Genomic DNA, 144,179 nt, shown 5'->3' on the forward strand with positions numbered 1-144,179 from the left:
GCCCTGGTGAGAGTGTTGGTTACACAGTTTCTTAATCCTCTATCCCTTCTGTGCCTCTGTCCCAGCCCCCCTTGTGTGCCGCTGCCTTAGCCCCCTTGTGTGCCCCTGCCCATGTGCCCCTGCCGTAGCCGCCCTTTTGTGCCCCTGCTGTAGCCCCCCTGTGTGCCCCTGCCCCCTCTCCACTGTGTGCCTCTGCCCCAGCCCCCCTTGTGTTGTGATGCTGGAGCTGCCTGTCATGGACCTCAGCGCTTGTGAGCGCTGTTTAACTGAGGCCAGTGGCTGGAGAATTGATTTAACATATACGAACAGTAAATTAGCTTATTACTAAATAAAGGTTTCCCTCTCATGTCATGGGTGAAGCGCTATTCTAAACAACATTATTCCATACTTTAATAAATTTCAACAACTGTTACATTTCTTCACCGAGTTTGAACAGCTCAAACTCGTTAGTAAATGGAGCCTTTAATATTAGTAACGAGTGATAATATGAATATCACTCGTTGATAAATGAGGCCCTTAAGGTGCTACCGTAAAGATAAGTAAATTACATCATTCAAATGGAAGGAGCAACAATGGATAACCAATCCACCCTGAACCTCATTGAATCATTGCAGGGATTGCTCTAGGCCTAGCGCCGACCCTGATCACATGATGCCGCTTCTCTATAGTCAGCCACCGTAATGCTTTGTGGGAATTGTCATTTTTTTATTCCAAAACAAACTTAAAGACAAAAAGAAACGCTGGACCACAATGTACAGCATTCAGCAGCTCTCTGGCTAAACAGCTAGTGGATTTTAATTTTTTTTGCAATTTAAATAGATACCTGTCATGTGGCATTAGAACTGTGCAGGAGTTGACAATGCCATGTGTTGAGATGTAAATAATTTTTTTTTTAAAAGTACAGCAGCTAAGACAAATGTTTCTAATAAATGTGGGTCTTATAGAAGTGTGCAGTAGAGATTAATATTACATTTTTGCTCTTCTGTAAGGTAAACTCACTTCTAAGAAATCCGTCTGCCCCTCTCCTTCCCTGCAGCAAGTGTCGGCCAGCGATTGCACAGTCCCACTATATGCCTGAGTATCACTGCTCATTACCCAGCCTGTCCTATACAGTTGAGCTAAGTGAGAGTGAGCTCAGCAGTGAGAACGAAGACAGTGGCTGCTGTGGCAGCATCAGTAGCTCTGAGAGAGGGGGGCTAGGAGCATGAGCTGGGGGCAGCAGTGGTGGGGCCCCAGAGGCAGTCTGGGCCCCATAGCTACAGCACTCACAATAGCTGAGTACCTGCCTCCAGAGGTGCAATAGTGTAAACATCTTATCAAAGTCCATCCTTTTTCCATTTTCAAAGTATCCTTTTAATTAAAATAACCTTTTTAGTTTTTCACCAAGAATGTTGCCCAGTTTAAGGTTTAGATTAGTCATGTCATGAGATTACTAATGTTTATTACATTTGAGGAAATGCGCTTCTCCGCCACAGTGTAAAATGGTTTGCCCAAAATGGTTCCCTTGAGACGTATACGATTAAACCTGTGGATGGCTAGCTCTGAACTCGTGAAAATCAGAGGCAAAATTAATTCTTGCTTCTAATCTGTTCCGCAAAACGGACCTAGTGGCGCACTGACACTGTACTTTACTAGAAACACCATCTCCTCCCCCTGACTATGCAAATGTCTCTTCTCCACAATTGTTTCCATTTTGCTCCTTAAAGCATGCATCTCAATGGAAATCTAGGTGCAAAGTTTGTACAAAGCTGGCTTTGCACTGCATGATTTAAACTTTGCGCTTTGTAAATTCCCTCCTCTGAATTTAGACTAAGAGAAAAAACTGTAGATAATGGTGGTGGTCGCACATGCATTGCCAAGGATGTCTTCACAGCGACCGTGTAGTACAGGCTGCCTGTAATATAGTCTGACTGTCTTTAAGGAACTAGTGTTCACAAATAACGCATTGGGCCATATCCAATTAGCCGCGAAAAAGTGAAAACGTCGAAGTTTTTGCACAATTTGCGTGTCGTGGTGCGATATTTTCACTTCTTTTGTCTATGCACGCTCCAGATTTTCGCACTATCCTATTACAAAAGACGCAAACATGCATTTGCATGAAAACTGTTAGTGGAAAAACCAGTGAAAATACAGCAAGATTTGGGGAAATCTGTCTGTACCCCATAAAATAGGTAACTGACATAGGAAATCTATTTAGAAGTGTATTAGTGGCCCTAATAAAAGTATTTGGGGTTCTAAAATTGTGTTAAATAGCAGTTATATGCATATTTGTATAACAAGTTTTTTTGGCCAAAATGTTGCAGTTAAATTAGGGGTACCTGAAAATGGGTGCAAGTATATTTTTGTGTCCTAAAAGTGCAATTTTAAAAAATGGTAAAAGTAATCTTTAAAACACTTGTCCCATCCATACAGCCCCCCAAAATACCAGACCCACTACTTTAAAACCCATTTTCCAACACTTTTAATGTTTTCACCCCAAAAATAACATGTCATTACTGGCCAAATTAAGCCAATTAAAATATATTTTTGCCTAATTTATCATTTGCGGGGGTACCCAAGGGGTTCTGAACCAAGTCCCCACATTTTTAAACAAAATTACGGATTTAACGAATTTTTTCACCTGCTCTGAGATGGTGAAAAGAGTTTGCCGGTTTTTATCTATGGAGTTTTCACACATGTGAAAATGTTGGCAATAGGATTCCACGATATGCATTTTTATGTGAAAAGTTTGCACCTTACACTTATTGCCAAAACATGGCTTTTCACAGCTAATTTGATATGTTGTGTTTGCAAAGTGCAGTCAATATTTCTGAAATATCAAACTCAATTTGCAAATATTTTCCCGTTGTAGTGTTTTACATACATATCAGGTTAGAACTGTGTTGCTTGCGAATCCAAGATTCTGTAACAGATCATTGTATGTCTTGAAAGGTGGCTCAGGTCCTGGGTAAACACTGAGTCTGGTTTCCACCAAGAGAAATACATCCTTCTCCTGTTACTGTGTACACATAGTTTCTGCACACCTGGTTTGTGTGTGTTATGTATTGTCTAGCAGGGAAGGTAGATAAAACTTTTTCCTACCTTTACGGTGTGTGTTACAGCACAAAAATAGAGTGATCCATACTGACTGTAGAGCTATCAGCATTATGGGGCATATTTATTCGTTTTGCAGTGTGCCCCGTTATCAGGGTTGGCAAGAGCTCAGATGGGGCCGTGTACTGGGGGGCGTGACCGAATATGGGAGGCGTGACCACACCCCCTCAAAATTTCTTTTTAACAAAATTGCCAGGGCAGTACTTATCCTCTGCCTACTATGACTGGCTGCAGTATAGCAGCCCAGCCACACATCCAGCAAGTGAGAGAGGGAAGACTGCTGCTTCTCAGCGTCAGTAGTCTCCCTGGACCTTCCGCAGTGCTGTGGTGGGTCGTAAGGGCTGCTGCCACTGTGCAGCTGCAGTCTCCAATCTCTCACCACCCAATGTGCCTCTACGGCTGACTGCTATACAGCGGCCAGAGGTAGTGGGAAACGGAGGTGTCAAAGGTGGGAGGGGGGGGGGGGGGGCAAAGCAGTGATATCCCCTTCTGGATCCACCTCAGCAGCTGACCTAGTCCCTTGCCAGGCCCCTCCAACCGGCCTGGGACAGGTAAGCCGCTGCCCATTATTAAAGATTCCTTATTGCCAACATTTGCGACAATAAGGAATCTTTGATTGCCAGAATGTATCATAACTGAACCGTCAGGACATGTGGTCTGAAAGGAGCCCGTCTCGGCAACCAGTAAGAAGTAAAGTGATTGTATTTACAGTCACTTTACTTCCTCCTTCTGCCCTCCCCTCCCCCCCCACCTACTGCATATGCACCTATGGAAGTTGTCGCATGTGTAAACAGATGTCATAGGGGACTGATCCTACAGATCCCTCTCCCAAAGAAATTTGAGGTGTGCAGCCCATAGGCTACAGTTTGGTAAATGCGGCCCCCGTTTGCAAATAAAAATGGAGGCGATATCTGCTATGGTCCACCTTAGATACATTCAGGGAATCCTTAGTATATTTTACTATTAATTAACTTAAATATCTTTATTTCTTGTAGAAATACCAATTGTTTGCCTATATATTAAAGGAATTGCTTTTCAATAAAATATTGCTAGTAATTATTTAACTTATTTCTTCAGGGTGTCTTTAAGCATTAATTCACCTTTACCTATTTTTTTTAATATAATACTTTCTCTAATTAAAAGCATCAGTAACCACCTGTAACAGCCTAAACTATTTTAAAATGTATAACTGATTACTATAGAATGGTGGATGCTGTGACACTGCAGAGTGACATGCACAGGTGACACAAAACTTTAAAGATATAAAAATAAATGTAAATGAACCTTACTGTACCCAAAGCACGCAGCGGTTCTTTACATTCCAAATACCCCTTTTCCCTCCATTTGCTTTAACTATTGTTGTTTAACAGAGCCTTAACTAGACTTTGTGGTGCCCTGTGCCAGAAAGAGCATTGGCGCCCCCTCATTTTTCAAAGGGACATAATGCACCCAAAAAAGGGCCATGGCTTCATGGGGAAGGACCAGGGAAGAGATAGAAGAGGCAAGGAGATGCTAGGGATGAAGTAAGAGGAAGCTACAAGTGAGAATGATAATCAACAGAAATTTGGCAGGCCCAAACAGCACCCCCTGCCCTGTGGTGCCCTGTGCGATGGTATCGGCCGCACTACCCTAGCTACGGCCCTGTTGTTTACTTACCGTGAGACTCCTTTCCGCTTAGTCTCCCATCCTACTGAGTCTGTGGCTGTCTGATCCCGGCTCCTCTATGCAACATATGTCATGATGCAGAGACATCTGCACTGCTGCAGCTGCCTTCTCCCAGCTCCTCACTGATGCTGCAGGAATCCAGGGGGTGGATGGGACTTTGTTTTGACAGCCTGCGCAGTATCCAGTGGCATAGGGGGGTGGGCGGGAAAGCACAGCCTCTCCCTTAACTGTGCTGATTGGCCAGAGCGTGTCCTGGAGCTGGGGGCAGAGGGGGAACCACACTTTCCTCCCCTTGCTCTGCTGATTGGCTGGAGTGCACCCTTCAGGACCTAGGGGTCTATTTTCTAAGCCTTGGATGGAGATAAGGTTAACGGAGATAAGGCACCAGCCAATCAGCTCCTAACTGTCATGTCACAGGCTGTTTGAAAAATGAGTTAGGAGCTGATTGGCTGGTACCTTATCTCCATCGACTATATCTCCGTCCAAGGCTTAGTAAATAGACCCCATAGGCTTTTTTTTAAAAGTCAACCCACTGTCATTATGTGTTACACACCTGGGAACAACTGGCGACACCTTATTGTGTGAGAAGCACTGTAGACTATAGGTCACCGAGTACCCACAGTGACATCTCTGGAGGTTTGAATACCCTGATACCAGAAGATGTGCAGCTCATCTTTCCACTTTTTCTTTTATTCTCAATGATAGTTGTACTGATTTTCCAATACTGATGTTGATTTGGGCCAACTGTGATACTGCAGCATGTGTAACTAGCATAAGGCATGCAAACAATTCAGCTGAAGCTATACAACAAGACTGGATTTCAGATTGGAAATTAAATTGGGTTGTAAAATGTTTATTTTACTGTAATAATATTATTATGTATATCTGTACTGCTCTGTTTTCCATTGCAGTTGGGCACACATATTGTGGGTATGCATGCGGTTATTTTTATTTTATTTTCATTTTCTAATTCATTTATGTTTGGATTTTTTATTAAAGGGGCATATGTATAAAAGCTTGATGTGAAATAAAATTTTTAGATATATATCACCAACCAATCAGCTTCTAACTTACATTTAGCAGGCTGTGTTTAAGAAATTATAGTTTGAAGCTGATTGGTTGGTGATATATATTTCACAATTTTATCTCACATCACGCTTTGATACATATGCCCCTAAGTGTACTGTGTATGGGGAAACTTCAAGGCAATCGCTATTCTCTTTTGTCTCTAATCCTTAAGCCTTAGTGGCCAAGTTATTTACATAAGTCTCAGTGCATATTTGGTCTCCAGAAAAATGGCTGCCACTTGCATAACTCAGTCAGTAATAAAGACACAATATAAGGTGGAAGTTAATTTACCTAACACTTCAAAGAATAGTGTTCACACTGGCGCACAAACACGTGTTCCGCAAAGTTTTGTGATGTTATAGTCTCTTACACAAATTTTCCTTTTTCACTTTGAATTCGTTAAAGAGGTTTTACACATCCCCAATTTCACTCCTATAATGACTTTATCTCTCAAAGAAAAGGAACAAACAAATATAGTGTAATACTATCATATATTAGATGGAATGTTTGCTCAAATATTGCGCTCACATTTAGTAAAAACAAAGCTGGCATATATCACCATATTCAAGCTGTATCCTTAGTCGATATCTTCTCTAATGTTTCTCCTGATTCCTGGTAAACCGTTTAGATCTCAAATAGAATCAAAATAGAGGACAAATTTACTAAATGTGAGCGCAATATTTGAAGAAACATTCCATCCAATATATGATAGTATTACACTATATTCGTTTATTCCTTTTCTTTGAGAGATAAAGACATTGGAGGAGTGAAATTGGGGATGTGTAAAACCTCTTTAACGACTTCAAAGTGAAAAAGGAAAATTTGCGTAAGAGACTATAACATCACAAAACTTTGGAGAACAACTGTTTGTGCGCCAGTGTGGAACACTATTCTTTGTCGTGATTGCTTTTTGAGTGTGGTGAAGGCTCGATCTGTGTTACACAGGCAGCTTGGCACTTTATGTTTGCGCATTTCTGATCTAATTTTTGTTGAAATGACTTAATACTTTATATAGTAACTGCCCCTGAGCAGAATGAACTAGCCACAGGCAGGTGACTGTACCGATAAAGCCATCTTACTGTATACTGGATGCTATTCTCAGTCTCCTTTCTGGGACGTAGTCACCATGTCGACAGTCAAAAGGTCAACACCATAATGTCGAATGTCTTAATGTAGACATTGTTAAAATACTGACACCCAACATGTTGAAACAATCAAAATATCGACACATGAAATGTTGACTTAATCAAAATGTCAACAATAGAAATGTTAGGATTAGGGGTTACGGGTTACACTTAAAATTGGGTGTCAACATTATGTACCTATTGACATGTCAGTGTCGACATTTTGCAAGTCAACATATGGTGGTTGACATTCTGAACATGTTGACATTTCGTCTGTCGACATGTTGTACCTGTCAACATTAGGGTGTCTGTATAATCACTAACCAAACCTCTCTTTTCTATGTGTGTCTATAGTAGTAACTGGGATGAATTTACTAAGCGTAATTTTGCTTTGACTAGTGAATTTCCTGCTTAAACACACAGAGATGTGTGTATCCTATGCTCTTTGTGGCATCAGAGAGGTTCGGGACACAGAGGGTTAGGGGGGCCCTGCATGTTTCATTTGTACTGGGCTCTACAGTTTCTCTTGGTAGCCATGTAAGTATAACCTTAATCTGCGGTATTGCGATTATTCAGTCAGTGACGTCACTATGGGGGTGCAGGCCGCACCCGGGTATCAAACTCGGAAGGGGTGAAACCAAAATGCCGGGTCCTCCTCAGTGACAGGAGCCGGGTGCTGTAGTGTGACATTCTCCTGCAGCACTCGGCTCCTGTCATAGAGGAGGAAACGACAGTGCAGTCACTAGTCCATACTTGCCTACTTTTGAAAAAGCATTTCAGGGAGATTGTGAAAGCAGCACCTATGACCGTGGTGGTAAAGTGGGCGTGTACTGCTACATCTGAGAGGCGCATCATAAAATTGACTTGTATCCAAATGTAAATGAGCCCCAAAGCAGTTAGTAAGATCTATTTGTTGATGAAAACACACTTTTACTTTTCAGAAAATACATGTAGCCATAGGGATCATTGGCCCTCATTCAGAGCCGTACGCTCTGAGCAGAGCACACGCTCTGAATGAGGGCCGGGCTCCATTTTCATGGAGCGTCCTCCTGGACGCTCGTATAGCTGTGGGTCACCACCCACAGGCTATACGAGCGTGCTTTGTGATGGCCGCGATGGTCGAGACCATCGCGACCATCGAAATTGCGAGCCGGAGCCTGCGGTTGAGGTTTTCAACCGCAAGCTCCGGAGTGATTTTGGCTCTATCAGAGCCAAAATCACTCCCACTGACATCACTAGTGATGTCAGTGGGCCGGCTTCTGACGGGAGGCGTTCCCGTGGGAACGCCCCCGTCAGGGAGGCACGCCCCCGGCACGCCCACCAAAGGGGGCGTGCTGTCAATCAACATTGACAGCACGCCCCCTTTGATCGGACACAACGAGCGAAGGACTTTCCTTCGCTCGTCGCGTCTGGCGCATGCGCACGACGGAGCTCCCTCCGTCGTGCGCATGCTCAGTGCATAACATCGACCCACTTGCGAGCGGACAGCCGCTCTCGAGTGGGTCTGAATCAGGCCCATTGTGCCTTATACCCAATGCAGGGAAATTATACTAATCATCCCATTTGAATGTATATATCTCTGTTTTTTTTTTATATATAACAATGGGGGTAAGGTGATTCAGGGAGATTGCTAAACCTTTCAGGGAGTCAGGGAGATTGCTACTATTTCAGGGAGTCTCCCTGACAATCAGGGAGAGTTGACAAGTATGCTCTAGTCTCCGGGGGCAGTGGGGGATATAAAGTGCATCAGATGGTCACCAGACCCGGTGACGCCTCTGTATTCAGTAGCAAGCAATTACAATAAAGAGCTTTGATGTCTGGAGGGACTTTGTATACCGATCGTCTATATAAATAAAATTAATAAGAACATTTTTTACATTTTACAGTTACTTTTACAGATGAACTGTGTGAGACTATGGGGTCAATACCATTGGGTGTGAGTTAGGTCCTGCGAGCTGTTCTCGTGGTAAACTCGCACTGAGAATTTAATTTGTAATTCAATTCCAAACTCGCATTACTTTTTCAGAGGAAATTCACTTTTTTTGTGCGCAGCCCCCTGAGCAGATGAAAAGGGAGAGAAAATCTTTATTTCAAGGTTGAAATGTTGGGACAATGGGCCTGATTCAGCAAGGAACGCACGGATGCAAACGCACGCACTCGGCCGCTGCGAGAATATGCTAATGAATGCATATGCACGGCAATCGCAGAATAAGCAGACATAATACCATCCACTTCCCTTTACTTGCGCCCTCTATACCTGGCAAGACAGCGGAACCATCGGTAAGATCGAGAACCAACGGGCCCATACGCACATTAGTGGTTGACCTGACCCTCCCGCAGACATAGCGAGACTTCTGGTGTGCAACTAGACCTCAGGCTGCGTCCGTCGCAAGGGCTTAATTATGCACGCCCATGAAACACTGTCCAAATGCACGGGCACACCTGCGTTTGCCCGACCACCCCCCGTCACCACCCGCAAACGGCACTTCCTGTCAATCACTGTGCTCTAGGTCTGCGTAGCCTCTACAAACACAGTTGCAATAGCTAGTTTGTGCACACGCATTGTGATGCATACGCAGACCGATTGCGTGCGTCTGCATCCGTGCGTTCCTTGCTGAATAAGGTCCACAGTGCAGAACCTCTGGTACACCTCTCCTAATGAATAATCAGGCACTTTGAGGGGTTTAAATAGAATAATTTGGGCAACAATGACAGTTTTCAGGTGAATTTCTCTAAACATCTGAATAATGGGTTGAATTATGTGGGACAGGTTTTGTATTGATGGGAGAGTGGATTCAGGACTTGCAGATGAGAAACGTTCACCATTTTGTATAAAAACACTGAAAAAACTACTATATGTACCCTAAAATGCTGGAAAGACTTTGATTTGCTGAAAACCACTTTATTGCTATAATTTCTTGCACCATTAATTAAAACAGCAAAAATCAGCAATTTGACACCATTTAAAAGCCTCCAGTACTTTTCTTATGGCCACTAACAGCCTCATATATGGCAGGGCCGCAACTAAGGGGGGATAAGGGGGCACATGCCCCGGGTGCCAAATTGGATGGGCCGGGTGCCATATGCCCTCTGGGCCGATACAACTTTTGTGCTACAGGGCCGCTGCATGTACATGGCTGGCTGTGGGAGGGAGGATGCTCCCCAGCCTCTCTGTGACACAACTGGTGCAGCCCTGTAGCTCCACCCCGAGCTCCTCCTGTGATTATTACAGTGGGGAGTGCTGTGAGAGGTGGACATTGAAGGGGCTGCGGAGCGCTGTAACCAGACCTGTTACTGTGGCAAAATGTGTAAGGGGGAATTACTGTGGCATGTGTAAGGGGCATTACTGTGTGGCATAATGTGTAAGGGGCATTACTTACTGTGGCATAACCACACACCCTTTATGGGAGCACACGCGCAGAACTCTCTCCTTGTATATTTTTGAAGGGGGGGCGCCAAATTACTGCCTTGCCCAGGGTGACAAAAATTCTAGTTTCAGCCCTGTATATGGTCCTGCTGTCACTTTTTTGGAGTTTAGGATGGTTTTCTCACTTCTTCATGCACTTCTCCCAGGTCTCATTTTGTGGATAAGTTGCACACCCTCGCCACGATTACCACTAATTGGCATTTCTAATTGGATCTCACATTTCTCTAGTGCAGGTATTTGTGCGATGTATGCGCGTTTCATGATATAAACTCACCTTCGCAAACTCGATGCTAATTGGATGGAGCCCTATGACTAAGGCTCGTAACAGTGCCGGGTTTCCCTGTTATAATATCACTGGCCCAGCATTTCATAACCAGGTGCTGGTTGCTGCAGTTTCAGGGCGAGACCAGGCTGTTTGTCATTTGCATTTAGACTACTGCAGGAAAGATGTTTCCCATTGGATTTATAAAGTGGACACAGACAAATATGTCAGTGTTTATTATTTATTAACATTTTGTATTGAAAATGTGACTTTTGCACATATTAATAACTCCGTTAGTACACCATTCTCTCTTGTGTGCCTGAGGCCTCATTCCATTATATTGTGTAGGAGTAGAATTTATATTTATTCATAACTAACACTGGGCCTGATTCAGAGACGGGCGCAATTAGCGCTCGCTCGTCCAGAAAATAGGGGTGGCTATTCAAATGAACCGTTCGCTCTTTGCGGTCTGTTCACGCCTTTAGGTCTGAACGAGTGAACCAAACTTGCGGTCGTTTTTTTTAAAAATACGCCCCCTGGCCGCTCGCATCCTACGTCATGTCCGCTATTTATTAGATTAATCGAGTACATCGACCAGTGTATGAACTGCTCGCTATTCTTGTGGTTGGTTTTTGCTACCTCAATCTTGCGAGCAGTTCTGGCTATAAAATGACCCAGTGACGTGGTCAATGACGCTGCTGTATTAATTATGCACACCCTTAAAACGCCCGTTTTGACCTTTAAGCACGCCTGCGTTCGGATCTCCACTCCCCGTTTTCAAGCACCTTCCCGTTAACTCCCACATACGCCTCATTCTGTCACTCAAAATAGCAGGCATTCGCTATTTAGCGAACAAACTAATTTCAGCTGCACTGACTGGTTCGCGCATGCGTATAACGATCCATACGCATGCGCAGTTGGGCAAACATCGCTCGGAGCGAACGAGCGGCCGCTTACGAGCGGCTCTGAATCAGGCCCACTGTCAAACCACATCTCCATACTGTTGTTGGGCCTAACTATACACATTCCTACACTCAAAGTAAAAATGCTGTTGTGTTTTGACGTATTTGGAAATATGTGCGACTCATCATGCACATTGTTGTGACAGAATGTTTCTACATATGTTTGAGGTGCAAAAATGCATTGGCTATTTTTTGCTTTTTAACTCATGCATTTTTTTTTTCTGAATTCGCAGCTGCATTATTATGCAAATACTAGTTTCAGTCTTCCCTTTGTGTACTACTGTGCAACGGATAGTGCAAGTCCTGAAACGCCCACTTTCAATGTCCTTGTATGGCGCAAATCTGCCAGTGGACTCAAGAACTCCACCATAGGCGCACCATCATCGACACTTATGATACCCTATGGCTGGTGCAGTGACTCCTTCTGAACTATCTCTAATCATGGCCTCTATGGCTGCTGCTCTGAGTTTGAGAATACAATCCCGTGAAACTCCCAAAGTACGCCCATGAGACCGCCTTTATTTTGCGTTCACTTCAAGCCGCCTCTCATCTCCCAGTAACACCCATGGCTTTCTTCCGCCAGCTCATACGGAAGCAATCTGGTCAGGGCCGCCATCAGGGGGGGACTGCCGGGACTGGGGTCCCGGGCCCGGACACTCGGGGGGCCCGCCCGTCCGCTCCTACCCCTTGCCGCAGTACAAGCCCAGGTAAGTCCTCCCGCTCCGCCCCTAACACAGCCACGGCTGTACAGTCACTCTGGGGGCCTGCCTGCTCCTAACTCTGATGCTGCATAAGCCATGGCAGCAGCCAGACACTCTGGAGGCCCTGCCCGCTACTAGTACCGCTGCCAGCCAGCCCGCGCAGCACACCCGTTACCATTATTAACTGGGTCATAGCAGGAATTGCCGCTGCGCCGCCGAGCAAGACCATAGAGCTCGGCAGCGCAGCAGGAGTTCCTGCTGTGACAGTTTCTCCTACCTAAAGGATTGCTGGGAGCGCGACGCTGACCTCGTGACGTCACGTCGCGCTCCCTGCCAAAGAGAGGACCCGCCGGACCAGCTAACAGAGTATCATGCAAAAGGTAAGACAAGGGGGCGGAAAGGGGGACATAGGCTGGAAAGACAAGGGGGTAGAAAGGGGGACATAGGCTGGAAAGACAAGGGGGTGGAAAGGGGGACATAGGCTGGAAAGCCAAGGGGGTGGAAAGGGGGACATAGGCTGGAAAGACAAGGGGGTGGAAAGGGGGACATAGGCTGGAAAGACAAGGGGGTGGAAAGGGGGACATAGGCTGGAAAGACAAGGGGGTGGAAAGGGGGACATAGGCTGGAAAGACAAGGGGGTGGAAAGGGGGTCATAGGTTGGAAAGACAAGGGGGTGGAAAGGAGGACATAGGCTGGAAAGACAAGGGGGTGGAAAGGGGGACATAGTCTGGAAGGGGGGGGCTGTCTATTTTGGTAGTCCCGGGCACCATGATTTCTGATGGCAGCCCTGGATCTGGTACACAACAGTGTTCTCTGAGCACACTCAGTGGTACGCATGCGCCATAGGTATTTCTAGAAGTTTTCTCGCATGCACAGTAGCAAATAATGCTCCTACTGCGCAAATATCGCCTTTGCGTCCACCTCTGAATCAGGCCCTAAGAACCATAGATTTTACCATACTAAACAATATAATTTCCACTACAACCATCGCAAAAAAAATAACAAAAATGCAAAGTTTTAACATAAAATTTAAAAATCTTTATTTTCCTATGAATATATTATTACTTTACTGGAAAATAAATAAACATGTACAAAAGAACGGTAATACACATTACTGCACGGGTCACATTTAACTGAAAGTCTACTGATTGGGAGTGGTAGCTTTCAGGGAGTAGTACATTTATGTTAACAATTAACACTACAAAGAAACAAAAATAAAATAAAAAAACCTATCGCCCAGCATAAAGGAACAATTTAACTCAATATCTATTATATAGAAAGCCACTTTCCAAGGTTTAATTTTACTTTCAGAGCATCTTGATTTCTTAAAAAAATTACTAATATTACATTTATTTTTTTCTTGTTTTACTTTTCTTTGCTCAGAAAACCTGGCTATCGCAAACATGTGATGTCAAATAATAAAGTGATTTAATAGAGTGTAAATACTGAAAATAAAGCAAGTAATCAATGCTTAAATACAATGATCAATAAAGAGTAGTCCATAGGGATAGTCAATACTACATGATTAATCAGGAGTCTTAAGTCTATCTGTGTAAAATAGACACATTTTGCTCATTTACATTTTAGCATATGAACACCAAAAGTACGTACACATTTGCATATAGTTGCATATAGTTGACCTGTGTTCCTTATACTTGCTGGTCAGCTGTGATCAACATTGACATTTTCATTTTTTTACTTAGATGCTAAAGGCCCCCATACACGGTACGATATATGTGGGGGACCGCACAATTGCCGGCAGTGACAGCACGATCCGTCTGCCGACGGATCCGCAGTTGCCCTACACGTTGCATCGCACCGTGTATGGGCACCTTGACTGGTATTGGCAAGTAATTTTGACTAACATGCTGTTATTTGATTTCAAATATTCTAATTGCTGGAAAAACTGCATCTTATTGGCACTTCCCTACAATCAAATCTTACAATTCAACAGTTTTAGGCCATGTGGAATACTGTAAAGAAGCCCTTTGCAGAGGAGCCAGAGATGTACCAATATGTCTGAAATCTGCTACATAATAAATATAGTTACTAATAACCCACCATTGATGCTGCCAAATCAATAACTTACACAAATAGGATCACTGGGTAAGTTTAAGCATTTCTCTTTCACAACATTGTAATATTGGGCCTTTTGAAAGAGTAATAACAGTTATTTAGCTTCAATTAATCTACCTTCAATTATCGAACCTATACATTAAAGATTAGAAACATATTACACAGGAACATATACAAATATATTACACAAGAACACATACAAACATATTATATGAAAACACAAAAAAACTATTATACAGAAACACCTAATACCCATGGTGGCCGCGGAGTCTGGGGCTGTGCTTTATAGCAATAGGAGGTGTAATGTGCGGTATTTAAGTTTAAACACTGAACATTACATCTCCTCCTCTGTGTGGTGCAGAGGCTGTGCAGCCTAGTGCTATAAAGCACAGCCCCTGACCATCCGCGATAACCGCCCTCCGCTCAATCAGGTAAGAGAGGGCCCAGAGGGGAAAGGGATGAGAGAAGGGGAGGGGAGAGAGGAAGGGGTGGGGAGAGAGGAAGGGGTGGGTGAAGCGCTGAAACGATTTTATGTTGCCTCCCCCAACAAAAAAAACATTCCTATGTCCCTGACAGGAACATAGAAACATAATACACAGAAACAAAGGATGTAGTCAAGATCCTGACGCCAGAATGCAGACGGTTCCAATACCGAAAGCAGCATCCCGACAGTCAAAATTCTGACAGATCCCGACAGTAAGTATTAGGTTTGGGTAATAGAGGGAGGGTTAGGATGGCTGCAGGAGAGGAGGGTTAGGACGGTATGGTTAGGGTTAGGCTGCTGGAGGGGCAAATTAGGGTTAGGCTGTAGGAAGGGTGGGTTAGGGTTAGAATACTCTGTATTGTGACCGTCGGCATCCTGACAGATCGAGAACCAGTACCCTGCCCGGACACACACAACCAAATGACACAGCAACAAAAAAGAAGTTTGAAAAAGACACTTTTGTACATCTCTTGCCTATACTGTAAATGTATATCCATTTGTCAATTTATATACTCTGAACATATGTCAACATTACCAAGCAGTACAATTCTAGATAAATTTGGAAATCAATAGTTTTCATGAGATACACGTACTATACTTATATAAAACAGTATACCAAATCATTTACAGGTATAAACTTTTACAACAAATCCAGGTTGAGGTATTCTTGCTTGCAATAAAGAAAAATAGAGCTAAATAAATAATTTATAGAACTGTACATTTTCTTATGTGCTGATCCATCTAACTATCAAGCTATCTATTCATATCTGCTATATAGATAGATCTATCAATATAGATACATTTACCTCCTTCATTTAAATATTCTATATTCTAAAAATATATTATTGTTGAACCATTTCATTATGTACATTGTCACATTAACAAGTAAACATACAGTTTCATCCCTTCTATCTTTAATGAGTAACTGTAAACAGGTCAGTATAAACAATTTTATCTTCATTTCTCATAGTTGTTTGCCACCTTTTAATCGTTCATGTGCTCCTTCTGTTGGTTTTCGTTAAAATAATTTGTAATATTTGATAAGATTCAGCCATTCACCCCGCATGCCAGATCACTTCCGGGGACACTGAGGACTGTTAGGGTCGGATTCAATTCCGGACACCTCTATGTCTGTCTGCACACTGCTGCTTATTACTATAAGGAATCTTTGCTGATATTTCCTTGCACTCCTCTATGGGGTGCAAGAATAAATAAGCGTGGATACAATGCTATGGAGTGCCTTCACCGCCATTCTGGTTTGGGTGGAAAATGACTCTGATCACTGACACATAGGCCCCATTTTCCAGCCACACTTACCAATATACTTGTTAAGGATCCCAATGATGATAATAAGCTAAAATCACTGGGATCTGCTAATGTTGTTCTTTAGGGGCCACACACATGATGACTATTGCACGTATCACCTGTAATATGTATGGCCAATGTAATGAATATGAAAAACTGCTGTGAGATATGTTTGTGAGATAACAGCTTTGGCTGAGTAGAAATGTATATATCTACTGTAGTATATGTCTAGGCCCATTAGTTTAATGAGGCACCATAGGTTAAATGGACACTTTGTTTTTATATACATCTGCAGGTGGTTGTGGATTATACCTTCATATCACTTTATTGGTTTGTACATGCTGTCTTGGAAATATTTAGTAAATACACTATTTGTTTATTTTCATTCTAACTAGCTTCTGTCATTTGTAGCCATATCTTTTTGGCATAATTCCTAATGCTTCCCATCCACTAGCAGACTTGTCCCTGAAAGATGAAAGAGCAAAAGATCTTCACAAATCGTTCATCAATTCCTGATGATCGTTATCCTTCATGTGCATGAACGAATTGTGAACGATTGCACAAAATGACCAAAGACCATAGACCAACGATTTTCAAAGCAGTTGTTAATAAAAGTGGGCTGAAATATGTATTTAAGTCTATATACGTTGGTTGTTGGTCGTTCTGGCTTTGAAAACGTGCACCGATGCTTTGAATGATGGAACGATAACGATGTCCAATAACGACTAATTGACGGGCAAAACAGGACGATGCAATCGACCGGTGGGATTACGCATCGCTGGTCGTTTAGACCATTTTACTGCACGATTTGCGGACGATTTCCCATCGAGCGAAGGATAAAGACGGTCGTTATCGCTCATTCGCTAGGTTTAATCACCTAGTGGATGGGCAGCTTTACAGTAAAATGCTACAGAGTAAGCTTATATAAATGCATATTATTAGTAATAATAGTTATTTTGTTGCCTCAGATACAACATTCTACTATGCTCTCTGCACTGTATCCATTTGTATTCAGAAAGCAAATCTGAAAAATAGTCTAATGGAGCATACGCACGGTCAGATTTGTCAGATGACCGATTTTACCAAAGTTTTGAACGATTTGAACGATTGAACGATTTTTGACAGCATTAAAATGAATGGAATCGTCCAAGTCTGACTGCAAACACATCAGATGTCAGATATCGTTATCTGACAAACGGGAACGCGCATCGTTCATCGTCCATCGTTCAGGCATGTCAGATATGTCAGATTTTCCTTCAGATATGAACGACTGAACGATTTTTAAATCGTTATCGTTCAGATCTGAAGGAAAAATCTGACCGCGTGTATGCACCATAAGTAGTATGGAAAGTACAGATATAAAGCAATGTATTTAGTAAAAAGTGCAATAGGTGATGCACTGTACAGCCCAATAAATGATTCTATTGGTGGGAAGCTGGAGCTGCAGCTAGCTGAATGAATGGAAATAAACAAATTGCCTTGATATGGGAGGAGACAGAGGTGGTGCGTAGAGATCAGGTACAGTTTTTAGTATTAGTCACATTGATATTTCCTTATACAATATACAGAAAATGTGATAATCATTGTTATGTTCTTTTCCAATCATTTTTTAAGCATTAAACCTAAATGGAAAAAAAAGATATAATCAATAATCCGTAATCAATAATCAGGTAAACATGAGCAAGGTTCTTTGCGTGTAAATCCAACAGTAATCATTGCAGTGTTTTCTTTCAAAATCTGCTGTGTTCACTCATATTTATACAGCTGAATAGATCAAACCCATTTTCTGATAAGATTAATATACTTCTAAATATTAATTTATCTTATAAATGCTTCAAAATGATTCTGAATCCTAACCTGTACACACCCATTGGATCATCTGCGTGAACATTTTTTTTCTCTTAGGTTACTCAGGGTAGCCGGTGTTTTCATGCTACTGAAGCTGCGTCGGTAGACGCAGATACTGGCCTTGTCATAGAAAACGGGGCAGACGCCCCAGTTTTTTGAAGTGGACAGCATCCCTCAAACTGTTTTCCTGAAACTGCAACCAGAGCTGCAGCTGCATAGCAGCACATGTGCACTGCAGCTCCAGCACATGCATACTACTCTGAATCTGGCGCGAGCATAATAATAAAATTCCTTTATTCTGATTGCATTTTTAATTATGGCGATGATGGCAATAATAATTTCATTGCTAACAGGTCAGTTTAGTTTTCAGCTGGTGTTCGTTACAGGGAATATGGGACTGTATTTCACTGAAATGTGGCGACATTCAGTGAGTAACTTCTGAATACCTTTACACTAAAAGGCTAATTCCACTTTTAAAGAGTAATCCCTCCTACGTCATATTTGGTTGCCTTTATGCTATGATGTGGGTTACCTAAAGGAATAAAGATATCTTTTGGAGCTTTTTGTTGCCAATGTAATTAACTCTCCAAGTGCCAGCACTGTTACTATACCACAGCAGCAATAATTTCCTATGCCTCTCCTCCTCATGAGGCTATAAGGGAAAGAAACTCTTAACAGTCAGGCTGGGCTGTGTGCAAATCTATTTTAAATCTCATTTATTTAAATCCATTTTTTTTTCAAACTGAAATGATCTGTGTGTGTGTGTGTGTATAGTACTTTAATGAGCAACACGTATATTGATATTTAAAGCATTGGAGTGCAGCAAGTGGCCACCTGAAGTAAATCCTTAAAAGTCTTGCAAAAAAACATCGGGCAATTATACATTTATATTACTACTGATTTACAAACTCGAAAAGGCCATGTACAGCCTGGAATTAAAATACACCCATGTAAAATGATGCAGTAGATTTGTAGAGGTGGTGTAATTAATGGCTCGATCATTATAAATGTAAAACCATTGAAAAAACCCACATCAAACAACAGTTTTCCCTTAAAATAGGGTTGGAATTTAAAATATCCCTCATTCATTTATACCATAAATACTTTACATTCTATCCAGACACTAACACTTTTCAAGATTCACAGGATTTGTCTTTACCATATCACTTTTGTCAAATACAACTTTAGTGGAAAAATATATAGCAATCAAACCAAAAGCGCAAGCTAAAGCTACATATGCAGTGACTGTATGTGTCATTTGTACAATGAAACCCAAGACTAAGGAGGGGACCACTTGTGAAAGCAGACAGGCACTGTCAAGGATGGCCATATCCAGGCAGATCCCATTGCTTGGGATGGTAGGCTCTCCCATAACGACAGACCCATCACAAGAAGGACCAAGACACAGAGATGGGGAATGTGAGGAGAACAGTGGGACACCATTGCTGTTTGGTATCTCTTTGATGAATCCAGGCTTCCGCTCTTTTTCCTGTATTTCCTCTTCAGCCATGTCCTTATATTTTGGGAGAAATACCTGTTAAATAGGTAAACATATTAATTCTTTCTATTTAGTTATGCATTGTCTATTTTATAACTTACTTTATCCTTACTTCTATATAGAAAGGAAATGTGGTATGTTTGTTGCTCAATAACGGGCAAACCTTTGAAACGATTGACTTGACAATTCCCAAAGGAATAATTTACAGGCTGAGTTAGAACATAGGCTGTGTGTTTTTCCATACCTCCCACTCACATTCACGTTTTTTAAGTACTGGCGTACCAACTCCAACGTGCATGCATTGCAAAGAACTCGCGAAGCAGAGCACATAGGGCCTTCACGTACGACTCAGAATAGGTCACTTGAAATGTAATGAACATTTCAATGTACACATACAATTAAAGATATACAGGGCCAAATGTAATAGAGTTAGAGTTTAGAAAATGTGAGACTTTTTTCACACTTTTTAAACTTGGCCAATGTAATAGAGTCCGAGAACCTGCAAACTCGCATGTTTTCAGATTCCAAAAATCTCACGACTTAAACTCTCATCCAGATGTTTTCCCAGTTTGAAAATCCAACTTGTAATATTGTGATAATTTACTGCTAAACTCTCACATTTTATAAACTCTCACCCTAGTACATTTGGCCCATAGTATACATACCAAATAAGTTACGTCCCAATGACTAATGCCATCCCAAAAAAATTAGCACAATCAAATTGATACAGTTAGTTTTTATCAGAGAGATACTAAAGTCAAGTAAAAGTTCCAGAGAGATACTAAGCTCTAGTAAAAAATATATACAAATACACAGGTTTCAGGCATTATGCTGCACAGCAGTAAGCAAGTCTGAAATTGCTTAGCACAGAATTTCAGAATCATATATCCGCATACAAAATCCTCTATCAATCTAATGACGTTTGGTCTTGGACTTGCCCACGCAACACCGGGTACTACAGCTAGTATATTATAAATCCTCTGTCATTTTTGTAGCTAAAGGATGTATTAAACAGAATAAATATGTCATAAATAAAGAAGAAAATGTATCCAAATGCTAAATGCAAAGAGAAAACTTCTGCTCACTTCCAGACAGGTTCCTCCTAAGTCACACATTCACTGTCCCGAAAGTCACTGTGTATTCCATATAAAATCTGCTTGAGGTTCAATATATGAGACACTTACAGAACAGAAGGTATATTTTCTGTACTCCATGATGAAGTCCATCCAAGGAAAGCAGGATAAGAGAAAAGAATTGCCAATGAGAAACAGGCAGGGAGATAGAATAAGAAACAAGAACATTCAACAAGAGAATAAATAGAGGTATACCTCATAAACAGGCATGCCGGACGCTGTGCTAGCCCTGGATTAAGGGCCTGATTCAGACCCACTCGTGAGCGGCTGTCCGCTCGCAAGTGGGTCGATGTTATGCACTGAGCATGCGCACGACGGAGGGAGCTCCGTCGTGCGCATGCGCCAGACGCGACGAGCGAAGGAAAGTCCTTCGCTCGTTGTGTCCGATCAAAGGGGGCGTGCTGTCAATGTTGATTGACAGCACGCCCCCTTTGGTGGGCGTGCCGGAGGCGTGCCTCCCTGACGGGGGTGTTCCCACGGGAACGCCTCCCGTCAGAAGCCGGCCCACTGACATCACTAGTGATGTCAGTGGGAGTGATTTTGGCTCTGATAGAGCCAAAATCACTCCGGAGCTTGCGGTTGAAAACCTCATCCGCAGGCTCCGGCTCGCAATTTCGATGGTCGCGATGGTCTCGACCATCGCGGCCATCACAAAGCATGCTCGTATAGCCTATGGGTGGTGACCCACAGCTATACGAGCGTCCAGGAGGACGCTCCATGAAAATGGAGCCCGGCCCTCATTCAGAGCGTGCGCTCTGCTCAGAGCGTACGGCTCTGAATGAGGGCCTAAGTACCAACTACTATCCACCTATAATGTATCATTTACAAACTAGCCAAATTCTAAGGTTTCCATTGCATGTTATTTCTCATGAATGTTACATGAAAAGACAGTATAGTTCATATTCAATCGCCTTTCACCCCCATTAGTTTATTTGTTTGGGGCTAAAATGTTTACTTTAAGAATTTTTAATGGATAATTAAAAAAGACAAACATTGGACCCTGCTGATTGTACATTCTTTCTCAAAGTTGGAAAACTTCCATAGATAACAGATGGAAAAATCCATTAGTACACATGGTTAGTAAAAGGAACGTTTAAATATGTCATATGCAATTAAACATAACTGAACTGTGTAATGATTTTAATTAGAATCTAAAGTACAATTTTCTTTTAGTTAATCACTTATTCCTATGTAGTATGTTATCATAATTGAGTGCAGTAGTTTTACAGTTGTGATCAATACAATCTATCTACAGAGAGCAGAAGAAAGAATGGAGAAAACCCCACTATATAATTACACTGGTATAGATGTAAAGTTATTATTATATTTTACAGCCTCTTGGTGTCACTGCTTCCATTGCTATAGATATATAAGGTATTGGCCTGCAGCCATAAGCTTTCTATAGATAATTATTTAAAATATTTATCAATTTACACAGTAAATAGCCTACTTTAGTTACAGTGAATTTATCCTTTTCAGTTAATGTGGTATTACCTGAATGGTATAGGGCTAGGCACATATATATTGGCACAATTGTTGAGGGGTGTGTGGTATGTAAAATTCAGAAATCATCCATGCCTCAGAGCAGTGTGCTACATTATGTCAGGTTCATAGATGAGAATCACTGGGCATCAGCAGCTGTAGTGCTTTACATGAAGCTGATATGGAGCACGGAGTTTGGGTCAGCAGTAAGAGTTGAGAGTAAGGATTTACAGGCAGCAACATTTCATTGCTATATATCAAATACCACTAATCATCTTAAATCTCACACGTCTTTACTTCTTAGTAATCCCAAGTAATTAGACTCATTGTTATTTAGGTTGGCACTGCCATTTTGGTTGGTATGGTATGGACTTTTGCCCGATTTCATGAGAAATGACAGTCTCTCCAAATTTATGGCCTCAATTTGGGCTTATACAATTTGGGGGCATGACCTAGCTTAACTCAAACTTTCAGTGCAAGAATAAAGCTGTCTAGAATTTGGTGCTACTTGCTAAAGCCGGCAGTATTTTCCCTGTATGCAAAAACAAAAATAATAATATCGGGCCCCTTGCATTGCTCCATGGCTTGTCCAGGTGTAAATCTGCACCCTGTAGCTGTATTAACCCCTAACTCTAAATGACTGCCCCATTCTCCTTCATTATCTATCAGGTATATAATATGCTGGAGAGGGAATAAATAAAACTCTTATGTAGGCATCTTACAGACAAAGATTTCAGATCATTAGTTGGTACTTTAGTAGGAATAACTTTGTTGTTTTTACCGAAAAGGTCTACGCTATAATAATAATTTATTTCACTATAAAGTTTTTAAGATATTTGTTAATATGACTTTGAAATGTTTTTGTGAACTCAACAGCTTGTGAACTTACCTGCCGGTTATGGTGATAAAGTGAGGTGAGAGTGTATGGCAGGATCTGCAGCACGGAGAATGGGATGCCTGTCATGGCGGCTGATGCTGTTATCATAATAACATTACTGGAAAAGCACATGATAATTGCAGCAATAGGGAGGCAGGAGACACCAGTCAGGTACACATATCGGGTTCCAAATAGCCTTACCAGGTGGCCCATACAGGACGAAATTACTATTGATGTCACAGACTGAAGGAAAAGGCCAAAACTTCCCATCCTGACTCCTATGTGCAAAATTTGCAAAGAAAAGAAAATTGAGTTGATTACAAGGAAGCATGGAAAAGGACATGGGGGTAATTTAGCTCAAAAACTTCATGGCATTTTTAAGAAGCATAGGCAGTTGTCAGAGGGGGAAACACTTATTAAACAAAGATATAGCAAAGTACTATTTGTGGCTTGTAAAATATTGCTACTGACCTTCATCATATCGAAGTCTCGCCTCCGTCCCTGGCTCTGCTACTGGCACACCATGATATATTCCTTCTCCAACAAAATCAGTGTAAAAGAGTGTAATTGTCATAAGACCCATCCAGGAGCATAGCTGGGCCACAAATAGACGAGATAGAGCTGCAGGAACCCTGCATATAAACGTCCTGAATCGTGACGCCAAGGTACACACACTTCGCAGTGCTAGGGCCATTCGCAAAACCCTGTGTGGCACAGTCCAAAGTTGGCACGTTCTTAGCCAAGCCCAGCCCATACCTGTGTGCTCTAAAGACATGTCTGACTGTCCAGCATTTATCCTGACCTCTTCAGAAATGAAGAATGTGGCAAAGACACATCCAGTAAATATAATAAGTAGAAGTACGAAGAGACACTGTTCTTGCCCACCTAGCTGCTGTGCCAGCCAGCTACCTCTCCAGTCGATAGAAGGCAGTAAGTATCCAACACATGCACCTATTCCAACAGTCAAGGCATACGCTGAGAACGCTTTTCTGCAGGCCTCTCCTTCCGGGAAAAGGTCAGAGAGCAAAGCTTCCACAGGAGTAAAACACACTTGTCCACAGGAGTCTAAAAGCCCAATACCCAGCACAAGGAAGACCACCTCCATGCCATCACGATGAGCTGTTAAACTGGCTAAACGGGTGGCATAATGGATGATAATGAGGCTCAATATCACTCCAAAACATAAAAGCCAGATGAAGGGTCGCCGACGACCATATCTGCTGCTCCAACGGTCACTGGCAGATCCAATTACATGCACGACTAAGAGACCAAGAATAGGGCCAATAGCTAGAGCAGAAAGAAGTAAAGTAAATTTCATTAAACCAACCACAAAATAAGGACAATGCATTTCAAAGTAAAAGTATCTTTATATAAAAGACTTACTAATATTATTTACAAGTACACTGTATATTTAAATGTCTCAGGAATTACTGCAATGTATGTACTTATTTCAGAAGTGGGGAGTGTTGATGGGCTTTTACCTGTTTATGTGTTTATCAATCGGGATGCCCCTGCCTACAGGAGGCTGAATGATTTCTGCTTATTGTTGCAATAAGCCAGCAATATACACTTTTGCTGTTAAGACATAAGTACTGCTGATTCACAAAGTGTTGATTAGTTATATACAGCTGTGTCCTTGCACAACTTTGCTACAGTGGCGCCAAACAGCCTCTCTTGGCGCACCAGGTTACGTGAGACTCTGCTGGCAAAAATACGTCTAAGTCGCAATGTGATGTGATTAGGACACACCAGGAGACTGTGCTGATTAATTTGACATGCAACACTTGTATATTTGTGTGCGACTAAGCCTCTGAATCTGTATACAAATTGCTATGATGCAGCGGACGCAGCTTTTTTCCACGCCAAGTTCCGCTGTGCTCCGTATACAGACTCAGGTGCACACAGATATACAAGTGTTTCATATGAAATTATTCAGTTCAGTCTCCTGGTGCGTCCTAGTTTGCATTGCGACAAAAATGCTTTTTCGTTAAAAAAGACGCCCAACACTCGCAGGGTTGCACAAGACCTGGCGCCAGGCATCTTGTGCTGTATGGCGTATTGAGGCTAGATGTATGAGGACACATTTGTATGGTAAGATGTTATCTAGTAGGAATATTGAGATCAACAGTATATCTTATATTTTTCAAAACTATGTATGTAAAGTAAACTTCTACTGATTAACCATTTAAAATATATTCAATAATTTGTGTCAGTGCAGTTTTATCAATAGATGGTGCTAAAGAATATTTTTTATCGCTGGGGTTATCTCCACACTATCTGGGATAGCTGAGCGTGTTTGAAGTTAGTTTCTGCAGAAATACACGTGCATTATCTGTTTAGTTGACTAGTTTATGTGTAGTGGGATTAAAACCTCAATTTTGGGAAGAATGTTCCACTAATGTGGAAAGAAAAGGATTAAAAATAGTCTAAAACTATAAACAATTAAATACAAATATTTAAAAACTATTAACCATTGAAAAATGCTTTATTCAAATAATAAAACATTTGTTTTTCAAACATTTCTTCTGTTATCGCCAACCTTGGATTGAGATAAGAGTACAAGTATTGTTAAGTAAACTTCCCGAAAGCCAGCTAACCTCAATGACTGCAGGTGGTAACAATTTAATTTATAGGGTGAAGAAGAAAAGAAGTCTTCTCGCAGTAGGTATTTTTGCCATTTCATAATTATCTCCGATAATAGATTTATTACATAATTTTCACAAGATGGAAATATAATTTTAGAATCTTCTCAAACAACAGTTAAGATATAGCTAATACCAGTCTGACGGCCATGTTTCTGAGCACTAACATTAGGATTCTTAAACATGGGGCTGTGCATCATTCTAAAGGCCGGTACACACTAGACGATGTCTAGTGTGTACCGATCTTGTTAGCGACAGAATGGGGAATTGGGGCAATACTTTGCAGATGAATGGGTCCCATCAGGCTTTTTTTTTTTTAATCAACCTGAATAATAATGTTGACGGGTCAGACTAAATGACATGATAGATCTACAGGCAAAAAGAGACCTCCAGGTAATTTGGCCTCACACCTCATCATTCATTGTAATAATCTGACAAGCAGGCCCAGGGTAGGAACACGATGATCTGATCACCATCTTAACACCATGTGGCATGGAGGAGAGAAAGCGCATTGGACATTGGGGGAGATGTATCAAACCTTCTAAAGGGGACAAGTTGCCCACAGCAATAAAATAGATTCTAGCTTTTATTTATCTAGTACATGCTTTAAAATGACAGGTAGAATCTAATTGGTTGCTATACACAACTTTTTTACTTGTAAAAAATTACAAGTACCAGCGTAAATATCTGTAACATCGGCGCACATCGATCAGCCATGCAGCACTTGTGGCAGGTATGACCTCCCTCAAATACAGCAGCTCTCCAGACACGCAGAGAGCTCTCATGCTGTGTAAGAGAACGCAAAGGCTAATTTATGCATGTCCATGTACCAGCGTTTAAACAGTAAGACGCACCTGCATTTATCTAACTACCTCCCCCCCCCGTTACCTTCGCTAAACGCTCTACCTGTCACTCACTTTGTGAATGGGTTCTCTGTGCGTGTAGAATCGCAAGACAATCGCAGTACGTGCGCAGTGCGACTGTGATGCATGTGCGATAGCAAAAAAAAAAAGAATCACTTCTTCTGTGTAAATCGCCATTGCATAAATCTCTGAATCAGGCCAATGGTAATCCCTGCTCATTTGTATCTGCCATTATTCTTATACTACACAGACTATATGTTCTGTGCACAAACATTAACCAAGTCATGCTATACATATGTTATTGAGGAATCTGCAACCTAAATGGGCTACATATCCAATCCCAATAAAGAAAGCCATGAACGCAGGACTTGTAACCTTTCATCGCTCTATTAATCTGAATATTGCAGAAGTGAAATTGAATCACACGGTGAACAAGTACTAGTACAACAACATTGTCTGATTTTCTGTTCTAGATCTTATAATGAATGAAATGCATCTTTGTTTGCTCTTTGCGTTTACACTGGAATAATAACTTAAAATAAACACTTTTATTTCATAGCAACTGAATTTCGCAAATAACACTCTATTGATTCATTCATAGCACTTAATAAATTATACAGTACTCAGAGTGCATGACTATAACTGCTGAAAAACCTCTCTGGAAGGAATATAGGTCATGCTTACCCTTCAGCACATATCAACACATAAATACTTTGTTTGTCACCAACTCTCGCTGCAGAAGGGTAACATATTCATCATGATTTATATGTCTAGAGAAAAATGCCTGGTATGGGAACATTAAATGCAAAACAATATTTTGCCTGAAACAAAAAGTCACACTGGCATTACTAAACTATCCCATTACCACTTTTCTTTGGTTTGTTTCTTCAAGCTGCTAACATTTTTATTCTGTAGAGTTTGACAGTGTTATGTGACTACCATGGCAACCACAGTCACATAGTACATTATGAAGTGAGCACTTTCTGATGCGGGATGCAGTCATAATACCGACCGCGGGGATTCCGGCGCTCAGAATCCTGACACCTGTCAGAATCTTGGTGCCAGCATCCTGACAGCTGACATCCCAAAGGTAAGTAGCGGGGTTAGGCACGAAGGGGGGAATTTGAGAGCTTTGTGTCTGCATGTGTATCACTAGCAGCCATCTTTTCTGCCATTCAGATACATTTTCAACAGGAGATAATGATCAGATCTAACAGCATTAGTTTAAACCACACAGAGGTTTATTTAAGCAGATGATGAGGCCTGCAATTATTAACCATACTATCCATGGCGCCTTTGGTTGCATCCATTTGTTCTTGATAATGATCAGATGCATGCTTAAAAGGTACTTGATATTTAATAAAAAAAAATCTATGTAGGATTGTTTCCTTAAATTTATCTAGATTGATGAGAAATATTAAAGGATCTTACTGTACTCAACCAAATATTCCAAGTATAAGGGGCCGCAAGTATAGGATACACACAAATATAGATATGGGCACATAATGGCATGCATGTACAGTACAAACATTTATATTTGAGCCACAAAAATTGATGTATGTCTAATGTTGATTCAGACCTTAAGTCTATTTAGGAGTATTAATTGTGCAAAAGATGTATCTAGTACAAAATAGTACTAGATACATCATTCTGAGACTGACATTTAAATAATCATGTTTCTTACTTTAAAATCTGATATACAGTACTGTACTAGAATGTGTGCTGTTGAGTGAAGCACAGTTAGTATTTAACTAGTTTCCTAGTTAACTAGATGAATTCTGATGCACACACTTAGATCTAATTTACAAACTTGGAACATTTGGTGGGAGGAAAAGGTAGAACTGCATTATATAACACACCTTGAACTCGTGAATAAACACAAACCAGAAAATGGGGAAATCCAAAAAGATTTAATCTGATAGGTCTGGTCCTTAACAGATTCCCAGGAAAGTATTGATAAACTATTCAACAAAATAGCCAAATGCCAGCCTCAGCAATAGAGAATACAAGAGTTAGAAAGCAACTTGCCACTGACTGATGAAGCTACATCTACATTTTCTACTAATACAGTCCTTGAATCTATTATAAAGCATAGAAAATATCCATAAATTATTTGAAAAAATATGATCTTTAAAACTGTCAGACTAATTTACATTTACATTTTAGACCTAAACTTCCTTACCAAAGATCTACTATCTGTCCTCTACATAAATATAATACTAAGTTACTAAGTTACATCCATAAAAAAATAAAAATTGTAATCAACCTAGACCAGTTCTAGCAAAATAGCTAATTTACCAAAGCAAGCAAACTTGCCTAGCAGCATATTGCAAAGGGACAAACTTGTTCGTTAGCCAAGTCATGGGATAGATGCCTAGTATCTCGTAGGACCCCCTCTAAGCCCAGTGAAGTGCAGCAACTCAATGTAGCATCGATTCCACAAGTGAACGGTAGACCTCTGGAGAGATGTTGACCCAAGCCATCTGGATAGCTTCCCACAGCTCCCTGATAGGTGTACGTGCAGGATCTTGCGTGCTAAGGACCCCCCCACCACGTCCCATAAATGCTCGATTGGGTACATCAAGTGGTGGCTAAAGGTCAATAACATGTTCAGGCGGACCAGCGGACCCAACCAATGCTACATGAACACACCCTACACCATTGTGGAAACACCACCAGCCTGCATGGTGCCTTGTTTACAAATGGGGTCCATGGCGTCATGGGGTCTGCGCCACACCCAAACCTTATCAGCCCGAAACAACTGGAACCATGACTCATCGGATCACGTCACATGTTGCCAGTCTTTCAGGGTCCAACTAGTAAATTCAAAAGCCCAGGTAAGGCACTGTGTCTGGTGTTATAGTGTTAACAGGGTCACTTTGGTGGGTCTTCTGCTCCCATTTACCATGGAAGCTAAAGAATGATGCACTAACCTGCTGGATATACGTCTGGTACTGCCTGCATTAAATGTGGATGTGATTTGAGACAGTATCGCTTGTCTGTTACTACGGGCAATTCTGGCCAGTACGGTGACACCACCTACCCTTAACATACTGCTATCACATAAAGTACTAGGTCTTTTTGATTATTTTTCGCCCCATTTTGCAAATACCTCCTAGGTAATAGTAAAATGTTTGGCTTCCTCCATCCAGCTAAGCAATAACATTCTGACAATAGGCATACAGGGGATGCAAGCAAAATTAGACAGTCAAAACACAGACAATCAAAAAGGCGACACCAATATGTCAACTGTCATACGGTTGACATGGTCGAAATGTCTACAAACAAAAGTTTGACATGGATATAAGCTTTACAGGGTCATAAGGCCAACAGTTAATATGTAGATACCGTCAAAATGTCGCTATCGAAAATATAAATGTTGACAGTCAAAACGTCAAATGTAGACACAGTTGAAATGTCAATAGTCATCATATTGATAGTCATAATATCAGGGGTGTATCTAGGGGTCCAAGTGTCCCTGATAAAGAGACTGGAGCCCCACTTCCTTATGCCCACAACACAAAGTGACCAAGGCCTAATGCCCAGATCACTTATAAGGGCTCAGTGCCCTGGGCCTAATGCCCAGTATTAATAACAGAAGGCCTGGACATAATTAATAGTCAGTGACCTGGGCCTAATGCCCAGGGTCACTTACAAGTGGTAATAGCTGAACTGTGACTCTGCATGGGGCAAGAAGATGGCCAGGTGGTCCGTGAACTGTTGCAGTGACAGAGGAGTCCCAACTCTCCCCTACTATGTAACGGCCGGCTATAGTGACTCTGAAGCCAGATGACATTATCAGCAATCGGAGGCTGAGTGTGCTCTTCGGACGGTCTGTATCCCTTGATCCGGTGGCGGACCTGGTGATCCGAGTGCAGCCCGGAGACAGGTACATTGTCAGTGTGCTTGGTAACAACCCTTTATCCCAGAGGGTATCCGGTCATTAGGTCTATATTGTCTAGATAGACAATGTTTGGTTAGACAATGGAAGATAGACAGGCAATAGGTAGACAGGGTCTGAAGGTCGACACACTAAAGGTCGATTAGTAACAAGGTCGACAGGTACTGAAGGTCGACAGGCAGTAGGTCGACAGGGACCGAAGGTTGTCAGGGCGCTGAAGGTCGACACACTAAAGGTCGACTGGTAACAAGGTCGACAGGGACTGAAGGTCGACAGGGTCTGAAGGTCGACACACTAAAGGTTGACTGGGAACAAGGTCGACAGGCAGTAGGTTGACAGGGTCATAAGGTCGACACACTAAAGGTCGACTAGTAACAAGGTCGACAGGTATGAAGGTCAACATGGTCATTAGGTCAACACTCATATGGTCGACATGCAAATGGTCGACACATGGTTTGTTTTGTTTTTTAGCCCTAATCTTTACCCTAACCCTCCCTCCTGGTGCCTAACCCTAACCCTCCCTCCTGGTGCCTAACCCTAACCGTCGGGGTAAGTGCCTAACCCTAACCATCGGGGTAAGTGCCTAAACCTAACCGTCAGGGTAAGTGCCTAACCCTAACCATTGGAGTAAGTGCCTAATCCTAAGTGCCTAACCATAACCCTGACACTAACCCTAAAAAAATAAAAAATGTAGTCCATTTGACTATATGAGTATCGACCTACTCCCTGTCGACCTTCATACCTGTCAACCTTGTTACTAGTCGACCCGTCGGTGTAAGTGCCTAACCCTAAGCGCCTGACACTAACCCTGACCCTAAAAAAAAAAGTGTAGGCCATTTAACTATATCAGTGTCGACCTTGTTACTAGTCGACCCGTCGGAGTAAGTGCCTAACCCGAACCCTGACACTAACCCTAAAAAAATAAATAAAAAAATATGTGTCGACCATTTGACTATGAGTGTCGACCTACTGTCTGTTGACCCTCATACCTGTCGACCTTGTTACCAGTCGACCTTTAGCGTGTCTACCTTCTGACCCTGTCGACCACCAGTCCGTCGACCTACTGCCTGTCGACCTTCATACCTGTCGACCTTGTTACCAGTCGACCTATAGCGTGTCGACCTTCTGACCCTGTCGACCTATTGCATGTCGACCTTCAGTACCTGTCGACCTTGTCACCAGTCGACCTTTAGTGTGTAGACCTTCAGACCCTGTCGACCTTCAGTCCCTGTCTATCTATTGCCTGTCTATCTTCCATTGTCTACCCAAACATTGTCTATCTAGACAATGTAGACCTAATGATCCACACCCATCCCAGAGACCGTTCTCCGTGATGCCCAAGAAGTTCCCCTGCGAGTTCAGGCAGGGATAGGTGTCATACACCCACTTGGGCTCCCGCAGCGCTGCCTGGGACAGGGTGAATCTGCAACTGAGCTATGACTCCCCCGCAGAGACGCTGATCGTGCCCTGTGTACTGGAGGTGCTGTTCCAGCATCTTTAGATCATTACCTGCAACCTGCTGCTGGTGGAGGAGCTGCTACACGGGCTCAGTGTCCCCACAGACAAGAAGGTGCCTTGCATTCACCTACAAACCCGGGATACCTGCAGGGCCACCCCGCTGCCGGGCTCCGGCGGCTCACTCAAGTACAGGCACCTGCTGAACACAATCCCCAGGCAGGGCGTGGGCTGCCACAGCTTCACTAGCTCGGGGGTCCAATATACAACCTGGCAGCCTTACTCTAACAGGGACTACCTGCCCAGTCAAGGTAGCAGGAGGAGGCAGAGAACAGTGTCCCCGGGCCAGCTTTGTCTCCATACTGATGATGGAGGTGGGACAGTTCGTGCTGACCACCCTGACCGTGGAGATGCTGGCAGCGAGGATGTGGAGTCTGACCCCTGGGAGCACATCCCCAGAGACAGACAGCCACCTACTCAGCACCAACAACCAGAATGAGCCCATCCAGGGCCGGATTAAGGTCTATGGCACCCCCTGGGCAACAAACATGTGGGGACCCCTATGAAAAAAATAAAATAAAATGTATATATATATATATATATATATATATATATATATATATCGCTCGTAAGCGGTACATTGACAAACAACTTAGTGCTGACTGTTAAATACTGAAAGGAGGAAATAACCCTTTAGCGAGTGCTAAAGGGGTTATGTCTCATTGTGATATAGGGCCCATGGGCTCTATATGAAAAAAAAAAACACAGGCACACACACAAGAAAAACACACAATATACACCCACAGGAGAGAAAAACACACACATATAGGCACCCATATGAAATATTACTCACCAGTTGCTCAATCTTATCCACATTACACCGCACATACTGCTCGAGTCACATTACACCACATAGCAGTGTCCCGTATTCATTTAATGACTCACAGTAGTGCCCCTTTTACACAATGCACACAGCACAGTAGTGCCCCTTATACACAATGCAACGGTAGTGCCCCTTATACACAATGCCCACAGTAATAGTGCCCCTAATACACATAATGCCCACAGAAGTAGCGCCCCTTATGCAATGCCCCAAGTAGTGATAACCCTTATGCAGTGCCTCCAGTAGTGGTAGTGCCCCTTATGCAATGCCCCCAGTAGTGGTGCACCTTATGCAGTGCACCCAGTAGTGGTAGTGCCCCCAGTTGTGAGTGCCAACAGTGGTAGTGCCCTTTATGCAGAGTCCACAGTAGTGGTGACCCTTATGCAGTGCCCCCAGTAGTGGTAGTTCCCCCTGAGAAATGCCCCCAGTAGTAATGCCCCCTAGTAGTAGTGCCCCCAGTAGTAATGCACCCTGAGTAATGCCCCCAGTAGTGAAGCCGCTTTCACGAAAAAAAATCCCACAATACTTACCTTAAGCCCCGCTCCTGCGTCCACGGCCGTCTGACAGGCTGCTCCTCGAAACTATGGGAGAGACGTCATGACCCGTCTCTAGCCGTCGCTAGCCGGGTCTCGCGCATGCGCATGACGGAGCCGGCTCCGTCGTGCGCATGCCCAGTGGGCAAATATCGACCCGGTTGCGAGCGCTCAGCGCTTGCGGACGGGTCTGAATCAGGCCCTGTGAATGAGTAAAAGAGCTGTAGAAGGGAGACATCCCCACTTAGCTGCAGATCTACTGCAGCTCAGTAGATCTGCAGCTCTAAGTTTAACCACTTAAATGGCTAATATTTTTTCCAAAAATGCCCCCAAAATTGTCGATTTTTTTTAAAAGTAAATATTGTAAATAACAGCTATTTTAACCTAAGTATAATTTTTTAACAAATGTGCAGATTTGTCAATAAAATAATAATCAATAAAGTAGCCATAATGTGATAATAAAAAATAAGACCATTCTGGGAATTTTTTTTGTAAAAACATGATTTTATACAGTTTAAAAAAAACAACTTTACTTTGTTATATATATATATATATATATATAAAACAAAGTTTTTCTGTACAAAACCTCTCTTACAGGACTCTACAGTCCTGCAAGAGGTCAGCCAGCAGTAGGGGATGGACGTTCCCGAGGATTGCCCATCATCGGATGTCTAGGAAACGGGAGTGGGGAGACTGGAGCCACGGCTGCACCTATCTGCGGGAAGACTGTGGGGCACAGCTGCAACTGCCTGGGAGAAGGGAGACTGCGGGTCGCGACTGCATCTGTCTGGGAGAAGGGAGACTGCAAGCCACGGCTACAGCTGCCTGGGAGAAGGGAGGGGGAGACTGCTGGCCACGGCTACAGCTGCCAGGGAGAAGGGAGACTGCTGGCTGCGGCTACAGCTGCCTGGGAAAAAAGAAGGGGGAGACTGGGGCCGCGGCTGCAACTGCCTGAGGGAAGAAAGCGGGGGGTGTAGGGGGGGGTGCGGTGGCAGCCTCAGACTGTGATCGCTGAATACATTCTGAGTCAGTATGGGTGACCTGGCTCGGCGATTGACTGTTCAATGTGGTTGGGGAGAAAGCAGTGAACTGGGGAGAAAGCAAAGGGGCCGGTACGGTCTCCTGAGCCTGACGTCTGCCAGAGGTTTAGCTTCCAGCAGCCGCCGATGGGCCATTATGCCACCGTTTCAGGGAAAGCCCAACTTGGCCTGGTCTCAGGCGTGTCTGAGCATCTTAACGCTGTTTCAGAGGCGTGCATAATTAACAGGCAGCATCATAGTACACGTCACCTGGCTGGTTTTTACATTGAAGTGCTCGCAGTGCTTGAGGTAGGATATAGTGCTGCGAATGCTCCTGATGGTACCCGATGTACCGATGGTTGAATACACTTCCTGGAGATGAAGTGCGCAAGTGGGCGTCTTAAGACAGGCTGGTGGGTGCCTGCATACACAAAGCGATCGCAAGCCAAGACATAGAGGCGTTGCCCTGCGTTCGCCTGCCATGCCGTCACTTAGCCGAATTTGCATACTCTGAGAACGAGCGTATGCATCTAGCGAGTGGGTCTGAATCAAGCCCTGAGTTTGTGCAGACAGCGTGATATACATCTTGTTTCAGTGCCCGAGTTTACCAGTGTGAAGAGCAGCAGCTAGTTTGTGTGAATTATGATTATCATATGAATTTATGATTAAAGAGCACTTTGGGACTGAGTTATTGATACTGGAAAGTGCTGAAGATAATTGCCGTATTGAAAGAGGAACTGTATTTATTGTGGCTTAACACTGGAAATCCAAAGATATTGTTCCCTGTGACCAGGAAAGAACAGCATTAGATGCTAAGCCTATGACTAGTGAGGATGCAGTCAGGAAGCCGACGGTTGAAATACCGACCGCCGGCTTCCCGACTGTCCAATCCTGGCAAGGGTCTAATTATAGGCATCGAAATCCCAATGCCTATCATTATCCCTACACCGGGAGACCGACACCTGGAGAATCAAATGAAGGTAAGCCGGGCGTCGGGCACGGACAGCCGCGGGGGGGAGGGTTAGGTTAGGGGCTCCCGGGGGTAACTTAGGGTTAGGCACCCCCCTGGGAGGGTTAGGCTAGCGGAAGCAGGGGGGTTAGGGTTAGGCCCCCCGGGGGGAAGTTAGGGTTAGGCACCCCCCCGGGAGACTTAGGCTGCGGGGACGGGGGGGGTTAGGTTTAGGCACTTAGGGTGGGGGTTAGGGTCAGGCACTAATGGGGGGAGGTTAGGGTTAGGCACCCCTAAGGGATGGCTAGGGTTAGGGGGGGACAGGGTTAGTTTTACTTACCTCAATCCCCTGTAGGGATCTTCAATACTGCCGGTCTTCCGGCGTCGGGATTTGAACCCGGCCGGCGGTCATACATACCGATTCCATCCTGTTATGTTATGTAAGAGACTGGGGCCCTGATTCAGACCCACTCGCGAGTGGCTGTCCGCTCGCAAGTGGGTCGATGTTCTGCACTGAGCATGCGCACAACGGAGGGAGCTCCGTCGTGCGCATGCGCCAGGCGCGACGAGCGAAGGAAAGTCCTTCGCTCGTTGTGTCTGATCAAAAGGGGCGTGCTGTCGATGTTGATTGACAGCACGCCCCCTTTGGTGGGCGTGCCTCCCTGACGGGGGCGTTCCCACGGGAACGCCTCCCGTCAGAAGCCGGCCCACTGACATCACTAGTGATGTCAGTGGGAGTGATTTTGGCTCTGTTAGAGCCAAAATCACTCCGGAGCTTGCGGTTGAAAACCTCAACCGCAGGCTCCGGCTCACAGTTTCGATGGTCGCGATGGTCACGACAATCGCGGCCATCAAAATGCACGCTCGTATAGGCTGTGGGTAGTGACCCACAGCTATACGAGCGTCCAGGAGGACGCTCCATTTTTATGGAGGGCGGCCCTCATTCAGAGCGTGCGCTCTGCTCAGAGCGTACGGCTCTGAATGAGGGCCTGGTTCCATTAACAAGACACATATAGTATATATAGTATACCTCCAAACTTATCAAAGGGGTGTGACTTTGGCACTTTGGAGGCCTAAACACACCACGGGGGCAAGCCTCATGATAGAGCTACCATCAGAATTTGTGGAGCCGGTACAAAGTAAACATGTAGGGCTCCCCAGAAGCACAGGATGGGCAGGCAGAAGCACAGAATGGGGATGGAGACAAAGATGAGGCGGTAAACAGAGACAAACATGGGGCAGGGCTAGATTATAGGCAGGGCGGACGGGGTGGTGTCCAGGGCCCCCCACATTGCTACAAATACTGCCCCAACCCAGTCCATTCTGCACTCTCCCTGGCCGGCTCTCAGCAGCATCAAAGTGTACTTCATCATGTCTACGATTCTGCAGGGCAGGGCCGCCATCATGGGGGTACAGCACTGATAGGGCTGATAGTTGAATGCTGTACTATGGTCCCAGCAACTGCTCGATGATGTTGCAAACGCTGCAGCCGTCTGTCAGATCAGAGAGAAGAGCCCGCCAAAGGAGAGGCTCAGAAGATACAGTGATGGCTGAGTACATATGGCGCTGGAGCACAGCATAGCCGGGGGTTCCGAGGATTTAAGAACCAACAAAGAGTTGCGGGAAGGAGGGGGGGAGCATACATTTAAATATATACAGAGGGGTGGTGTAGTGGTTTGTGTGGAGCACATTTAAGAATTTGCAGACTAGGGTTGCGGAGGCTAAGCACATTTAAGAAGTTAACAAGAAAACCAAGAGGAACATAATACAGAACACACTGGGAGGGGTGTGGGAACATTCAAAACACATAAAACAGGGGTGGTGTTTGGAGCTCATTACTTAACTTACAGACAAGGGGTAATAATGAACAAAATTTAAAAAAATAGAGAGAGGGGGACACAATTCAGGACATATGGAGAGGAAGCACAATACAGAATATATAGCACATATACGCATAGGGGGGCACATATACACAAGCACAATACAAAATATATAGCACATATAAGCATAGGGGGGCACATATACACCTCCTTGAAGCGAAAGCACATAGGACATTTTGAAATTTTGGGGTAGATGTATGAAGCAGTGAAAAGTGTGGAGAAGTGTGCCAGTGGAGAAGTTGCTCATGGCAATCAATCGGCTTTGAGGTTGCATTTATCAAATACAATCTAGAAAATAATAGGTAAAAGCTGATTGGTTGCCAGGGGTAACTTCTCCTCTGGCACATTTCTCCACTCTTTTCACTGCTTTATACATCTACCCTTTTGTGTAGCGGAGGATGGAGGAGAGGGCTGGACAAAAGAGGAGGCCAGGAGCACGAGAGGCTGCCTTGAAAGGTTCGCTGGTCATTGGTGGCTGGACTGGGGGAGTGGTCAGTCACCGGGAAAATAAAACATTACTACTATCTGCTACTGGAGAGTCCGGAGACATGTAAGGAGCATGAAAGAGAAAGAAACCAAAAAACTGCGCTACCTGATAACGCTTCACTGTTTTACAGAAAAAATATATATAAATCAGTTTTATGCACATATATTGTTAAAACCCAATTTGAATTTGGCTTTGGGATCTAAAAGAATATATACCTGCTGGTGTTCAAAATCAGGAGGTCACGTGAAATTGTGTGAAACATAAAAAATATAAGAAAGTATACGTCTAGTGGTCCCAATAAAAAGACAGGAGTAGCTATTCTTGTTTCTCAACATTGCCCATTCATTTTGTCTTCTCATTATACAGACCCAAATGGAAGGGTTGTAATATTGGTGGGAAGATTGGACAATGTTGAAGTTATAATCACTTCGTGTTATGTCCCTAACACTAAACAATTAGCCTTCTGTAAGAGATTTTTCACTAAGCTCCAGAAGTATGCTAAAGGAGCAATTTTACTCCTGGGGGATTTCAACTTAGTTATAGATCCAGTGATGGATAGATAAAGATCTACAACACTTCGTTAAAGTCATTCACATGTTTTTTCAAAAGGGTTTCAACAGTTGTTAGCAGAGTTTGATCTGTTTGACATTTGGAGAGCAAAGCATCCTACAGTTAGGGACTATTCCTTTTACTCCCTTGTCCACAAATCATATTCTAGGATTGATTTGGCACTCTCAGATAAGTGGACGCTGTCCTCTGTGAGTAGAATTGACATCCTTCCCATGACCTGGTCAGCTCACTCCCCTCTCCTTCTTACTTGGAGTATTGGGACTAGGAAAGTGGCCCCAAGCCCCTGGAGGTTGGACCGTAAGGTTTTGTCTCTGCCGGAGACTCAAAGAGCTATACAAGAATCCCTCTCCCTTTTTCTTAGCACCAATAATCCTGAGGAAACTTCACTATTTAATTTCTGGTGTTCTTTGAAAGTGGTTATAAGGGGTTCAACGATTCAGGCAGCTGTTAGACAGAAAAGAGAATATAAAAGAAGCTATGAGCAGGCGGAAGCTGAAGTGGCACGATTAGAAGAGGCTCATAAAGCTGAACCTCTCAATAAACAGTTGTTCAAACAATTAATAACTGCCAGAGATAAGGTGAATGTTTTTTCTCTCCAGGAGGTACAGCGTAATATCACTAAATTAAACCAAAAATTTAACATTTTTGGAAATCAGGCCAGTCGATTGTTGGCTCATAAACTGAGAGGGAACAGGGCAATGGAACGGGTGCACAAAGTATATCATTCCTTGGGTGCGAAAGTCTCAGACCCAGTTGAGATAGCTAATGCCTTCGCCAGCTTTTACGCTAAATTATATAACCTTAAAGATGACTTCAACACCACCCAACCTAGTGATTTCAATATTGAAGGTTTCCTGAAGGAAATTTCCCTTCCTAAATTGGACTCTGAGGCCTGTCTGTGCCTTAGTGCCCCTTCGTCGCTGGAGTTGGTGGAGGGGGCAATAGATTTAATGCAACTAGATAAAGCGCCCGGTCCAGATGGATATCCTGCAAATTTTTATAAAGCATTTAAAGCTGATTTAGCTCCAATCTTACTGTAAGTTTTCAATAAAGCTTCAGATATCGGCCAATTTCCAAAAGAAATGCTAGAAGCGCATATAATTGCCATCCCGAAATCTGGTAAAGACCCCACACTAATAGCCAATTACCGACCAATTGCTTTGCTAAATTCAGATGTTAAATTGTTTGCCAAAATGGTTGCTAGACGATTAAACCACCTTCTTCCGGATCTTATTAATCCTGACCGGGTTGGGTTTGTGATGGGCAGACAGGCTTCGGATAACACGAGGAGCGTGCTTAATATTATAGAGTATTATGATCGCCTTCAGGAACTATTGTTAGTTCTGTCCCTTGATGCTGAGAAAGCATTCGACAGACTTCATTCCGGATATTTAAAGAAGGTCCTATGTTATTTTGGATTTCAGGGAAGAATGTTATATACTCAACCATCGGCCAAAGTGATTGTAAATGGCTGTTTATCTTCTAGCTCTGATATTACAAACGGCACCCACAGGGGTGCCCCCTATCTCCCCTTATTTACGCTCTTGCAATTGAGACTTTGGCTGAGAGGGTTCGATCAATGTCCCATATACATGGCCCAGTACTTGGAGGTGGGTCACATAAAATTAGTTTATTTGCTGATGATATTTTATTATGTTTACTCCATCCGGAGGGGTCTCTTAGTGCACTAAATTCCGTTTTAGAAGACTATGCCAAAATATCATACTATAAACTGAATACTAACAAAACAGAAGCCCTACCTTTTAATATGACCAAATATTTATTGGATAAGCTGAAAGAGCTCTATAGATACTCTTGGAAAGTCAAATCACTTAAATACTTAGGAGTACATCTGGCTAGAGAATGTGATATTGTTCACTGTAACTATGATCCCCTGCTGAGGGCTTTTGAGATCTTGACGGGAGATTGGATGATACATGAAGTATCGTGGTTGGGACGGATAGCAGCAGCAAAGATGGTCCTTCTCCCCAAATTAATGTACTTGTTTCATACTATACCTAGACCGGTACCTAAGTACATATTTAATAAATTTTATAAGATTATTAATACATATGTTTGGAGAGGAAATAATACAAGAATAGCGAGGAGAACCCTGTCTCTCTCAAAAGGAGATGGGGGAGTTGCTTATCCAGATTTGGAAAACTATCATTCAGCCTGTCTCCTCAGCCAAGCCAGAGATTGGTTTACTAATAATTCCACCAAACCCTGGGTACTTATTGAAAGGTCTTACGTTTCTCCATTTCCCATTTCGGATTTATTTTGGATGCCCCATTCAACCACCCCCACCAGGTCTTATTTATGTAAAGCAATCCAATCTACCCTGACGGTTTGGCATAAACTGACGTCCTCTAGAAGTGATAGCCAAGCTGATCCCCAATTTACACTTGGGGTCCTGGATGGAGGGTGGCCTATTAACCCTGGGTGATTTGTTTATAGGAAATGATTTTGCATCATTTATATCTTTGCAGACGTATTTTGGTCTGTTGAAACAAGATTTTTACAAATATCTGCAGATACGCCACTGGTTGCAAGGTTGTCTTCCATCTCCACTCAAAAAACCTCACCTCCCTGTCTTATGGCTAACTCGATTTAGATCCTCCAATCATAAAGGAGGTATTACTTGGTTGTATCAATATTTGACTAGGATAAATAAAAAGGGGAAATTTTCGGCCCAGGTTAAATGGGAAAAGGATCTAGACAGAACTCTCTCTGAAGAGGAGTCATATTCAATTAGAGGCAAAGTTTTCGCCTGTCCGACTGTTCGCTTTATTCGCCTGTTTCAGAGGCGAATTTATTCTGTGCTCGTCCCTGCTTTTCACCTAATTCAATTGCAAAACAGGTGAAAACGGAAATAGGCGAATGCAGAACAGGTGAAAAGTACTGAAAGAATTGGGGAAATCAGTCTGTACCCCAGAAAAAGATGCTCTAACATAGGGAATCAATATAGATGTGTACTAATAGCCCTAATAAAACTATTTTGCGTACTTAAGTTGTGTAAATTGCTTGCTATTAGCGTCTTTGTAAAAGTGGTGAAGAATGGCATAAAGCTGTATTTTTTGGTTAAAATAAGTAATCCAGTCAAATTTGGGGTGCTTGAAAATGGGTGCAAGCATGTTTTTATGTCTCTAAAGTGAACATTTAAAAAACGTGAAAAATCCACCTGCTGCATGCACCTGCAATCCCAAAAACACCTGACCCATACTTGTGGACCACCAAGAAGTCTTTTTCGCTACTTTTAATGTTTATCCCCCCACTTTTTAAATTTTCACCCCAAAAAATGACGTCTTTTTTGGGGTGTTCTTAGGTTTTAGTTTCTGTTTTTTTGCGTATTTGTCCTTTGGGGGGCTGTCCCAAGGGGTCTGAGTTGTTTCCCCACGTTTGCACCCCAAAATAAAGATTTTGCATTTCTTTTCACCAGCTATTGATTGGAGAATCATTTTTGGAGAATTGTTTCCACTTAGGCGAAATTGTCCTGGAATTCAATTTGGCGAATTTTTTTTTTAGGCAAATTTTTCACAAAAAAACAGGCAAATATGGCTTTTCGCCTCTAATTGAATTCCCCTCATAGTTTTTCGCACTTGCTTTATGGTATCCAAGTGTATTAACCACTCAGAGATTGTTCTATAAGCTGCTCCATAGAGCATATTTCACTCCAGAGCGCTTACATAAGATATGGCCATCTATCTCTCAATTATGCTAGAGAAATTGCGGCTGCATGGGAGATATAATTCCATATGATGTTCCCTCCTTCGACCACTATGGAACGCAGTGTTTACTATGATTAGTGAGGTTGTTAACGCTTCAATTCCTCCTGACCCAATCACAGCTCTATTTCACTTTTATTCTGGTAACTTGCCCCGAGGAGATAGATATGTTATGGGAAATATATTGGTTGCTACTAAAGCATCTATAGCCCAGGCGTGGAAGCGTGCCTCCCTTCCTAACTTAGCAGTAATAGAGAACAGAGTTCAAAAACATTCTACATTTGAAACTTTGAACAGTAATTATTCTTCATCGATTAGCTCTATTCACATGTTGTGGCTACGTTGGGGGGAATACAGAGAAAAAAGGGGGCATTCTATTATCTATAATGACCATTTAGATTTGTCGATCCTTGGAACCCCTCTATAGGTCACTAGTAAGTTGACGCTCTTGTGAGGTGATTTTATTACTGCTCAAGCTTTTTTTTTTGTGTATCCCCTTAGTAATAATATTTTGAATGTATATTTGAATATGTCACTGTGATCATATTGTCATATTACTATCCAGTACACTCATACTGAGAGTGTCTTCGATACACCTTGGGATAATTGGATCTATCCAGCCAGGGAGTTCATAGATACATTCACGTAAGCACCACTGGATGACTATTAGGAAACAAAACTTTTATATTTATATCGCTACAACCAGCCGGTGAGCAATATAGTATCAATATTGTTTTATTACATCTAATACAGTGATGATATGCTCAACCATAAATTGTGGATAATATATTTAAATTGTAGAACATTTTAATTGATATATGTGTTCATTACAACATTGTGATTAAATTTGTTTATTTTCTATAAAGGAAGCCTTTCTTTATCTATCCATAATATCAGTACACTACAGAATTTCATATATATATACTTTGACAAACTGCGCAGTTCAATACGTGCTTTTTTGTTTACTGATCAATTGTGCCAGAGGAGTAACTGGTCAAATGAGCTAGCAGCGGTGTCAAGGCTTTAAGTAATTAACTCCAGCACTCCCCACTTTAATTGCACCAGGATACCAGTTCCCAGTGGCTACTGGGGAACTGATTTTCTTTTTTCTATGACTTTTAATCATACCCTATCAAACAGTGTTTTGATATATTTTTGCGCTGTTCCTTTTTTATATTTTTCATAGTAAGAGCATAGTAGTGGTGGCAACGGGGCGGCAATTTTATTGGTGGGGCCCCCAAAGCTTAGCTTCCCGATGCACCCACAAGCCGTAATCCAGCCCTGAATGGGGGATAGAGAGATAAAGCTAAATATATAGAAAACTGTATCCAAAAACACACACCAGGTGGGGGTGAGGGGGTTAAAAGAGACTGAGGGGTCTATTTACTAAGCAGTGTTAGGAGACAGAGTGAAAAGTGATAAGAAAGTGATAAGGTGCCAGCCAATCAGTTCCCAACTGTCATTTTTCAAACACAGCCTTGGAGATGACAGTTGGGAGCTGATTGGCTGGCACATTATCACTTTCTTATCACTTTTCACTCTGTCTCCTAAGACAGCTTAGTAAATAGACCCCTATGAGCTCCATGCAGCTGATGTGCTGTAATGACAGGTTAATTCGCTACTAGACTATATGTCATGTGTAAAGTCACTGAAGAAAGGCTGGCCCTGGTGAGTATGGACAGCCACCCTCAACTCACTCCCCTGCCCTGGTTGAATAAAATAATTTTAAAAAAATCAGAAAAAAAGACAGACACCCTTTACACGTTACCTCCCTGTACCCCCGATGGCAGCCCTGCCTCACGCGATTATAACAACATCTGCGAAAGGATAGACGCGTATAGACACAACATCATCTAAAAACAAACCTAGCAAAAACCTTGCTGTTAATTATGCATGCCATGGTAACAACAAATTTCTGCACATGAGTGTACATGGCTTACCACCAACATTAACACTGTTTAAAGTAAACGGCTTCATGCATTCCCCATGAGTTGGTTAGAGACTACCTTAAAAAAATTTTTTTAAATATGGGACAGTTTCAAAGACATGTTACCAATATCTACTAATCAACAAATAGAAAAGACCTTCCAATGAAAATTATTGTATGAAAGTTACATACTTCTAGGAGATCTGCCTGTATAACTTGTATTTAATACATTCTAGCCAACCATAAGTAGCTATATTATTTATCTATTAACTCTGCGCTTCATTCCAGATAGCTGCATTTATTATATCTATATTGTCACTGTCATTTCTTTATTGTTATACCTTAGGAATTTGTTACCTGGGTCAAACCTTTCTGTTATCTTGCCTCTTCGTCATACCATATCATACAGCATCTTTGGACTAATTATAGATATTACTTCCCTTTTTTCTTACCATGACAGACTATATTTTTCCATGCAGGCATGTACAGGTTGAGTCTCCCATAACCAAAATGTTTGGGACCACGGGTATTTTGGATAACGGAATATTCCATATTTTGAAATATTTGCATATCATAATTAAATATCTTGGGAATGGGACCAGAATATACACACAGAATGCATTTATGTGTTATATACACCTTATACACACAGCCTGCAGGCAATTTTATACAATATTTTCAATAATTTTGTGGCTCAAGCAAAGTCTGTGTACATACATGAAATTCATTTATGTTTCATATAAACCTTATACAGACAGCCTGAAGGTAATTTTATACAATATTTTTAATAATTTGTGCCTTAGACAAAGTTTGTGTACATTGAACCATCAAAAATCAAAGGTTTCATTATCTCAGTCATGCCAAAATAATTCCGTATTTCGGAATATTCCGTATTTCGGAATATTTAGATATGGGAGACTCAACCTGTAGTACCTTTTGAACTTTACTTTTTTTCAGTGCAAATAAAAATCAATATACTGAATATATAAAAGAAATTTGTCTATTTGCATAAGGCAACGTTTTAGGTCTACATCAGACCTTTTTTCAAGCACACATCTGTAAACCTGAAACGTTGCCTTATGCAAATAAACAAAATTCTTCTTTACGCATCCAACTCTTGCAGCAAGTAAATAAATAAATATATATATACTGTATATATATAAAAACTACACCATGTATGGTTTACTGCACAGTATTTAAAATCCCAGGACAGCATAGCAGTCCATACACACAGAATGCTGACCAGTACATCCATTCAGGTAAGCAGTAATGCATAAGGGATGTAGTCTGGAACCCGACGGTCTAAATGCCGACCGCCGGCTTCCAGACTGCTTAATCCCGACTAGGGACGAATGACAGGCGTCTAAATGTAGACGCCTGTAATTTGCCCAACGTCTGGAGACCGGCGCCCGGCATTCCAATCGAGCGGATGCCGGGGGCGCCGCAGCGGACAGCCGCGGGCGGGGGAGAGGGTTAGGTTTAGGGCTCCCGGGGGGGACTTAGTGTTAGGCACCCCCCGAGAGGTTAGGGTTAGGCTAGGGGGAGGGAGGTTAGGGTTAGGCACCCCCGGGGAGGGGGGAATTAGGGTTAGGCACCCCCCCGGGGGACTTAGGTTTAGGCAGCGTGGAAGGGGGGGGTAGGTTTAGGCACTTAGAGGGGGGATTAGGCACAATGGGGGGAGGTTAGGGTTAGGCACCACTAAGGAGGGTTAGGGTTAGGGGGGTTAGGTTAGTTGATACTTACCTTTAGGACGATCGGGATTTCCTCCGTTGTCGGGCAGCCGCTGTCGGGAATTGAACCGCCGGCCATGCGCCCGGCGGTAATACATATCACACCCATGCATAATTATGCATGCCCACCAAGATCGGAACTGTTCATCATTGGGTTGCATAGCAAAATTGGTGGGAAGGACCGGTGATATTGCTCTAGCATCAAGGGTTCCCAACTCTTTTGGAAAGAGCAAACAGGAGCCTCTATTAAGAAACCACGGCTTGTGCACTGCGTGTACATTGCTCAGAAGAGACGAGGTACCTGCTTTGCTTTCTCTTTTCTCCACAGCAACTCTCTCTCTCTATATATACCTCAGGAACCATAGATAGTTGAATGCCATTGACTAAATCACTTGTGTGTATGTGTATATATACAGTATATATATATATATATATATATATATATATAGAGAGAGATTTATATACACATACACACAATAAGTGATTTAGTCAATGGCATTCAACTATCTATGGTTCCTGAGGTATTTGACCACACCACAGGTTCAGGGAATTTTTATGTATATATATACATACACTAAACTGCTGGTCTGGTGAATAATTTAATGTGTATGTTAGCAAGTACCCATACCTAAGACCATGGTCATGAATTTTTCTTCCACTCCAGCTTCAAGCAGCAAAGGTGGGATGAAGGTGATGCCAGCTGCCAGACACACCTCCAGGCCACATGTCAGAGAGTTGACTAGAATAAGCTGCGCCAGTGGACTGCGAAGATGCTCACTGATTCCCAACTTCTGCATTATGACACCTGGTGCAGTGATTTGTTTCACTTTCATTATTTTATAACCAACTGATAAATGTCTGTGGCAAAACAGGACACTCGCAGCTCTGGCGTAGCTGATGGAAGCCCATCTTTAATGGAGGAATCCAAACTTTTTATTATGCACCTTTCTTCGCGAATAAGGTAATAGTTGATGTGGTTGTTTATTTAAAACTTCCTGAGATTAAAACCACGATATGGAACCACCACCTGGAAAAGAGATAAACAGGGATTTATCACTTTATATAGATAACCAAATGTACTTTTATTTTTTTTATTACGAAAATTGAGAAGAAATCACGTATCGCTGCAATTTAACAAAAATATCTTGCTGAGGATGCTGAGTGATAAGAGTTAACTTAACTCTTCACCTGGCCATTCTCTGCATATGTGCACATGAATAAGCAATAACCCTTCGATGTGTAGGGAAAATTAAACAGCTATATCTCTAGTGCCCTGATAAATCTGTCCCTATGGCTTGATCATAAACCTAAGAATATTTGTATTACATACTAAACAAATGAGGATGAAATATTATATCCAGTTTAATGTAGCTGCATTATATTTTGTACAATTTAAATTCTCTTTGCTGTACTAAATTCTTTACTGATGTTCAGTTGCTGAAGCCACACTAACAAGCATTACTGAGCAACACAACTCCATTCTCCCTGTGGGGTCTATTTACTAAGCAGTGTTAGGAGACAGAGTGAAAAGTGATAAGTCTGTGATAAGGTGCCAGCCAATCAGCTCCCAACTGTCATCTCACAGGCTGTGTTTGAAAAATGTCAGTTGGGAGCTGATTGGCTGGCAACTTATCACTGACATCACTTTTCACTCTGTCTCCTAACACTGCTTAGTAAATAGACCCCTGTGAGTGATGTGGCAGGTTTTCCAGCTGATGGATGGTTACTATGGAGACACCTTTGCGTTACTCTCCCTCCCGCGTAGCTACCTGTTTCTCCAAGTGCAATAGTGTTATGGGGGCTGGTCTGTTGCCCACTTCTCAACAATGGTTCTGGGTTTAAAAAGCCAAGTTGCCAGAACCTCAGTTCTGGTTATATTGCCAGCCTTGCTGACCGTGCTGAACTCGCTGTTGCTCCGAATGCTGATGTTTGTGGATATGCTGACTCTGTTCTCCTAACATCCACTTGTCTCCTGGATTTCCATTTTTCTGCTTACCCAGACATTTAACCATGACCTGACTACTCTGCTTGCCACCATCCCTGACCTTTAGCCTGGCTTTTGCCTGACTGCTTTATTTGCCAACCGGTGAATTGTACTGCTTCCTGCACTTCCAGTGTTTTTGCGGATTGTATGCCAGCACTACATTCTGTGTCCACTATACCGGTGTCCATTTCTTTAATAACTCAACAATATCATGGGGTAATAAGGTTTTACTATTGTAAGCCTAAGCACTAGGGGGCATCCGCATACCGGTATGTCTATAGAGCATTAAGGGAAAAGTGATTGCTAAAGGTGATCATCTCTCTAACCACCTCCTTGCAGGTATTGCCATAACAGTCATAATTGGGGAGTGTGGGCATTATATATATTTTATTAATGAGGCTATATATTGGTCATAGAACATAGGTCATATGGGTATACATTTGTGTTGAGACCTTTCTGACCATGTGCTACTATTTGCATTCCCATACCTTTATTTTGGATCACACATCAAAACTGGGCACTTTGCACAAGTGGTTCTACTTCTGTTTAAGTGGACAGGAGTGTTTTTTCAAGCTTTTCCAGTTTATCTAGTAACTGGTCATCAATGTATAAAGAGTAACTACAAGGAAGTGACTGGTGTGAATTCTTATACAAAGAAAAATGGAGTGACAGTAGTGGAGTAACCGTTCATTAACACAACTCAGCATTCAGAAAGCAGAAGTATCACATTCTACAGTGACCAGTTAATAATAATATAAAATTCTCAACATTGGCTGCTAAGGGGACAGTTGTGGTATGATATAAATTAAATATTAATTGTTAGATGTCCAAGCACTTTTTTATTTTAATCAAAACATAAACCTTGTATTTTAAACAGGAAATATACACAGAGCTGCAATATTTTAAAATTCTTTAGCAAAATAAGAGCAGATATATTTGGCATAACACTTTTACTATCATATATACTGTATGTATCAATTGTATTCCTACAAGTTACTCTCTTACCTCCCAAATATATCTTGTAGGTACGTATATGGGAAAAATGTAATACCTCCCGGACTTTCCAAAGCACAAGTCCATCTATAAACCTCCCCTTCCCCTTCTAATATAACTTTGAACTGTGACATTCCCCTTTGGCACATGCGCGGAGCACCATCTAACCATGGTGAGGTTTCCGCTCACACCTCCAACTTGAGTGACTTCCCTGAGTCAGGACCAAGGCATGACTTGCGGGATGGGATGTAGTTGTCATTTCGACAATCATAATGTTGACAATGACAACGGAGGCAGGGTTAGGTTGAACACTACATGCCAACATGCTAATAAAGTGATGTAAAGCATATAACAGTGTCAGCTTTAGAACGTCAAACATACCCCTTTACTATCATGTTTGAAGTTCTAAAGCGGATACTGGTAAAATGTTTCACATCACATTATTAGCATGGTGGCGTGTAGTGTTCAACCTAACAGTGTCCCCATTGTAATTGTCATCATTATGTTTGTTGAAAAAACATACCGAACCTGACTGTCCCACCTCAGTTTAAGAGTTGATTAAACTAGACAGAAAAATTGATTTTTTGCTAAAGCCTAATGCTTTCATTAAATCAAACAGACATCAGTTGCGCTTTACGTTGTCTAGTGTACAATCTACTGTGCTATGTTACCATAAATTGGAGTACAAAAAGAATTGCTCCCACATGGGACTATTTGATTGCTCTTAAACAACTAAGAGGAAGGCAGGCCACCAACATACATATACCACTTCCATTGAAGCCTAGAACAACGGATGGATTTTCCATGATGGAAAAGTAAATGCATCCAGTGGTACATGATATTTACTCAAAGCACAGCTTGATATGCAGTTTCAGAAATCTCCACTATACCAAACTGTAAATGTCACGCCAATGTCCACCCTCCTACTACTTTAGTGCCACCTCTTTTCAATAAAATAAACTTTTCAGTTATAATTTCTCCAAGCTACTGCATGGTTTAGACTCCTTTGTGGCTTAGATTAATCAGGACAGTGATAGGGCATTAGGATCATCTATATTACAGGGGTCACTTGGTTTGGAATGGGCCAGGAAACAGAACTCATTTTAATAATCTCACACTGCAGAAAAAATTTAGCTGTGGACAGCGCCAGAAATCTATGGGCATCTAACAGCATCCGTTTGCAACAAATGCCCTTACTTCACCTTTGTACAAATCAAAACAGACTTTGTAAATGACCGCCAGTGGAATGCACCAACTCACCCTCACTCCTGTAATGGAGAATGTCTCAGAGCTAGAAAGCTACCAGCTCAGTTTCTCTGGGTGTATATGACAAAGCACCTGATACTGTAAAGGGAGGGAGCATTCATTGTGAAAGCAGCAGGTATTTCTGCATTCTTTTGCCATGCACACTTGTCTCAGCTATGTAACCTGTTCTTAGCTGGAACGTCAGTTACTTCCCTAGAAATAAGACTAGTCTGTAAAGTGGCTGACCACACAACTATAAATGCTACGTTTGCTTACTCCTCCTCCTCGCTGACACAACATGGCAAAAGTTCATAATATTTCTGCTCTCTTCCCTGTACTGGAATAACTGCGCCCCTGTTTATTTAACCCTTTACACATTGCTTCTTTTCAAAGCACACCCGTGTTATAACAAGAGAGCTTATCAGAAAATCACAAAACGTCATATGGACACAAGACTTGTACCACATGAAAGTGTGTGAAGAGTATAAAGAACACAAAGGTGAATCTAGCACAGGTGCAGGGGAAGTGATCAGGTTTGGGCTCATCTACAAAAAGGAACACTTTGCTGCTACATACTACGTGGTGATACCATGTGCACCACTATGACTTGTGCTACTTTATAATGCTGATTTATGAAATTGCACAACAATATAACAGTCTGTGCGTGGACTATAGCAGCCCCAGCTGCTTGGAAAGGATGTTGTTATTATATATTGATATCATATATATTTTAGGGCAAAAACTATTCCCATATATAACTAATTTATAGCAGTCAATGTATTAAACATTTAATAAATGTCTGCTAATATAAAATTTACACTAATTTATATTTGCACTGGTGGTCAGCAGTATAATTTCACCCATAGCCATGATCGCGGGCCACTTGTTTAGAGGTCTAGTGGTTTGTTACACACATTTCTTACTAAGGGGCATATTCAGTTAGCCGCGAACTTTTCGCATGCCGGACTTTTCGCCGACATACTAGTTTTCCATGCGGAAAAGTGTCGCGCTCGTCCCCACTTATCCCTGTATTCAACTCCCGGCGAATTCAAAACCAGTGAAAACTCATGTCAGATTTGGGGAAATCAGCCTGACACCCCCCAAAAGATGCACTGACATTGGGGATCACTATAGATACCCCTGAATAGGCCTGCTGAAGGTATTGGGATACTTAAATGCTCTCAATGGCTGCTAATTAGCGTCTTTGCAGAAGTGGTGAATAATAGCATTTAGCATTTTTATTTGCAGAAAATAACTAGTCCCAGCAAATTTGGGGTACATGAAAATGGGTGCTAGCATATTTTAAAGTTGCTAAAGTGAAGTTTTAAAAAATGATAAAAATCCACCTGCCTCAATCACCTGCAAACTTAAAAACACCTGGGACATATTTGGGGACCCCCCTGGAGTCTATTTCGCTAGTTTTTTTAGTTTGTCCCCCAACTTTGTTTTTTTTCACCCCCAAAAGGAAAGTACTTTTTTGGGGTGTTCTTAAGTTTTTTTTTTTTTTTACTTTTTTTGACACAGTTTACCTTTGGGGGGCTGTCCCAAGGGTGCAGGGTGGTTCCCACAAGTTTGCACCCCAAAACCCTAATTCTGCACTTTTTCCGCCTAGTTTCAAAGGCAAATCTTTTTTGCCTATTCCAATGCATTGACTTTCTGCACTGGCGAAAATTTATGGAATTGAAAAGGGGGATAAGTTTTCGCCTGGCGAAATTACGTCACCGGCGAAAACTTTTCGTCAAAAACGGCTTATCGCGGTTAATTGAATATGCTCCTAAAGCTGGATATACATGACTTGTTCACTTGACATGACCACATTAGAACCCCATATACACATAAAGAGCAGTCATCAGACAGTACCATTTTTAGATAGGAGCTATTTATACGTGAATGGATTTTAAATATTGTCAGCATTATAAGTGCTCAGTGTAGGCCCATTCTAGTGGCAGTTCCATTCTTATTATCCAACAAAATACCACATATATGGTTACCTTAAATGCTTATTCCAATCAGATTTTGATAGGCCAGAATTATCAACATGGACGGCATTTACAATGTCAAGCCATTTTGATGTAGTCATAGTTCCAAGTGCCTCGCACCAGTCAGAAAAATTCTCTTGCAGCCAGGAACATTGCAAATTTTTCCACAAATAAAGGTACACAGGAAATTTAGTGATGTTATTGTACCACATTCTACCGTGATCTGCGTAGCCAGACATCATGGCGGCACATTGTGGAGAACTGCATCTCCCCTACTCACTGTTCATTGGGGTAGATGTATTATAGTGGCATGTTAAGTGCCGCTATAACGCTTCCTGCTTCGCCTCTTTACCGAGGCGAAGCAGGAAGCACTACCGGTGAGATGTGTGAACATCTCACCGGCCGGAGAGGAGGAGCGTTAACTCCCCCCTCCGGCGCTACCCGCTACAGACCACATCGCATCAGCCTAGTGCTGATGCGATGTGTGTCAGGCCCGGCCGGCTCCAATGAGCATGCGCGGGATCTCGCAAGTATCGCGAGATCCCCGCGTGCAGCCCTGAAGCCGGTAGCCGCCACAGCAGGGACAGCGCTGTCCCTGCTGTGGGGATAGGCTATCGCCAGGCTGTAGCTGTCGATATCGACAGCTACAGCCGGCCGAACGGTCAGACGATCTGACCGTTCGTACATAGCCCAGGCTGTCGGCGCTGCTATGTTGTAGATAGCAGCGCCGATAATGACAGGGGCGCATAGCGCCCCTGTCATTTACCGCCCAGACCCCCGATCATACATCGGGGAGAAACGGTATCAGCGCACTTAACGTGCGCTGATACCGTTTCTGGGCTTCATACATCTACCCCATTGTGTTCTTATTCAATATAGACCAAAAAATAAATAAATAGAAGAGTATTATAAAGCCATTTTTTGTACTAGAGCAGAGGTTTCCAAACACCATCCTCAAGGCTCTCCAACAGTTCAGGTTTTAGAGATATCCATGGTTGAGCACAGGTGGTTAAATCAAATTGACTGAGGTACTTATTAAGTCACCTGTGCTCAACCATGGATCTCTAAAACCTGAACTGTTGGGGAGCCTTGAGAACCGCGTTTGGGAACCTCTGTACTAGAGTATGGCCCTCATTCAGACCCACTTGCAAGTGGGCGTACGCACGTTCGCCGTACGTAAAAAAATATTTAAATTCAAGCACTCGCTCGTTTTTTCCTACGCAGCTAAAAATCCGCCCCAAACTCAGGCGACCCCTCCTCTGACTAACGAGCGTGCCAAATAGCGAGCGTACATCCCCGAAATGGCTTGAAGGGAACGCACGCACAAGTACAAACCGGAAGTGGGACTGTCAGATTCCGATTACCTGCTCGTTTTTTCGGCCTACCTCCCTCAATCGTATCATGCCAATCAATGTATCAATTAGCTTAATTGTTTTTTTTTTTTCAACACAATGCAATAAACTTTAATCTTGTCCGTGTTTGTATTTGGTCGCAGAATACGTACGGCTGAAACCTTCGCTTTTATTGTTCCAAAGACATGTTAGCCCCAATTAAACAATTGTTCTATTTGTTTGTCTCCCCATAATTTTTCTGTGGTTCATTTCTTTATTTAAATTTGCTTACGCATGTCACTGCATCAAGCCAATCATAACTCTCAAGAGATTTGTGGCTCTGTCGAACACATGACTCATACACTAACCAATAGAATTTGTCCTGTTAATTTCCCAAATACATTAGCCAATCAAATTTTTTTGTGGTGCTTTATTAAAAATATTTTGTTAAAAAAACACCATTGCCATCATGAGATCCGCCGCATTCACCAGGCGCGAACTGCTGGTGCTGACGGAGGTGATGGACAGGAGGATCACCAGTCAGCCTCCACCCATCTCCAACAGGCGCAAGCGTTCCGCATATGCGGAGGTACGTCGACGCCTGCGCTCCTTCGGCTCACGCCGACATATTGGCCAGCTGGAGCGCAGGTGGTCGGACCTGCACCGGCGGACGCCCCGCTTGCTGGCATGCTTTCGCATGCAGATTGCGGAAAGTAAGTGTTCTGGACTGTGGTTTTCAAGTTTATCTTGTGGGCCCTAACTGCGTGTGCATGTTTTCATGTCTGTCCTATTGAGTCATTGTAGTCATATCTGCATGTGCATGTTTTCATGTCTGTCCTATTGAGTCATTGTAGTCATATCTGCATGTGCATGTTTTCATGTCTGTCCTATTGAGTCATTGTAGTCATATCTGCATGTGCATGTTTTCATGTCTGTCCTATTGAGTCATTGTAGTCATATCTGCATGTGCATGTTTTCATGTCTGTCCTATTGAGTCATTGTAGTCATATCTGCATGTGCATGTTTTCATGTCTGTCCTATTGAGTCATTGTAGTCATATCTGCATGTGCATGTTTTCATGTCTGTCCTATTGAGTCATTGTAGTCATATCTGCATGTGCATGTTTTCATGTCTGTCCTATAGAGTCATTGTAGTCATATCTGCATGTGCATGTTTTCATGTCTGTCCTATTGAGTCATTGTAGTCATATCTGCATGTGCATGTTTTCATGTCTGTCCTATAGAGTCATTGTAGTCATATCTGCATGTGCATGTTTTCATGTCTGTCCTATTTTTTTTTTTTTTTTTGGTTTCCTGTTGAAACTAACAACAATTTTTTGTTCATTTTTTAGGGGCACAGCAAACACTACGGCGGCATCGCCACACAAGACGCCGGTCCCGGCCCCTCTCTCCAACCCCCAATTCCTCTATTCCCCCCTCCTCCCCAGACCCTGTGGCCGAAATTTCTGGCCTACTTCCCCTCCAGCCCAATTCCCCCTCTCCTCCATCCGTCCCTCCTCCAAATACCCCCTCCCAGGATGGCGAAAACACCTTGCCCCTCGGGTTGGGGAATGTAGCCACCTCCGAGGTGGTCCAGGGAGTGGCTTCTGGCTCTCTCGTTTTGGAGAACGGTATGTTTTTAAAGTTTATTTTGGACACCACAAACTGTTTGTATGTAATCATGTGTCGTCCCCATTTTTTTTTTCTTTTTTTCGCCTTAGGGTATTTTTGGGGGTTGTCTTTACCTGTTCCTGCTGATGTCACCATACACATATCACACCTGTGTGCCTTTTTTTAGGGCCCTTGTATTTTTGGCATACGACATTTTGGGGTTCTGGGTTTTATCCGTGTAATTTATTTTTGGGCCACAAGCTTGTAAGTTTGTGTTTGCTTGTTTTTTGTTTTTTTACAATGTTGCTTCATTCTCGATTTATTAATCCCCAAACTTTTGTCACCCACAGAGGAACAGAATTGTGTGGGCCGTATGCGGGAGCAGGTCACCGGGCTAATGCAGTGCCTTGACCATCTGTTGGTCCTCCTTCGGAATTAATTTTTTTTTTTTTTTTTTAATTGTTTCTTAATAAATCTGTTTAAAATCAAGCTCTGTCTCGTGCGTTTGGAGTAAATCCAAGATTCTTTACACTGACATAAGTAGACTCTTCAACCAAGGTTTGCCCCAGAAACTCACTACAGATTGTGTGTTGGATTTTGAATGCAAACAGGCACAAGAAACACCTCCCAGTACCAATGTCATTTTCCTTTTTTGTGGTGGTCAACATGATAGTTTACACCATTTTTCAGCTTCCTATTTGGTGGCCAAACTGCTTAGGACAATCTTACGAAGGCAACTGATTGTACAGGATTCCTTGTTGTGTTGGTTAGTACCCCGAAAACATATTAAATTTTAGCTCCACTTGCTTCATTACTGGGTTACCCCTTAGGTAAAATTAACGTTTGGGATTTTGTTTACACTTGCTTCTAACGTGCCCAAAAAGGAAACAAATTACACTCTCCAAATATTTATTCACAACAGAAATCAAAATACAAGTGGTCACTCACAAACAAAACACACAGTGATAATCAGAAAAACTCCACATACCAAAAACACTAAACAAACACACAACAAATCAAGAACTGGTTGACGAAGGTCCATGCCCACATGATTTCACAAATATGGCGTTGCAATATTGGTGTCAGAATATATTCCCGAAGTTTCCACAGAAAGGTTTTTGAAGGGTAGCAGGAAGTAGTCATCGTGGGAGTGCCAAAGATTATGCAAACAAACAGAAGATGGTGCAAGAATTAATATAAAAAAAGATGAACATTAAAAAACCGTAACACATTGGGTATACACACTGTTGTTTGATCAATAATTACCTAAAATATCGGGCCACCACATCATCGCGTATGGCCCCCCCACATACTGACCTCCGACCAACCTCGGGGGGGCCATCCTCAGGTAAGGCATCCTCTGGCTGCATTGGAACACCACTCCTTATGGCGATGTTGTGAAAGATCCCACACAAGACCACAATTTTCGAAACCATATCCGGCAAATACATGAGCTCGCCACCAGAGCGGTGGAGGCATCTGAATCGGCCTTTTAAAAGGCCGATACAGCGCTCCACCACTTGCCTGGTGGCTGTAAGTGCGGTATTAAACTCACTTTGTGGACCTGGTGTGGGAGCCAAATAAGGAGTGAGCAGCCAGGGCATGCAAGGGTATCCACTGTCTCCTGTGAAAAAGAATAGACAACATCAGGATCACTGTGTATCAAGCTTAACATTGTTATGTACTAAAGGTCTACACTTACCCAGAAGCCACGCATCACCAGCTTGTAGGTTGTTTAATTTGTGCCATATCCCTGATTGCCGGATGACGAAGGAGTCATGTGCACTTCCTGGTAATTTTGCATTCAGGGACAAGATCTGGAGGGAGGCATCACATACCACCATTACATTCAGGGAGTGATAGTGTTTCCTGTTTCGAAATATGGCCTCCAGCCGTGCTGGAGGCTGAAGTGGTATGTGAGTACCATCCACAACCCCTATGATGTGTGGGAAGCCAGCTATTTGGTAAAAATTGGCCTTGGCCACACTAAGGGCACCCATATCCAAAGGCATTTGAATAAAATGATGGAGGTGCTTGAAAAGTGCCTCCATCACTGCCCTCAGGATCCGGGAAAAGGAGGATTGTGAGATGCCTGCCACTATTCCCACCGTTGTTTGAAACGATCCTGAGGCACAGAAATGTAACACCGCCATAAATTGCGTAAGTGGTGGTATTGCTGTAGGACTGTCAATTTGCCGCTCAAGATCACTCTCTATTAATGAGAGAGTGTCTATGATGATATTGGGAGGAAGACGGTAGCGTCTTAAAACCTCATCATCGGGCATTCCAAAAAGGGTGACACGTGTTTGAAATATCTGGGGCCTTGCACGCCTACGATGCCTACGCCTGGGACGAGATTGAGGTTGGTCGGCTTCCGGGAGCATGGCCACAACAATCCGCCCTAGATCAACCTGAAATTGCAAGATTGGAATGTAAGGCTTTGGACCCACCCCAAAAGAAAATTCAAAACAACTTAGCTTGATGATACCATCCATTGCTGCTTACATGCCGGGGTATTGTCATGATACGTCCAAACTGAAATTAATCACAAAAATTATTGGAAAAATTTCACTCTGTGCATTTTTGTTTTTAAATTTTGTGCTAGACCAAACTTAAAATATGCGAAACACACATTTGGCAAAAGAGCAAAACGACATTGCACACAGTACATCCAAATGGGTTGAAATGTTTGCCCAAAAAGCGAAAGGGCAACCTCAAAAAAATTAAAATGATTAATAAGCATTTAAAAATGCGCAAATTAGTTCGCAAATACAAGTCACAATAGTAAGTAGTAAAAATGCGCAAATTAGTTCGCAAATACAAGTCACAATAGTAAGTAGTAAAAATGCGCTAATTAGTTCGCAAATACAAGTCACAATAGTAAGTAGTAAAAATGCGCTAATTAGTTCGCAAATACAAGTCACAATAGTAAGTAGTAAAAATGCGCTAATTAGTTCGCAAATACAAGTCACAATAGTAAGTAGTAAAAATGCGCTAATTAGTTCGCAAATACAAGTCACAATAGTAAGTAGTAAAAATGCGCTAATTAGTTCGCAAATACAAGTCACAATAGTAAGTAGTAAAAATGCGCTAATTAGTTCGCAAATACAAGTCACTATACAAACTGTGAAAAATGCGCTAATTAGTTCACAAATACAAGATAAAAAATGGACTTACCAAGAGCAAATATATAAGAGTCCAAATCAAAAGGTCTTTGGGTCCGAAATTAATCAAAAGCTAAAATATATGAAATTATGGATCAAAAATTTACAAAAATGAAGAAACACAATGAAACAACAATTGATCAAAAGTTAGACTTCACAAAACTTACCAAATCAAGAAACGAGGTAAAAAAAATTAAAAACAAAAAAGAGAACGGAAAATAAAACCGCAAATCTACCAAACAAAATAATCTCCAACCGCCAACTCCTTTATACGCAAACAATAAACTCCAGCCAAGGTAACCTCCAACAATCCAAAAACGCCACCTCGACTCGAGACACACCAAGCCATAAATAGTGTTTCGTTTCCCGCACAAATTAAGGAGGGATCATAGGAACGCACAACCAATGATGCGGCCGCAAAATAAGGACGCATGTATAAATACGTCACGAAAAAACATTAAAATTCTGGGGTATTTCTTGATTGGACCTCAGACATGGCGACAGACCAGGGAAACAATGCCCAAGAGTCAGGCGGTAAGTCTTTCATGCATTTTGTATCAATGATTAATTTGAAACATAAGATTGGGCAAGTTGGGATTTTGTGAAATCTGAATATTTACACAAATAGGTGAGGAGGATGACATGGAAGAGGCTGCCGGGCCCAGTCTTCCGGCCAAAGCTGCCAAAAAAAAAAGGCAGCCACATTTCACAAGAAAGGAGATGGAGGTTTTGATACAGAAGTGTGTGGACATCCTGCCACAGGCAGGCAGGAATATGAGTCTAAGCCAGAAGGGGAGAATGTGGGAAGAGGTAGCCGTTGCTGTCAATAGGGTGGGTGATTATGTCCGTCTAGCCCAGGATGTCAAACGGCGGTAAGTAAACACTTGCCCCCCCTAAAAACAAACACCATTTTAAACAAAAGGATAATGGCTTCCATTTTTTCCCACAGATGGGGCGACTTCAAATATCGCCTAAAGCAAAAACTCGCGGACAGGGCTAGGCATGCAAGGGGGACAGGTGGGGGTCCCACCCCTGTGTCATTGGAGTTGACCGATTTAGAAGAGCTGGCACAGGGGTGTGTGCAGCCTGTGGAGGTGTTTGGCGTGTCCAACATGGATACGGACATGCCAGACTTTGCGGCTCCTCATGTTGTCCCAGGTAAATCTTTGGATGTTATCAACTCTGAAATGTTATTGTGCCAATATGTAGATTCTAATGTGAGGCTTTTCTCTTTTTTCCTAACAGAGACACAGGCGGATGAGTCTGCTCCAGAGGGGAGCCTTGGCCGCCGAATTTCTGCTGGCTCGGCAGGGGAGGAACCAGTACATCCGGCTGAGGACCCTGCAGAAGCCAGTCCAGGGCAATCCCCCTCGCAGGCAGTGTCCCTCCTCACAGAACTCAATTTCAAATCGGATTTCCATACGGAGATTCTGCAGAGGATGGACGCCAGTCTGCTACGGGTGGCTGAGGCCCTGGAGCAAAATGCTGCGGCCAACGTGACCATTGGTCAGGCCCTGGCGGAAAATACCAGGGCCAACATCCGCATCGCCAATGCCCTGGAGCAGCTCATTCGCCAGCACATGGTGGAGCCGACCTCCCTTCCTGCCGGAACATCAGGATCCTCCACCTCTGGCACAACATCAGCCAATCCTCCAAATGTGCCTAGCCCTGTGCCTAGTCCAGAGGCCACAACATCTGCCTCTGGACAGGCCAGCCCGATGACATCCCGGACTCGGTCTGGCGCCCTCCCTCCCCCATCCAAACGGGTGAAAAAACGATGACAGCAATGGTGACTTTTCCCACAATCCTTCTGTGCTTGGCTCATATTCCTTTCTGGTCAAAACTTCCCTCTCCTTTCTTGTGAAATGTTTTTAATTTTTTTTTGTATGTTTATGTCAACAGTTATGTTGGGCCAATTTGTTTGATTTTGGGACATATCTTTGGCCAAAAAAGATGTTCCCAAATTGTTTATTGTTTTTAATTTTGTTTGAGCAATAAATTGAAACAAAAAATCTGACATTGGATTGTGAAATTATTGTACAAATGGGTTAAATTTAATCCTGGACCAAAAGGCAAAAACTGGGAAAAAAAAACAAAACAAAACAAAAAAAATGGGCTCTTTAAGGAACGTTTAAAAAATCATATAACGAGGCAAATTCAAGAGGCAAAAATAAAATGGTGCGAAAATTAAAACATGATGACATTATTGTTACAATAGGCCCTAACCACCAAATTGAGGGCAAAATAAACCCCCACAAATGTACGCAAATTGATTGTGTCATCCTGACATTAGCAGCTCTGATTTCCACCTGCGTACGGTTTTGTGCTATCCCATAAAAAACTGATTTCAAAACACATACCAAGCCGGTTTTCAATACAACACTAATTGCTTTTCAGCCCTCCCGCGATTAATCGCAACAACATCGTGGAGTCCAGGGACGGAGGAGAAGGCCATCGCCAATGTGGTCGAGTAATCCAGACCCTAAGCTGTGCGAGCATTTTGAAGGGAAAGAGGATCATCCAGTGACGTATGAGTCGGTCCGAACACATTTTACGCTCGCATTTGCTAATGTATGTACGCCCCAAAAACGCCTCGCCACGCCTGCGTTTTTCCATCTCCACCCCCGTCAACACCCAAAAACGCCCTGTTCTGTCAATCACATTTGACAGGTCACTTCCTGTACGCTATTTGACGAACGAGACCAAAAAAGCTCGCAATCTGCCGTACGCACATGCGCACTGTTACACCGACGCATGCGCGGTTATTCAACATCGGAACGCAACGAGCGTACTGCTGTTTGCGAGTGGCTCTGAATGAGGGCCTATGGTCGGATATTTATGTACCTGTGACCTGTCCTTTATTCGTGAATTATTTTGTAGATTTGTAAGACATCGGACCCGGGTTAACTTAATATGCACATTAATTAATTGTGTAATTTAGCTCTCTTTCCCTCCTGATCTCTATTTTCCCCATGCTTTATCAATGTCCTGTTTGCTGAGGCAAAGTTCACAACTACTAGATATGCAACAGATCTCCCAGTAACAGATGTGACTGAATAGATCCACTATTACTGAGTGTCTCAGGCAGTTGGAACAAGAAAATGTGCTGCACACACTACAGAGGTCCCTTAAGATCTTTATCTACGGGGAGAGGGGTAAACGAACCTTATCCTATATTTGATGAAGAAAACATAAACTATCCATACACAATTCCCTTTATTTATCAGGGTACACAACTCTGTGCAGCCTCATTTAAAGTGAAGAACTCCTAATATAGGTTAATGTACGTAAAGTAAATGATTGAGATTAAAAATAAATCCGTACCTTGAGAAAGAACAAAATAGGAAACTACATCCTGGAAGTTCTATGTAGAAGGTGTGTTATAGGAGAGTGATTGCACTTTCTGTTTCTCTCTCTCTCCTGTTATTCATCAGTTGACTATTGCAATTCTAAAGAGCCTCAGAAATAAGATCATAAAAATACTCAACTGTATGAGACTCAATTCTGAAAAACAAAACAAAACAAAAAACTGGTGACACATCGTATCTTTTTACAGTAATTGCAGATACTGTAGGTTAATATATATCTGTACTTCATTGGCTGTGACCAAGAAATCAATACATTTGTCCATACTGTTGTAATCTTTTTACAGAGGATTGTAAATGTAATAAACAGGTCTCTTTCAGGGTTGAGTATATGATACACATATATATATTGCTAATCCCGATAGTCATCTGATTTCATTCAAATCAAACAACCTAATCATGGAATCACAGGACATGGGCAGTGTAATTGGCTATGGTTTCATCTTATTCTTTTTGAAAGAGCGAACAATACAGTAGAGAATACAATGCTAGCATGGTGATCTGTGCACACTGCAGTAATTGCAATACTTTGCAAATCAGCAAGGAAAACTTTCACCTTGGTCCTATCTGCACCAATTGCAGCTCATTCGATTTACGTTCAAGCAGAACTGAATCTCATTTTAGTGTATTATACAGATGGCTGCAAATTTAGGAATACTGCAGTGTAGGTAACCATGACTCTCTTCTAATACCAATCATGAGCACGAATTGCAATTTAAATAGGTATGTAATGTCTTCACTCAAATCATAATGCACTGGCATTAAATCCATCATACTTTGTACAAACGCTGTTACAAGACATGATAACATGTGGCAAACAACTCTGGAATTTGCCCATTCTTGCTTTGGATACCTTACCCCAATGATTGTACTCTGCAGTGTACTCATGGAAGGTGCATGTAGTGTTTTTGAATGTGAAAATAGTGAATATGATTATCTTAGCTTTAGAAGTCTGAATTACTTGAATAGCGTTACGTCTAACAGTATATGGCCAATGCAAATTTTCTAGTTAAGTTTATCATTGAAAATCAGTAACTTTGGTATATCCAGCATTTTCCTAATCAAAGTTTCACTTCAAAGAAACCCACATTACAGGACTACTTATAACTGAGAATATAGGTTGCTTAAAGTTGATCTGTCATCCCTCAATAAACCCTTACTAGTATCTTTATAACATAAAGAAGTCATCTACAGTATGTTTGTCTTTGTGTTAATACAAAAACCTCTTTGCGTTTTTTTATTCATAGTTCCAAATATAATATGGCAGCAAAATACACACTGTTTCTGCCTACTCAGTCTCTTTCACATAAATTAAAATGGATTTAGCAGGAAATGTCAACAAAGGTTAGATTAGAAGAAGTGTATGGTGTATGTAGGCCTGAGATGCGGCAACGTGGCAAGCTATTACAGGGAATTAGCAAACAAGCTCTACATTGACTTATTACTTTTTTTATTACTTTTTATATTACATGATGACGTGTGCGCTATGGGTCTCATTTAGAGTTAGGAAAAGATCCAGCTTTGCACTTGAACAAACCATGTTACAATGTAAAAGGTGCAAATGGAATTTTGTATTACTGCATGAAAAGAAAATCCTACCCACTTTTGCACATGTAGTACAGGTTGAGTCTCCCATATCCAAATATTCCCAAATACGGAATATCCCGAAATGCAGAATTTTATTTAGCGTGACTGAGATAGTGAAACCTTTGCTTTCTGATGGTTAATGTACACAAACTTTGTTTAAGGCACAAAATTCTTAAAAATATTTTATAAATTTACTTTCAGGCTGTGTGTATAAGGTATATATGAAACATAAATTAATTTCATGTATGTACACAAACTTTGTTTTATGCACAAAATTATTGAATATATTGAATAAAAATACCTGCAGGCAGGAGCGTATTAAGAGAGGAGGGGGCCCGTGTTCACTCCCCTTACAGGCCCCCTCCTCTCGCCCCGGCTACCGTCGGTGAACTGCCAGGCAAGCAGCATGCGCAGTTCACCGGGAAAATGTCGATTTCCTACGGAGTATGTGCAAAACACAGGGAAAATGTCCGCGGTGGCCATTTTCCAGGCTACTCTGTGGGACATCGGAAAGGTAAGTATGAAAAAATTTGTTTTATGGGTGCAAGGTGTGCACCCATTATAAATACGCCCCTGCCTGCAGGCTGTGTGTATAAGCTGTATAAGGTGTATATGAAACATAAATGCATTCTGTTTTTATATTTAGGTCCCATTCCCAAGATATCTCATGGTATGCAAATATTCCAAAAATACAGAATAGTTTCCAATATCCAAATTACCCCTGGTCCCAAGAAATTTGGATATGGGAGATTCAACCTGTACATAAATACTAAGCTTTTGTATAGTAACACTAATATTTAGATTTGCTCTAGGAGAAGTCCTCCTCCTATTGTAGATTTGCTCAGACATTTGAAATCCCCTTCCATTGAGCGCAACATGTTTTTGACAGGTGTAAATTTGCACCTTCTATCTGGATTAACTCTGTGTTCTAAATGAGGCCCTAAATATTTACTGAAAATAATAGGCATTCCTCCATTACCGCATTCACGAAGAACAAAACATTTAAAAAAAGAAAGACTCTCTATATGCTTTGGCATTTTCTATATATAGGTGTGTTAGATAGCCATTGCAAAATTTTTTACAATTTTATTTCTAAAATTATAATAAGAGTAGCAGCAGCTTATAAACTATCCTGTTCACACAGGAGTTGCACAATTTGAATGGGAATGAGTGTGTCAAAACCGCCCGATATGTTGGCCATTGCATCGCAAAGTGCTTATCGCACTGTGTATGGGGCCCTTAACATTCATGCTCGGACTAACTATTTGTCATAAAAGGATTTAAGGTGCGTATCCACTAGCAGACTGGGAAACGATTGAACGATTACGACATTGTAATCATGCAGTCGTTTCACAGTCTGTGCTGTGCCTACACTGAAGGATCAATCAATCTGTCGTTATCGGCAGATTGACCAGCATGTTCGGAAGATGATAAAACGAGAAGCGGAAACGCGCGTCGCTGGTGGTTTTTTATACATTGAGCTACCCGATTTGTGCCCGATTAACAAGCGGTTGAATGATAACGTTGTCGTTATCGTTCAATCGCTCTGTTTAATCGGGTAGTGGATACCTGCCTTTACTGAGTTAAGTGCCCATACATCAGCAATCACAAAAAAAAACAATTCACAGATTCTGTAATTTTTTTCCCCCATTTCAAAGATTCCCAAATCCGCCAATCTGTACCCATATATTACAGATATTTTTCAGCGATTTGCAGATCATTTTCATGAAAGACAAATCTGCCATACTTGAAAGGCACATCATTTTACTAGTAATGGTCTACAAAAGGCTCGTTACTTGGACAATCTGATTCACCAATTCCAATCACTTTTTGATCGGAATCAACGATCTGTGGAACCCATACATTGCAGATTTTTTTACATACATCCAATTGATTGCTGATGTATGGGGGCCTTTTATCCTGGGTCTTGGCAACATGATACTAATCTTATAATTTCACATAATTAACCAAGTATGTCCATGTTGTTGATTATTGTGCATATATTGTTAAACCTACAGTATGTGTTCCACTCTACTGTGAGCCATCATAGCTGGATTCATTGGTGGCTACTGCATACCCCAATCCATCATTTGTTTTATTTGCATTGCTGACTACAAACCATATAATAAGTGGCTGAAGCAGAAAGTGACAATAAGTTGGTGGTAAAATTGTGGTAAATTTACTCAAAATATAAACCCCCCCCACACAACTAATATCAGTTTTATTCCAATTTACTAACACGTTTTTAGTCGTAAGTTGAGGTAACATTTTTAGGGAATATGAAGGGAATCAGTATGTATTACCGCCAGCTGCAAATCCCGACGCTGGAAGCCCGGCAGGGGTGAAGATCCCGGCCGGATTTAGGTAAGTAATGCAAACACTAACCCCCCAGCCCTCCCTTAGGGGTGCCTAACTCTAACCTTCCCCCCTAGTGCCTAACCCTAACCCCCCTCTAAGTGCCTAAACCTAAACCCCCCGTCCCCGCGGCATTTCGACCATCGGCTTCCTGACTGCATCCCATATGAAGTACATGTGTCTATTTTACAGCCACTTTCTAATCTTGTTACTTTAAAGGTGCGTACACACTGGGCGATTAAAGTTGATGACTGAACGATAATGATATCGTTATCGTTCATTCGTCCACTTTATCGTCCATTTTTAACACAAAAACGATGAACGATAACGACGACGTAAGTTCCCGCGGGTCGTTCGTCATTATCGTTCATCTGGTTAACATGCATGTCAACCTGACGATGTCGTCAGGTTGCTTCATGTTATGGAATGAGGGAGAGAGCCCGGCGCTGAACGATATCGTTAATGATATCGTTCAGCGGGTGTGCTCAATGTCGTGAACGACATTGAGCACAGCATGCCGGGGACACACTAGACGATATCGCTTAGGGAGCATATCGTCTAGTATGTACGCTCCTTTAGAACACAACCCTCAGTGGGTGAAATGTTTTACACACTACATCATCTTTGATTGGAGATGCAGACGGGATCCCAACTTTCAGGATGCTGATGGTCACAATACCAACAGCGGCATCCCAACATATCCCAGAGGTAAGTACTAGGCTTAGGCACAGGCTGCGGGAGGGGAGAGTTAGGGTTACGCTGCGGGACTTGATGGTTAGGGTTAGGCTGAGGAAGGGGTGCGTTAGGGTTAAAATACTTACCAAAATCTGTCGGGATGCAGCTGTCGGGATTCTGACTGTCACGATCCCGTACCCCTTAAATGGAGTGTTATAGCAGACAGATAATGAAAAAGGTTATCAGCCCCATTTTCTGAGTTCAGACAGCTGACTTTCACAATATTAAAAAGTCACACTACATGTTATTCCTATTTGTTCAAAAAACAGATACATATATGTTTTATCCATTCACATAACAAGGAATTTTGATTGCTTACCCTTTAAAGGGCAAACTTCTATTCTTTTTACTTTCTCATTCAGTGGTGTATGTGCAATTTTTTTCAATGCACATTCCTCGAAAATTCAATATATACTACTACATGTATTGTTTCATATAATGAATACTAATAATTATATATTTGATTATGTTTTCTTTAAACATTTATACCATTGCTAAAAGTAGAAATAACTAACTTAACGCTAATAGGGGTTTATTTACTAAGCAGTATTAGGAGACAGAGTGAAAAGTGATAAGAAAGTGATAAGGTGCTAGCCAATCAGCTCCCAACTGTCATTTTTCAAACACAGCATGTGAGATGACAGTTGGGAGCTGATTGGCCGGCACCTTATCACTTTCTTATCGTTTTTCACTCTGTCTCCTAACACTGCTTAGTAAATAGACCCCATAATGTGGTTGTGACTTGAAAAGTGCTTGTAATTTAATTCTAGCTGGTAAAACCCTTACACTAGTTGATACGGTCTTGCAGGCAGGTGCTAGTGGGCCCAAGGATGAATTGCAGAGGTCCTGGCTTTTCCTAACCTCATCGTGTAGCCTCAAAGCATACAGGTAAACTGTGTTCCTGTGTCTGCAACCAAGCAGACTTGGCACTTTTTGGAAGCAAAACAGTGCAAATGCTGCCTGCTGTTTGGAGGAAACTGCATTGCATAAGCACTGAGGGCCTCATTCAGAGGCGGTCGGAGGATGCAAGCGGTCGCTCAGAAACTGGGCGGCCGCTTGCATCCTGACCGCCCGCCTCTGTTTCGGTCGTTAGGCTGTGGGTTTACACCCACAGCTCTAACGACTGCTAGGGTGATGGTCGCGATGGTCAGAGACCATCGCGAGCATCGGGGCTTACGACGAGACCCTAGGGTAGGGTCAGAGCCTGAAGCTCTCCACTGACATCACTAGTGATGTCAGTGGGGCCTCCCCCAAACGGTAGGCGTTCCCATGGGAACGCTTCCGTTTGGGCTGCCACCCCCCCGGCCCGGTCGTAGTGGGTCTCACGCATGCGCACGAAGGAGCCGGCTCCCTCGTGCGCATGCGCACTTGACAAACATTGACCGTCGTAGACCGTACGGCCGCCTCTGAATGAAGGCCTGAGTTCCCTTGGCCTATAGATAAGGGCACATATATTGCCTGTGTGTTATTATTCCTAAAGGCCTGTGACTTGCTGCTCCAATAGTGCCATTGGGAATCATAACAGTCACATGGAGTGCTCTGGCTATTGTTACTCCCTAGTGGCAAGGGTGGTTACTGGTGGGAAGAATTGAGGTACTTTGAAAAACTTTCACGAGTTGAAGAAATTCAATTGCAACTATAAAGTTAAGGAATTTTGTGCAACAGGTAAGAATACCATGTGAATAAGGATAGGGTTAGACATGAAAACTCCAAGCTGTAAAGGGAAGCATGGGATCTAACCTGAGAAATATCAGTAATTAAACAAAGACTATTACCATAATCACAAATTTGGACTTTGAACAGTTCACAGGGTTTGGGCAGCAATAGTAAAAATAGCACCCAACCCCAATGTGCTCATTCATATTAGTAATGGGCACAAAGTATAGTGCCTTGTAATGACACCATCAAGAGCCACAGCCACAAGACTAGAATAGAGAGTGAAGAAAGGGGACGCCTAAGGCCAATTTGTCAATATTAGCGGTGGAGCTGCTAGGCCGCCTACCACAAAAATGCAAGCTTCCCTGAATGAGACATCCTTTTTATACATGATGATGTCACAACCGCTGCCACCTTGCACTTTTCCCTTGCTCTCTGTCTGTAACAAACCCAAACAGCACAGCAGTGCAGGTCCCTGGGTTTCCTGAAAGAGCTGAATGACTGAATCTTAATGGTGCCCGGTGTGGTGGTAAGGACGTCAGTGAAGCCACTCCTTCTACTGCATTTATAGCTGCTTCAAAAAGAACACTTGGATCTGACGTGATTGAGTGTTATTGCCGTAGGATTACTATGCATGCGTGCTTTATACATTAAGTATTCAATTGCTCTATGTGGACTTAGGAACAGTTTTTGATTATTGCGGGGGCATATGGACAAGAAACACTTCTACCCCAATCAGATCTCATGAACCTTTGTGGTACCAATCTGACTTTGCTGTAAGGTTCAAGGATTGAACTTGCACCTTAGGGTTATCATTGTGGTTATGTACTGTACATATTTTTGAAATGCTTCCTGCGTCACATGCTAATGATCATTCAACAAGAAGACCATAACATAGATGTAACAGTACCTATGTGCTGTCCTCGAATGCGGCAATCAATCTTACTGACACAGAAATATTTACCATGTGCCTCATTCAGCACTGTGTAAAATGACTTCAAATATTCACAGAAAATATTTATATCCAATAAGTCCAATTATAAGGATAGAAATTCCACCGGTCCTTAGAACGTGAAAAATGTGTGGTCGGTCCTCTGCTTCCAAACTGGTGAAACAATACAAGGCCATGCACATGATTGATTTAAATACCCTTGCCTGATGCAAGCTTTAGCAGAAGCCTTTCACAGTCATCTCTGATCTTCCTCAATGATTCCAAAACTTCCAAGTTTCAGCATAAATAAGAAAAATTTGAGTTATGGTAAGAACTTACCTTTGTTAACTCTCTTTCTTTGAAGTCCATAGGGTCCACAGGGAGACCTCGGGGTGTAGGTGATGAAACTGAATCCGGGCACCACGCAGTTAAAGCTTTCAGCTCCCAGGTGCACTGGGTCTACTCTCCCTATACCCCGCCCCCGAGCCAGAGGCACCTCAGTTCATAATAAGCCAAAGGCCAGAGAAGGATAAGAGAGAAGGAAGACTGGTACACTGTCTGATTTCCGAAGGGAACTGGTACGGTCCACATAAATCCTGAGGGCGCGGACCACATCCAAGGAGGCCTCACCTGCCGAGAGGTCTGGTGATTGAAAGACCGGGACTATAATTTCCTCATTAATGTGGAACTACTGCCAAATCTCAAGGAGCCACTGGGAGGGGGCAAAGGGAGGTTGAAGCCGGAGGACACCCTGGAGGAAGGTGTGGATATCCAGAAGTGGAGCAATTCTACTTTGGAACCATACTGAGAGTGTAGAGATATGCACTTTCAGTGAGGACAGGTGGAGTCCGAGGTCCAATCCAGCTTGAAGGAAGGCCAGCACTCTGGAGATCTGAAACACCTGGGGGTTGTAATTTCTAGGAAGACACCACTGGAAATATGTATGCCACACTCTGTGGTAGATCCTAGCAGAAGCAGGCTTACGTGCTCTAAGCATCGTGTTGATGACAGAGCTAGAGAATCCTTTGGACCTTAGGAGGGATGTCTCAAGAGCCACGCCATCAAAGACAGACGATCCAGGTCTGGGTAAAGGCAAGGACCCTGAGACAACAGGTCCAGATGTTGAGGCAGCAGGAACGGAGTGTCGATGGAGAGACTCTGAAGATCTGAGTACCAATGACGTCTGGGCCAAGCTGTAGCCACCAGCAGGACAGTGCCTCAGTCTTCTTTGAACTTCTGAAGAACTCGAGGAAGGGAGACTGGAGGAAACAGGTACGCGCACTGGAAGGTCCACTTCACTGACAGAGCGTCCACCAAGGTTGCCTCGGCATCTCTTGTTTTGGACCCGTACACTGGTAATTTGTGATTGTGTAGGGAAGCCATGAGGTCCACCTCTGGGAGGCCCCATTTGTCCACTAGGAGTTGAAACACCTCTAGGTGAAGAGACCATACCCCTGGATGCACGTTGTGACAGCTGAGGAAGTCCGCTTTCCAATTGAGAACTCCCGGAATGAACACTGCCGATATGGCCAGGAGGTGACACTCTGCCCATGTCAGAATGCGTGAAACTTCTGTCATCGCTGCCCGACTTTGAGTGCCTCCTTGATGGTTGATGTAAGCCACTGTGGTGGCATTGTCGGACTGAACCTGCACGGGTTTTCTGTGAAGTATGTGCTTGGCCAGCTTGAGGGCCCTGTACACAGTCCAAAGTTCCAATATGTTGATTGGTATGGTTGCTTCGACTACTGTCCAACGCCCCAGAAAAGAGAACGGATCGGTCACTGCACCCCAGCCCCGGAGACTGGCATCCATTGTTAAGAGTACCCAGTCCAGGATCCAAAAGGTGCGACCCTTGGTTAGATGAGAAGTCCAGTAGCCACCAAGACAGAGACAGACGCACCTTCGGAGAGAGCATCATTGTCTGATATTTGATCTGGTGGGGTAATCCGTTCCACCTGGAGAGGATCAGCCCCTGCAGAGGCCTGGAGTGAAACTGAGCATATTACACCATGTCGAAGGTGGACACCATGGATCCCAGAACTTGCATCTCTGAGTGTGCTGAGACCTGGAAACTGTGGAGGTATCTGTGAACTTGTAGTTGTAATATGGAGATTTTTTTCTGTAGTCAGAAATATTCTTTTCCGTTGAGAATCCAGAAGGGCTCCCAAATGAACCATCCTCTGTGAGGGAATTAGGGAGGACTTCTTCCAATTGATTAACCACCCGTGCACCTGTAGAAAAGCAATTGTCAGTTGCAAGTGGTGGCGAAGCACTTCTGGAGAACTTGCCAACAAGAGGAGGTCATCCAGATATGGTAGTAGCCGGATACCCTGACTCCGCAGATGGGCCGCCATGACAGCCATAATTTTGGTAAATACCCTTGGAGCCGTGGATAGGCCAAAGGGCAGCGCCCAAAACTGGAAGTGTTGCTGCAGTATAGCAAACCCATTCGGTTTCTGAACCAGAAATAGAATAATAACCAGTCCCTCATTCAGATAGTGGAACTGGTACAATTACCCCTGCTTGCAGCAAGGATCGTATGGCTTTCTGGATCTTCAAGGCCTTGTTCTTGTCCAAAGGAAGACCTGTGCAGCAAAACTGGTAGGGAGGTCTTCGAAGAAATGAGAGGGCGTACCCCTGAGAGACCACTTCTCTTACCCAAGCGTCCTTGGTTGTTTGACACCAGCACTGAGCGAACTGAGGAAGTCGGCCTCCCACTCTGGGTCCCCCAGAGGGAGGCCCGTCCCGTCAGGCTGAGGGTTTATCCTCTGGATTGGAGGCAGGACGTCTTGTGCTCCAGGCCTGTTTCTTAGACTTGGCAGCCTTCTTGGCAGTGGACTGTCTAGGAAAGGACTGCCCTTTGAAATTTCCTTGGGGACGAAAGGACCGAAAGGAGGAGGTAAGAGACTTTGAATGAGCAGATGCTGAAGGCAGAAACGCAGATTTTGATTTTGGCAACGTGTCAACAATTTTGTCCAGGTCTGGACCAAACAAAATCTCCCCATTATAGAGTAAGGCCTCCAGGCATTTTTAGAATCGGCATCCGCACTCCAACAGCGCAGCCACAGGGAATGGCGAGCAGACGCGGCCAAGGCCGAGACCCTGGATGTCAGTAGACTAGCATCCAGAGAGGCCTCACCGATATATGCAGCCGCATCCCGGATGTGGCCAACCAGTGACACCTGATTCTCTGGAGCTTCCGAGGGGAAGGAGTCCTCAAGTGCATCGGCCCAACTCTCTATAGCCTTAGATACCCGGGAGATAGCCGTGGACGGGCGGGCAACAGCTCCTGAAAGAGAGTATATTGATTTCAGCCAAGTTTCCACTTTCCTATCTATGGGATCTTTCAAGGAAGAGATGGAAGGCATAGGTAACGTTGCACTTCTAATCAATCGTGTAACGTGGGAATCAACTGCAGGGGGTGATTCACACTTTTCACAATGAGCCTCAGGAAACGGGTAACATTAGGCCAAACGTTTCTGAGGTTGATACCTCTTGCCAGGAATTGCAAGACAGCAGCCATGTGGTCCACTAGCTGATCTGACTGAGGGAATACTGCCGAAGTCATCTTTATCTGTTTAAACAGAGGGTGTTTGGATTTAGGGGCTGGCTCATCATCCTCTATAACCAATACGGATCTGACCGCATGCACCTAGGCAGGAATATTAATCCTTGATTTATTCTTCGTCTCTTGCAAAGGGGAGTCCGGGTTAGAGGCCACAGCCACTTATCCGTCATCAGATGACATCTCAGACTCTGATAGCTGTGTAGACTGAGATGACAACACAGGACGCTTAGCTGGCCGTACAGGTTTCTCACTCTGCAACATGGTCTGAATGGCCATAGAGGAAGGTGCCAGACTCTGCACTGAAGTAGAGAAAACATCCATGGTGGAGGTATACCCTGAGGTAATCCCGATGTGAGAATGCCAGCCTGCTGTGACACAGGAGGGGGTCTGCATAATTAGAGGTAGTCCCTGCGAGGGAATGACAGGCTGCTGTTGTAATCCCATAGGAGGAAAAGCAGCCGGGACCGCTAGACGGCCCACAATGGAGGCCAGCATCTGAGAAAAGACCACCCCAAGGGGGCTCCTGTACCGATGTCGGGGGGTTTAAGGTACCTGGTGGATTATAACACCACACACATAACCCATCCCAAACCAAATCCTCCTCACTGAAAACTGCAGTACATAATCTGTATTGCAGAATGGGTGCAGAAATGTGTTCATTACCCTTGTCTGACATCTCTACAGAGTAAGATAACACACAATATGGCACTGGGTACAATGCAACCACGAGTATGTACTAATACTAGCAGGGAAGCAATATACTGGCCCTGTCTTATGCTATGGGTAAACTGCAGGGACCTGCTGCCTAAATATGGCACAGTGCAACACACAACAGTATGTGACAGACCCCACAAATATTGTTTACATATATATATATATATATATATATATATATATACATATGAGGTTATGCATGATCCACCCTAACACACCTGTATTAGGGCATGAGATAGAGAGAAAGGGTATAGCCATATGCTGACAGATAGAAAAAGAGACACAGACAGGCAGCGCTAGCACAAGTCACAGTACAATGCAGGAATTATTGTAAATTGGCACTACACTCAACTCCCTCTGGAGAGAGGTATGTAGGGGGACCGGACCACGCGCTGTCCTGGGAGAGCTGCGATTGCACCATGAAGAAAATGGCCACCGGACACCTCAGAGGGGACTTGGCCGGAGGAGAAGAACAGCTCAGAGAAGCCAGACCTCAGAGGAAAGGCGTGCTGAGCTGAGGGGAGGAGCTGCTTAAACAGGGACGCTGTCTCTCCAGGCTGATTATCAACCCTGGGACGCTGGTTTCCTGCACCAAAATGTCCTTGGTGGTCTAGTGGATCGCGATGGCTGGAGTCTGCGTCCACACTCAGCCCTTTCCGGTCCGTCCCGAGACCGGAGGTATCGACTGCCTTAATACGCGGGTCACCGCGAGCGGTGACCCGCTTTACCTGTCTCCTAAAGTCCGGTTGCAGTCTGGGTCCTCTCCGGGGGCTCTAGCTAGCGCTGACCCCTGGAATGCCTGCCGAGATCTCCAGATCGGTACTGGCGTCACGGCCCCGGAGAGGTGACGGAGCGGCAGCGCAGACGTCCCTCGGACAGTCTGTTGCTGCGCGCTCTAGCTGAAGAGATAAAATAATTGAAATCATAAAAATAATAGCTTACGGCCTGCCTAAGCAATGGTGACCCAACTCCGGCCAGGCACCAACGAAACTGAGGTGGCTCTGACTCGGGGGCAGGGTATAGGGAGAGTGGACCCAGTGCATCCTGGGAGCTGAAAGCTTTAACTGCATGGTGCCGGATTCAGTTCCATCACCTACACCCCAAGGTCTCCCTGTGGAGCCTATGGACCTTGAAGAAATAACAAATATCTAGGGGTATATTTACTAAAGGTCGATTTTAAATCAATCTAAATAGATGCTGTGTGGACACTCACAATTTGCACATATTTTGCACGATTTGTCTTTCAGATTCGTCAAAATCGGGCGAATCGTGCAAAGTATCGTCTAGTGCCTTGGTGGCTAACCTTGACACTCCAGATGTTGTGGAACTACATATCCCAGCATGCACTGCTACCATTTTGCTATTAGGGCATGCTAAAACTGTGGCAAGGCATGCTGCGATATGTAGTTCCACAACATCTGGAGTGTCAAGGTTAGCCACCACTGGTCTAGTGTGTACGCACCTTAAGTCATGATCTCCGCTTATGACGTACAATGTCTACTATGGGTGTGGATACGCGATCCCGCACACACAATGCTGGTGGTCAGAATCGCGGCGTCAGAATCTCGACGGTGGAAATCCTGAAGCATGCAAGTAAGTAATTTAGCCCTTCCCGTAACCCTACTCCAAAACTTTCCGCAGCCTAACCATGACCTTCCCCTCTTGCAGCCTAACCATAACCCTCCCCCCCACCGCAGCCTAATCCTAACCCTCCTCTCCCACAGCCTAACCCTAATCCTCCCCCTAGTGCCTAACCCCTAACCTTAATACTTACTGTTGGAATTGCAGCCGCCGGGATTCTGACTCCTGTCAGGATTCAAGCACCAGGATTCTGAGCGCCGGGATGCCGACTACATCCCTCCTCGGGAGTTCAATGTCAGCGGAACCAATATAGATATTCCCTTATTACACTGACGCATTTCCATAAACTAATTATTATTTATATATTAACAGTTATGTATATAGAGCACAGATGTTGTGCAGTGTTTCAGTCATTCATATCAATCCTTGCCCTAGTGGAGCTTACAATCTATATTGCCTATCATATGGACACATTAGATTCATTTTATGCCAATACCCAGTTCATTTACCAGTATATTTTTGGAATGTGGGAGGAAACCAGAGCACCCGGAGGAAACACACACAAACCCATGGGGAACATACAAACTCCACACAGATAAGCCATGGCAAGGTATTGAATTCATGACTTCAGTGCTGTGAGGCAGTATTGCTAACCACTATACCAACCATGCTGCCTTTTTCTAATGTCATCGGTGGAGATCAGGACTGTCTTTGAGATCTATGATGTGCCCACATGCCTTCTATTCTGTAGTCAATTGAATGGACATTGTTTCACTAACCAGTGGATGTTATATGTTTAGTTTTTAATATGGGATTTTTAGTGTAAACTAGTATTGGCATTAGAGCACTATGGGGAAATTAAATTAGTAAATTACCATGCGTTAATTGATCCCCCGCGGGCTATTCAATTAGCCCTAGATAACAGGAGTTTCTTTTCGGATAACAGCCACTTAACGCCCAAACACATGAATTTATCTCGCATTCCGGGTGTTTTAAGCCCAATAACATGAGTTACTGCATGTTAACCCGTTCATTTAACGTGTGTTAACACAGGCATCAGGAGAAAAAGGGAGCCTAATTGAATATCCTCGTGTGATGGAGCTCGAGACTACCTCCCTTTTTCTCCCCGGATAATTTATCAGGGCTGATTGAATTTTCCCCTAGATATTTATTTTAATTTTATGCTGGAACTTGTAAATTCCCATGCCTGAAACATTATGCCCTTCACTGCCATTAGCTTTCTTGGTAATATATAATGTGACTTGATGTGACACATTTGCACTAACTTCCATTAGGACTATATTTTTATTGCTTACCATGGAAATACTTTGGGCCATATGTAATAGGAGGAGAGTTTAGTAGTAATCTCTCACACTATTACATTGGTCGAGTTGTATCTTCAAAATGGGAAAACATCTGGGTGCGAGTTTAAATCGTGAGATTTTTTTGAGTCTGAAAAACATGCGAGTTTGAATGTTCACATTTTTTAAACTGTCACTGTAATACATTTGGCCCGTTTTGTTTTTTAAAGGGTACAGAAAAGAGACCCAGACAGGTTTACAAAGTGGCTGGGGATAAATGATAATACATTCTAAAGATACCAAGTAAAACAAAAAAGTGTTCTGTTGAGACCTGGACTAGCAATATGGCTACTCTGACACTTGCCAATAAATCTAAAAATAAATCCAATAATATTTTAAAACGTCAGGTGTATGTGAGTAGCCTATTATAAAGCTTTGCCTAGAGTGCCTAGAAACCCTTCATCGAACCTGTTCATTAGCAAATGTGAGCAAAAAAGAGAATGGGCTAGATTCAATTCAGCGCAATGCTGAATAGCCACAGGAGAGAGCTCCCGGAGCTATTAAATTCAGCGCGCTGTTTGGTCTGCCTAAAGGATTTCCCTGAGGGTGCGAGGAGAAATCCGACAAAAGTGCCGGTCGCGAGGCTGTTTTCCAGCTTAACGCGGCGCTTACAGCTTCGCGGTTCTCACAACTAAACACCCAGGTTAAGTCGCGAGAACTGGCATTCTCCGGTACAACTGGCAACTGTCAGACCAAACAACATGCTGAATTGAATAGCTTCGGGAGCTCCCTCCCGGGGCTATCCAGCATCGAATTGAATCGAGCCCAATGACTTTATAAGAGAATGGTATTTTGTGCGACCAGTGTCTAGGTACAATACCATGAGGTGTGTTTAAAAAAAATTTTAAGCACAATTTAGCAGTTGTAGGGAGAATGTTGATACATTTCCTGAGCATCACCTCATTGTGTGTGTAGGATGTAGTTAATAGACCAGCGAATTAAATGCCGCCGGTTTATATCCCGACAGCTAAAGCCCGACGGGACTTACGGTAGGCGTCGAAATACAGACGCATGTCTTAATCCCGACACCGGAAGACAGACAGATGCCGGACCGGAAGAGGTAAGTCCGGACAGCTCAGCACTTAGCCGCGTGCCCGGGGGGGGGGGGGTGGGTGTTAGGTTAAGGGACTCCCGGGGGGACTTAGGCACCCCCTGGGGATGGTTAGGCTAGGGGAAGGGGGGGTTAGGGTTAGGCGTCACTGGGGGGAGGTTAGGGTTAGGCACCCCCTCGGGAGGGTTATGTTTAGGGTGTGGGAAGAGGGGGTTGGTTTAGGCACCCCCTGGGGGGACTTAGGGTTAGGTACCACCCTGGGAGTTTTAGGGTTAGGCACCACTAAAGGAGAGTTAGGGTTAGGGTACTTACAAGAGTTAGTCGGCATCTTGTCGTGTCGGGCTTCTCCTGTCGGGATTTCATACCCATTCTGTGTGTGCTGCAGCCAGTCCATTTTGAAAAGAAAGAGCTACCACAATGTCACAATTTCTGTAGGCAGGGGATTGTCATGTATCTGTTGTTGTATTATGGCCTCTGTTTCCTATGGCTACATTTTTTGGTGAGTAATTTGGCCATCTATTACACTAACACCGCTGATGAGTCTCCTCAGGATGTCATCGCGTATTTCTGCTTGCAGGGCACATAATAAGTGATGTTTGTATATTACCATAATAGCCAGAATTGGGCACAGGAGAATATTGCGCAAAGCTACTATAGGACCTTGTGCATAATTAAATCTCCCCTTAAATAAGATTTTTCATGCACTAAATATATTCAGGAATTAACTAGTGGTGTTCATCCCCTTTCTTTCCCCATAATGTGTACCCACTAGCTGGCTTTGTCAGCTGTGTATATTGTTTATTTTGTAACCTTTAAAGGCGCACAGTAATAATATTATTAATGACTGTGGCAGCTAAATATTCCCTTTATTATGTATGTCATGTGATATTTCCTTGATATCCGGGTAATGTTGCTTCTTGTTCTATCTGTGTGAGGTGTTCTACGTACTAAGTTACATATCTCTTGATATATTTTTATTAATGCATGAAAAATAATGCTTCTCATTATAACAGGTGAGAACATTTGCATCACAGCTGCTTTCCTAGCTGAGTGTCCCATGATACAAAAGCCAAATTGCCTGTCATTAGCTTTCTTTAGACTGACAACATTACCAGATCTGGAAATGTCGCACTTTATTTCCTCGATTTCCTGAATAGCCTATGGCTATGAAGAAAATCACCAGGTAACACTATTGTCTTTAGCAGCATTGAACACTGTGAATACTGTAACTTAATTCAGCCACTACAGACAAACTAAGAACCAGCAGACCGTTAAGTAGTAAGTAAATGATTTACAGTGTCCATGCTGCAGTATGTTCTCATGCTCTGGGGAAACATCTTTTATATTCAGAACATATTTTAATATGATTTCCGCAAGATTATATACCTATAGGATGTGAACAGTGGGAGCTAAGGGGGCTGATTCAATTATTCGTTAGTTGGCTGAAAATTGCTATAAGTGGTGTTAAAACCTGCATCCGTGACTTTTTGCTATTCTGTTAGAAATCCATGTTAACCCGGGCCTAAATAGGAGTTAATGCAGATTTAAGTTCAGGGCTCAAAACTAGGTGACAAGGTGGTAAAAATTCCCATTTCAAGGCAAAAATGCCAGGAAGCAGTGTAGTATCCCTGGAACACACATAACAATAACAATAATGTATATATATATATATATATATATATATATATATATACAGTCAGGTCCATAAATATTGGGACATTGACAGAATTTTCAGATTTTGGCCTCTATTCACCACCACAATGGCTTTGAAATGAAACAAACAAGATGTGCTTTAACTGCAGACTTTCAGATTTAATTTGAGGGTAATTACATCCAAATCGGGTGAACGGTATAGGAATTACAACAGTTTCAATATGTGCCTCCCACTTTTTAAGGGGCCAAAAGTAATGGGACTATCAACTCAAAAGCTGTTTCATGGACACGTGTGAGCTATTCCCTCATTATTTCATTATCAATTAAGCAGATAAAAGGTCAGGAGTTGATTCTAGGTGTGACATTTGCATTTGGAATTTTTGCTGTCAACTCTCAATATGAGATCCAAAGAGCTGTCACTATCAGTGAAGCAAGCCATCATTAGGCTGAAAAATCTAAACAAACCCATCAGAGAGATAGCAAAAACATTAGGTGTGGCCAAATCAACTGTTTGGAACGTTCTTAAAAAGAAAGAACGCACCGGAGAGCTCAGCAACACCAAAAGACCCGGAAGACCATGGAAAACAACTGTGGTGGATGGCAAAATAATTATTTCCCTGGTGAAGAAAATCCCCTTCACAACAGTTGGCCAAATCAAGAACACTCTCCAGGAGGTAGATGTATATGTGTCAAAGTCAACAATCAAGAGAAGACTTCACAAGAGTGAATATAGAGGGTTCACCACAAGATGCAAACCATTGGTGAGCCACAAAAACAGGAAGACCAGGTTAGAGTTTGCCAAACAACATCTAAAAAAGCCATTACAGTTCTGGAACAACATCCTATTGACAGATGAGACAAAGATCAACTTGTACCAGAGTGATGGGAAGAAAAGAGAAGGAAAGGAACTGCTCATGATCCAAAACATACCACCTCATCAGTGAAGCATGGTGGTGGTAGTGTCATGGCGTGGGCATGTATGGCTGCCAATGGAACTGGTTCCCTTGTATTTATTGATGATGTGACTGCTGACAAAAGCAGCAGAATGAATTCTGAAGTGTTTCGGGCAATATTATATGCTCATATTCAGTCAAATGCTTCAGAACTCATTGGACAGCGCTTCACGGTGCAGATGGACAATGACCCGAAGCATACTGCAAAAGCAACCAAAGAGTTTTGTAAGGCTAAAAAGTGGAATGTTGTGCAATGGCCAAGTCAATCCCCTGACCTGAATCCGATTGAGCATGCATTTCACTTGATGAAGACAAAACTGAAGGGAAAATGCCCCAAGAACAAGCAGCAACTGAAGAAATTTGCAGTAGAGGCCTGGCAGAGCATCACCAGGGATGAAACCCAGCATCTGGTGAGGTCTATGCGTTCCAGACTTCAGGCTGTAATTGTCTCTAAAGGATTTGCAACAAAGTATTAAAAAGTGAAAGTTAGATTTAGGATTGTTTAGTTTGTCCCATTACTTTTGGCCCCTTAAAAAGTGTGAGGCACATATAGAAACCGTTGTAATTCCTACACCGTTCACCTGATTTGGATGTAATTACCCTCAAATTAAATCTGAAAGTCTGCAGTTAAATCACATCTTGTTTGTTTCATTTCAAAGCCATTGTGGTGGTGAAAAGAGGCCAAAATATGAAAATTCTGTCAATGTCCCAATATTTATGGACCTGACTGTGTATATATATATATATATATATATATATATATATATATATATATAGGGTTTTAAATAGGAAAATATGGGCAATAAAGACATAATTTTTCAGGTGATTTTTTCCTGAAAGGTAGAAAAGTGGTGTGGGTCAGTTTGGGACAGGGGTTTTCAAACTTACAGATGGGAATTGTATTATTTTCTCAACTTCTTGCAACTTTGGGGTCAATCCAATTAAGGGCCATATACAATTAAAAACGAAAAGTCCTTTTCGGCGATACTTTTTTGCCGATGACATCATTTTTGGCGGTTTCAACTTATCCCCGTATTCAATTTCAAATACTTTTTGCCTAGGCGGAAAGTCAATGCAATGGACTCGGCGGAAAAGTTTCGTCTATGAATAGCAGGCGGAAAAAAGTGCAGAATTGGGGTTTTGGGGTGCAAACGTGGAAAACCACCCAGCACCCTTTGGACAGCCCCCCAAAGGTTAACTGTGTCAAAAAAAAATTAAAAAATCATTAAGAACACCCCAAAAAAGTACTTTCATTTTGGGGACGAAAAAAACAAAGGTTGGGGTACAAAGTTACAAACTAGCGAAATAGACTCCAGGGGGGCCCCAAGTATGCGGCAGGTATTTTTATGATTGCAGGTGGTTGCAGCAGGTGTTTTTTTTCATGTTTTTTAAAACGTCACACATTAGCAACTTCAAAATATGCTAGTACCCATTTTCATGTACCCCAAATTTGATGGGACTACTTATTTTCTCCAAAAAAACTTCCAAAATGCTATTCTTCACCACTTTTTAAAACACGCAAAATAGCACCTATTGAGACCATTTAAAGTGGCCAAATATCTTCAGCAGGGGTATTCGGGGGTATCCAGAGTGATCCCCCATGTCAGTGCATATTTTGGGGGGTGTCAGGCTGATTTCACCAAAACTGACAGAACTTTTTGCCGATTTAAGTTTCGCCGGGACCCGTTTTCGCCGATTTGGCATTGAATACGGGGATAAGCGGGGACGAGCGCGGTACTTTTTCGCACCCAAAACCAGCGATGACGGCGAAAAGTCTGGCAACGGACTTTTCGCTTCTAATTGAATACGGGCCTAAGTGCGAGTCGGGTCCTGGGAGCCGCTCGCACAGGGAACTCGCACTGTGAATTACAAGCAATCCAGTTCCAAATTCATTAGTTTAGGCACCCCAAATTTGAAAAGAAAAATGACAAAAAATTTAAAGTTGCCCTAGAAAATCACCTTTTTTCTTCTTTTTTTTCCATTTTTCATTTAATTAGTTTGTGATTAAACAAATTATAATTTTTTAAATACACAAATCGGCCATTTAATACTGTTTAAAAACCTCCAGTACTTTCCTTATGCCCACTAACAGCCTTCTATGTGATTCTGCTAACGAAGTTTTTTGTGGTCCAGGATGGTCTCACCACTTTTTCATGCACTTCTCCTGTTCTGGAAAAATCGCACACACTTGCGGCGATTACCACAAATGAGCATTTCTAATTGGATCTTGTATTTCGCTAGAGTGCACATTCGTATTATGTTTGTAAGTGTAAACAAACTTGCTTTTGCAAAATCGCACCTAATTGGATTGACTCCTTTGTATATACATACTTAAAATCCCTATACATTTTAATGTATCCCAAAATACTCTAGACCAGAGACATTTAACATGTACCCGCCCAGTTGCTGTGGAACTACACATCCCAGCATGCCTTGCTAGTTTTGCTATTAGGACACGCTAAAACCATGGCAGGGCAAACTGGCATACTAGTATGTGCAGTTCCACAGCAGCTGGAGGGCAACATGTTAAATACCCCTGCTCTAGACACTTTTAATTGCTGAGATATCCAAGGGTGGTTCAATAAATAAGGTAACAAGACCTCTCTGCGTAAATTTATTCAACTCATTCATATATGTATAATCAATAGTATGGCCTTGATACAGATTATTTTTCCACATAGTCCTCATTCTTATCTAAGCATTTGTTCCAATGGTACACCAAGGCATCTATCCTGGCATAGAAGAAATTAGTGTCAAGCACCTGGAGCCATGACATGACTGCTTACTGAAATTCCGGCCTGATCGCTGCTCATCTTGAATGTCTGTCCTGCCATTATCAAAGGCAGTGCGCCAAAGCCAAACTTGTTTCCATGACATAACGTTCTCATCATACTCCTGGACAAGTTGGCGATGAATTTCAGCTGCTGACGTGCCCTTTGGACACAAAAATCTGATCACACTATGCACCTCAATGCTTCACCATGTTTCCGCCAGCCCCGCCATCTTACAATTGATGTTAGTACAGTATGACTGATATGAGGCGCAGTCTAAAGGCCATGAGGGAAGCAGTGGTTTATCTGCTGTGGCCTGGCAGGAAATTAAAATGTAATAGAGAACATTATACACGTGAGAGGTCTTATTACCTTAATTATTGAACCACCCTCATGCTTGCTGGCTATAATTTTTTCATAATTTGTAAAAAGTTGCAAAAATCAACCATTTGAAACCATTTACCTGTCTCCTAAAATTTACTTATGGCCAATAACAGCTTTCTACAATGTCCTGCTATCTAATTATTTTATTTGCCACTTTCTTGGGAGTTCAGGATGATTTCCCCACTCTTTCATGTACTTGGTATAGAACGCACACTGCAGAATTGCCGCACAACATCGGTGACTTGCCATTTCTAACTGAATTGCAAGGGCGCTTCATGAAAATATCCAATGACATGCACAAAATGTTGACTCGCAAACACGGCACGGAATCGACGGCTCATACAGTTTTAGATGGACGGTAAACTGCAAAGAATAAGGAAACAGATAAATATCCATATGGTAAAATATACGGAGCATAAGGAAACATATATGTATGTACTGTATATTGAGCCTGCCTAACTATAGGGATACTGCTTATAGAGTAGGGACATATGTTTTATGAAAATAATAATCATGGAGCTGCCGCTATTAATAAGAATCCATTTTGCAGCGGATATTTAAAAAAAAAGATTATGAAAATAACGCTGCTATGTACTAAATAAACCTCTCAGGGACAGCGGTTGCGATAACCGATCTCCTTGTGAGTTACATCCCCAACATTTTGTAGGAGTTTTTCACATATGTGACAGACTCGTCCAGGGGAATCTGACACTGAGCATTCGCACAGTGACCGTTTACGCCACCGGTCGGAGGATGCAGCAGAGAGATAATAATTAATAATAATAATTTTATTTATATAGCGCTTTTCTCCTAAAGGACTCAAAGTGCTTTACATTTACAGTACAAAATACAAAATAAGCTTAAACAAGGGACATTAGTGAAATGCTTGGGTGAGTCTTGAGTCTATTTTTGAAGGATTCTAGAGTGGAGGCCTCTCGAACTGTGCGGGGAAGTGAGTTGCAAAAGGTTGGAGCCACAAAACTGAAAGCTCGACCCCCAGACGAATTCTGTGAGATTCTAGGTACTGTTAATAGTCCTTCGTCAATGGATCGCAGTAATCGAGTGGGACAGTAAGGAATCAGAAGCTGTTTCAGGTACCCTGGGCAATGGTCATGAAGGGCTTTGTAAGTTATTATCTGAAAATCTCTCTCCTGCATGTAAATACTCCATAGGTTTAAAGCGGTTTAGTAAACTAAACGGAGCTAAACTCCGAAAAGCTTAACTTTTCGGAGTTTGGTACATGGAGGTTAGATCGTAGTCCCCACTGATATTAATGGGGACTGCAATCTATTTAGCACTTTGGGCCTTATTGAGCTTCGGATAGAATTGCAAAGTTTCTCGCTAGCAGCTTTGCAATTCCGTCTGTGCAGATATGGTAATGCACAGGAGGCATCACGCCTCCTGCTGCATTACTTATCCAAGCTGCGTTGACTAATGCAGCATCGGATAATCTGCCGGCTAAGGTGAGTCATGGGGTCACGCAGCTGGCCACCAAAGATTGAAGGAAGAAGCCAGGAAATCTCCGTCAGCCGACGGAGATCCTGGCCTCTTCCATCCCCCAACGGCGTGCACTGCTAAACGAGGGCCTTTGTCCGAAATTTCTGTGAAATCTCCTACAATGTGCAATTAGTAGATAACAACAATTCACAAAAGTATGCAGAAATTGCAGTTACTACATTATTTTATGGAAGAAAAACTTTATAAATAGATCCCCTAGTGTTGGAGTGAGGGTGCATCCAGTATCTTACTTCAGTTGAAAGAGGTTTGATAAAAGTATAGGTGATCATAATGCACAAATGTTGGTCTGTAATGTGGCTGGCATAACCATAGACAGTAGGAAAAGATAGTTTGGTACATCTATGATATGATAGCCCCTCTGATAAATGAACTTTCCTCTGCATCCTAAGTGGTCATTGATTGAATAATTATAATATTTTCAATTAAAAAAAATATTTAGATTTAGATAGATAGATAGATAGATAGATAGATAGATAGTTTTTTTTATGTAGAATAAAAAATACAGCAATGTAAACTATGTATATATTTGCATTGTAACTTGTGACACAGTCCTACTTTCCTCATGCTCAAATACCAGCAGCTCTGTTGATTAAACTTTGCAGAAAGAGACAAAATCTTGTTGCCTTTTCACAAAAACCCTATCTGAATGACAGCTTGGGGCTTTTAGTAGGCCTTACTTGTTTTGGGCTTTTGTTTAGAGCAGCAATTTAGCAGATGTGTGACTGTTATATATAACAGATCTTCTAGGGAGACATGCACAATCTGCCCTAAAACTTAGTAACCAGGGCCAGGGGTGCTGAGAGGTAAGAGAGGGGGGGCGGCGCCGGGCCCATCCAGCAAGCCCAGGCCCAGGTAATTAGTCCCCGCTCCCCCCCTCTCTCGCTGCGCCCCTGAATGTTTGAAGCCCACAGTTTTGGAACAAATGATTTGTAAACCACGTAAAAATTATTATCATTGGTCATGAAGAAATGCAAGTAAAGATGAGACTCAGACTAATGCTGGGCATACACTATACAATTATCTGCCAGATATCTGTCCAATCTGGCTGGTTGGAATGAAATCCTGGTAATGTATGGGAGCAAATGACAATAGAAATTTGCTCACAAACACTAGAAAACAGACCAGATTTTCCTTCCCACCAGACAGATTTGACAGATATCTGACAGATAATTGTAGAGTGTATGCCCAGCATTAGTGAAGCAACCCGTGAGAAAGCTATAAAAGTATCCTTTTTTGAGCAAGCTGGATGACTCATGCAATTTCATATTAAATCCAGGGCCTCCGTGTTTATTTCCATGCAGGGGCGTAACTACAACTTTGTGGGCCACATAGCAAGATCTTAAAAGCCACCCTGAGGTAAAAAAACATATCAATTTGCCTCTACACAGAGCACATTCATGTTATGCCACACAGATCCCATTCAGGTTATGCCACACACAGCCAATTCAGGTTATGCCTCACAGCGGTACCCTTTAATCACATTATGCCACACAGTAGTAGTGCCCCTTATACATTGCCACACACTAATGCCCCACACAAATTATACCACAGAGTATGCCACATAGTAGTAGTGCCCCATATAACACAATATTCCACACAATAGTAGTGCCCCTTACACATTATGCCCCCCCCCAGCAACACTCACCTTCCCGTGTCCCTTCAGCAGCCTCTCGCCTCCCCCTGTGTGCCATTAGTAGCCAGCAGGTGAGGATTTGGGGCCAGGCTGCCAGCTAATTACAGCTGGTGCACCAGCAGACATGGACAGACAGTGCAGGCGCAATTTGAATCCAATCAGAGCTTGCGGACCGGCAGCCAATCAGAAGCCCCCACTGCTGATTGGCTGCTGGTCTGCGAGCTCTGATTGCCTATAGACCGGCGCCGCTGTCTCTCCATGACGGCCTGCCAATGCACCAGCTGTGATCACTACCAAATCATCATCACTGACAACCCAGCCCCCCTCGACGGGCCTGACTGGACCAGCCCACCTTGTGTGCGTGACTGGGTGCAGGGGGAGCGGCGGGCCACATAGGCAGCTCGGGCACCATAGCAGCCACAGCCCTTGCACCCACGTTAGTTACGCCACAATTTGCATGCATGTTAGCAAACAGTGGGGTCCTTTTCAGATCAATGGAATGGGGTTATAGGCAAGAACAATGTAAACAAATAAAGGCTGCAGGCGTACTTCAGGGTCCAGTCTTCAATCCGGGCAACATCGGGTATCCAAGCTAGTATAATACAGGTTGAGTCTCCTATATCCAAATATTCCGAAATACGGAATATTCCGAAATACAGATTTTTTTTTGCAAGACTGTGGATAATGAAACCTTTGATTTTTGATGGTTCAATGCACTCAAGCATTGTTTAAGGCATAAAACTATAAAATTACATTCAGACTCTGTGTATAATGTGTATATGAAACTTTAATTAATTTTATGTATGTACACAACTATGTTTGAGCCACAAAATTAATGAAAATTACCTGCAGGTTGTGTGTATAATGTGTATATGAAACTTTAATTAATTTTATGTATGTACATATACAACTATGTTTGAGCCACAAAATTAATGAAAATTACCTGCAGGTTGTGTGTATAAGGTGTATATGAAACCTAAATGCATTCTGTGTTTAGATTTGGGTACCATTCCAAAGATATTTCATTACGGTATGCAATTGTTCCAAAATACGGAATATTCCGAAATCCAAAATAACCCTGGAGAAAAACTCATGGAGAGATTGAGACCTGTGTAACAATATAAGAAGGAAAGTGACTTCCCTGTGCACATTGAGGAGACAACTTCACAAGTGAGGAGACTGTCAGTTCTCCTGTCTGCGCCGAATCTCTAACTCTCTGGAGGAGGAGCACGCTAAGTAACATACAGATGAGGAGGGGTAGAGAATTATAAGGGCCATACAGATGAGGGAGCACAATATGGAACATACAGACAGGAAGGGGGGAGGGGGGCTAATAAAGATATTGAAGAACATATGCACAGATGGTGTAATGGTTAGCATTACTGCCTCAAAGCACTGAGGTCATGGGTTTGATTTCCCGCCACGGCCCTACCTGTGCGGAGTTTGTATATTCTCCCTGTGCTTGCGTGGGTTTCCTCCGGGTACTCCGGTTTCCTCCCACACTCCAAAAATATACTGGTAGGTTAATTGGCTCCCAACAAAAATTAACCCTAGTGTGTATGTGTGTGCGCATCTGATAGGGAACATAGAATGTAAGCTCCACTGGGGCAGGGACTGATGTGAATGGCCAAATATTCTCTGTAAAGCGTTGCGGAATATGTGTGTGCTATATAAATAACTGGTAATAAATAAATAAATATTGGTGGTGAAGTAGCACAGTAATGAAAACAAAGAAAGGGTGTGGAGTACAATTCAGAACACACAGGGAAAAAGCACAATATACAACGTACAGACAAAGGGGAGCACAACACAGAACATATGGGGGGAGATATACAGACACAGGCACATACAGACTTAGAAGAGCACGCATAGACATAGAGGGGAACATTTATATATATAGTATTCCGCTAAATTCTGTCCTGTCCCCAACATGCATGCGTAGTGGGAGCTGGGGAGCGTGCCCCCTCTCAAATGGCTGCCACTGCACCGACCGACAGGACAGACTTGGACTGAGGACCACCCTGTGCTGAGAAGGGGTAAGTGTACAGCGGAAATGGAGTAGGGAAGGGGTGGCACAAAGTGAGACGGGCATGGGCAGCGGGCGGAATGAGATGACTTGGGTCCGATTCACTAGTTAATGTAAATATCATGGATGCTCTTTCCGTCTCTATCATGTGGAGTGGGAGATGTGGCATGCGATTCCTACTCCACCACAATCAGTTTCCACTGTGGGGGACGCAGTACAGGGACAGCTGGGAGTAAAAGGCGAATTGTGGTGAGGCCGAGCCCTGGTGATCGTCTGAAAGATCTCACAAGCTCTCCACTTGGTGAGTGGAATATCATATATATATATATATATATATATATATATATATATGGGGTAAGGGTCCCGATCGGACCTCCCGTTGGTGTACGCTGGACAGAACTTTGACCCGGGGAGCCTGTTCTGAGCCTTCCACTGTATGGATTTGGACGAAAACTTCACAGACTGGTAAAACAGGATCCCAAAAAATATACTAGGGAGTTGAGGTCCCGGTCGGACCTCCTGTTGGTGTACGCTGGGCAGAACTTTGACCCGAGGAGCTTCTTCTGGGCCTTCCACTGGATGGATTTGGATAAAAACTGTACAGAGGAGTGGCAATTGGTCTGGGATGCCTAATGGAGTGGTTGGCGTCCTGGTCAGACCTCACAGCCGAGTGCGTCTGGCATATCTTTGACCGTCTACTTCGGCTTCACACAGGAGCAATTTTGAATTTACGGCGATAGTCTTTTTTAACCAAGGTATAAGATTGCCTTGTAGACAACATTATGAAAATATAAATAAGAGTTCCACTCAGGCGCTGTCGATGTTCAATAAAGAGATATGATGGATAAACAAATAGTCTCTTACTTCAAAATGCATAAATCCAACAAATGTTCTTTATGAAGCTCCAATAGTTGTTCCTAAGCTGATGGTTCTTTGCTTTACAAATTTTCTCGTCATACACCATAAGCTTCTATCAATGTGACTTCAGCTTGTGTCAGCTTCTCATATACAGACTTCTGCATTCTATCTTACTGCTGAAGTCTGTGTATGAGAAGCTGAGACAAGCTGAAGTCACATTGAAAGAAGCTTATGGTGTATGACGAGAAAGCTTGTAAAGCAAACCACCATAAGCTTAGGAACAACTATTGGAGCTTCATAAAGAACATTTGTTGGATTTATGCTTTTGAAGTAAGACAATATTTGTTTATCCATCATATCTCTTTATTGAACATCGACAGCGCCTGATTGGAACTCTTATTTATATTTTCATTGTGTTTAAGGGAAAATAAGGGCTCCCTTGAGTTTCTGATTGGCTGCAGTTGTTGCGCATACAGTATCTAGAACATTAGTCTTTTTTCCTCCTGACGTCAACATAAAACGATACAGTTTTGACACACATAATGACCTCGTAAAGTTGTCCGTGAGCAAAACAGTCTCCACTCAGGTCAACTCCAGCCATGTTAAGTGTCTGTCCCTGTGCTTTATTTATTGTCATGCCAAAGCATACTCTTGGTTGTAATTAAAAGAATCATTTGAACATAAATGACAAAGGTATGATAAGAAAAAGGGAGAAACTTAAATTTTGTATCAGTAAACAGGGCTTACAGATGTGCCCTCTTGCATCTTTACCGATCGTGCTACAAACGCGCGCACACATCGCGCCATGCGATTAGCCTCGGCTGGGTGTGCTACGCTACGCCATGCCGCGTGCTGCATTCGCAGCATGCAATCCTATGGAGTCATGGGTGCGAACGCAGCGTGCATTCCCACTCGTGGATATGCGACTCGCACCATGCATGGCGCAAATTGCTGCGAAAGCGGCAAAAATGCAAGAGGACACATTTGTACATCAATTTTTCTGGAGAAACCGGATAATACGTATCAATCTCTACATGGTACAAAATAAAGTCCATCGTTGTGATATATCTTTAATTTAGGCAGCGTTAGCCAAGAAAGCGCTAGGACGTCCATTTTTTCATTGACTTCATGTTTTATACACCTAAACACCTAAACCTTCCTCGATAAATCTTCTAAACCAGTCGTTCCCAAACTTTCTTGAATCCCTAGGCACCCCTAGGCCAAAAGTATTTTATTGAAATATTCAGAAACGATTACATTAAGCAAATTGTGCTTATCCAGTTCTGTGGTGGCGGATAGGGTTGCGCTTCTGTTTGTTCACATGTTTTATGAGAGACAAAACCAGTGTTGGTGGCTGTCAATCACATTGACCCAAAATTTTATTTGGTCCTGGATCTCCAACCCGTGGAACTCCTGAAAGTGCCCCATGACACCCCAGTGCACCACGGCACAGTTTGGTAACCACTGTTCTATACATAGTACAAAATAAAGTCCATGGTAAGCATCTGTCTGTTTATTCAGGCTGATCTTGGGAAACACTGGATGGATTTCGATGCAGTTTTCACTATTCTACAGAGCATTTATGAGGAAGGTGTAGGTGTATGAAACATTAATGTATGACAAAAGGGAGCCGAGCAGTGATGATTTTAGTGAAGCAAGTCAATGAAAAAAAGGTTCCAGGTAGCCGTCTGTATGTTTGTACGGACTAATCTCGAGAACCACTGGACGGATTTTGAGTATTCTATTGACAATTGTTGAGGAAAGTTTACTGTATTAATATGAAACCTGCATCAAAATCCATCCAGCATGTGTGGTAGACAGAAGTTGGTTAGCAGTCTTGATTGCCAGATCACTTGTGAGAGGCTGATAAAGGGTGTGTTAGCCTATGTAAACAGTCTCTCACTGCCTGTGGTACAAGTCAAAGGCCTGTTGAGAGACACTGTGATTAGTGAATGTAAGTGCTGTGCTAAGACAACTGTTATGTGAGAGGAGTGTTAGGTCCTTCCACATTGAGACAGTGAATCATTTTGTTTAGTTAGAGCCTGATAGGTGAGGATTTACTTTTATGTTTTGTTTATTTTTTGTGCTGCTAATAAAACTAGCTGTGGATACTTGTACCAAGGACCTAGACTGGTATACTGCTAATTGGCTGCTGCATGACAAGGTGATCTGGTGGGCAATGTCAGGTCAGAGACCTGGCAGGGGGAGGTGGGATGCAGCAGAAGGGAGGAGGAACATATGTGGCATGGAGCAGAAGGGAGGAGGGACGTAGGCAGGATGGAGCAGAATGGAGGAGGGACGGAGCAGAAGGGAGGAGGGACATAGGCGGGATACAGTAGAAGGGAGTAGGGACAAAGGCTGGATGGAGCAGAAGAGAGGAGGGACGGAGGCTAATGAAGCAGAAGGGAGGAGGAAAGGAGGCAAAAAAATAACAAATGCGACACGAACGGCGCCCCTGGCTGGAGCAAACACCTGGAACAAGAACTCCAACAGATCCGCCCTCGCTATGCCACTGACTATACTCTAGGAGGAATATAATATTGTCTATTTTCAGCGCAAACCTGCCCTCCAGATGTTTCTAATGTGAAACATACAAGTCGCCAAGAGTAATAAATCTGCGAGTTGTAATCGTGCCACAATAACTTGCAAAACAATAGATGGGCCAGAGATCAGTGACATAGCTGCTAATACAGCTATCTCACTATTCTCCATATGCCTATATACTGTAAAATGTATAATTAATTAAAAAAAAACATGTGGGGTCCCACTCCTCTGAAGTGTACCAGCATTAGCGCTTGTGCCTGGGCTAGTATCAGGAAAATCATGGGGGAAAATTGCCTGGGGTCCCCATGATTTTTCCTTTATCAGCACTAGGCTTGACCAGCCAGAGCTAGTGAAACCATAGATGGGAGACCCGCAGTGTGGGGGTCCCACCACCATCATTCCACTAGCCCTAGGTCAATTAGCACCAGGGCTGGTTTTTCCAGGGGAATGGGGCAAGGCATCAAAATGCACACGACTCCCCATCAGGATCTAGCTTTTCTCTGTAGCCCTGGCAGTGGAGATAATGGTTAATATTATAATTAATATTGTTTTTTGTAGGTGAACTACTGGCTCCAGCAAGGCTGCCAGGGCAGGATGTGCACTTTCAGAACCGCAGTCGCCAGAATGCCCTGACATCAAGAGCCCGTTGGCATCTATTTTTGTGTGCAATTGTTTTTATGGTTTGGAGGCATCAGCCAAACTGGAGTAGGCAGCACCATTTAAGTGCGCCATAGAGGTTTCCTGTCATTTAAGGCTACATATTCAGCTATATGTATACAGTGTATGAAGAACATATTGTTTATGAATGTGCTACTCAGCAGGAATTCTGACTTGTTTAGGGCTTAGAAAAACATAAAATGCAGAGTAGCTGAAAAAATAACTATTTCTCTCCTTTGTAAATGTTGTTTTTTCTGTCATGATTTATCTGTATAAAGATCAGAAATGCATTTGGGCACAGTACTGTACTGACAATACTAATCAGAAACATCAACTAATTCATGACATTATCAACTATGATTGTTTTTCACTCAAGACTTAAGATGTACTGGAGAGATAAGAACTACAATATACCTCAGCATTAACATCCTCATTCTAGATACCATAAAACATGACAAAAATTACAGACTGTATTCTTCAGTATGAAAGCACAAACCACTGAAAATGTGCTATCTGAATGCATTTGTTAAGCTGAAACAAATTATACATACATTTTTGTCAGCACAAGGTTCATGGAATCTGCAAGAATATCAGTCATTTTTGGGGACCAAGCAATGAAAGCATACCTGCCTTAAATTGACATAAACACAATGGCACTAGGGCAGTGGTTCCCAAACTTTTTGGAATCACAGCGGCCTAGAGTATCAGCATTTTTTCCAAGGCAACCCCACTGGGCCAAAAGTTTCCTATTGAGAAATTCATCAAAAATGAAATGAAGTAAATTGTGCTTATGTCTTAGGTTCAGTTATGTGGTGGTTGATAAGGCTGCGCTTCTTTTTGTCCACATATTTTTGATTGGCAGCCATTAGCACTGATTTTGCCTATCACACTGACTAAAAATCATTGTATTTTGTACCGGACCACCAAACCAAGGCACCTCTGCAAGTGCCCTGAGGCACCCAAGGATGCCACAGCACCCAGTTTGTAAACCACTACATTAGGGACATCATAATTAGAAACAGTTCCTCTTAGGCAAAGCATACCCATTACTTTTTCTGCTAATAATTTATTGGGTTTTTTTTTAACTCTTTTGAGATTTATGGAACATTTTTTGCCACTGTCCAAGCCCTGAAATACTTGTACCCCAAACAAAGAAAAGTCCAAATAATTGTCCAATAATTAGTTTTGTCAATGTACTGTATAAGTAGTCCAGAACATACTTTCTTCAGTTTGTAACCAGTTTGAGGCTAAATACCTACTAGAGAAATACACATTATTTACTTCACATTGTCACTCACCATGGGGCATAAATGGGGCATATTTTTCATTACGGGGGAGATGTACTAAGCCTTGGCGAAAGATAAAGTGGACAGAGATAAAGTACCAACCAATCAGCTCCTGTCACTTTACAGGCTGCGGGGTCTACGCACTAATCTAAAAAATCCTAAGTGATCAAATTTACAGCTGTTCATACAACATAACCTGCAGCAGTTTAATAAGGGGTAAATTGCATACCCCTCCATACAAAATCAAGAAGGAGAAAAATAAAACTGCGCTGGTATAAAATCACATAGGCATATAAATAAATCCCATCGATTTAATAATAAGACATATTAGGCAATAAATCACATATCAGGCAATAAATCACATAAAAATTACATTCCACCGTTGCAATAAAATGAGTTAAACCCAAAAAACTACTGCAGTATAGTAATTTAAAAAAGATCTAAATATTATTTATGATATTAGTATAGGTAAAGTCCTTATGATTTAGGAACTCATGTATCCACAAGTATTATCCAGTTTAAGCTTGTATCCAACATTACACAAATAAATGATGTATCAAACAGCAGTTCCATTATAGAACAGTGTTCCTTTTGCCTACTGCTAGGTAGTCTACGTACTAATCCTTGGAGAGAGTTAATGTGGATGGAGATAATGTACCAACCAATAAGCTCCTAACTGTTATTTTTCAAACACAGCCTGTGACTGATTGGTTGGTACTTTATCTCCGTTCACTTTATTTCTCTAAAAGGCTTAGTACAACTGCCTAAATATTTGGGGCATATTCCCCGATAACACCCCTTTTCAGGGGATACCCGCAAATATTTAGTATCCCAATGATATATTATGGAGGGATTTGCAGCAGGTATCTCCGACATCTGCTGCGGTTCCTACATTTCCGACAGCAGCCGCAACCCCCATAGGTTTCTATGGAGGGTGCGACGCTGGCAGATTTACCAAGCTCTGGAGTGTGAACCATTATGGAGTTTGGCCCCGTAGCTGACGCTATCTGAAGATGGCGTTAGCCGCTGTAGTCTATGGGCTACACTTCGCTAAAATTACCAGATGGCTGCCGCGCTTGCGTGGTCTTCAGGCCGCACAGGAGTCCAGAGAGGTAGAGTGAAGAGACCACTGAGACAGTCACTTCAATTCTAGGACATTACAGGAATGGGCTACTTTTGAAGCCCCTGTCCCTGCAGCTGCTATTTAATACATCCCAGCATTATCATCGCATTGCTAATATCGCACCCAGATCGCTTAAAGTATGCAATTATTTATAAATGGGCCTCTATGTGACATCCACTAAGATCTAAAGAAGGTCGCTTTCTACAGTTTCTTTTACATGTACTCCTTGTGGTGGCAATAAAAGGTTAAGTTAGGAACATGGAAGTCTCTTCAGGAGGCGGAAAAAATTACAAAACAGCATCCTAACTATTCATTTGATGTGAGTCACAATTCTCATTCTGGAAGATCAGAGAGAGAAATGATGCACTCCTACAGCAAAAAATAGGAATAGTAGGGAATAGAATACAGACTACTGGAGCGTACCTGCAGTAGTCACTACAACCTTCTACATTCACTATATGATGCTGGGAAAGTATGCCATGCGTGACTGGTATTAGTCATTTCATATGTAATATATAAAAGTGGGTGTTTATATTACCCTTTCACATAAACTTAGATATCTGTAATAGCAATAATACTTTACAACTACAGCAAACAATCTCCAATTACGGCAACAAATGCCTGAATGACAAATAATGGTTAAACAGCTTTTATTAGCAAACACACAGAGCTGTGATTGTTTTGTATAAGGGGAAATACTCTCATGCCCCTCCTTTGTGTAAAGTGAAGGGGGAGTATGAGAGGGGCAGGGGTAGTTTAGACTTGCTCTGTGTGTTTCTTCAGCACCCCGCAGATCAGAGCTTCCCGGACAAATAGTAGCGTTACATGAGGAGGATCCCCGCCGGGAGCAGCACAAAGTAGCCTGGCACACAGTATGCAGGCAGGAGACAGAGACTGTGGTAAAGTTATGCGTGTACTTGTGCAGCAGCGTCACCGGGGAGAGAGCGATGAGCCCAGCACACAGGGAATGATGGAACATCTATGGGGTATGGCTCACCTGCTGGCCGTGCTGGTCCCGGGCTGTCCGCCCACTGTATCACCTTCCTCCAGGTGTCCTAGCTACAGCAGCTCTCCCCGGCTCCCACTAAGCTGCTGGCTGGTGCTGCCGCTGCTGTTGTATATGTACAGCTGATAGTTCAACGCATGCGCAGTGCGATGCAGGGAGGGTTACTGAGACCTGTCTGAGGAGGTGTGACAGTCAGTGTGTGACAGTAAATCAGGGCTGTGTCAGTCATAACACTTTAGCCTAGTCACTGTCACAGCAGAAGCCAGACCGCAGTGAAAAAAAAATACTAAAGCTAATGATTTTGAGCTAAAGGGATCCTACCTGATCCTGTCGTGTAGTTACAGTAATACAAATCTGTTGCCTAATATTAAACCTACTACAGCCGGCTTGGGCAACCTGTTCCCCTGCAACCATGGCAGAACTGCCACTACACCACAAAGTCTTAAGAGTCTCACAGGTGTCTACATCTGATCCCAAACTGTGACTTGCCGCTTCCAGATCCATGAGGAGAGCATCGGAGTGGGACTTCTGTGTCTGTCCACGGCTGATGCCGGTTACATGCCAGTCTGTGTACTATTATGTGCGGCAGAGACAGTCCTATGTGTACGTCAGTGCACTGGTGCTATAGACTTCCTACCATCACAGATTGTACATTTCTCCTTGTGTTCTTGATGCTCAGGTGACAGAAGAGTCAGACATTGGGTTACCAGCAGAGCCAATGTATAAAATACAACAACAAAAACAGAAACAAAGAGTACATGCAGAAAGTACATTGTTTCACGTTCCTACATTTACCCAATAGAATAGTACGGGCTACAGAAACGTGTAGGCTGGATAAGGGGTGTATCTAGGGATCCGAGTGCCCCTGGCAAGGTAATGGACTGGCACCCCCCTCCCCCCATAATTTCAGGAAGTGCCCCCAGTAGTAGTCACCCCTATGCAGTGCTCCCAGTAGTAGTCCCCCTTATGCAGTGCACCCAAGTAGTAGTTCCCCCTATACAGTGCCCCCAGTAGTAGTCCCCCCTATACAGTGCCCCCCAGTAGCAGCCATCCCCCCCCATAACGTGCCCCGAGTAGCGGCCCCCTCACAATACAGTGCCCCCAGCAGCGTCCACCCCCCATAATGTGCCCCCAGTAGCGGCCACCCCCTATACAGTGCTCCCTAGTAGCCAAACTCCTCCCCTGTGATGTGCCAGAAAAAAGCAAACACACACACAGAAAAAAAATAAAAAAGCAACTTACCTGATCCCCGCTCCTGCTGACGACTGCCAGTGTCCACTCCTCCGGGCCCGCGCTCGCTCTGCACTATGGGATGGGAGAGACGTCATCACGTCTCTCCCATCACCCGCTGCGGTGGGGAGCCAGAAGGCAGAGCTCCCTTCGTGGACGCAGCAGCCAATGAGAGTCTGTCTGACTCTCATTGGCTGGCCGCTATAACAAACAGACAGCTGTGTGTTTGTTACTACAGTATAACAAACAGACAGCTGATGGCTGTGTGTGTTTGTTACTGTGTAGGGCAGACCACTCTCACTGCGGTCTGCCCTACACTTGTGGGGCCTGGGGGGACTAGCCGGGCTAGTTCAAGCCCATGGGGTAGTCCACCCATTGGCTGCTGGTGGCACTGCCGGACGGTGCCCCCCCTTTGGCCGGCGCCCCTGGCGAGTGCCATCCTAGCTAATGGGTAGATACACCCCTCGGCTGGATAAGCAGCCTCTGACACGTGTGTCATTTCCCCACAGTGTGGGAAAGCGGGACCCACACTACATTACAGTCAGATGGACTAAAACACTGTAGAGCTGGTGCTGATGCTGATGTGATAGAATAACACAGGAATAAAATAGAGATAGATAGATAGATAGATAGATAGATAGATAGATAGATAGATAGATAGATAGATAGATAGATAGATATAGATAGTGATTTCTCAGCGCAGCATGTATGTGACTCAGAGAAATGGTATATAATATAAGCAGTATATACTGTACATTTAGGCTGTGGGAGTGACACATGGGCGTTCCCTATTTACAGTCAGAAACTGGACAAACCTGTCACAGGAACTTGTCATAAAAGTTAATGGCAGAGCCGTAACTAGACTTTTTGGTGCCCTGTGCCAGAAAGAGCATTGGCGCCCCCTCATTTTTCAAAGGGACATAATGCACCCAAAAAAGGGCCATGGCTTCATGGGGAAGGGCCAGGGAAGAGATAGGAGAGGCCAGGAGATGCTAGGGATGAAATAAGAGGAAGCTACAAGCAAGAATGATAATAAACAGAAATTTGACAGGCCCAAACAGCGCCCCCTGACCTGTGGTGCCCTATGCGATGGCACCGGCCGCACTACCCTAGCTACGGCCCTGGTTAATGGCTGTCACTTCGTGGGGAGAGAGATTATTTATTAGTGACCCAAACTCAGTTTTATCTAGACGTGAGCACAGTACGTTTATTCACTGAGCTTTAATGTAAACAGGTAATATTGTAACGCTGTGCCTATGTATGACATACATCTATACTGTGTATTAGTATTTCTATGTAAGTGTGATGTACTTATTAATATATAACGGCTCATGGTAGGTTGTATAATGCGGAAGCTCTCTCATAACACTAAACACTCTAGTGCTCCCTAACCTCAGACATACATACATATGAGGCAGAACAGTAGCAATTCATGTGTCACTTATTAAAAGGGCGGAGTTAAAACTAACAACCCTATGTACAGTAGATCTTCTTTCTCTGATACAAAGGATTCTCGAAAAATGTATTCCACCTCAGTCATGTGAATTATTACATACACATATATGCAGAGCTCACATTCTCTCCTATATTGTTTTTTGTCCTAAGCTATCTCATTAAAGGGATTTTCCCATATTTACCTGACTAAATTATTGGCTTGTAAATGTTCTGGAACTTTTACTCATACTTGCCAACTCTCCCTGATTGCCAGGGAGACTCCCTGAAATAATAACAATCTCCCTGACTCCCTGAAGAGGGGTAAATTTACTAAGAAACGTGTCTGATACAGATTTGCCTATTAGAAACTCTATTTGCATCGCTGAAACTCGGGTGATTTTAGCCTTCTGAAACACTCAAATTTACTAAGAAGCGTGTTTAGCTGAGATCGTGATTTTGCAGTGTCTGACCGCAGCCAAACTCTCCTGAAACAGGCAGCCTGCACATGTCACTGAGATGATATATGAAGGCTGCTTGTGTTATATCTGTGAAAAAAGGGTTAATTAAACAAAAGATGACATAGAGTCCCCCCAAAGAAAGCATAACCAGCCCCGGGTGCCTCAGCCAGTCCTGGTTCCTAAAAATACGGGGGGGGGGGAAAACGTGTAGGGTTCCCCCGTATTTTAGGAATCAGCACTGGGCAGCTGAGCCTATCCTGGTTTTAAAAATAGGGAGGGAAAAAATTACCCCTAGCAATCTTCCCTGATTGCACCTTACATCCATTATGTAGCTTGAACTATAGAGAGATATACAGAGTCAAAACTTACCCACAGCAGGGGCGTATCTATAATGGGTGCAGGGTGTGCGCTGTGTTTTCCGGTGTTTTGCACATGCGTTGTAAGGAAATCGCTGGGAAAATGTCGGCCGCACCATTTCTCCGGCGATCTGTGCATGCGCTATAGACTCCGGGCACACTCTAGTGCCCAGAGTCTATTGATTCTGCCGTGGCCGGCCAGCGTGTCAGTCAGCTGCCGGCCACCGGAGTGAAAGAAGGGGGCCCGTGACGGAGGATGCACACAGGCCCCCTCCTTTCTAAAGACACCCCTGACCCATAGGGGTATAGGGTAAATCCCCGGTGGGCCCCCACTGCCTGAGGGCCTACCCACTCCTCTAGGGGTCAGGTTCCAGACTGTGCATTTGAATTATTATTATTATTATTATTATTATTATTATTATTATTATCCTTTATATGGTGCCACAAGGGTTCCGCAGCGCCTCACAAAGTACATAAACAAATGAGCAAACACAAAAACAGCAACTTACAGTACAAAACAATACAGGCAAAGAACATAGTTTATAAACATTGCAGAAACAGCGATCATAACACCCAGAATAAGCAGTAGGGCATAATCTACCAAGTATTTGGTGCCCTTGTGGGGAGTTTGGAGTAGATGATCGTATGAGTGAGGGAAGGAGAAGCACATAAGGGAAGAGGGCCCTGCTCATGAGAGCTTACATTCTAAAGGGGAGGGGCATACAGACAGTGGTGCCCCTTATGCAGTTCCCCCAGTAGTGGTAGTGCCCCTTATGCAATGCCCACAGTGGTATTGCCCCTTATGCAGTGCCCCCAGTAGTGGTAGTGCCCCTTATTCAGTGCCCACAGTAGTGGTAGTGCCTCTTATGGAGTAACCCCAGTAGTGGTGCATTATGCAGTGCCTCCAGTAGTGGTGCCCCTTATGCAGTTCCCCCTAGTAGTGGTAGTGCCGCTTATGCATTGCCCACAGTAGTGGTAGTGCTCCTTATGGAGTGCCCACAGTGATAATGCCCCTTATGCAGTCCCCCCAGTAGTGGTAGTGCCCCTTATGCAGTGCCCACAGTAGTGGTGCCCTTTATGTAGTTCCCCCAGTAGTGGTAGTGCTCCTTAAGCAATGCTCACAGTGGTAATGCCCCTTATGCAGTGCTCCCAGTAGTGGTAGTGCCCCTTATTCAGTGACATCAGTAGTCAGTGGCGTAAATAGGGCAGGGCGAGCGGGGTGAGTGCCCTGCGCGCCGCCGGCCACGGTACCGGCCCACCCGCCCTAGTTAGCCAGTGTAGCGCCGACCGCAATGAGTGCGGTCAGCGCTACACATTTACACAGGACTGGCGGCGATGCATGTGTTAAACAGCAGCCAATGAGAGTCAGATAGACTCTCATTGACTGCTGCAGCACCCACCCATAATGCTGAGCGCGCCAGCCTGGGCGGACTGCGGGCGGGAGCGGCGTCGCGGACAGGAGCAGGAGCAGCGTGGATTCAGGTAAGTATATTTTTATATATATATATATATTTTTTTTTTTTAACCTATCTGCACAACGGGGGAAGGGGGTGGCTACTACTGGGGGGACCTCTACTGGGGGAGGGGGCTACTACTGGGGGTGCCATTATTGGGAGGACCTCTACTGGGGGGGCTACTACTGGGGGCACTTAATCGGGAGGGGGAACCTCTACTGGGGACTACTACTTGGGGGGGAACTACCACTGGGGACATTATAAAAGGGGCCTACTACTAGAGGCACTGCACTCGGGGGACCACTACTGGGGGCAATAATAGGAAGGGCCACTACAGGGGGCACTGGATAGGGGGCATCACTACAGGGTGCCTGCATAAGGGGGACCACTACTGGGAAAACTGCATGGGGGGGACTACTGCTGGGGGCACTATATAAAGGGCACTGCATAGGGGGGGGACTACTACTGGGAGCACCATATAAAGGGCACTGCATAAGGGGATACTGCTACTGTGCGCACTGCATTGTGGGGACTGCTACTGGGGGCACTGCATAAGGGGGAACACTACATGCGGCACTGCATTTGGGGGGGCCACTACTGGGGGTACTGAGTAAGGGGAACTAATTGGGGGCTGTATAAGGGGGACTACTACTGGGGATACTGTATAAGAGGCAATACTATGGGCCTGTATAAGAGGAACCACAACTGCATACTGGGGGTACTGTATAAGGGGTACTACTGGGGTTAAGCTGCATATGGATAGGAATGTTCAGTTTGAAAATAAAGGGGTGTGTCATATTGACACGCCCCATTTTTAAGTGACCACACCCATTTTTTGCCGCACGCGCCTTAGGCACGCGCACATCGGGGGGGGGGGCTCCCTTTTCAAATTTGCCCTGGGCTCCAAATACCCTAGTTACACCACTGTCAGTAGTGGTGCCTCTTTTTCAGTGCCCCCAGTAGTGGTGCCCCTTATGCAGTTACCCAAGTAGTGGTAGTGCCCCTTATGCAGTGCCCACAGTGGTAATGCCCCTTATGCAGTGCCCCCAGTAGCGGTAGTGCATTCACAATAGTGCATTGCGGCTAGCAAAATGGTACAGTATCAAGCATGCACTAAGTATTTACTATATATATTTATAAAGGGGCACAGACCATGGACTCTCTGATTGTTATCCAAGCCTCTGTGGTGTCTGGCCACACCCTATGTGGTGGCTGACCGCACACCTTTTTACATGGGTTCCTCCCACTGCTTTCCCCTAGTGGGCCCTTCATGCCCCAGTCCGACACTGGAGATACATCCAGATGGGATATTTTCCCTGCATTGGGTTAAAGTCGCAGTGATCCCTATGACTACATGTATTTTCAATAAAGGTCCGTATTCAATTAGCGCGAAAAGTCGGAATCCGTGAAAAAGTATCGCCGATTGCGACTTTTCGCCATATTCAATTGCAAACACTTTTCGCGTGCGCGAAAACACAATGCAATGTAATAGGCGAAAAAGATTTGCCTCTGAATAGGTGGAGAAAAAAGTGCAGAATCGCTATTTTGGGGTGCAAAGGTGGGGAAACCACTCAGCACCTTTGGGACAGCCCCCCAAAGGATAACTGCATAAAAAAAAAAAAAAATTATTGAAATACCCCAAAAAAGCACTTTGAAAATGGGGGTGAAAAGTGCAAAGTGGGGGTACAAACTTAAAAACTAGTGAAATTGTCTTATGGGGGGTCTGCAAGTATGGGTGAGGTGTTTTTTTTGATTGCAGGTGCTTGCTGAAGGTGCGTGTTTTAAGTTTCCTATAACTTCACTTTAGTGACTTTTAAATATGCTTGCACCCATTTTCAAGTACCCCAAATTTGACAGGAATATTTATTTTCTCCAAAAAATACTACATTATGCCATTCTTCACCACTTGTGCAAAGTCACTAAATAGTGGCAATTGTGCGAACTTAAGTACCCAACTGTTTCATTAGGGCTAATCGGGCACTACTACATTGATCCCCCATGTTTCCGCATCTTTTTGGGGAGTTCAGGATGATTTCCCCAATTCAGACACCACTTTTCATCTGTTCTGACTTCGCCTGTCTCTGTTTTGGCGTCTTTGGCGTACGATAAGTTTCCACGGCTAAAATACACAATGTAGGCAAAAACTCCAGCAGGCAAAACTTTATCGCATACGCAAAACTAATTGAATATGGGCCAAAGTTTCTTATGGGGCTCGTTTACATTTGGACTCACAGGTGTTGTTTTCACAATCTCCCTGAAATGCTTTTTCAAAAGTAGGCAAATTTGATTTTACTGCACATTTATTTTCTTTATAACCTTCTGTATTGCATGTATTTCTATTATCAGTTTATTGCTTATTTTGTTACCTCAGTATATGACACAAAACTATATAAAATGCAGAAAGCAGAGCAGTTACATACTTCAATGCTATTTAGGCGCGCTATTAGCACCCAAACTCGCATTTCAGTATGTGATAATAATGCCAGAATGTATTAAATAGCACATGCAGGGGCTCTAAAAGGACTGAAGTGATCACATTAGCGGCCTCTTCACCAGTGGCGTAACTAGTGTCTTTGGAGCCCAGGGCAAATTTTAGATTTGCCCCCCCCCCCCCCCCTTCCCATAGGAAAATAAGTTTTGCACGCCAGAGGCGCGTGGCAAAAAAATTGGGCATGGTCAAACAATGAAAGGGGCGTGGCTACTGAAAATGAGGCGGGCCAACATGACACGCCACCAATTTCTTGTTAGTCTGGGAACATTCCTTTCTATTCCATATGCACCTTACCTTTACGGTGGTTTCTCACAATGTGGAACCTCTGAAGAAATACATCCTCCCTGGGACGATGGCGTCTTCAGTCGGTATTCACTATCCATGTAGGTTACATCGTCCGGAAGATGCCTGTTTGTGTAGGAATAGCAACAAGGTCATCATCATACGATAGCGGATCAACCAGACTCATTCCCCCTGTGTAACTTCCTGCCCCCTGCGTCTCTCAGCCACACCATCTCACTGCATCATCTCTTAGCCACACCATCGTTTCCCTCCCTGTGTCATCTCTTCTTAGCCACACCATCGCCTCGGCCCACGTCATCTCAGCACACCATCACCGCCCCCCTGCATCGTCTCTCAGCACAACATCACCGCCCCCTGTGTTGTCTCTCAGCACATCATCACTGCTCCCCCTGCGTCATCTCTGAGCACACCATTACTGTCCCCCCTGCTTCGTCTCTCGGCACACCATCACTGCCCCCCCTGCATCAACTCTCAGCACACCATCACCCCCCCATGCTTCGTCTCTCGGCACACCATCACCTCCCCCCCTGCATCAACTCTCAGAACACCATCACTGCCCCCCCCTGCTTCGTCTCTTGGCACACCATCACCTCCCCCCCCGCATCAACTCTCAACACACCATTACCCCCCCAGCATCAACTCTCAACACCCCATCACCTCCCCCCTACATTGTCTCGCAACACACAGACACACACTGACACATATACACACTGACACATACATACTGACATATACACACACTGACACATATACATACACACACACACACACACACACTGACACATACACACTGACACACACACACTGACACAGATACACACAAACTGACACACATACACTCACACCATTCACCACAAATGCAGCCAGACAAGTAATAGTCACCCTTCCCTACCCCCCCCCTGCGGAAGTCCACCTCCCCCCTCGTAGCAGTCCGACCCCCCTCCCATCCCTGCAGAAAAGAAAAGTACTCTTACCTGGCTGGTCCGGAGCAGAGAGAGCGCCGGGGACGGAGAATGACCCTGTCACAGTCACCTCCAGCGGCACCCGCAGCTCTCAGTATAGAGAGAATGGGGAGACTGGGAGGGGCTGTGCGCTTCTGCTGCAGCTCCCCCTACAGTCCCCCAGCAGCACCAACAGGCACACTTGCCTGTTTGTTCTATTTTTAATCTGGGAGCAATGGAGGTGCAGGGAGGGGGGCTGGACGGGGGTACGTGGTCCTGGCCGGCGGCGCCCCCTCTCCTGGACCTGCCACGGTGCCCAGGGTACGTGTCCCGCTCGCACTGCCCTGGTTATGCCACTGCTCTTCACTCCTCTATTGGAACTCCTGCGTATACGCGGTCTACTGACCATACATGTGCAGCGGCCATGACCGAGGAGGGTACCGGAGGAACCCTCTCCCTGTAAAGTGTAGCCCACAGACTACAGAGGCTAACGTCGTCTTCAGATAGCGTCAGCTGTGGGGGCTTCGCATTCCGGACCTTGGTAAATCTTACATCATAGCATTCCCCACAGAAACCTATGGGGGCTGCGGCTGCTGTCTGAAATGGAGGGGCCGCTGATATCTGCTGCTTCCTTCATAGTACATCTGGGGATAATTAATATTTGCAGTTTTCCCCCGAAAACGTGGGACTCCCCTGCACCAGTAGAAAACTTTGGGGTCGGGTCCAGCACTGCAGCTGCTGTGTGTTGAGCAGTACTCATCTATGCACTGTATGCAGTGTGCACTGCGAGGGCTGCGCAGTGCACTGCAGTAAGGAAGACTCTTTCTTCTCTGAGCCCTCCCATCCGAGACTCTTTCCTTTGCCACCATTAAGCCCAGACCCTTTTTTCCTCTCTACCCTGTGTTTAGCCTTGTCCTTCCCTAGTCTCCACCCACCACCCAGTCCTCCCCTTCTCTCTCCTCCGAGTCCCCTGTCTGTGTAAGGACAGCCTGTCTCTCCCCTCTGGAGCTCTGCAGTGGCAGTATGCTGAGACCAGGGCACCATGATCTTCCTGCTGAGGTAAGTACAGTGTATGAGAAGGTGTAGGGGGGTGGGGTGCATTCATGTAATCTGTGGGGGTAGTGTTAATGGCATGGGGGTGTATTAATATTATGGGGGGTATATTACTGCCATTTGGGTGGTGGGGTAGGTGGTGCAGTAATATTATGAGGGGTATATTACTGCCATCTGGGTGATGGGGTGGGGGTGTAGCAATATTGGGCCTGATTCAGAGGTGATGGATCTGCAGTAGCAGCTGCGACAAAGTCGCAGCCACTACAGTGTCTTGATGCTAATGCCACGGTCGGTAAGCATCTTATTGAGACACCCACCGGCCGCAAAACAAATCTGCCGATGTGCGCATTAAGACGCACCATCAATCAAACATCAACTGCACTATCAGACATTAGAGCAACCTTATGGTTGCTCAAAATTTCTGCGGCGGTGCCAGTGAAACTGTGTCTTTCGACGCAGCACTGACACCTACACGCCCATCGCCATTTCAGTCCCCGCCCAGGAACACCTATTGAAATTGTATAGATCTCCGTGCAATTCCAATATGCGTCCCCCGGCAGTAACCATAGCTGGGCCCACCTCTGAATCAGGCCCACTATGTGGGTGAGGGGTATAGTAATACCATCTGGGAGCAGATAAGGCAGAACATGCACCCACACATACACATTACATTGTATCAAAACACATATTTTATAGAGAGAGAGAGAGAAAGAGAGAGAGAGATAATTCATCTGCCTTCCTCTGTATTAGGGCCCCCTGTCTGAAGTGCGCCAGGCCCCCATAGGCTTAATCCGGCCCTGGATATAAGTGCATATACAAATAAAGAAAACATTTACTTAAATTTGCATAATTGCGTAATGAAGCCAATAAATGAAAGTGACCTGAAGGAGGAAAACCCTGTGTGTAAGAACGTTCTATTAGTTTGCACCCTTTTTACACTGCAGAGTGAGAGAAGAACATGTGCAGTCAAGAGGGCACAGTTTTTGCTTACATAACGTTCATTCTTTACCACCTGATCTTTTAGAAATCTAGATGTTCACCCTGTCATTAGAAGGAATTATAGTGCTCTCATTACATGCAAAATCATAATTTCTTGTCAGGATGTAACAAAGTCTATATTTTATTTTTAGGCTAAAAATAATTTAAACCAGATAAATTGGTTTTGAAAACCAAAACCACAGTATAAGCACTTCAGAATGAAACAAATATGATTTTTGGAAACAAAAAACACAATTTAAAAAAAAAAGAAAGTTTTTCTTATTTACACCGTTTTTTTGTTGCTTAATCCAGGTTTATTTGCATTAATGTTTTAATGAAAAAAAAATTAAAAATTGAATCATGCATATTATATTAATACTGTGAAACATTGCTATGTATTAGAAACCTTGGGATGAATGAAATGAAAATGTGGATGCAGCGATAATAGCTTTATTTATTTATTGAATAGCTTTATTGTCGCTTTTGTTTACCAAAAATTAAGTTATCTCCATGTTTGTTCTGCATATATTTTGTTCTTTCTTTCTTTTCTTTCTTAGAAGCCCCACTCATTTTGCTATCACAATTTGCAGTAAGCATAAGCAGACACACAAGACCGGTAAGATGCTCTTCCCATTGACTGTTCTCCATGTAAATTGTAAGATAGGCATGTCAAACTCAAAATACCAACTGGGCCGAATATTCAAGGTCTACGAGTGTGTGGGCCCCGACAAAAAAAAAGTCTTATATGCAATTTTGAAAGGTTTATTATTAATAAAAAACCAATGAGGTGCCCTTTATGCAATTCCACCCTGTATTAGAGCCCCTTTTGCAATGCCCCCTGAATTTGTACCCATTATGCAATGCCCCTTATGCAGTGCCCATTATGCAGTACCCCAGTAATGTCCCTAGTAGTGTCCCTTATGCAGTGCCCCCAGTAATGCCCCTTATGTTGTGCCCCCAGTAATCCCCCTTATGCAGAGCCCCCAGTAATGCCCCTTATGCAGAACCCCCAGTAATATTCTTAGTAGTGCTCCTCATGCACAGCCCCCAGTAATGCCACTTATCTTGTGCCCCCAGTAATGCCCCTTATGCAGAACCCCCAGTAATATTCTTAGTAGTGCTCCTCATGCACAGCCCCCAGTAATGCCACTTATCTTGTGCCCCCAGTAATGCCCCTTATGCAGAGCCCCCAGTAATGCCCCTTTATGCAGAGCCCCCAGTAATGCCCTTAGTAGTGCCCCCAGCAATGCCCCTTATGCAGAGCCCCCAGTAATGCCCCTTATGCAGAGCCCCCAGTAATATCCTTAGTAGTGCTCCTTATGCACAACCCCCAGTAATGCCACTTATCTTGTGCCCCCATTAATGCCCCTTATGCAGAGCCCCAAGTAATGCCCCTTTATGCAGAGCCTCCAGTAATGCTCTTAGTAGTGCCCCCAGCAATGCCCCTTATGCAGAGCCCCCAGTAATGCCCCTTATGCAGAGCCCCCAGTAATATCCTTAGTAGTGCCCCTTATGCAGAGCCCCCAGTAATGCCCATTATGTTGTGCCCCCAGCTGGTAATACTCCTTATGCAAAGCCAGCAGTAATGTCCTTAGTAGCACCTCTAATGCAGAGCCCCCAGTAATGCCCCTTATGTTGTGCTTGCAGTAATGCCCCTTATGTTGTGCCCCCCAGTAATGCCCCTTATGCAGAGCCCCCAGTAATGTCCCTTATGCTGTGCTCCCTCCCAGTATAGAACAGGCCCCACTCACCTGTCTGTGCAGTACTTAGCTTTCTTCATGACGGGCGCTGGGCTCAACTCCACCTCCACGCCGTGCGCGTAGACGCTGCCGCTGACTGGATCTAATTAGATCCAGAGTGGCAGGCGCAGGATCATGACGTCACCCGCGCTCTGCATCACTGGGAACGCTATCCTCTGAAGCGATCAGAGGCTTCTGATCGCTTCAGAGACCACTGTTGCCAGCCTGTAAAGTAAACACTGCCCGATCAGAGCCCGTAATGCCCCTGTAGTAGTGCTCATATACCCCCATAGTAATCACCCCATAGTATTGCCCCTGTAGTATTGCCCATATACCCCCATAGTAATGCCCCTGTAGTAGTGCCCATATACCCCCATAGTATTACCCCTGTAGTAGTGCCCATATACCCCCATAGTAATACCCCCATATTACTGTAGTAGTGCCCATATACCCCCATAGTAATACCCCCATAGTAATGCCCCTGTAGTAGTGCCCATATACCCCAGTAGTATTGCCCCTGTAGTAGTGCCCATATACCCCCATAGTAATGCTCCTGTAGTAGTGCCCATATACCCCATAGTATTGCCCCTCTAGTGTCGCTTAAAAAAAAAAACACCTTAATCCCCGCTCCTGCATTTGCCGCTGTCCTGTCCGCCCAGCTGCTCCTCGAAACTATGGGCGAGACGTCATGACGTCTCTCCCATAGTGCACATGGGGAGAGCCAGAAGCTGGAGTTCAGGAGAGAACTCCAGGCTCCGGCTAACGCGGTGCTGCAGGGAAGGGGCCCGCTGTTAATAACATCTCAGCGGGCGTCCAGAATGGAGCCTCCCTGCGGCACCACCAGCCCTACCAGAATGAGCTTCTGTACAGAAGCTCATTCAGACCTGGGTCCTGGCCAAACAATGAGCTGCCGATTGGAGCTGAGCTCCGATTGCGGCAGCGCTGGGGGGGGGGCAGCAGCAGGTGGGGGGAGCTGCGCCTTGGGGAAACAGCAGAGCCGTCGGTCGCCCCCTAGGCATTTGCATATAATGCCTATACCTAGGGCCGGCTCTGCCACGCCCTATAGTACAGTAGCTCTTGGCCTTTTGCCCCCCCAAGAAAATATTAGTTCCTATGCCCCCTATTATGCTACGCAAAGCACTTTACTTTGCATTTTCAGCACTTAATTTTCTATTTCCCTGTCTTTAAACCCCTTCACTGCTGAGGGTTCTCTCACCCTTGTGCTGAAGTTATTTTCACACATTTATGCTTGTCACATTCCAACATCAATATCAGTAATTTATCCTTGATGCAGTACCCACACAAATTATACCTTTTTTTTTAAGTAGACTTTGTATTTTTACAATATACCATTAGTCTTTTTACTCATTCTAGCATGTCAAGAAAAATGTAATCCAAATGGACAAAAAAGTGTTTTAAGTAAAATTTAAAAAAAGTGAACCAAAAGCAATTTTTTTCCATCTTGAAAACACTAAAAATTAATACTTTGTAGTTCTTGTTTGGCCAATAATTCACCTTTCCTCCAAAACAGTAAAAAAAAAATAGTGACAAAAAAATCTACACATGACATTATTATTTTTTCTTTCAAATTACGCCTTGATTTAAACAAAATATGGTAGCCCTATCGTATTAAATGAGGGATAACTTTAATTTTATTTTGTCGCAAGATGGGGGAGATTTGGGATTTAGTTGTCCCATCTGTGCAATTTTGTTGTTTTTTTTGGGTACTGTTTCAGTTATTTTCTGGTGATCACAAGAAGGATGGTTACAGTTCCTCCAGCAGGAGTGCGAAGTAACTGTGTGATATAATACTGAGTCTAGTAGGAACATAGTAACACCGGTAAATAAATTTATAAGCATTTTCCTTAATGTGGACATTAATGGAGGATTTTGCAACCCATTCAAAAATTTCTGACCACTCCTCAGTGTCTAGGAGTACACCAAAATTAGCTTTCCACATAACTTGAAGCAATTTTAGTGATAGTAAGGAAAGCACTAAAAGCATGGATATAAGGCTATTTAATGAGTGGACAGAAAGGCAACGACGAGAGTGGTCTACTTAAGAGTGTAGCCTAAACTGAGTGGAAAAATTTGTAACCTTTAGAAACTGACTGAACTGCCCCTTGGAAAGCCTGAAACACTTTCCAGATCTTAGAACTGGGGGAAGGTCCCACTTGAATGGAGACTGTTTAGGAATAAAACGCCTGCACATATAGATGAAATTTGGGGCAAATGGATTGGCAGAAAGGCCACCTAACCCACAAAAAGATGACTGAAGAGGGAGATACCTGAAATCCTAGCCCTTGCAGTCTGGTCAAAACTCCCACCATTCAAATAACATTAAAAAGAGAAGTGAGGAATATTTTTGACAAAACATACTTCTCCCCGCATCACCAGTTTCTAGCAATCATGTCTACTTCAGCCTCTTGCCCTCGCTGTCAATCCTCTGTGGCTGACTTGTATCATTATATTTGGACTTGTCTTCTCCTGAGAGTCTTTTGGCTCCAAGTGAGGAAATTTGCCCTAGAGCACTTGGTGAATTACATACCATTTACTGATGTTTGGGCAATATTTGGTATAATTCCGGAAGGTCAGCGAGTGGCAAAGGGTTGCAGGAGACTTCTACTTATTATTAGTGCTGTGGCCCGTTAAGCTGTATTTCAGACACGGATCGATGCCACACCATCAACATTGCGACATTTTAAGGAAAAGCTCTTCCATGTATTTAACATGGACTGGATCGAAACTATAATAGAGAAAGAAACTGGAGAATCAACATTTTTTCAAAGTTGGGAAAGCTACATTGGGACTCTGACCGTAAGCTGGGTACACACGGTACGATGTGTACCCAGTGATGCGATCAAGGATCCCACGGCCGACATATTGGGCGGTCCCCACACACGGAGCGATCCAGTGCCCGACCGCCCGATATGCAGGCCCTCGCACCCCCCCCCCCACATAGACCAGCATGGGATCTCTTGTGCATGCAGAAAGATCTGGAGGAGCAACGTACAACCCCATGGAAGCGTGCAGCAGACTGTATCATGCCCACACACGGAATGATATAGCTGCGATATCGTTCCAATCCATCAGAACGGCCGCTATCTCGCTCCGTGTCTGGGGGCCTTTAGATCAGAGGTGTAGAATATACGAGTCACTCAAACTATTCCAATGGTACTGTCTTCGGATGATGTTGGAGGACCTATCGATATAGTTGGATTTTTAAGGGGACTTCAACCTCCCCCCCCCTTGGCTTCTTGATCCCGCAGCCACACTCTTTAATTATTTCTCTTTAAGGTTTTTTCTATGAAGATCACAGAGTGCTATAATTTTTTCGAGAGATCGAACAACAGGAAAAGTTGTTTTACATTTTTATCTTTTGTTTCAAGCGAGAGCTTTCTGCTCCTTTCACAGGAACTGTATTATTAATCTATTCTCCATGTAGAATGTATAACTATTCACAGCCGCATTGTGAGTCCTTATTACTGGAATTGGATGTATTTGTTTCTTTGTAATATGTTACTATGTTTGCAATTGCGCCTTGTACGACTTGTTATTATGGTGTTCCAATAAACTTTTCTTTAAAAAAAAAAAAAAAAAGAGAAGTGTGTTTTTAGAGTAAGAACTCTGGAAAATTGTCTGTAAATACAAGGCAGGGAAATCATGAAGACCAGAGGCTGATGCATATTTCACAGAGTGAAGAGTTTCAACCATTTCCACTAGCAAAATTCCTTCATTATAAGCTTTAACTGCTATAGTGGAAAGCTTTTTGAGTTTGCATGAGTGCATGTAGTTATTAAGGGGGAGATTTAATAAAGCTTGGAGAGAGAGAAAAATTGTGAGAGATAAAGCACCAACAAATCAGCTCCTAACTGTCATTTTTCAAACACAACCTGTAAAGTGACAGGTGCTGATTGGTTGGTGCCTTATATCTTACAATTTTATCTCTCTCCAAGCTTTATTAAATATCTCCCAAATTGTAGATTCTAAGGGGACTATTCATTTTCTTAATTATCGGGGTCATTGAGAGAGAGAAAATTAGTAAGAGCATTTGTAAGTTCAAATTAATGACGCAGACTAAGGAGAAGGGTATCGCACAACTTCAATGAAGTTTGTCTCCTAGGCATGTCAGCAACACTGAGAGAAAAGGTAGATGCCACGGTGGTTGGTAAGCCTCAGTTTAACAGCGAGATGGGGATCTAGGAACGGTATAAACATCATGGGGATGAGAATAAAAAGTTTGTCCTCTATCTGCTAGTGGGCGTCTCAGTTTAGATGAAATCGGCTGCAGCATTATTAAAAGATGCAGCCATAGCAGCGTCTGGGTCGGAATTAGAATCAGACCTAAAAAGTACTTTAATGGGAACACATAGCCAACAGTCTGTAAAACTGATGCCTCCTGGTTCTGATATTCTAGCAGCCTGTGCCAAGCACTTTCATTATTAAAGAGGGCAGGCTGTCATGATCATGGTTGCTAGCAAAGTATCAGGGTCGGATTAAGGTTTGTGGGGGTCCTAGGGTAACTACCTTGTGTAGACTCCTACCAAAAAAATTGTCAATAAGATATACTGGTGATGTATTAAAATTCGGAATGTGTAAATACTCCCAGCACCACAAATATATTAAACCCACTGTATTCCCCCCCAGTTCATGACACGTTATGCCAGCCGAAAACCACAGTTCACATGTGCCACACTGGTGATATAGCTATAAGTGGGGGCCCCCACGTTGTATCAGGGCCCTTGGGCAACTGTCCCGGTTGCCCTAATGTTAATCTGGTTCTACAAAGCATTGTGTTGCATAAGGAAGCAGCACGTGACGGTGATAGGCAGCAAGTTATGTCAGGACATCCAGTGGCAGATCTATCACCATTGCAGGGTGGGTGCAGTGGCTACAGGTAGCTGTTACACACCCATCAATAGCAGTAGTTCTGCCACTCGCTGAACCCAAATTCATTGGGACAGCCTTTGCAGTGAAGCCCAAACATCTCTGAACATGTGCAGCATGCATACTTGCCAACATTCTTTTTCTACTCCCCCTTGGGACAGTTTACAGAGGGGAGATGTAGGGGGCCATTGTGAGAATGTATTCAGGAGCCTCCTGGACATTTTAGAAAAGTAAGAAAGTATTGTGTACAAGTCCCTACACATGTGTAGAAGAACAGAGCGATGGCAGACGGACAGGATACATCACTGCCTCACTGTTAAAAAAAATGTTTTGGGATTCAGCAATGATAACACTGCTCAGTGTCAGATTCGCTTTTGTCAGTGGCAGACCCAGGAGGAAGGGGATGCGAGGATCAGTGAGATGCCTCCTCCTCCCTGTAACACATCTCACCTGCCCACTATCGCTGGCTGCTGTATAGCAGTGTTGTGGCATATAATGCAGGGAGAGAGAGGGGACTACTGCTGTGCTGGGCTGCGGAGGGTCCAGGGAGGCTACTGTTGCTGAGCCCCCTCCCACCCTTCCCTTCCTGGATCTGCCCCTGGCTTATGCATCAGAGTGGCTTATGCAGAACCCATCAGTAAATGTACGTATATATGGGCTGACTCTACATTGAGAATGTTTTATGTAGTGCACAATTTTTATACCATTAATATATAGAAGAACATAGAAAACAGACAAACTTATTTAATGTTTTTTGGACATTAAGGATCATATGATAGGGGCCACAAATAATATAGTTTGTTTGAGTCCTAGTAGATGATTCTTTTTGGTACTTCCATATCTTTGCGGCCCCCTGGTTACGCTACATAAGTAGCGTAACCAAGAAATACTATTCGTCCCTTTGCGGGCTCGCTGCGGGCATGGTGGATCACTTCGCTCGCCACATGGATTTATTCCCCCTCCATGCCCACTTGGATGGTAGGGAATGACGTTGGATGGTAGGGAATGACGTTGGACACTGGCTCATCTTTACGCTAATGTCCAACGTCATTCCCTACCATCCAACATCATTCCCTACCATCCAAGTGGGCATGGAGGGGGAATAAATCCATGTGGCGAGCGAAGCGAGCCACCATGCCCGCAGCGTGGTGAGCGCAGCAAGCCCGCAAGGAGGCCGAATAGTATTTCCTGGTTACGCTACTTACCTATCTTCACTATTGAGTGAAGATCCGTAAGTAGCGTAACCAGGGGGCCGCAAAGATAAGGAAGTACCTTCTTTTTTACCTGAACAGTATTTAACCCATAAAGTATGGGAAACCTTTCTTGGGAACAAATCACCTGTAATTCCCTACACATCCTTGGGCACCTAGCACTCATGTAGCCATCAGTGTGCTGGAGAGCACACTTCCTCCTTACTCTTCTGCACAGCTGTTTCCTCCAAGATGGGCTGAGAGATATGATATCATCACTGTGTTGCACACAACTGGCCTGGCTGCAGGAAGATTGCTACACTCTTCAAGCGGTCAAGGAAATCTCCCCTGACATTCATGGTCAGCAAGTATGTTTCAAATAAATTGTTTTACTGGCACATGTAATTGTACGCTGTACACTGTCATCTAAGCAAAAGACAGGCCATTGAAATGATCAGCTGGGCTGCATTGGTTATTGCCATCTCTAAAATAGCTCTTTTATTTTATTTTTTTGCAGCTAAAAAGCTGTGCAGAATTCAGCGAAATATTGAAGGCCTTTTATTGTGTGCAGTCTCCATTACTTTCAGCTACTTTCATTTCTTGACTGACAATATGATTTTGCATAACTGCATATAATCTGGCACATTACTATAGACTTTCTAGTATATTTATTATTTATTTATTAACAGTTTCTTGTATAGCGCAGCATATTCCGTTGCGCTTTACAATTTGAATCAACATTAATAGAACAAGACTGGGTTGTAAAAGACAGACATAAAGGTAAGAGGGCCCTGATCGCAAGCTTACAATCTATAGTTTCCGTATGGAATAAGCCCCAATCTGTCCAGATCCGTCTCTCATCCATATAGCATATTTGTTAATAATACAGTTGACACCACAGTTCCTCGTTAATCTTTTTTGTGTCATATAATAATTGGATAAATAAGAGTGTGTATGATGCCACACTACATAAAGGAATTTGTTTTTAATCTGTACCCCCACATTTTTTCACATATCAAATGACCCCCAATTATTTTTCTTCCATCTCACTGCCTGTCTTTATTTCACATATATATTTCCCAGAATACCTACAAATGAGTACTTTGTGCATTGTTACTACAATGCACTGCAACTCTGTCCTGCTTGTCTTCACAATGACATTCATGGTATACAGCTTGCACTTGTGTTACTCAATGGTCTCATTCACCAACACACCTGCCCATTTAGACACGCAACAGATGGTCACCTCTACCTAGGACAATATATACTAAGTACAGCATGTGATGTAGCAAAGTTGTGACTTTGTTTTGATATTTAGTTTTACCTGTGTGAACCACTGGAGAACATCACAATTCAGGTTCTCTAATAAAATATTGACTTAGGCATCTATTTATCACCACTTAGTTTCTACAACAGCAAGTAAAACTTTAAATTTTCACTTACTTTTGTATAAATGAAGGATTGGGGCATTCATTATAAAGTTAATGCTGTGATATCTCCTGCTTACCTTTCAGCCCTGATGTGGCCCATAGTCCTAAAGTCATCAAGCTCCACAAATACTATATTTTCTGAGCTTGTCTATGGGAACTTACTCCATTTTGTCTGTGGGAACTTACGCCAGAGGTCGTGCATGCGTGAACCATCATTTAAACAGATGCAGGAGAGTAGGGAAGCCGGATCCGGTGGAGCCTGAGCTCCGGGTGATGAACAGGTTAGTGCAGGGGTGGGCATTAAGTGACCCTCCAGTTGTTGTTGAACTACAAATCCCAGCATGCCTTGCAACAGTTTTAGCATGGTCAAATAACAAAATTGTGACAGGGCATGCTGGGATGTGTAGTTCTGCAACAGCTGGGGAGCCGCTTATTGCCCACTTCTAGGTTAGAGGGTGCTGGCTGCAGCTGGAGTATGACACCGGCATCTGTCTTATCAATGACAGATTGCCGGGTGCTGGCTCCAGGGTCCAGAGACCAGATGCACTGCTTATGGCAGTGTGGTGCGTGTGATGAGTGTATGACATCACAGACACAACTAGAGAAGCCCAGACCCTGCAACATGATGTGCGAAGCTTATCCCTTTCCTCCCGCCTAGGAGTAAGCCTTGCATCATCGAATTCCCAGCAGCGCCTATCAGAATGTTCCAGGCTTCCAGCTGAACTGCTGCACTGTTTTTACATTGCCTTACCGCGGTCGAGTGCAACACTGCCTAGGTTAAGGTTAGAAAATTCAGTAAGTGGGGGCGGGCGCCGTAGCATGGGCATGCCCCGGACACCATGGCTCCACGCTACACCTTTGCACGCATGTGCAGTTTCACTGCCGAGTCAGGCTCACCAGTGCTAATGTAGGGATCGTGGAGACAGTGATCTACGGCAATGGTAAATTGGTCCGGAAATCCTGTATGGTCGAGATAGAGGTAAAGCTTAACGCATTTCGCTGGCAAATGTATATCCAGCTTCTGAAGAAGCTGGACAACGCCATCTTTGGGGACAACGCCATTCATTCATGTTGGACACTCTGACACATGGTTATTGGTAAATCGGCTACTACTATCTAAGGGAAACAGCTACAAGTGGGTCCTATCCAGTCTACACTCTGTGCTTATATCAACAGGATTTGGACACAGGATACACCATCTGGACTGAGAAATCAGGACAATCCACTTGGTAAATATTCGCTGAACCCTGCATATGGATTAACAATAGTCCTATCACCAGTGTCTTATCATTTGGACCAAACAGTCCCCTAGTAGCGATTTCATTGGACATTTGTTTTCATGCTCCTACGATTAATGGATTTTTTATGTTTTATTCATTGGTAATGTTTAGTGTATAATTCATTATTAATATTACTGTGATGAAATAAATGTGATATAAATTGCACACATATCCGTGTTTTAATTGCATACAACAACTTTACATAGCGCCGGTACATACCAAGTCCATGATGAATAGGCCCCTATGTGTGTTAAATACATACCTATCCATTGGTTTTCCAGTTTTTTTCCTCAGTGATGCATTTTTTGGATTAGCTCAGTGAATATATGATAAACATACACAATTTATTTTTCACCAAGGCTGGACTGGCACACAAACCACAGCAGCCCACATTGTCCCTTTTACTCACAGCCAAATATTGTTCTGAGCTTAAATAATGTGATATCTACTAGGCAGCACTCATGCATTCGGTATGGAATGCCGGCTGCCACATGACCGGCAGTTGGAATCCCGGCTGCGGCAGCCAGACAAAACAGCAGAGCCCGGCAGCGGAAGACCGACAGCGTTGGAAATCCCGATCGTCTAAAGGTAAGTATGAACTATTCTATTCTAACCCTAACCTCCTTAACCCTAACCTCTCCCCCAAGTGCCTAACCCTAACCTCCCCCCTCTAAGTGCTTAACCTTAAACCCTATTCCCCGCTGCCTAAACCTAAATCCCGGGGGGGTTCCTAACCCTAAGACCCAGGGGGGTGCCTAACCCTAACCCTGCCCTCCCCCTAGCCTAACCCTAACCCTCCTGGGGGGGTGCCTAACCCTAAGTTCCACCCGGGTGGCCTAAACCTAACCCTCCCCCCCGCTGCTGTCCGCTTGCGGCGCCCGGCATCCCTTCGATCGGGATACCAGGCTCTGGTGTGCCGGCGTCGGGAAAAATTACAGGCATCTGGATTATAGACGCCTGTCATTTAACCCTAGCCGGGATTAAGGATTCTAGATGCCGGCGGTCGGGTTTGTGACCGCCGGCATCTTAAACGTATCCCAGCACTCATATTGGTGCAGAGTAAGGGAAATTAATGGCTGGCACTTTGTCTAATTGATTTTACCTCTATTATGGCATCAGTTGTCCTATTTACAAAAGAAAAGTCTCAGAACTACTATGCAATTGGCAATTGCATTTTAATAAGTTTAAAAAAGAAAAGGCTACCAATAATACATGACGTAACAATGGATATTAAGGAATTGGACCAATAGTTCCAAAATTAGGGCAATGACACAAGTTAATTGCATTAAAATGAATTTTCGTGCTGCAATTTACTATATTTATGTCATTCCAACCATTTAACATATTACCCACTGCCAGCAGCCAATATTGGTTTCACATTTAACTGTAGTGTTTATTTAAATGTCAGCAAGCAGAGCTATGGCAAACACTGCATATCTTTAACATAAAGTAAATGTGCAAACCCTCATTTTGTAATACTAATAGTTCTGTTTCTGTAGTGACTGTGGCATTGGTGATAAAAGTAAGGCCAATAGGGCAGATCTTTTAAGCTAAGAGTAGTGACTTTACCCTTGTGTTCTTGGTCTCTGAGGGGACAGCGATATTATCCGAGCTGTGAAATCTTAGCAGCCATTTCCCATTGATAAAGACCGGGCTGAATATGAGCTTTACTATCCGTGCATGCAGTTATTTCCTGCTGGGCTAACCAGGAAGTGGCATTAAGCTAGCGTCAAAAGATTTATTGGGTTAAATGTAATAAACTGCGGGAATATATGCAAGTATGCCCATATTTCTAAGCAGCAAGCATGTTAAAGACTGAACCAGCTTGGTATGGGCATACTCGAATGTATTCCCGCAGCGGCACCGGCTCGCAGTCTATTACATTTAGCCCACTGTCTTTTTTTATACTTACCACCTTTTCAGTTTACTGGATAAGGGGCGTGACCAGGGGAGTGGTCAAAACCACAGTACAGTTATGACCATTTTGTTAGTCAAATTTCAGGATATTTTCTTACCACATTCTCTGCAGACCAGGGCCGGCTCGAGGGGTGTTCGACCAGTGCGGTCAAACAAGGGCGCCACCCATAGAAGGCGCACCCCTCCCCAACATGACAATTTCAGCGGGACAATACTGTCCCGCTGTTCCACCCGTGGGCCGAATGGCCCGCGGGTGGTTAAATCAGGAGGTTGGGTACCCCCACTGCCACAGCTGTGCGGCAGTGCCAGAACCCCAGAGTGTGAATGGATGCCGCGCGCATGCGCTCGCCATCCATTCACTGACGGGAGAGTGCAGGGGAAAGCCCAGCCAGTGACGGAGGACTGGGCTTTACCCCCAGCCTGACATTATTTGGAGGCGTGCCCACATGGCCGGATTAAGGATTGTGGGGGCCCCACAAAAAAAATGGCCACTGCCAGGGTAAAACGTAGGATTTAAAGTGGGGGATATATATATATATATATATATATAATTATATATACATATATTTACCACCGGTCCGGCACTCCCATCAATAATTTAAAACTGTGATAGATATATAAATTGAGATAGATATATATAGATATATATAGATAGATAAAAAATATGTATATATATATATATACAGTATAGAGAGAGAGAGAGAGGGGGCAAGGAGGAAGGGATAGGAAGAAGGAAGAGAGAAGGAGGGGGAGAGAGAAGGAAGAGAGTGCGGGAGGAAAGAATAAGGGGAGAGAGAAAGGGAGTGAGAGAGAGAGAGGAAGGAAGGGACAGGGAGGGAAGGAGAGAGGGAGCAAGGGAGTGAGACAGAGAGGGATGGGGATGGAGACAAAGAGGGAAATAGAGGAAGAGAGAGCGACAGAGAGAGAGAAAGGGAGAAAGGGAGTGAGAGGGAGGAGGGGACAGAGGGGAAGAGAGAGAGGGAGGAAGGAGAACACACACAAACCTCTTGCAGCTGCAGCTGGCAACCCATCAGCCTTCTGATAGGGGCGGGCACTTCACTGCATTAGGGCTTCCATAGACAGCCACTGTCAGGTCCGTGAATCAGTGGCAGTGAGACTGTGCTGTGATGCTGCTGGGACCGGAAGCCGGTCAGGTCTCCAGGCAATATTTTCGGCAGTGTGGGAGCCACCAAGGTGTGGGGGCCCCTGGATGACTACCCCATTCGACCCTCTTATAATCCGGCCCTGGTTAGCATCATACCAGCAGGGGTGTATCTTCCTATTGGCCAGGATGGCACTTACCAGGGGCACCGGCCGAGGGGGGGTGGTGCTCACCGCGGCCAGTTCTACCTGTCAAGTCTGATCTCCCAGTCAGAAGAATTAGCGCTGGACGACGAGGAGGGGAGGGTGTGATCGCCGCCCATATAGCCACCACAGTGTCTGTATGCTAACTGCCTAGATTAGATAGGACCTCCCTCCCCCCTTCCCTCCCTCATCATCCAACACTGATGCTTCTGACTGAGACATTTGACAGTCTCTCAGAGCCCTCCCTCCCAATGTTCAGTGGAGGGGGCACCAGCCTCTTAATTTACCAGGGGCTCCTGGATCCCTCGATACATCCCTGCATACCAGATAATACATAGCTTTTGATGCAATGCAAAATGTGAATTTCTCTGATCAAAAATTTTACTTTAATAAACTGAATTTGCTAATTTTAGTACTGTTTATTTAGAATTGGTGCTTTAATGAAGATTACTATCCCCAACCTTTTTCCTTTTAGTCCTGCCAGTTGTGGATAATCTCCAGCTACAGCATTTCCCACCAGTTCTCTTCAGCCTCAGCTAAGAGCTGCCACTGGCTTGGGTACTGATAAGGAGGGGGAGTGGCCAAATTCATGACCCCAAAAAGTGTAAAAATAGTGTTCCCTGCTTTGCATTTGTCCCTCTCAGCAATGCTGCTGACCTGGGCCCAAGCCGGGCCTCTCCAACAAGGCCAGGCCTGGGTAATTAACACCCATTGTCTTGCCCCTCTAAGTTACCCAGCCTGTAACTCTCCAGCTCCAACCCCCTGTGTCTCTCCAGCACCTCTGTGTCTCTCCAGCTTCCAGTGTATCTCAAGCCACTGTGTCTCTCTGACCTCATTCCCCCATGTTTCTGAAACTCCAGTGCCGCCTGTGCCTATCCAGCTCCAGTTCCCTAATGTCTGTCCAGCTCCAGGCCCCTGTGTCTCTCCAGCTCAAGCCACCTTGTGTCTCTCCAGCCCCCTTCTGACTCTCCAGCTGCCAATGTCTCTCCAGCTCCAGACCCTGCATCCTCTGGCTCCAGCCTTAGTCACTTACCATGTTGTGTGGCTTCACTGGCTGCTGCTCCTCTACACCCTGGGGCACCTCTGCCTTTCAGCACAGCATTGTGGCGCAGGGCGACTTCATGACAACACACTCGCTGCGCCGCAATAAACTAAAACACTTTATTGCTCTGGCAGTGCCTGTACATGCCTGCGCCCTGCTGATCACTGCTGCAGTGCAGGCAGCAGTTAAAGATGGGCTTATTTGCAGGGGGGGGGCTGGCGTGTCGCCCCTAGGCACATGCCTCATGTAGCTAGTGGGAAATCCCCCACTGTCACAAGACATGAACTGCATGATTACATCCTGCATATTTCCTGACACAGAACCCCTTAATCTCCCATGTAATGTCACCCCTACAGCACTCCCTTCCCCATGCTGACATAGCCAGGACAATACATGTAGATGTAGTACATGAATATATTACATTGCATCCTCCATATGACTTGTGCTGACACAGGGCCTGATTCACTACCGTACGCAACTGTGTATGCAATAGCGATTATGCGCGCAGTTTAACTGCGATAGCATGCTAATTCACTGCGATCGCTACTCCCTCGCAGCACTATACAAGGACGCCCAGTTTACCACACATCTGTAATGTTTAGCAAGACTGTGAAAATATCGGTACAATTGAGTTCCATCACAGCCTCACACACACTTGCTCAAGCCCTGACCTTACTCAGAAATTGCTAACAACCATGTACACTATCAGACCTCCAGGCTGCATAGGCCATCACAGTGGATAAATTATGCACGCCCCTGCAATGGTGTTGAAACGCAGTGGCACGCCTGTGTTCGCCCGACCACTCCCCCATCACCGCCCACAAATGGCACTTCCTGTCAATCACTCTGTGATAGGTTGTGTAGTCAGAACAGTCGCAGTCCCGATTGCAATAGCTAATTTGCACATACACATGCACAGTATGCAACAATTGGCCGATTGCGTGCGTATTAGCAACTGCGTTCCTTGCTGAATCAGGCCCACAATCGCTTCTCCAACCCTCATGTAATGTCACCCTATATCAGTGTTGGCTAACCTTGACACTCCAGCTGATGGAACTACATAACCCAGCATGCACTGCTACAGTTTTGCTATTAGGGCATGCTAAAACTGTGGCAGGGCATGCTGGGATATATAGTTCCACAACAGCTGGAGTGTCAAGGTTAGCCAACACTGCCCTATATAATATAATTTATACATATATAATATATGGCACAGCAATGCCCTTTAAATGTGCACCTCTTACCACATGGAACTTGATGAACATAGCCATGCCACCCTCCAGCATTGTGGCCCATGTGAGCTCTCAGTGGCGCTGCCTAGATGAGCAATGGACAATCATCTTCAAAGTCTGCTGTTTTACAAGGCAGGTACGAGTCTAAGAGGGATCTTTGGACTGAGATGGACAGCAGTAAAATAGCACATACGGAGAGTGATGTATCAAAGCTTATAGGGGCCTATTCATCAACACTAAAATAACGTTTTTAAGGACATTTTCCTTAAATAACGTTATTTTGGTATTCATGAACAGACTTAGCACAGGAGATATCACAGATATCTCCTTGCTAAGTTCCCCTGCGTTAATTTCCACACTCCCCATACATTAGTATGGGGATGTGGAAATTGTGATATTCATCAAAATCCGAAAATTATGAATTTTCGGAATTTGATGCAGGTACTATTCGCCACTGTGAGGTGGCGAATAGCAGAATCGACTTACCTGTATCCGCGTGTGCAAGTCCCCCGACGAGTCCCTCCGGCGCTCTGATTTTTTGTAATCTGTCATGTGGTCTGCTGGGAAACCACATGACAGACCAGCAGAACGGAGCCGAAGGCTGCTGCGCGGACAGGTAAGTCGGGGGTGGGGGGGGGGGGTCGGGGGGGGGTACACAAACTTAACGCATCTGTAGGCAGTGCTGCGCATGCTCTGGTTTTACAGATGTAACAGCGCATGCGCAGCACTGTTTCCAGATGCGATAAGGCAGTGTAGAGAGGGAAAAGTATCTATTTCCCGAAAAGCTGTCATCGCAAAAATGACAGCTTTTCTGAATAGATACTTATGGAGAGGAGGAATGATGAATTCCACCTATAATTAGGTAGAACTCCATGCGAGTTCTAAACCTAATTATCTCTAGAGAATTTTTAGGTTTAATGAATAGGCCCCATAGAGAGATAAAGTACCAACCAGTCTGCTTGTAACTGTCATTTTTGAAACACAGCTTGTAAAATGATAACAGCTGATTGGATGGTACTTTATGTCTCACCACTTTATCTCTCTCCAAGCTTTGCTAAATCCCCCCACAGTGAGAAAATGGAAGCAAAAAGTAGGTGCAGAGAAAATAAAAGCTAAAGATACAAACCATTTTCTACTGCAAACTGACCATTGTTAGGCTAAAGAAAGTATTATTGTGGAAAACGCAGTGAACTGTTAAAGTGTATTGTAGTTGCTAAGCTGCGAAATGACCTGTCATCTGTTGCTGACACTTCAGCTCTCATAAATTAGAAATAAACATTTGTAAGCCCGAAGGTTGACATGTAAACATGAGGGACATTAAACCACAAGTGTGTTGAGTGTTGCCAGTTTAATAACATGTTGGATATTGCTGGTCTTATGCAGCCAATGAATGTTTCATGGGGAGTGGTCTAAGAGTATTTAATGGAGTGATGTATGTAAATCTGCCTCTTTGTTCCAGTTTTTTCCAGGATACAGACGTGCTTTTACAGCTTTAAGAAATTGAGTGATTTAAATTCTTTCTCCTATTCTTGCGCCTGGTCACGGGGGCGGGCAGCGGCTCGTGCCGCTCCTGCCTCCCTCACTTCGGTCTCCACTGCCCGGCATAACCGACGCGCCCGGGTCTGTACTAGGCCTGGGGCGTGGCTCGGTCATCCTCGGGCGGAGCCACGGCTGAGCAGTTTGCCGATGGCTCTGCCTCTGTGCTTGTGGACCAGCGGCAGGCTGCGATTGCGGCCGCCGCTGGTCCTGGTCCCGCTAGGCCCCGGCGCAACATGGCACGTGGCAGGTCAGCGGTATGATGGCAGGCGGGGCCGCGGCCAGGTGTCTGGCCGCTGGGATCCGCCTCCGTCTTCTGGTGTGCTGGCCACTATGAGGCTCATGAGCCCAGTCGCGCGTGCGCATTGTGCCCGTGGGCTGGGCGTGGCTTAGCTGCTGTGCGGCCAGTTTGATAATGACAGTGGGATACCTGCTATTCGCTCTATGCGAGGTAGACAGCCCTCCTATATTGTAAAGATTCAGCTTTGCCCTGAATTGTGGCTGCCATCTTTATACCGGGGTGGCAGCTGCTGCTTGCTCTTGGCGTGGCAGGCAGCCCTCCCAGGTACCACACACTGCCCCATTTGTGCCCAGATTATGAGGGCCATACAAAAATTAGGATCCCCTCAGTGTCACAATAAAATAACTAGCACTACAGTCCCTGTTGATCTTTTACAATGTGTCAGCCAGTAGTAAAAATTGGAAAGCCAGTAATGAGTGTAGTTGTGCACCAACTAGGTGATCTGGAAAACTTGCACTGTTAGGTCTGCACTGATATAGACCATCTATAGGATCGGTTATTAATATTGAATAATACACTATCCAGTACATAAGGGGACCAATCTGTACATCTATATCCAGGGCAATGCACGGTTTCATTTCTACCCTCCCCCGGATTCCCCAACTTGCTCAGATGATCTGTAATGGAGCCCACATATGAAATAAAAAGATTCAGCTCAGTCAGGATGACTCTATTTCTGCATATAATTACTTACTGTGTCTGCTTGTCCTGGCTGTATAAGCCAGAATTATTTAATTCCGTATATTCGTATGATGTCTGTTATAGCTGGTTTTAAGTGCTGATCATCCCGTCTTAATGGTAACATGTTAAAATCAAGCATTTGGGAACCCCTCTGTAGAAATTCCGCATTTGCCACTGAGCCCAGTGCCAGATTAAGGTCCTCATGGGCCTGGAGCTGAAATTTATGAAGGGCCTATTGTGTGCCGCCGCAGGGGGTGTGACGACTGATGTGAGGGTATGACTAGTGATATGTGACCAGTACTGTGGGGTGTGGTCTGTACTGTGGGGTGTGGCTAGCACCAGCAAAGGTATAGCTACTCGACTACCTTCAACCACCTCAATCTCCCTCCCTTCTTTGCCAATATGAAGCATAGATCACCTGTTATATTATTGACCACTGAATAAAAAAAGAAATAATAAAAATACAAACTATGGTTATTAATAAAATGCAACAATTTTGATTTTATTAACATAAAATATACTGGATAATTATACATTTGCCTTAGACAATAGAGCGCCATATAGCCTGCATTTAGCAGACTGGCAGTGATCCACTGGGTCCACTTTCCCCAATCTCCACAAAAAAATTAGCTGTTTGTCAACACTCAGACTTTTAAATTTATGATACAAGAAATCCAAAAGCTGACATTTGTGCGCAGTAATCGCCACCTCCCAGTCACCGGCCAGGAACGCTCATCACATTTTCAAGACAGTTCTGATACCATGCATCTCAATCACAAAATCGTCTTTGTGCATACACACAGTGTGATCCATGCAGTGTACCAATTTATAGTGATTTTCGTGCATGCGCAGTAGCAAAACATCGCTCAAATAACTCATCATCGGCATTGTGTGCAGCCCTGAATCAGGCCCATGGTGCATTATATACACATGTATTATGCACAAATATCAGCCAATATGCAACATACTTTGGATAAGAAATGGCTCACTTATCAGTGACCGTTACCAGCCATCCATTAATGCCTGATAACCACCTTGACAGAAATAAGAAATTGTCTTTCAATTGGTACTATAGAGTACCCAGAGAAAACCCACACAAGTATGGAAAGAATATACAAGCTCCACACGGTAGGGGTCATCGTGTGAATCAAACCCTGGACCTCAATGCTGGGAGGCAGTAATGCTGACCATTACACAATCCGTGCTGGCCCAAAGAAAGAATGCTTGATTACGTCACTACCTGTGTCAGGCTACATCCATGGGTTATACTGTTTCTTTGTGCTGCAAAGTTAGTAAGGATAGAGATTATATATATATATATATATATATATATAAAGCAGGCAGCACTCCATCCTTAAATAGGTAAAGTCCCGATGCCCTCCTAGGTGTCCCCGCAAAAGGATAAAGGATCCAACATGCATCGACTGGAAGGCGGCACTCGGAAAACAACAGCCGAACTCTGGCAGTAATATGCTTCACTATGCTTTACTGCCAGAGTTCGGTTGTTTTCCGAGTGCCGCCTTCCAGTCTATATCTATCTATATATAAATTGCAAGTTTACACAGCATTGCCCCCACAGATTTAATATTCTAAATGTTACACCCTTGCCACCAGTATACACAGCACTGTCCCCACAGATATAATACTACACCCATGCCACCAGTATAACTGCACTACTGGCCACAGATATAATGCAAATAATATTTCCCCCATACCGGCAGTATACATAGCATTACCCCCCCCCCCCCAACCATACACACACACAAAATATATACAATATTACTCCTTTAAAAATAGTATATACATCACTGCCCTCACAGCTGTAATATATACTTAATCACACCCATACCAGCAGAAAACACAGCATTGCTCCCACAGATTTAATATTCAAAATATTACGCCCTTGCCACCAGTATACACAGCACTGTCCCCACAGATATAATACTACACCCATGCCACCAGTATAACTGCACTACTGGCCACAGATATAATGCAAATAATATTTCCCCCATACCGGCAGTATATACAGCATTACCCCCCCCCCCCCCTCTACCATACACACACACAAAATATATACAATATTACTCCTTTAAAAATAGTATATACATCACTGCCCTCACAGCTGTAATATATACTTAATCACACCCATACCAGCAGAAAACACAGCATTGCCCCAGACAGGTGTCATTTTCACATTGTCCCATACCAACAGTATATACACTGTATTGCCCCCACAGATACAGCATTGCCCCCACAGATGTAATATACACAATATTACTCCCATAATACTGGTATTGGGGTAATATTATTGTGTATATTACATCTGTAGGGGGAAATGCTGTGTATACTGCTGTTATGGGGCAAACATTGTGTATATTATATCTGTAGGGGGAAATGCTGTGTATACTGCTGTTATGGGGCAAACATTGTGTATATTATATCTGTGTGGGTAATTCTGTATTTACAGCATTGCCCACACAGATACAGTGTACACAATATTACCACAGCAAAACATACAGTATTGCCCCTACAGCATACTTGCCTACTTTTGAAATAGCATTTCAGGGAGATTGTGAAAGCAGCATCTATGAGCGCGTGTTACAGTGGGCGTGTACTAATAAATCTGAGAGGCGAGTCCTAAACCTGACTTACATCCAAATGTAAACCAGCCCAAAAGCAGTTAGTAAGATCTGTTTGTTGATGAAAACACACTAATACTTTTCAGAAATTCATAGGGATCATTGTGCCTTATAATAACCAATGCAAGGAAATGACACTAATGATCCCATTTGAATGTATATATCTCTGTTTTTTAATATAACAACTTCATAATGGGGGTAAGGATGAAATGAGGGAGATTGCTAGAGTCTTCAGGGAGACAGGGAGATTGCTACTATTTCAGGGAGTCTCCCTGACAATGAGGGAGAGTTGGCAAGTATGCCCTACAGTTATAATACGTACAGTATAATATTGCCCCTGGCAATATTGCTCATGCTGTCTGTGCCTTAGCCAGTCAGCCTGCATGCCCCAGTTATCAGCAGGTGACCTCACCTCCGGATGATTCTTCACGCAGCTGCCTGTGTGTATGTGCTGCTCTGGTAGCGATGGTGGCGGGGCAGCACCGTGGAGGCGCTGTGTCACTATTAGAATGCCGCGCTGGGCCGCGCAGGAAGGGCTAGAGAAGCCTGTCGCTGCACTGCCACCTGTAACAGCCGCCATGGATGTGTGACCCACCGGTAACGGCGGTAATGCGTCTGGGTGGAGGGGGGGGGGTTGCAGTTCATGGGGCGGGGCCTTGGACGGTCACTGGCAGGCTGCTGTAGCAGGAAAATAAAATCCTGTCTACAGCAGCAGATTAGTCACACAGGCTGTGGGCCTATTTTGATTGGGGGCCTGGAGCTGAAGCTCCATCCGCCCCATTGGTAATCCGGCCCTGACTGAGCCCTGTCCCCAGAGCCGGCTTTACACTTCATGGGGCCCTAGGCAAGTTACTGGTCTGGGCCCCCTCACCCATCCCTGCATAAAAAAATGGTAAGGGTTAATTTACCGCCTTACCAAGGAAGGCTTTAATTGCCATATTGGAGACAAAACAATTCAAAACCTTTATACATTAAAAATGCTTTCTTCAAGGAATAAAGCATTTTTAAGTGACTTTAAACTGCTAGAAGAACAGGTATTGTGGCAATACAAGTACTGCCATCATACTTGTGCAGTTCAAATGGGAAAGCTTCCCTGGTGAAAACTGGCAAATTTTATTGCCATCAGGGTTTTCACCAGCGACAGTAGTGTTATAGGGAAAAATAATTTAAACAGAAGATTGTGCTTACCTGCCATGCCACTTTCGATCATCAGCCAGCTGGATTCCATTACCTTCAACAGAAGAGAAAGAAGGTGAGTGGTGAAGAAGGGACAAGTGGAAGAGGAAAGTGGATGGCTGAAGGAGCAGCAGGGCAAGAGGTAAAGTGGTTTGTGAAGGACACAGGAAAAAATTATGGGGGATAAATGATAGAATTAGGTGGGCGGATAGATATAATTGGAGAAGTAATGGAATACACAAGCAAAGGAAAAAGGAAACACAAAGGCCAAACATACACAAAGACTATACAGAGACATACTGAAGCCTGGGGGGACATGGAGACATACCCACCTATGACTGGGGGGGGACATAGAGACATACACACCTATGACTGGGGGAGGCATGGAAACATACACACCTGTGACTGGGGGGAGACATGGAGACATACAAACCTGTGACTGAGAGGGAAACATGTTGACATACACACCTATGACTGGGGGGAGGCATGGGGACATACACACCTATGACTGGGGGGAGGCATGGGGACATACACAACTGTGACTGGGGGGGCATGGAGACATACACACCTATGAATGGGGGGGAAACATGGAGACATACAGAACTGTGACTGGGGGGGAAACATGGAGACATACACACATATGACTGAGAGGGAAACATGGAGACATACACACCTGTGACTGGGGGGAGGAGGCATGGAGACATACACACCTATGACTGGGGTTGGGAGGCATGGAGACATACACACCTTTCACTGGGGGGGGCGGCATGGAGACATACACACCAGAGACAGGGGGGGAAACATTGAGACACACACACCTATGACTGAGGGGGAAACATGAAGACATACACACATGTGACTGGAGGGGGACATGGAGACATACACATACCTTTGCCTGGGGGGGGCATTGGGGGCATGGACACATAAACATCTATGACTGGGGTGGAGGCATGGAGACATACACACATGTGACTGGGGGAGGCATGGAGACATACACACCTGTGACTGGGGGGAGGCATGGAGACATACACACATGTGACTCGGGGGGATATGGAGACATACACAACTGTGACTGGGGGGGAGTCATGGAGACATACACACTGGTGCCTGGGGGGAGGTGGACATGAAGAAATACAGAGTTGTGACTGGTGGGAGAGTGAGTACACATACAGTATACACTGGTGTCTGGGGGGAGGGGAACATGGAGACACACACTATGGCATGAGGGGGAACATGGAGACATACACACTGGGGGTGGAGGAAGCGGGACATGTAGACATACACTGTGTGTCTCCATGTCCCCCTCCCCCCACCTCCAGTGTGTATGATATTCACTGGAGGTGGGGGAGGGGGTTGGAGACATAACCATTGGTAACTTGGAGGGGGGCATGGAGACATATATATTGGGGGCCTGAGGGGAGACATCCACGCTGAGGTCTGAAAGGGGGGACATGGTTATATGCACATATATGACTAAAGTAGACAGGCACATACAGTAAACTAAAGAAAACAGGGCAGAGGTGCTCTGACAGGAAATATAGAGAGGAGGAGAAGCACAGGTCAGATGGCATCACACTTACTGTAGAATGTGGCCATCTGTGGGTCTTGAATAGTGGAACCCCATCATCTTCTGTTGTCCCTCTGTCCTGTGGTCAGGGCTAAAGGTGTTGGGCAGTGGCATGCACAATATATTACTGTGCCGCCCCCAACTAAGCATCATTGCTGGTGGCTCCGCCCGCACCATGCCCCCTGGAGGCTAATGGTTGCCTGCTTCAGTGGCCAGCCAGTGATTCACGCACACCCACTCACCCATACATTACTGTGCCAGCACCTGCCCCCAACTCCACATAATCGCTGGCAGCTCCACCCACACCACACCCCCTGGAGGCTTAATGGCAGCCTGCTTCAGTGGACAGCCAGTGATCCCTAAACACTCGCTCACCCAGCTGCCATACGGTGGCCCCACCAGCAGGTGGAGGGGATAATATCTGTTTAATAATAAAACACTTATTTTTTTTAAATATGGTGTCTTGCTGGTCAGGAGAGGTGGGCCCCCTAGGACCTACCAGGCCCTAGGCATCCGCCTCTGTTGCCTTGTGGTAAATCTGGCCCTGCCTGTCCCCTTTACAAACAAGGGTTGTTAGGATTGCCCAACTGGGGGGCACAGACTGGTCCCTCCTATATATCGTAGAGGTCGCGTGTGTGTCCAGTAGCGGTGGGCTCTCCACTACTGCAGTACGCAGTTACGCCAGCAGTTATTTAGTCTCCCATGCATAGAGCTGGGCAGTCCTGGCTCCGCCGATCCAGGGTGCTGCTTGGTTGGCTGCCCAACACTGCGTCACGCCCGGAGAAAGTGTATGTCATAGCGCACGCCCCCCCTCACACACACACACTGCCTGTACTGAACTGAGTTAGTGGGGTATGGCAAGCCTGCGGGGGGGGGGGAATACTGGAGTGAGTTGTAAAAAACAGCAAACAATGGCAGTTTTTCTGCTGGGCATTGAGGTCCTATTGGTGGAATTGAATGCTTCGGTTATACGCTATCTGACATTAAGGGGTAGCTGCTTTGACACTGCTTTATTTATGTATAGCACCTAGGATCTGACTGTGATCTCCTTTGAATCATTGTTATCAGTTGATAGAAGAAATTGTATTATTTATTCTGAGCATTTAATTTACATTGACAGAATACATGTGCTACAGTGAAATTACACAGGGTGCACAGCTTATTACTGCCCCAAGCAGCTTTCGCAGGAGTGTGAACACCTATGGGAAGCTCCATTCTCAGCTATGCTCCTACTTCACATATATACATTTGCACCTATATTAATGTGAGTACTACTATTCATGTTCGTCTAACACCATTATTATTAATCCAGATCTCCTATTAAATAAATAACAATAAATACATATCCATAACTTCTTTAGGTTATAGTGCAATCTAACCTAAGAAAAACTAACAGGCGGCCGTTATACTATGTAGCGCCCCTATGAATCCCGGAACTCTGTATGGCGCCCTCTATCCATTTCATGCTCCACTAGAATCACCTGCACTACTCCCCTGGTTTGTGCATTGCTCCCGTGGCTGTGGCTCCCCCCCCCCTCTTACCCAGCTGCTGCTATTGCTGCCCTCCATACACTGTCATCTCGGGTCTGCATTTTTGACCCCTTTGCTAGCATCCCAGTCTTCCACGCCTGGGTCATCAATTGATCAGCAGGCTGGCCAGCACTTGAGGTGAGGAGGCCTATTGCTCCTACCATAATTGGTAGGCGGGTTTTTATTATATTTGCGGCGTGCTGCCACTGAAACCCGCCCTCAGAAACTTTGGGGAGTCACCCTGAAAAAGCTTGCCTCCATGCCGAATCTGGTACTGCCCCCAGTCGTCCAGCTGTCGACGGCAGATCTCCTTAAGACGACATCCCCTATACACCTTGGTCACATGTGGCGCTGGCTACAGCTATATCCCCATAGGGAGGTGGCTGGGTACTCCTGCAGTAACACTCAGCTCTAAATTTTTACTTATGCTGCGGTCGTGACTGGCTTTTAAGCTTACCTCAATGGTTCATGGTGCGCTTTGCCGTTGACGTGGGTTGCGTAGGGGTTCACTAAGAACATGCTGTTGCTTGAGCTGTTCCCCATTATGGTTGCTTTAGAACTCTAGGGGGACCGCTTGGGTAATGCAAGTATAATTTGTTGCGACACCTGGGGCGCATTGCATGCACTTGACCTCAGAGTTCGTCCTCTCTCTGGTTGTTCGTTTGCTAGGATAAATTGTTCTGTGTTGCCTGCTGCTTAATGTTTTTATTTTCAGCTTTGAATGCTTGCTGTTTTCAATTATGTTTTTCCTATGATGCTTCATGGGTCTGTGAATTAGTTGTCCCCTTTTTAAAGGGCTGACCCACCACTCACTATTGGGGACGTAATTTGTATGCCTGGAAACGATGCTAGGCCTTATACAGTGCTCCAGTGCAGACCAGGCTGGTAGAAGGAGCTGGCTTCATGTCAACCATATCCAATTCCTGCAGTATGTCCGGTGGCGCTGGTGGGTTCCTTTGAGCAGATGCATGACGATGGGATGGGGATTGGTTGATGCACAAGGATGTATGTCCGGTTACGAAATACCAGTTTTTGTCATGTTTTTGCAGCGTTTTTTTGGCTTTTTCAGAGCTCGAGCCGGGCAAGTTCGGTACTCACTCATTTAGAATAGGAGCTGCTTCATCTGAGGCTTCTGCTGGCTTATCCGATGGGGATATCCAATCCCTTGGTCGGTGGCGTCCTGCTGCATTCCGACGTTATATTCGTCCAGGTTTAGCTATTTTTGCTCCAACGTAGCTCACCGGAGGCCTAACCACTCGCCGATCTACTGCGGGTCTATGAGGAATTTTTTATTTTCCCCCGAGGGCCCAATTGGCTTCTGAATTATATGATATGGCGTGATGGTTAGTTTACTCCGGGGTTTTTTTTGTTTTTTTTGCGTCAAGTCTGGTTAGCTACGTTGTCCCCCTCCCCCTTCCCCCCTCATTGTTATGTTTTTTGCCATGACTTGTCGGTATGATGTGTCTGTGGTTCAACTGCTTGCTTTGTGTTTTTTCTTTCCGTATTGTCCTGGACAGGAAATGGCTATACCACCTGGACATGTGGTTGAAGGTAAAGGAGAGTTGATCACCAATGTTTGGCTTGTGTGTGTGTTTGTTTGAGCTGTTTGGTTGTTATTGTCCTGTGCATTATTTTTGTGCCGTCACCATTATTAGTATTAACTTATAGTCTAAAATTTAATGACTTGTCAAAAATAAATTTGACAAAATATTTAAACACCAACACTGTTGTCTGTGTCGTTATTTTTAGAAGTTAAGTTACATTGTATTTAAGAAGGTTGTTATATGGTAACACGATAATACACGTTAGTGAGTTTATACTCTTTACCATTCCATTTCTAGTTTCAATAGAAATAGTTTTCAACCATTCCTTGCTCTAGGTGTAGAGGGTAAGAAGTAAATTATCCCAGGTACATCAGTTACAATTTGACTGAAAATAGGGGGGGACAAAGAGGACACCCATACCGAGCCAAATGGATCAGAGGGGCCCCGAGGATCAGGAACTGAGTAAATGTAGCAGCAACACCTATAAAAACTTTTTAAACAGCTGCTACTCGGCTGGCTGCGTAACACGCGTACTGATAGGGCTGGCCTTGCCCGGAAGGAGGAGCCCTGCTGCTACCCCAGTCTTCTTGATGAGCCGCGGCTGCCCCCTGCTGTTAGTGTGATTCCCGCAGCGGCACCTCTGACCCCCGCTCGTGACACTCCCGACCCCCCCTCCAGCCCCACACTCCTCCTCCACCTCCTTAGTGGAAGTAAGTGGCTGTGTTATTGTAATTTTTAACATATACTACATAGGTGTGTGTGTATATATATATATATATGTGTGTGTGTGCATATATATATATATATGTGTGTGTGTGTATGTAAATATATATATATATATATATATATATAAATATATTAGAGGTGTGCACCGGCCACTTTTCGTGTTTTGGTTTTGGATCTGGATCTTTCTTCGTGTTTTGGATCTGGATTGGTTTTGTCAAAACCACCCTTCCGTGTTTTGGGTTCTGGGTTTTGTGTTTTGAATCTGTATTTGTTTTAAAAAAAAGCATAAAAATAGCTAAAATCACAGAATGTGTGGGTTTTTCTGCTCCTATGCTATTATTAACCTCAATAACCTTAATTTCCACTCATTTCCAGTCTATTCTGAACACCTCACACCTCACAATAGTATTTTTATGTCCAAAAGGTTGCACCGAGGTAGCTGGATGACTATGCTAAGCGACACGAGTGGGCGGCACAAACACGTGGCCCATCTAGGAGTGACACTGCAGTGGCAGACAGGATGACAGTTGGAAAAACTAGGCCCCAAACAGTACATAATGCAAAGAAAAACAAGAGGTGCAAGATGGAATTGTCCTTGGGCCCTCCCACCCACCCTTATGTGGTATAAACAGGACATGCACACTTTAACAAACCAATCATTTCAGCGCCAGGGTCTGCCACACGACTGTGGCTGAAATGATTGGTTCGTTTGGGCCCCCACAAAACAAGCTGGCAATTAATCTGAACCTGCACAAACTGGCTCTACGGAGGCAAGATGTCATCCTCATCCTCCTCATTCACCAATTCCTAACCCTCTTCAGTGTTGTGTACATCCTCATCCTCACAGAGTATTAATTCGTCCCCGCTGGAATCCACCACCACAGGTCCCTCTGTACGTTCTGGAGGCTGGTCTCCCTGGAAGAGTTGATAATTCATTTTTATGAACATCATCTTCTCCACATTTTGTGGAAGCAACCTCCTACGCCTTTCGCTGACAAGGTTCCCGGCTGCACTAAACACTCTTTCGGAGTACACACTGGAGGGGGGGCAACTCAGGTAAAACAGAGCCAGTTTGTACAGGGGCCTCCAAATTGCCTCTTTTTCCTGCCAGTACAGGTACGGACTGTCTGACATGCCTACTTGGATGCTGTCACTGATGTAATCCTTTAGCAGACAGATGCACGCTTATCGCTGCTGATTTGAGGATGCAGGTGCGGCTACAGCCCACACAATTCACAAAGACAGAAAAAAAAGAATATTTTATTTTTTGTGGAGCGCACTTTGAGGGTTACACCACCCTTTAACAAGATAGATGCACGCTTGTCGCTGCTGCTTTGAGGATGCAGGTGCAGCTACTGCGCATACATTTCACATACAAACACAGAAAAAAAGATTATTTTATTTTGGTTGGAGCGCACTTTGGGGGTTACACCACCCTTTAACAGACAGATGCACGCTTGTCGCTGCTGCTTTGAGGATGCAGGCGCGGCTACAACACACAGATTTCACAAAGACAGAAAAAATAAGAATTTTTTATTTTGTGGAGCGCGCTTTGGGGGTTACACCACCCTTTAACAGACAGACGCACGCTTGGCGCTGCTGCTTTGAGGATGCAGGTACAGCTACAGCCCACACAATTCACAAAGACAGAAAAAAAATAAGAATTTTTTATTTTTTTGGAGTGCACTTTGGGGGTTACAACACCCTTTAACAGACAAGCCAGCCGGCAATTTACTTATGACACAGGTGCAAGCTTGGCGCTGCTCCTTTGTTGATGCACATGCAGCCACAGTGCACACAATTCCCAAACACAGAAAATATATTTTTATTTTGTTTGGAGTGCACTTTGGGGGGTTACACCACCCTTTAACAGACGATCCAGCCGGCCCTTTACTTATGACAGACAGACGCACGCTTGGCGCTAATTTGTTGATGCACGTGCGGCCACAGGGGGTCATTCAGACCCGCTCGCGAGCGCAGGACGCTCGCAAGCGGGTCGATGGTGCCGAATTGCGCATGCGCACGACGGAGGGAGCTCCATCGTGCGCATGTGCAAGACCCGAATAATGATGGCCAAGCCGTCGTTAGGGGTCTCGCACCAAAGAGGGCGTGCTGTCGATGGTGAGTGACAGCACGCCCCCTTTGGTGGGCGTGCCGGGGGCGTGGCTGCCAGACGGAGGCGTTCCCATGGGAACGCCTACCGTCTGAGTCCGGCCCCACTGACATCACTAGTGATGTAAGTGGGAGTGATTTGGCTCTGATAGAGCCAAAATCACTCCAGGGCTTGCGGTCGCCGAGACCCTACCGCAGGGTCTCGTCGCAAGCCCGATGGTTGTGATGGTCTTGACCATCGCGACCATCATCATGGACGCTCGCTATAGCTGTGGGTGGTAACCCACAGCTATGCGAGCGTCCATGAGGCCGCTCCAAGTTGAGGGAGGAGGGCCCTGATTCAGAGCGAGCGCTCTGGTCAGAGCGTTCGGCTCTGAATCAGGCCCACAGTGCACACACTTCCCAAACACAGAAAATATTTTTTTTATTTTGTTTGGAGTGCACTTGGGGGTTACAGCACCCTTTAACAGACGAGCCAGCTGGCCCTTTACTTATGACACAGGCGCACGCTTGGCGCTACTTTGTTAATGCACGTGCGGCTACTGCGCACACAATTCACAAACACAGAAAAAAAAAATATTATTTGGAGTGCACTTTGGGGGTTACAGCACCCTTTAACGGATGAGCCAGGCCCTATGGACTTTGGAGGAGTGGACACAGCCCCTATGGACAACAGCAGCACAGCACAACACAGCCATCCCCTATGGACTTTGGAGGAGTGGACACAGCCCCTATGGACAACAGCAGCACAGCGCAGCATAGCACAGCACAACACTACACTGCACTACACTACACTACACAGCCCAGCAAGCCCTAACTCCCACCCTCCCTCTTCACTGTCCACAGCCGAGTGAGAAAATGGCGCCGACGCGGGTACCTTATATAGAATCCAAAACCCGCGAGACCCGGAAGGCGGGATGATGACGTTTTGCCTCGATTTCAGATCCGAGTCAGACGGGAAAAGTCGAGCCTGACTCGGATCGGCCACGGATCAGGGGGGGCTCGGGGAGGTTTGGATTTCAGAAATCCGAACCCGCTCACCCTTAATATATATATATAAATATATATGTATATATATATATATATATATATATATATGTGTGTGTGTGTGTATATATATTATAAGGGCACAGTCGTGCACTTATATTAAGGCTGCATCTAAAAAACGGATTTCTCCATAGAGAATTCTGAAGGGGGGGCAGGGTGTTCAAGGGGCTACACCACAAAAGCTATAGGAGGTATGGATCTGACATTTGGCATGGCAAGGTAGAACTGTCACTGGGTGCTGCATGCCAAATTTCAGGGTATAAACATAAAAAATGAGGATTTGGGAGTAATCTAAATGCTCCAACTGTCAGTTTTTCTGACATTGTCAATTAGGAACCCTTTTGTGCAGTAGTCTATGGGGGATTTTTGGGAAGGCAAAACTCAAGTTAGGGGTGGAATTTAGACTTGGGGTTTGTTTTATTAGGTAGCTATTGTGCAAGGGTATGTGCATTTGGGGTTCAGGTAAAATAGAAAGTGACAATTTTTAAACTATAACCTCAAAAATGCGCCATTATAAAGATAGGACTTTTCAACTTGTTGCGCAGCCGGAGTAGGAGCTTCCAGCAGGTGTAGTCATAGTGGCTTCACTTGGGTGCAGCAAGATGGCCGTCATTTGCTGGCGGTAGCGGGCAAAGCAGCGGCGGGGACACCGATGCGGCGGTGGGGACCTCAGCGGCAGCGGGCGGCAGGTCGCAGTTGTTGGCGGGGGACGTGGGTGTTGGCGGGGGCACGGGTGTTGGCGGCAGAAGGTCCGGCGGCGGCGGAGGGTCCGGCGGCGGTGAGGGCGTTGGCGGCAGGCCTGGACCGGAGAGGATTCAGACCCCTACAGCCATTATGCTGAATACGGCAGCGGCGCCCATTTCAAAAATGGGCCTCAGCGCTATTTTTGAAATTAAAAGATGGCCGCCACTAGCCAATCACGGCTCGCGGCAGGCCATCTTTGAATTTTAAAATGCACCCCGCTGCCGTACTCGGCTGAGTGGCCGGCGGGGACAAAATCTCAGAACACCCGAACAGGTGCCGGTTGATTATCAAAGATGGCCGCCGCGAGCCAATCACGACTCGTGATGTCATTGGAGGCGGCAGCACCTGCAGAGGACCATAGAAGCCCTGGGGAGGTGGCAGCCACCCCCATGGTGAGGACACCAGAAGCCCTGGTGGGTTGGCGCCAGCCACACGAAGACGCCAAAGCCCTGGCGGGTTGGCGCCCGCCGGGCGAAGACACCGAAAGTCCTAGTGGGTGGCAGCCATGCAAAAGAGCTGACACAGGCTGCTGCCCACTAGGTGAAGATGCCAGAAGCCCTGGCGGGTGGGCGCCCACCAGGCGAAGACGCCGAAGCCCTGGTAGGTTGGCGCCCGCCGGGCGAAGACACCGGAAGTCCTAGTGGGCAGTGGCCATGCAATAGAGCTGACACAGGCTGCCACCCACTAGGTGAAGAGGCTGAAGCCCTGACAGATTGGCGTCTGCGGTGAAAACGCCAAAGCCCTGGTGGGTTGGCGCCCGCCGGGTGAAGACACCGTAAGTCCTAGTGGGCGGTGGCCATGCAAAAGAGCTGACACAGGCTGCCGCCCACTAGGTGAAGAGGCCAAAACCCTGGCAGGTTGGCGCCCGCCAGGCGAAAACGCCGAAGCCCTAGCGGGTTGCCGCCCGCCGGACGAAGATACCAGAAGGCCTAGTGGGTGGCGGCCATGCTAAAGAGCTGGCACAGGCTGTTGCCCACTAGGTGAAGAAATGGAAGCCCTGGAGGGTTGGTGCCCACCAGGTAAAGATGCCGAAGCCCCGCCAGGGCTTTGGCGTTTTCACCTGGCAGGCGCCTACCCACCAGGGCTTCGGCGTATTCGCCTGGCAGGCACCAACACGCCAGGGCTTCGACGACTTCACCTAGTGGGAGGCAGCCCCAAAAAAGAGTTATCACAGGCTGACGCCCACTAGTCGATAACACCGAAGCCCTGATGGGTTGGCGCCCACCAGGCGAAGACGCCGGAAGTCCTAGTGGGCGGCAGCCACGAAAAAGAGCTATCACAGGCTGCCGCCCACTAGGTGAAGTCGTCGAAGCCCTGGTGTGTTGGTGCCTGCCAGGTGAATACGCCGAAGCCCTGGCGGGTTGGCGCTTGCCAGGTGAAAATGCCAAAGCCCTGGTGGGTTGGCACCCACCAGGCGAGGATGCCTAAGTCCTGGGGTGGCGGCGACCATGCAAAAGAGCTTAAAGGCCGCCGTCCCCCAGGTGAAGACCTGTAAAATAAAATATTACAATATTAAAATGTGTTGTGTTATTTTAATATTTTTTTTTACAGGTGGACTACAGGTGGCAGTGGGCCCTAATGCCCATCATGCTGGTACTTGTGGTTTTCCAAGTACCAGCATGCAGGGAGATGTGCTGGGACCTATAGTTCACCTGCAAAAGAAAATATTCTTTAAAATGCACCACACAACACAATCAACCCAGCACCCACTGCCCAGGGGTGCTGGGGATAGCTCTGGGCTATCAGCCTGGGCCTGGGGTGCCCTGAGGAGGGGGACCACTTATTTGGGGGGTCCCCAGCTCCTTTAGGGATCCTCGGCCTGGACTGACTGGCGGTCAAGGTTGATGCTGTGGATGGGGGGCCCGGTAAAAGGGCTCCCCTGGCTGTGGCATCAGCCCCCCATTAGAAATAGTCCGGGGCTGGTCCTGGAGAATACAGGGGGACCCTACTCATTTTTCCCCCCTGTATTTCTAGAACCAGGACCGGATCAGAGCCCAGTGCTGGTTGCATAACCTACGGGGGACCCCTACGTCAGTTGTCCCCCGTATTTTGGCAACCAGGGCTGTTTCTGACTAGCCCGGTGCTGGTTGGGCCTAAATATGGGGAAACCCTATGTCATTTGTTCCCTGCATTTAAGCACAACCAGGCTGCCTGTTGTTTAAAAAAAAAATGTTGTGGCCCCACCCCCTAGAAAACAACCAGCCCCAGGCTTTGGAGCCCCAGTATTGGTTGTGCTAAATACAAGGGACAAACGACGTAGGGGGCCCCTGTATTAAGCACAACCAGCACCAGGCTTTTGAGAACCTGTCCTGGTTCCCAAAATATGGGGGACAAATGACGTAAGGGTCCCCTGTATTTAGCGCAACCAGCACCAGGCTCTGAGCCGGTCCTGGTTCTGGAAATACAGGGGGAAAAATGCATAGGGTTTCCCCTGTATTTCCCAGAACCAGCACTGGATTCCGTCTAGCAGGGGGGTGATGCCACAGGCAGGGGAGCCCTTTCACCGGGTCCCCCAGCCACAGCATCACCCCTGACCGCTAGTCAGCCCAGGCCGGGGATCCCTGGGGAGTTGGGGACCTGCTAGACGGAGTCTGGTGCTGGTTTTGGGAAATACAGGGGGAGCCCTATGCATTTTCCCCCCCTGTATTTCCAGAACAAGGACCGGCTCAGAGCCCTGTGCTGGTTGCACCAAATATGGGGGGACCCCTATGTCATTTGTCCCCCGTATTTTGGCAACCAGAACAGGATCTCAAAAGCCTGGTGCTGGTTGTGCTTAATACAGGGGACCTCTACGTTATTTGTCCCCTGTATTTAGCACAACTAGTACTGGGGATCCAAAGCCCGGGGCTGGTTGTTTTCTGTGGGGGGTGGCTACGCTTTTTTTTTTTACACATTAAATTTTTAACATAGATGCGTAGATCTCACTGCTGCATTCATCCATCTGTGACTTATTGATTTGATTTTCTCAGGTGTATACTCACTACCAGTGAGCCCTCTGTCGCACACTGATGCCCCTTTTGCACTGCACCGCTGCCACTGCTCTGCACCACTGCTGCTGCCGCTACCCCACATGCCTACAGCCATCTCACACTCTGCACCTCCCAAAAGATGTTGAGGAGGTATAGGTCACGTGCCCAAAAAGTGGGCATGGCTTGCTGTAAAAATATGAGATATGGTAAGAACTTACCCTTGTTATCTCTATTTCTACGAAGTCCATAGGGTTCCACAGGATACCTTGGGGTATAGGTGTGACGTCAGTCGCAGGGCACCAAAGAGTTAAGCCTTCAGCCTCCCAGGATGCACTAGGTCCCCCTCCCATACCCCGCCCCCGGGCCAAGGCACCTCAGTTAGTTACCAAGCCATAGGCCGGAGGAGGAGAAGGAAGAGAGAGAACAAAGATCTGGACACATACAAGAATCACATTCTCACCAGAGGGAGACGGAAAACCGGTGACCAGAGCAAAGCCCATCTGCAGCACAGGTGCGACAGGGCGGGAGTCCTGTGGAACCCTATGGACTTCGTAGAAATAGAGATAACAAGGGTAAGTTCTTACCATATCTCATATTTTCTACTTCAGGGTCCATAGGGTATCCACAGGATACCTTGGGGATGTCCCAAAGCAGTATCCTTTAAGGGTGGGGACGCTCCTGTGCAGAAAGGAGAATCCGCCACCCGAAGGAAGCATCCTGAGAGGCGAAGGTGTCAAACCTGTAATACCTCACGAAGGTATGGACAGAAGACCACGTAGCAGCCTTGCAGATCTGAACTGCCGAGGCACCACGTCGAGCTGCCCACGAAGGACCCACAGACCTAGTGGAATGAGCCTTCAGAGAAGGAGGGACCGGTAGGCCTTCATGAAGATAAGCTTCAGAAATAGCCATACGGATCCAGGCTGCCAAAGTTTGCTTTGAAGCAGGCCAACCCTGTTTACAGAAGCCATAGAGGACAACAAAGCGTCCGACTTCCTAAACAAAGAAGTGCGGTCAACATAAGTCCTTAAGGCCCGCACAACATCCAAAGAGGCCTCACCCACGGAAAGACCCGGTGAGTTAAAGGCCGGAACAACTATTTCCTCGTTAACATGAAACTGGGAAACAACTTTGGGAAGAAACTCGGGCCGAGTGCGGAGCACTGCCCTGTTCCCATGAAAAACCAAGAAAGGGGGTCTACAAGAAAGAGCCCCTAACTCAGAAACACGTCTGGCTGAAGCAACGGCCAGAAGGAAAACAGTCTCAGCTGTTAGCCATTTAATATCCACTGAGCCCAGTGGTTCAAACGGCGGTCCTTGGAGAGCCCTCAGGACCACAGCCAAATCCCAAGGCGCCACAGGTGGAACAAAGGGCGGCTGAATACGGAGAACACCTTGCATAAAGGTGCGCACCTCCGGGATTGTAGCAATCCTACGGTGAAACCAGACAGATAGGGCCGAAACCTGTACCTTCAAAGAAGCAAGGCGAAGCCCATGATCTAGTCCCGCTTGCAGGAAGGCGAGCATCCGAGACAGACGAAACTCCCGCGGTGCATAACCTCTCGGTCGACACCACTGGAAGAACGTATGCCACACGCGATGGTATATCCTCGCGGAAGACGGTTTCCGAGCTCGTAACATGGTACGCACCACAGAGCTGGCAAACCCCCAGGACCTCAGCATGGCCGTCTCAACAGCCACGCCGCCAAAGACAGCCGAGTCAGGTCCGGGTGAAGACAAGGACCCTGAGACAGAAGGTCCGGTCGTAGCGGCAACCGCAGAGGACTGTCCACGGACAGACCCTGAAGGTCTGAGAACCAGTGCCGTCTGGGCCACGCGGGAGCTATCAACAGGAGCGTCCCTCCTTCCTGTTTGAATTTCCGGATTACCCGTTGAAGAAGGGAGACCGGAGGGAACAGGTATGCGAACCTGAACGTCCACCGGACGGACAGAGCATCCACCAGAGACGCCCCTTCGTCTCTTGTGCGAGACCCGTACACCGGCAACTTGTTGTTGTGTCGGGACGCCATGAGGTCGATTTCTGGAAGACCCCACCTGTCCACCCGTAGTTGAAAAACGTCCGGGTGCAGGGACCATTCCCCTGGATGAACGTCCTGGAGACTTAGAAAGTCCGCCTCCCAATTTAGCACTCCCGGGATGAAGACCGCTGATATGGCCGGAAGATTGCGCTCCGCCCAAACCAGGATCCGAGAGACCTCTACGAGAGCCGCCCGACTGCGAGTTCCTCCTTGCCTGTTTATGTAGGCCACGGTGGTAGCATTGTCCGACTGGACCTGCACCGGGTGACCCTGGAGAAACCGCTGTGCCTGCAGGAGAGCATTGAAGACCGCACGGAGTTCCAAGATATTTATTGGAAGCTCCGCTTCTGTCGGTGTCCACCTGCCCTGGAACAAGTGTGGACCCGAAACTGCTCCCCAGCCCCGAAGACTGGCGTCCGTTGTCAACAGGACCCAATTTGGAACCCAGAACGGACGTCCCTTGTTGAGGTGGGTCGTCTTTAACCACCACGCAAGGGACAGGCGAACCTCCGGGGTGAGCACAATCGTCTGGAACTTCAGAGACTGAGGCAGCCCGTTCCACTTGGACAGGATCAGGTGCTGCAGAGGTCTAGAGTGAAACTGGGCGTATTCCACCATGTCGAACACCGACACCATGGAGCCCAGTAACCTCATCGCCGAGTGTAAGGACACCCGGCGGCTGTGCAGACAACTGCGCACCCTTGACTGTAAAGCAGAGATCTTGTCCTCCGTCACGAAGATCCTTTGCTGTCCCGAGTCCAATAAGGCTCCAAGATGCAGAATCCTCTGAGACGGGATTAGAGTGGACTTCTGCCAGTTGATTAGCCAGCCGTGCCGTTGCAGCAGTGCAATGGTCAGGTCCAAGTGGTGTAACAGGAGCTCTGGAGATCCTGCCACCAATAACAGGTCGTCCAAGTACGGCAACATGCGGACTCCTTGCAGCCGCAGAGAAGCCGCCATGACCGCCATCACCTTGGTGAAAACACGTGGTGCTGTTGCCAGGCCAAAAGGTAACGCCCGAAACTGGAAGTGGTCGCTGCGGATTGCAAACCTGAGGAACTGTTGATGGCGCCAAAGAATAGGGACATGCAGGTAAGCGTCCTGTATGTCCAATGACACCAAGTAGTCCCCAGGTTCCAGCGCCAGAATGATGGACCGTAGGGTCTCCATCCGAAACTTCGGGACCCGCAAAGACTTGTTGAGTGCTTTGAGGTTGAGAATCGGACGATATGACCCATTGGGTTTCTGTACCAAAAATAGATTTGAATAGAAACCCTGGCCCCTCTGGGAGAATGGAACAGGCACTATAACTCCAGCCTGGAGCATAGTGTGCAATACCTTCCGCAGCTCCGTAGCCTTGTTCCGGTCTGATGGTAGACCCGTGGTGAAGAATCGAGCCGGGGGTCTGTGCCGGAAGGAGAGGGCATACCCGTGGGAGACCACCTCCAGAACCCAAGTGTCTGTCGTAGTGAACGACCAACACCGGGAGAACTGCAGCAGGCGGCCTCCCACCCTGGGATCCCCCAAGGGGAGACCCGGACCGTCAGGCCGCAGGCTTGTCATCTGGCTTGGGGGCCGGACGTCTGGTACTCCATGCCTGTTTCCGGGGCTTGACCGATTTCTTAGGGCCAGCCTGTCGAGGAAACGACTGTGGTTTG

General features: G+C 44.6%; 1 protein-coding gene across 1 annotated transcript; it reads right to left on the minus strand.

The window, feature by feature from the left end:
• Positions 1-13,355: 13,355 nt before the first annotated feature.
• On the minus strand, positions 13,356-95,272 carry SLC45A3 (solute carrier family 45 member 3). The gene is made up of 6 exons (XM_088479622.1): positions 95,183-95,272; positions 61,200-61,379; positions 46,198-46,596; positions 23,477-24,292; positions 23,018-23,283; positions 13,356-19,549 (listed from the first exon to the last, which is right to left on the minus strand). The coding sequence occupies exons 3-6, from the start codon at positions 46,400-46,402 to the stop codon at positions 19,139-19,141; spliced, it is 1,698 nt and encodes a 565-aa protein (XP_088335748.1). The 5' UTR covers positions 46,403-46,596; positions 61,200-61,379; positions 95,183-95,272; the 3' UTR covers positions 13,356-19,138.
• Positions 95,273-144,179: the final 48,907 nt, after the last annotated feature.

Source organism: Taudactylus pleione, unplaced genomic scaffold (genome assembly GCF_031769625.1).
Source record: "Taudactylus pleione unplaced genomic scaffold, aTauple2 ptg000242l, whole genome shotgun sequence".
NCBI classification, from domain to species: domain Eukaryota; kingdom Metazoa; phylum Chordata; class Amphibia; order Anura; family Myobatrachidae; genus Taudactylus; species Taudactylus pleione.

What these genes read in the sequence shown, in the direction of transcription:
- SLC45A3 (XM_088479622.1), bottom strand. Translation starts at nt 46,402, where the DNA reads ATGAAAGTGAAACAAATCACTGCACCAGGTGTCATAATGCAGAAGTTG. An exon ending in GAGACTTCGATATGATGAAG is followed by an intron (nt 23,284 to 23,476) that starts GTCAGTAGCAAT and finishes TTTTGCACATAG; the next exon opens with GAGTCAGGATGGGAAGTTTT. An exon ending in TTTATCACCATAACCGGCAG is followed by an intron (nt 19,550 to 23,017) that starts GTAAGTTCACAA and finishes CCTATTTAACAG; the next exon opens with GTATTTCTCCCAAAATATAA.